We start from the raw sequence: 138,155 nt of genomic DNA, 5'->3' as shown, positions 1-138,155 counted from the left end.
ACTCTCTACAGGGTGATTTGTTTCTAGCTTATCTCTCTACAGGTTGATTTGTGTGAAACTGATCTCTCTACAGGTGATTTGTATGTAGCTGAATTCTGTACAGGTGATTTGTTTGTAGCTGAATTCTGTACAGGTGGTTTCTTTGTAGCTGAACTCTCTAAAAGGTAACTTCTTCTAACTGATCTTTCTACAGGGCAATTTGTTTCTGGCAGAATTTTCTACAGGGTGATTTCTTTGCAGCTGAACTCTCTACATGATGGTTTCTTTGTAGCTGAACACTCTACAAGGTAATTTCTTCTAACTGATCTCTCTACAGGGTGATTTGTTTGTAGCTGAACTATCTACAAGGTAACTTCTTCTAGCTGATCTCTCTACAGGATGATTTGTTTGTAGCTGAATTCTGTACAGGTGATTTGTTTGCAGCTGAGCTCTTTACAGAATGGTTTCTTTGTAGCTGAACTCTCTACAAGGTAACTTTTCTAGCTGATGTCTCTACAAGGTAGCTAGTTTGTAGCTGAACTCTTTACATGGTGGTTTCTTTGTAACAGAACTTTCTACAAGGTGACTTCTTCTAGCTGATCTTTCAATAGGGTGATTTGTTTGTAGCTTCACTCTCTACAAGGTAACTTCTTCTAGCTGATCTCTCTACAGGGAGATCTGTTTGTAACTGAACTTTCTAAATGATGGTTTCTTTGTAGCTGAACTCTCTACAAGTTAACTTCTTCTAGCTGATCTCTCTGCAGGGTGATTTGTTTGTAGCTGAATTCTGTACAGGTGATTTGTTTGCAGCTGAGCTCTTTACAGAATGGTTTCTTTGTAGCTGAACTCTCTACAATGTAACTTCTTCTAACTGATCTTTCTACGGGGCAATTTGTTTCTGGTAGAATTTTCTACAGGGTGATTTCTTTGCAGCTGAACTCTCTACATGGTGTTTTCTTTGTAGCTGAACTCTCTACAAGGTAACTTCTTCTAGCTGATCTCTCTACAGGGTAACCTGTTCGTAGCTGAACGATCTACAAGGTAACTTCTTCTAGCTGATCTCTCTACAGGGAGATTTGTTTATAGCTGAACTCTCTACAGGTGATTTGTTTGACGCTGAACTCTCTAAATGATGGTTTCTTTGTAGATGAACTCTCTACAAGTTAACTTCTTCTAGCTGATCTCTCTACATGGTGATTTGTTTGTAGCTGAACTATCTACAAGGTAACTTCTTCTAACTGATCTTTCTACAGGGCAATTTGTTCGTGGCAGAATTTTATACAGGGTGATTTCTTTGCAGCTGAACTCTCTACATGGTGGTTTCTTTGTTGCTGAACTATCTACAAGGTAACTTCTTCTAGCTGATCTCTCTACAGGGTGATTTGTTTGTAGCTGAACGATCTACAAGGTAACTTCTTCTAGCTGATCTCTCTACAGGGAGATTTTTTTGTAGCTGAACTCTCTACAGGTGATTTGTTTGAAGCTGAACTCTCTAAATGATGGTTTCTTTGTAGCTGAACTCTCTACAAGTTAACTTCTTCTAGCTGATCTCTCTACATGGTGATTTGTTTGTAGCTGAATTCTGTATAGGTGATTTGTTTGCAGCTGAGCTCTTTAAATAATGGTTTCTTTGTAGCTGAACTCTCTCAAGGTAACTTCTTCTAGCTGATGTCTTTACAGGGTCACTAGTTTGTAGCTGAATTCTCTACATGGTGGTTTCTTTGTAACTGAACTCTCTACAAGGTAACTTTTTCTAGCTCATCTTTCTACAGGGTGATTTATTTGTAGCTGAATTCTGTATAGGTGGTTTGTTTGCAGCTGAGCTCTTTAAAGAATGGTTTCTTTGTAGCTGAACTCTCTACAAGGTAACTTCTTCTAGCTGATGTCTCTACAATGTCACTAGTTTGTAGCTGAGCTCTCTACATGGTGGTTTTTTTGTAACTGAACTCTCTACAAGGTGACCTCTTCTAGCTGATCCTTCTACAGGGTGATTTGTTTGAAGCTGAACTCTCTACAAGGTAACTTCTTCTAGCTGATCTCTCTACAGGTAGATTTGTTTGTAGCTGAACTCTCTACATGATGGTTTCTTTGTAGTTGAACTCTCTCAAGGTAACTTCTTCTAGCTGATGTCTTTACAGAGTCACTAGTTTGTAGCTGAATTCTCTACATGGTGGTTTCTTTGTAACTGAACTCTCTACAAGGTAACTTTTTCTAGCTCATCTTTCTACAGGGTGATTTATTTGTAGCTGAATTCTGTACAGGTGGTTTGTTTGCAGCTGAGCTCTTTAAAGAATGGTTTCTTTGTAGCTGAACTCTCTACAAGGTAACTTCTTCTAGCTGATGTCTCTACAAGGTAACTAGTTTGTAGCTGAGCTCTCTACATGGTGGTTTTTTTGTAACTGAACTCTCTACAAGGTGACCTCTTCTAGCTGATCTTTCTACAGGGTGATTTGTTTGAAGCTGAACTCTCTACAAGGTAACTTCTTCTAGCTGATCTCTCTACAGGGAGATTTGTTTGTAGCTGAACTCTCTATAAGGTGATTTGTTTGTAGTTGATCTCTCTGCAGGTTGATTTGTTTTAGCTGAACTCTCTACAGGCTGATTTGTTGGTAGCCGATCTCTCTACAGGGTAATTTGTTTGTAGCTGAACTCTCTACAAGTTGATTTGTGTGTAGCTGATCTCTCTGCAGGTTGATTTGTTTGTAGCTGATCTCTCTAGAGGGCAATTTGTTTGTAGCTGATCTCTCTACAGGGTGATTTTTTGTAGCTGACCTCTCTTCAGGGTGATTTGTTTCTAGCTGATTGCTCTACAGGTTGATTTGTTTGTAGATGAACTCTCTACAGGGTAATTTGCTTGTAGCTGAACTCCTTACTTTGTGCCTAGTTTGTAGCTGATCTCTCTACAGGGTGATTTGTTTGTAGCTGAACTCCTTACATTGTGTGTAGTTTCTAGCTGATCTCTCTACAGGGTGATTTGTTTGTAGCTGATCTCTCTACAAGTTGATTTGTGTGTATATAGATGATCTCTCTGCAGGTTGATTTGTTTGTAGCCGATCTCTCTACAGGTAATCTGTTTGTAGCTGAACTCTCTATAAGGTGATTTGTTTGTAGCTGATCTCTCTGCAGGTTGATTTGTTTTAGCTGAACTCTCTACAGGGTGATTGCTTGTAGCTGAACTCCTTACATTATGTCTAGTTTCTAGCTGATGTCTCTACAGGGTGATTTTTTGTAGCTGAACTCTCTTCAGGGTGATTTGTTTCTAGCTGATCTCTCTACAGGTAGATTTGTGTTGATTTGTTCATTGCTGATCGCTCTAAAGTTAATTGATTTGTTGCAGTTGAACACCCTGCAAAGTGTTTTGTTTGTAGCTGATCACTCTAAAGGGTAATTTGTTTGTAGCTGAACTCTCTCCACAGTGACTTGTGTGTAGCAGAATTCTGTGTATCTGAATTCTCTAGAGAGTGACTTAATTGTAGCTTAATTCTCTACACAGTGCATGACTTGTTTATAGCTGAACTTTCTTCAGTGTGACTTGTAATGTTCTGAATCTCTATAGTGGTATATTTGCTTAACTCTCCACATGGTGACTGTCTTCTTGCTGAACTGTCTATAAGATTAACTGTTTGCAGCTGAACTCCCTACAGAATAACTTGTGATGTAATAAAATTCTATAATGGAGTAAATAAATTAGCCGAATGCTCTATTAGGGTGACTGTAAAAAAAAAAAAAAAAAAAAAAAATTAGGGTGACTGTTCTATTAGAGTATCTCGATCTCGCATTTGCTACACGGAGTTGGCTTTCGAATCATAACTCAGTGGTTTGTAATCCGATTCTTCTGTACTACTGCAAGGACTTTCTATGAAGATTATTCCAGCTATACACCGATTTTCAGCTCATTGCTCTAAGCGGTTTGCCTAGTAGGCGTGAAAACTAATACTTTTTTATTCATAAAAATCGATCGCGTAATTGTGACACAGGTTGGGTTTTGTGTCATATCTCCGTGGTCTTTATCTCGATTCCTTTCAAACCACCAAAAGGCACTCCTACGATGGTTACTCCATCTACATAGCAATTTTCAACTCATTCCATGAAGCGGTTTACCCTGTAGGCGTGACAACAAATCGATCTTGTTTTACGCGAATAATCGGTCATAACTCCTGAACCATTCATCGGATTTGTACCAAAGTTGATGCTAGGATTCCCCTTTGGACTCCCTTTCTGTGTGCCAAACTTCAAGGCGATCGGAGTACGCGTTTGCTTGTTATAGCAATTTTTGCAAGTGTGCGAAAAGACGAAGAAAAAAAAAACGAAGAAAAAAAAAACGAAACTTTGGCAGCTCGTATCTCGGAAATGGCTGGAGCGATTTCCTTCAAATTTGGAATGTAGACTCCCTTGGCTGGCGGGCAACTGTGTAGCAAATTTGGTTCCAATCAGATAAGTGATCACCGAGATACAAAGGTGTGAAAATGACGTTTTCGTTCTTCCTGTCAATATACTCACGGTGTGGCGCGCCGGCTTCTTGGGCCGCACGACACACTACCGTGTGTCTTGATAAGGTAATGCTTAGAGCTATAGGTCTAAGCATAAATTTACTGATACATGTTCCAAACAAAGAAAACATGTATAAAGATAACAAGAGAAATGTTAATATTTTAATGCTGTGTTAAAACTCTCACACAATTGCTAGTACTATTACAAATAACCACAAACAATTCATTTTATAACTCCACAATAAAACCCAAAGGTGAAATTCACATTAGCTAGTAACTGTGACAAGCTCTGTTGTAATCTGTAAGCCAGGACATAATACTGTTATTGAATGTTGAAAATGTGTGGCCTATTTTCCATAAAATAAACAACCGGTGTACGTAGCCATCCTCAATATTAAGCAACTGGTGTAGTTCATCTTCCACTAATGGTCATGTGTTATAACAACTGCACTGTAAATAATGATGCATGATATCACCCTATAAGGTTTCCAGTAACCAGAATGACAATAAAAAAAGGTTTTAAAATTAAAAAAGCTCTACATGAGTTCTACAATAGAACCTGCATGGCATGAAAGTCACAATGTACATTTAACTTGTGATAGCTAACTCCATAATCTCAGCCTGATGACAATGAAACTTGGTTTATCAATACACTGAATATCATGGAAATCTTAGGCATGCATGTCATTATAAAATCTTGTAATACCATATAATATTATGCAGAAAGGTTAGATCCACAATCAATACTCTATCTACTGAGCACATAGCTACAGTCCATTATTTTATCTAACAGTAGTAATTGTAAAAGTGATGAAAAAAATCACACGACAGAGATAATTTATTATACTGTGTAAACAGTATGTAGCTAATGGAGAAATAGCCAGCAACACACTGACTGCAGGGACAGAGGTAGTGCAATGTGTGAGGATCATGGGGGTCAAAGTTTTAGTGTCAACAGATAGATAACCAATAATATTATTATTCTTGAATATATGCTGTATGGGCTGCCCATACCAGATGTGCAATTAATAAGCTAGAGAGTTTCCAGAGATGTGTTGCCCAATTTGTAGTGTGCTCGGACAAGTAGCTAGTGCCACTGATGTGCTAAACTCACTGAATCGGAACAGTGTTGAAGCCCAAAATAAAGAACTACCACTACCAGATGCAGTGCATGAAATTTCCATGAAAATAACCATGAAATACCCATTAAAATATCTATGGTTTATCCCATGAATTTTAAAGTTTCATGGGTACTGCACCTATGAAATCTCTGCAACACCATGAAATTACCATGATAATCTGATCAATAGACATATTTCATGGCCCATGAAACAACCCATTGAATAACATGAATCGACTTTCATGGTACATTTCATTGGGGAGATTTTTAAATTTCATGGAAAAATCATAGACGTTTCATGGCATACTTCTCTGGTAGTGTACATTTGCATATGAATGTGTGAATTTGTCACTTCCAAGCTACATCTCCAACACTCCACACAAGCCACAAGGGGCAGTCACTTAAAATTCATTCAGGATTGATGTATACAAACTTAGTTTCAATCCTAGTGTCATACAGTTACGGAATAATATGCATGTAGTCTCAGCACAATCACTTGACAGTTAAAAAGTTACTGACAAATTCTATTAAGTAATTAGTTACATTTGCTCATGTATGTGAGGTTTACAATTAGCTACAAACACAATAATAATAATGATACTGAGATAGATATGTAGTACGTATCATTAATTAGTAGCAGACACGCCCACACCAAGTCAAGTTTGCATAATAGACTTACAGTACATTAAAAGGGTAGAACTAGCTTGATGCATACAAAACACATGATTTGACCTGGCAGATGTAGCTAGCAGCCAGATACCGCGTCCCCTCCTACCGTGTGTTACCGAGGGTGTGTACCTCGTATAGCTACTAGACTAGACTATGTACGGTAGAATGCATAGCTACCCCAATAGCTTGTCTATCCTTACCAACTCCGTTCAGTCAATCACTCTAGAACAGTCCTACTGCTGAGGTCAACTAGTGCGGCTGCACTTTACTCTGCGTTTATTCTATTTAACGCTTGCTTAATTAAATTCAAATACCTTGCCACGCCTTGCTTTGCTTTGGAACGTAAGCCGGAAGTCAGCTAGATAGCAGACCAAGCTTTGGCCACTTAGCTACAGGGGGAAGTGGAGCCAAGGTAACATAATGTCGGGTTGTGATGTTAGCGGTGTCCCTCAAGGATCTGTATTTTGATTTTGCTAAGGCATTTGATTCCGTCCCACACAACCGTTTAATTTCCAAGTTGCAAGGGTGTGGCATATCTGGCAAGCTGCTAGCGTGGGCGAAGAATTTTCTTGTGGGAAGGAAGCAGAAAGTTGTACTGAACAGTCATGCATCAGATTGGTCAAGTGTCAGTAGTGGAGTGCCTCAAGGCTCTGTTTTGGGCCCTATTTTGTTTAATATATATGTCAGCGACATGCCCTTAATAGTTAATAGTCCCATTTTTCAATTTGCAGATGACGTGAAGATGTTCAGAACTATCAGGACTGTGGACGACTTTTGCCAACTTCAACAAGATATAAATTTGCTTTTTGCATGGTCTAAGAAATGACAACTGAAGTTCAACATTAGTAAGTGTAATTGGTTACACTTAGGTAAACCTCACGGATTTGGTGAATATGTAATTGATGGCACTACTATTACATCTTGTGATGTTGTAAGGGACTTGGGAATAATGATTGACAATCAGTTAAAGTTTCACGATCATACCACCACAGTTGCCAAGAAAGCTAACAGACTACTAGCAGTTATTCACAAGACATTTCAGAATTTCGACCATGCTACATTCATCAACTTGTATAAATCATATATCCGCCCAGTGTTAGAGTATGGTAACATCATCTGGGGACCACAATACATTCTAGATCAAGAACAAATAGAGAAGATACAGAGAAGAGCCACAAAATTGGTCCAGGATCTTCAAAACTGCACATATAATGATCGCCTCACTGCTCTAAACTTGCCATCACTTAAATACCACAGACTGCGCGGAGATATGATAATGTTCTATCAGCTATTACACAGCCATTGCAATATTTTTAAAATCATTAAGTGTGGGAGCATTAACTATGTGATTGGGTAAACTGTTCCAGTCATTGATGGCTCGTACAGTGATTCAGTCTAGATACATCAGATTTGTTTACTACTGCAACTTCATCAACAACTAGGGGTCACAATTACAAGTTATTTAAACCTCAAGCAACATCAAGAGTGAGATCTACTTTTTTCACTGTACGAGCCATCAATGACTGGAACAGTTTACCCAATCACATAGTTAATGCTCCCACACTTAATGATTTTAAAAATTTTCTTGACAGTGGCTGGTCTACTTTATTGTATGATTATTAATTAGTTAACTATTATTGTATATAAGTTTTTGCTATGTAGTTGCAAATTTGTTAAATTCTTTTTGTACAGATCAGGCTTTACAGGCTCCTTGAGCCTTCTTTACCTGTAATACTAATACTAATACTAATACTAATCTGTGTTAGGCCCTTTACTTTTCACTGTGTGTTTGTTAATGACATTCCATCAATTGTGTCTAGCCCTGTGTTCATGTTTGCAGATGATACAAAGATTTTCCGTGTGATAAGAAACGAAAAAGACTATGTTACATTACAGATTGGCTTAAATCGTATGATCGCTTGGCCAAGAAGCAGAAAGCAGAAATCGCCTTTACAGATGGTCACAACTCTGGCAATTGAAATTTAACATCTAATATAAGCATCTCCATTTTGGCCCAGTTCACCATCATGGCTTCTATTATCGTAATGGACTTCCAATTGACACAGTTACATCCCACAATGATCTCGGAATTCTCTTTGATGACAAGCTTAAGTTCCATGATCATACCACTAAAGTTACAACCAAAGCTAATCGAATACTTGGCATGATCAAGAAATCCTTTGAATATCTTGACTCAGGTATGTTGTCTAAGTTGTTTACCATACTAGTTCAAACCATCTTGGAATACAGTAATGCCATTTGGGGACCACCATTTACCCTTGATCAGAGAAAGGTCGAAAAAGTACAACGTAGAGCTACCCGTCTCCTCCCATCATTACATGACAAATCCTATACTGAGAGGCTGTCACTGCTATCCTTACCATCACTGTAGTATAGCCAGAGAGGTGATTTAATTTTTCTATACAAAATTCTTAGCGACTACTTCAGCTCTGAGTTTACTAATCTATACACCTACTCCACTACTACCACCAGGGGGCACCAGTTTAAATTGTTCAAGCAACATTCAAGATTATTATGCAGATCAAATTACTTTATGAACAGAGTGATTAATGATTGGAACAGTTTACCTACCTCGGTTGTAGAAAGTACTTCAATTAACACTTATAAATTGCTGATAGATAATTATTTATTAGATTTTAGATCTACTTTTGTGTAATGTTAATGCAATGATCAGGTATACAGGCTTTGCCTTTACCCGTATTTAATCATAATCATAATCATTGTCGGGTTGTGATGCTAGGCTTGTAATTACAGTATAGCTAGCTAGTTATTTGTCATTATACAGGTGTATATAGCTACATGTAACGTTTTGAACTAGAAGAGACATGATATAGCTAAGCTACATGTAACTTTTTGAACCGGAAGAGACATGATATAGCTAAGCTACCTGCATCTGTGAGCCACTGATAGTATTCAACTGTTAGTAGGACATTATGGTCCCATCAACTAAGATATTGAGTTCAATGTTCATTTGACTGTACCCTACTCAATGTACTTATCATACCTCAACCTGTTCATGCTTAGTTAAAAGGTCTGGTATACGTAGATATTGTCAACAAGGTGTCAGTGTTACATTTGTTTTATCACAGTGTAAAGTCTACTAGTGACTAGTTTATCATAATATAACAATAACAGGTATGATGTTGTTTTTCAGTTTTCAGTGCTGTTATTCGTATCTTCTAACATCTGACTGCTATTCATTGTCAGCATGTACAAGGGGTCACTCTCAATGCTTTAGAATAACACATGCCAAAATTAACACTTACCTATACTCCTTCTTGACTTCTACAATCAAATTATGGAACAATCTCCCACAAACCATTGTCAATCAGCCATCCCTTAATAGTTTTAAAAACTTATTGTACGATTTTTTGTAGATTATATTTTTTCTTGTTCAATGTATATCTGTGTACTATACTCTGTATTGAGTTCTTCACAGTAATAAATAAATGAGTATTCACATGTTTTGTAGTTTTTAGCTTTCTCTTTTCACTTTGAATTGCACTATTCAATTATTTAATAAATATTGTTTCTGCTGCAAAAAATGCTGTATCTGTAGTTAGCTATAGCATGTCAATTTTAGCTACAATGTACCTCACTGTGATAGCATTCTATAACACAGTTATATTCAAGTAAAGGTCAGAGACTTTGCACAAAGAGGTTTACATCTGCTCACTACAAACTTAATTGTGACCCTATTTTGGAAAACCATACATTTTGGCACATTGGTCAATTTTCTGTTTTATTGTTAAAATGAAGCATTGAGTGGTCATCATCTACTTTGTGTGAAAATTTTGTGATGATACAATGAAGCATTCCAAAGATATGGCTAATTTACTGTCTAATACATAACAAATTAACTTTTCAATATTACTTTATAGTACTGTATAGTGATCAGGTGGGACAAACGATGACAAATTGCTTTGTTGACATAGATTTCCATTCCTACAATCTATAATGGATAAAAACGGATCTTAGATAGTTTAATCATGTTCTCTTAATGCTTTTCTTCAATTAAATCACATGTATCATGGTCTAAAGAGAAAAAATGTTGGTGTTATAAGTGAAGAAATCACCCAATTTGTAAGTTAATTGTTATCCCACGCAATGTGAAACTGCTACATAGTCTGATATAACTAAGTATATCTCCTAGATAAAAGAAGCTATGGGTAACTTCACAGCAAGAAGGCTTAATAGTTGCTTCATCAGAATGTGAAAAAAAAATCAATTTAAAAAAATCTCTGAAATGTTCAATTGAGTTTTTCCACAAATTTTGCTTGTGCCCAAATGTATGGTTTTCCAAAATATGGTCACAATTTGTGTTACAGTTGCATGCTTAGAATTCATTATTTTTATAATGACTGATTTAAGCAGAATTCACAGATTGTTCCTTTCCTGAAAATACTGTAATTATGCTAATAGTGGAATTGGCCTCCACTGCTCAGCTTCAAACAGTGGTGGAAGCAATCACTATAATTGCAGTTGTATCCCTGAAACCAGGCAGTCACCCACAGCTGGCTATACAAATACATTCCAAAATCACTGTAATCAATTGCTTCCGTACCTAAGTAATTATATGGTTCCTTCTTCCCTTCAAAAGAAGCACTAAAATCATGTCTCCTTGCTTCTGTCAAGAGTACAGAGATGGTAATCTGAAGTGTGACAAGTGCTCAGCCAATGGCAGTTCCATTAACAAAGTACAAATCTGGTATTGTACTGTAGCATTGACTGATCTGTGATACAATGCAGCCCCAGCATACTCTAAATTAGGACAAACGAGTCTTACAGTATAAACACCACCCCTCTTTGTGTTCCCAAACCTCAATAGGCTACAAGCCATGTGCTTTCTAGGACAAAGCCCTGGATGCCAAAACCCAAAGCTACATTCCAAATACTCTAGTTAATTAAATGTTATCATAATATCAGAGCATTTCACGTTGTATACTAAAATATATAGTGGACCTTCCTATCCAGATCTCCTTTCTCTGTTGTCCATTGACTATACCAATTACCACACATAGTGAAAACAAACTAGTGAAGGTCACTACTAATTTCTGCCACAATACTCACTATTTTTGTGTGGTGACACTCACTACTTTTGTAGTGACCTTCACTACTCTTATGTAGTGACCTTCACTACTCTTATGTAGTGACCTTCACTACTCTTTTGTAGTGACCCTCACTACATACGTAGTAGTGAACGTCACTACACAAAAAATAGTGAGTATTGTATCAGACATTAGTAGTGACCTTCACTATATTTAGTAGTGACCTTCACTAGTTTGTTTTCACTGTGCATGGACGCATTTACTTGTCCTCTCATGTTTGTTAAATCATGCCTATTTGTAAATGTTCCTGATGCGGTACTCTCCATTATAATTGGCAAAGAATCAGCATCGAAACGCTTACTAATAAGTCCCAGAATACAGTTGGTTTTAGAAACTACAGCTGCAGCATGTTGGTGAAATTTGAGGTACAGTATTGGCCAATTACAACTCCCAGATCCTTCTCAGCAGTGGCAGTACAAAGGGGTTCACCATTAACAAAGTAACTGTGAGGTGAAGCACTTGATATCCCACTTCCCATAAATTACATTTACTGTTGTTAATATTTGCCAACTAGTTCTTTCAAAAAAAAGGTTGTTCGTGTCAGTTGAACAATATCTAAGTCACTAGTGGTACCATACTTTGAAACAATTTAGTGTCATCAGTAAAAAGAAAAACTACCGTAAGCTGTTAGCTAACTGCTGTAGGTAAATCATTAACAAAGATGGCAAACAGAAGAGGTCCCAAATTGACCCTTGTGGGATGCCACAAATCGCACATCGCTCAGACTTCTCATTTCTTGCAATCACCTTCTGCTGGTCATCTGACAAATGATTGGAGACGAGCTTGAGAAGTTGAAAAGTCTACTAAGAAGGTGACTCAGATCAGTGAAAACAAATGCTAAAAAGAAAAGACAAAGCCACAAAAAGCAGCTTCAATCCGCATCAACAGATTACTTCTAATGCCATAAGTTTGGATTTTTACAGAAGCCTAGCATGTGATATATACTAAGTCAAAAACATTTCGAAAGTCAAAGTGATCACATCAACTGGGTTTCCAAGGTTGAGAAATTTAGTCAAAAGTTCCATAACCAAAGTAATTGTGTAGCACAAGACTTACCAAGCATATAGCCATGTTGGTAGGATGTAAATATATACATCACTGATTAAGGAAATTATTTTTAATAATAGATCTACCAATAATAGAGGTCAAGGTATACTATGTAGAATGATTGTTGTAACTTAGTGACGGTCTCCTTTCTTATGATGAATAGGTATAACATGACCTCTTTTCCATGAAGCTGGTAATGTTAAACACTTAGTAAATAATAAGGTCAAAGGAATACATGCCATTTCCTTATAAGGAGTTTGGATGGCCAATTATCAGCTTTTGTATACTCTACCTCAAGTGAGATCAGAACATCATTCAAAACAGGAACATCAGTACTTATGCTGTACTCAGGGAATGAGCCAACAGCAATAACATTTGAAAAACCTGTTAAACACATTAGCTTTGATTTAGCATGAGGTTATTATTGCTCCAAATTTGAGCATTATGCTTTTGAGCAGTGCTCAAAAAATTATTTTGAGAAATGCCAAAATCATGTCACCATCATTCTTTGGACAGTGATGTCAGTATTAGATTATTTTACGTTGATATTTCAAATAGTTATCTATTCTTTTAGCTGGTTGCTGTATTAGAGTATTTCATTATATGACTGCTTTATATATAGTGACTGTTCTACTAGAGATTCTGACTGCTCTATAGAGTATCTCGATTTTTTTAACAGAATTTACTTTTCTTACTAGTAAGGGCTATGCTTATAACCACTTTAAAATGCCAGCATAATTCATGATACTTACACATACTTATTGTTCCCGAAATTATGCCGGCATAATCACCGCATCCCTAGTCTGCACATGTGAAACTATCAGATGTAGTCAAATCTTTTAAATGGGAAATTTAGTTTGTACATAGGCAGGAGTTGACATGCTACCAAAAATATTTAGTTTTGATGTTATTGGCAAACTCAAAATCACATCCCAAGTGTCTGGTAAGAGATCGCAAAGAAACTATATCATGCTTAAAAGTAGACAAACCATTGTGGGATTTAATCTCAGTGTAAGCTAATCAATTCTTTTTATTCTTCAACTTCATAGATTCCTTAGTCTATATTAATATTCTTGCATTTTTTTGGTTTAGCAAGGGATACACAAGCTCTCATTATCTTATCAAAGGTTGTAGAAAAATAATCCCAACAATCATTAACAAAACAGGTTAACCATTGGTTTCCCAAATATTACAATTTTTTTTAACAAAACAATTACACTACTTGCTTTACATCTTAATAACTTCTGTATACTTGCAGGTATCATCAGAAAATTTTTAGCAACACTTCTCTACATAATTACAGTATGCACCAGTGATATCAATGGGATGTTCATTGAATAGTCTAATTAGGTTTGCAGTGGCGTAGCTACCACTGAGGCAGCCGAGGCAGCTGCCTCGGCAAAAATGTTCGGCAACAACAGGCTGAGCAGGCCTGAGTTTTAGCATCCCGGATTTTCTACTTAAACGTTACTAGACAGCATTACTGTACCACACATAATAGAATCTATGGCTGTATAGTACTAATCAGGGCTGGAGTCCATGGTGACAAGGTGATGGACCACTTTCAACTACTCAGTAATTCAGTTGTAAAAAGATCGAGATACTCTAATAGAGCAGTCATCGTAATATACTCTAATAGAGCATTCAGTACAGATTATAGCCACTGTTCTCATTACACTGCTTGGTCTAAATCATTTACATTTATGTTAATTGTCTTTGCATTACTTTTCAAAAGTTCCAATGAGTCAACTGCATGGTATTGCATTGAGCTAATTGTTCATGCATATTATATCATAATTATGCATTAGCAGTTACAATCAAAAGTATAGCCTCCACATGCCATTTCAAAGCATATATTTTCAAAATTTTCTTGAGGGAGCATGCCTCCAAACTCCCTAGTTAGCACATGCAGTTGAGCATCACATGAAAGTCTGACTCAAACATCAGATCAATAAAAAGTATAGCGTGTATGACTATGACCTCCGTTGCATGCGGTCCACGGATGACCTGACCACTCAAAATATCTCTGGAGTAAGTTGTGTTGAATGCAATTAAACTAGTCTAATAATTGAAGCATGGGAGCTATACTGTAGCATTAACAAAGCTGGAGTATTATTTATGGCACGTAGGAAACGCTCAGAATCTTTCTTCCATCCAACCAGATAGTCAACCTGCAAATGCTGTACTACCCATACTTGAAAGTAATTTTGTGAATCAGTTGAGTCAGAAGCAGACCCTCTCAATTAGGTCAATGTATAAACTTTGCCTCGGTAAAATTTTTTTCCTGGCTATGCCACTGGGTTTGTGATGTACTTAAAGTTGCATAATGTATGTAAAATTTTATTGAAATAGATACATACTGTTTATTAACTTTTAGAATTTTGCTAGAAAGCCACACCATTTGAGGAGAACATATTATTGTATGGTTTTACAATGAAAGTACTGTCATGATGTAGATACGGGAATATATACATAGACGACCTATTATAATACTTAGATCCTTATAAGGAATTCTGTATTTCTAAATAGGGACCCGCCAATTATGCTGGCATAATTAGGAGCATAATAAGTGCCTGAAAGTATTGAGCATAATGCTAGCATAACAGGAAGAATATTTGAGCCATACTGCAATTTCTTGATGGCCAAAATGCATATCACAGAAAAGGTCAATAACTCTAATAGAACAATCAGGCAGCTGACTGTTCTATTAAAGTATATTGATCTTTTCTGTCACATGCATTTTGAAGAGCAAAGATGTGCTTCAGCCACATACCCGGTATTATGTGCCCATAACTGCAAATTTATTATGGAAATGAGGTATAAAGCTTGAGCATAATTTTGAGCATAATAGGTAAAAAAATTGAGCAGTGCAGCATAGCATAATAGGTAAAATTTTGAGCATAATAGGCAGGTCTCTATTTCTAAAGTGGTTTTAGAGGTTACTGATCCAATAAAAATGCATATTGGGTTTCCATTCATCTAAAAACAAAAAGGCAAAAAAAGCTGTATGGAAAAAACTATTGGTGGGAACAAGGGTTTACCATGTTGGTTTCCCAATTAACAGCACTGAGGAGTGATTTTATGTTATTAAACCCAGCATTAGTTATACATTGAAGCTAGGTACATGTGAATCATCTGGCTCAATAACATGACAAAAAGGAGGTATAAGATCATAATAAATGCACAAGTGGTAGTTATTTCCCAGCTTAGACTACCTAGGGTGGAGGGCATTTCTATAGTGAAATTTTAAAGGCAGCATGGAGCTATGTATGTGTGAAAATAGCATTATTGTTTTTCAATGCATGAGACATTACGGTGCGTGTGTATGTGTGTGTGAAAGACTATGTGTATCGGTGCCTCCATGTGGTGACTCCCTGGACAGTGTCTGCTTTGATAATGAATACTGGCTAAAGCTGATAACAAGCTTGGACTTTCTGTGTGCATGAGAGCAGGACATCAGTCAATCACGTCACACAATCTTGTTCACCTTCAGATGACTTGCAATCTTCTCAGGATGGAGTTTGCCATCATGAACTATGAAGAAAAGGTTTCAAACTCAGGACATCAGTCAATGCAGAGGGGAATTGTCAGTACACAATTAGACCTTGCCCAACAACTTGATTTTAACCTTTTTGGATTTTTTCCCCTTCATAGGAAGGGTCATATGACCATTTTGTGACAGTGGTACAGAGGTGTGAGTGTGTGTGTGTGTGTGTGTGTGTGTGTGTGTGTGTGTGTGTGTGTGTGTGTGTGTGTGTGTGTGTGTGTGTGTGTGTGTGTGTGTGTGAGAGAGAGCGAGAGAGAGGCAACATATAGAGAGTAGCTAGAGCATTGTCCTCGTATATATTATTAGAAAGGTTCCAGGTTTGATGCCCGGTTATTGCTAGTCGCCGTTATTGTTTCCTTGAGCAAAAAACTTTATTTACTTTGCTCCAGTCTACCCAGCTGTTAAATGGGAGGCCTTTTGATTTGCATGGGGAATATACAACTGCCTTTTATACAGCTGTGAGAAAGTTGTAAAGTGGTTCTATTAAACATACAATCAACTATTAAAAATAATAATTTGCTGTACAACAAACTCAAACTCAATCTAATAGTAGTACTGTACAGTACACTACACTAGAATAACATTTTACCAATATATAGAAAGTAGTGATATGAGTAGAGAATGCTCTCAGCCTAGATACGGTATCTCTTAACTAACTGTTATTTCAGTTCACTTATGGTACATTGTATTTGCACTGACACCTCATAATTACTTCTCAAACCATTATTTCATTTTCCAATATACATACATGTATATAATACAGTATAAATTCACCAGATAAGCAATTAGCTGTACAGTAGAATCCTGTAGTGCATGCAAGTTAGTTAACACAAACTAATACTACTGAAAGTGTGTACGTACTCAATAAAGCTACAATAAAACTATGTAACAGCACTGCAGCATCACATGATTTTCCATATAGCAAGTTATTGGTTTTGTGGGTGACTGCTGTCCTTGGTAGATGGATATTCAGCTGTTATCAAGATATACAAAACACATTAATGTATGACCAAGACAATATATTTATTATTTATCATTAATCTCTATCCCACTAGGAACCTGAAAGGAGGCCACTGAAAGACTGTGTAAGGGTTCAAATTCATGCAGGCCCTAAATTACGCATGAGACTAGACTGTAGCTACAGTTGCCATACATCAAATATCAGGATGCACCACTGTATACAGGCGTGCAGCATTACAGGGGAGATAAAACACATGATGTTGTACTGTATCTGTTGTATGATGGCATGTTAGCTACATGCTGTAACCAGGGTCCTTGCTGATACACAGAACAGTATTTTACTTCACTATAATACACAGTAACTAGGACACCGCCCTGTAACTATGTGCATGTAAATTAGAATTAAATGACAGGTAAGGCCTTATCAAGGTACAAAATTTCAAGTCATCATGCCACTTTTCAAAGTAGAAGTTTAGAAATTTCAACTGATTAATTAAGTGTTAATACATTTCCTTACAGTGTAAATGAAATCATTATTACTTTGGGGAGATCTGCACAGAAGAAACAACCTGACTATAAACAAAATGTTGAACCATGATTATGGCATAACTTCTGCAACCGTATGCTGAAGTACTAAATATTTCTGTATAGACCTGATGGGCGAAGTCACTACTTTTTTACCTTAGAGTTGGAAACCAGCCAACACATTTTCTATCACCTCTGATAACACGGGTGGTGGAGCAGGCCAAAGAGTGAGGGGGCCAGGCCAGCTGTAAGCTAAAGACCAAAAAAAAAGAAAGGTAACTACCCGCTGACAATAGCTGCTCTCCACCAACTATCTCCTTATTTATAACTAAACATACATAGCTAAGTAGCTTGCTACACTACTTCTCTGAACACTGTGACTGCTCTATTAGAGTATCTAGATCTTGAATGTTCTATTAGAGTATCTCAATCTTTTCTTGCAAATACTGTCTCCTAAAAGTATGGTCCCCTGTCTCCATCGCCTATGTGTGTGTATGTATAATGTGTGGAAAAACTCCCCAGTCTGACAAATTAATGTTTGTATGATTCTGTCGTAAATACTGTAGCATTGCATTGCAGTCAAGAACATAGCTACATGCTGTGTGACTACTCTATTACTTGATCTTCTGTATGTAGTAGAAAAGAAAAATTGTTTTCTACATTTAAGTATTTTTAGTTGATAGTTAGGTACACTATTAAAGGAAGTAAATCATTTTTAAGTTTAACTTGACTTAAACTAGGTTATTAGAGGGAGATGATTTGCATGTGCTGGTGTCGTAACATCTCAGATAGCAAGCATGGGACAGTATATAGGCAATACATATGAAATTTATGCTTTATAGTTACAAATACATTTTTTGTATATGTTAAAGCATAGCTGCGAGTGCTATATGAAAAATAAAGTACGAGGCGTGCGGCTGAGATGCTAATAAAGCACGAGACAAAGCCGAGTACTTTATTAGCATCGAGGCCAAGTGCCAAGTACTTTATTTTTCATATAGCACGAGCAAGGCTATGCTTTAAATGATTTATGGAACTTTCTAGTTGTGTAGCTTCACCATACACTAGGACTTGTAATTAACATGCGTTGCACGAATTATTAGCAGCCTGAATACACACAAACTAGTTTAACAAAGTAACTCACGCGTATTTCACTATAGTTTGGCATGGTAGACATTCATCACGTATTTTGGCAGGTTTTGCTCGCAACCCACAATTGATTTTATTGTGAGTCACATGGTGAAATAATTCTGTGATATCTCCATGACTTGTCCGTTTACATTAACAAATGTAACAACAACGTTACCTTCTCCCACCCATCATCGAAGCATTTAGATATGTCTCTAAAAGCATTCCAGTGGTAGAACTCGTATTGGCTGGGATGATTGATCACTCAGCGCGGCAAGGCTACCAGCCTTCACTAGCTTGGGTGATTAGTCGTACTGGCGTGAACCCTGCAGGCTATTAGCCTGCATTAGAGCACATGGGCAACTGACTTATTGCCCACAAAGAGTGCTTATTGAATGAATAAAGCACTCTTTGCGGTGCAATAAAGTACCCTTTGTGGTCAATGAAGCTGTTGGCCAGCTGAGAGTGTACTTTATGAAATTTAAAGTACACTACTCCCTTTGATCTCGCCCACGCAAAGTTCTATAATTAATTATAAAGTATTAGCAATATGAATGTCCAATAGATAACAAGTATAAGATTAATTTCATTAATAATTATATAATAATATTAATAAATCCCTGTAAGGCCTTATCTGGGTCATTTTGTTAAAGAATTCTAGAAAAAAGTAATGAAACAAGGGAGGTCGCCTACACCTGAAGATATGCTAGTGATCATGTAATTCCTAATTCAGTCAATACCCATGACTGAATTAGGGATTGAGTGTCCATTAGCATATTTTCAGGTATAGTGACCTCCCTTGTTTCATTACGTTTTTTTCTTTCTTTGATCCCTAATTGAATTTAAAATTCTTAATTAATTTTTCCGTATACTTGTAAGCTTACCTTTTTGCAACATTATTATTAAAGACTGGTGAACCCATGCATACCACATTTGAACAGGAGGGATGATAACAGGCTTATTTTTTCGTCTGAGCGCATACCCCAACTATCAATTTCTGAATTAGTTAAGTGGCCATTATGCTTGGTTTTCAACTATGTATGTTTAACCAATTACACAGCATTACAATCAAAGAACACTAGGAGAAGGACCTCTGCAATTAATCCAGTCACAATGGAAAACTCGGACTATATCCATCAAATGTAGGGAAGCCGTCACATGGCACTACCACGAATTGACAACTTGTGCTGTCAGCAAAGATAAATGGGAGGACACAGGTAAGCATACATTGTACAAACTGCAGTATACCAAAAGGTACCAGTCAACAACAAACAGTGAAACACTCGACAAGCCTGTATCTTTAACCGTTATCAAGTTACGCTTGTCTGAATGCATTAGTCAGTCATTCATTCATTCATTCATTCATTCATTCATTCATTCATTCATTCATTCATTCATTCATTCATTCAGTCAGGCAGGCAGGCAGGCAGGCAGGCAGGCAGGCAGGCAGGCAGGCAGGCAGGCAGGCAGGCAGGCAGGCAGGCAGGCAGGCAGGCAGTAGAAAATTCCACTAAATATTATTTTTAAAATCAATTTCATAGCAACTTTTTGAAAGTGTTTCAGGTGGTACTGAAGGCACTTTTGGGCTTGGTTATACCTATGCTGCCAAGACACCATGAAGGTATTGTGAGGCTGGTGGTGATAGTTTTGGCTAGAAAAGCCCAAACCTCTATCATGCAGTACTACTGATATGTTAAATGTTTCCAGTGTATAGTCAACTGAACTGTGAGGTGTTGATACTTGATCATCCCCTCCCCTAATTGTCACACCCATCTGTAGGTCAAAGTCGTATGTGGTTAAGTTAAAGAAAATTAAGTAATGTGATTAGATGTGCATAGCATGGCAGTATTGTGATATTTGATTAATTTTTAATCTGATTGTTTTAAACACTTATCAACTGTACCAATCCAACATATACGTATATTGCAAGTTATGTATATTTGGCAATATACAAAATCATAATCACTACTGCTAAGCTGTCATGAAGGAAAGTGAAGCTATTTTTTACTGTCCTGTATGATTATATCTATAACATTTATGCAATCTTTATCTTGTACTAGTCTCCTATCCATGTCACAATTGCATGGCTAAAGCACTACAGTATGTACATGATGCTTGTCAATCAATGATTATATTAATGCAATGTAAACAACCACTCCACAAAGGGTCTTGAATTAGGTGTTTAGCTGCCAGCTGGTTAGCAATGAATGCATGTTCTTCACAACTCCAACCACATGGTAGGCAAATCTAATGATGTGATGTTAATCAAGTGTTTGACCTTAATCACTGCAGGATTTCATGCTTCACTTTAAGTATTGTGCTACCACTTCACTGAAGAAGCTATTCCCCTAAAATAAGTTGGTAAAGTGAAGTTTCTGTAATGAGTAGCTTGCTTGGTAGACAGCATGGTGGCTTAGTTTGAAGTTTTGGGGATATCTAATTGATATGTATTGTGACAGAAGAGTTGTCTATCTATGTTAACCTGCAAATTTGAATAGTAGAAGGTAATGAACATACGTACTTTGAAGTACATATTAAATATCAGTATAAAGTTTGTAGGGTCATCAAAGGTCCCCGGTCCCTGGTCCTGGATATTCGGTCCATGGGTACACAAATTTTTTACCTACACTGTTGTAAGAGGTATTATATGTAATTCCCTGTAATACATCATGCACAATGCGAGGCAATTGTAGCTGCAGTAAATGGTAAATAAACTGACATGATAGTTTACCAGTAAATGAACAGAACAAGGTGGTCATTACTTTTACTATATACTGTAGGTATTGCTTACTCTCCTCCATTGAAGTGCTTTTGTTCTGCAATGTAAAGTTGGATTTCATGATCTGTTTTTGTGTGGTGGTGTCCTATAAAATTAAAATTATATTAATGTTTCATTTAGTGTTATAAGGACATTCTTTAGAACTTCGTACAGTGTAATTTGGAATTTGTAATTGAAGCGTAAGTTAATGTTTGTTAGTTCCATTACCTTTAGGGAGGATTTCAATTTTCTTTCTTTCCTCCACTGCTTGAACTTTCTCTCTATCACATTTTTCACCTACAATACACTCAATACAATAAACTGTAGCACTGGCAGTTTACAATGTATGTATGTACTGTATGTACCTGTACACACAGTACATATCACACTTTAATACCACCAAATGTATTCATATACTGTATAGAGGGAAACTTTGGTTGGGGGGGGTAAAGTTTGGTGAATAGCAAGCTAAATTGCAGTTGGCAAAATAAATTTTGGCGAATTCAAGTTCAATGTTTAGCTATAAAGATGCTAATCTGAGGCACTACAAGTAATTGGAGGATTTAACTTTGGTGGCAAATTTGTAGCAAATTGCCAAATTCGTCAAAGTTTTCACCTGCCAAAGTTTCCCTACACAGAAACCCAATGTTTATTACTACAGTAGACATAGTACTCATAATTAAAGAATTTCTTGGGACTAGGCAATTAATCTGTAATTCCAGAGAAAGTCATGCAATGTGTGTTGATCTGCAATAACATGCATACTTTTGGCAATCCTACTGACTTTGTCTAATAAGTATAGTGTCTTAGGACTGTACAAGCAGCATGATTTCACTGAAAAACTGATCATACATTTTGTTTTGCTTGCCTGGTTTACTGTTTTTTTTTTAATTTTATCAAAATGTGCATATGGACACCTAAAGTATTTATCTACAGTATGTTTGTGCATTAAAGTTAAGCTTTGGACTGGGGCGGCTTTGTTGGTTTGAAAAATACAGGTGTAGCAACTCCATACAAACTTTGTGGATGTCCTTGCCATTGGCATTACTAAACAAAAGCAGGCTTTGGCTTTCAGGCTTGGTTAGGTAGTAGGATAGTAGGAAAAGTTTATTCCTGGCTTGAAAGGAAGTGTGTCTTCCACATTAATTGTGAATAGAAATGAAAATCAGCCTGGGGGTCTAAGACTTGTTGAAAGAATTTGCAGGAAAAACATGACTGACAAACTACTGTATAAAACTGTTGAGAAGATACTTCTGTGCATAATACATTATTTAAAGTAGCTAGTTCAAATGTTGCTTCTTCAGCAGTGCACAGCAAGTAGACAATTAGCTACTATATATATGAATTAAAAAATTACAAAATTACAACTAACGCAATAAAAAAATATTAATTCAAAAATGAAGTAGGGTTTCAGCAATACATAGTAGTGAAACAAGAGATGATTGTGGCTATGAAGGAAAATTCCTAGCTACTTGGCATCGCAATGATGTGGGAAAATCCCTATTCAGCATTCTAATTGTAGGAGTAATGCCATAGTAGGGGTTTTCCCACATTGCTACAATGCCAAGTACAGTGTAGCTAGAGATATTCCACAGTAGATCAAGCAATGCCTTGGTTCCTACAGAGCTAGATCATTGTCGTGACATGTTCTGATCATTTAAGGGGGCATGGCAATTGTCTTAAAAGTGCAGCTTAGCTGCTATCCAATGTTACAGTCTGTTAAGCACCTCAAATAGTTTCGTGGATGTAAATACGCTTTTTAAAGGAAAGAGTCAATACAGAAAATTAATTCCTGGGTATGAATTCCATGAAGAAGAAGACAACCAGATAAAAAGAACAGCAAAGTGTAGAAGGCAGTTATTTGTTGGAACTACAAACTACCACCAGTGAGTTTGCTGCTGTGGCGTAAAAATAATGGTGACTGTGTTCCACTTTGTTGGGCCTCTACCCTTGCAAAAGGCAGGCAGGCAGACAGGCAAGCAGGCAGGTAGACGAAATTTTGAGTTATGCATTTAAAAAAATCAATATCCAGATGCCTGTAAGTGCTTTCTTGTTTTTAGTACTGTAATTGATGCTGAATGGAGTAAGGCTATGCTGTAAAGGTGTCATGTATTCCATGATGGTTTTTAGACATGATTGTTTTAGTAGTGTGCATCACTTTAGGGGGAAGTATATACAACTGATGCAGTAATTTAATTTGATAATTATAAAACCTACTACTCAATAGCAAAGTGCAAAATGCAGTGGAGGTGTGTGCATGGGTGGAGGGCAGGGGTTATTCCCCCTCCCCCGACTTTTGTTGGACAACGTTTGCAATACAAGACTGAATTACTCCAGCAGAAGAGTCAACCACTCTAACGGAACAGTCATTCATAGATCCTTTAAAAGCTTTTAATTTATTTGCAACAATTACCTAAGATATTCTCTCAGCACTACCAAAAATGTGAAAACATCCTGACCAGACCTCCATGAATGACATCCATATTTGTTCTATGCTTCAAATCTACTATGTAAATTTTATATAGTTGTTCCCCCCCAAACTCTGTGGCCTGCTCCACCACCCCTGGAATAGTATGTTAAATTCCATCTAGCTGCATGGCATCTGGTTTGTAAAAGTAGCACAACATCAAATGTTCATAATTTATCCTTAAAATGTTCAAACTTGAATAGTGAACATGGCTATGAATTATCCTGTAACTACTCATAAAAACTCACTAGCCAAACAGTTACAGAACCTAAATGTGTACACACTTGCATATGTGCACATGTACAGTACATACCTCTTTGTTTCTAACAACATGAAAAAAGAATATTCCCACACCCTGTAAAAATATTCACAATGCATATCAGTATACTACAATATATAGGAGCATGCTTAAACTATTCTGATCATAGCAATGCATTTGTGTTACAGTAGCATTTACAAGATCTCTGATTAGTAATACTGTACAATAGTTTAAATAGTATAATCTAAAAGATACACTCTTTTAAGCATAGGATAAAATGTGAAGGGGATTCCGGGTCCCAAACTATGTAACTCTTTTAAGCACTTCTTTAGTTTAATAACAAGATTTACAGGGTGAGTTGCTTTTCGTTCAGCATTGTTTCTAGTATTACAACAGGTGCAGGGTATCTATGGGGATGTGGCAGTTATGCCGACAAAATTGTATATGCTGGCATATTAAAAGAATAATGAACTATAAGGCTTCGGTCCTAAAGAAAGTTGTTCTTGTATGTTTGGTTTACATAATTCTTATAAATAAAACATTCAAAAACTCTGATAGAACAGTCATGCTAATACAATGCTGCAGATACTTGCAAAGTTGTATGACAATAAATCGAAGCTACAGATATAATAGCATCTATGATACATCACTACAATACATTCACTGATATTGTACGTACTTGCAAGGAATTCACAACAGTAAAGATCCATGCCAATTCTACAGAGTCTTTATTAATCAAAAAAAGCAAGCCAAGTAGCCAAGTTCCTCCAAGTAAAGGTAGAAGTACTACAGTACTTGACAGTAGTATCCTAAATTGCATGTACGAAATGAACTTTAAGCAAATACTGTATTAATTGTGATGTGAAATGATAATACAACTTCACTATATACAAGTGCAAGGAATGATTATTGTTACAAGCTGTACTGTATAGTATTTACAAAATTTTATGCATACTTTGCTGTCTCATAATTTGCTTTCAGTGTATCTGTCATTTTAGCACGTGTCCTTCTTGACCGAATGATACTTAACAGTGACAGCATAAACAAAGTTACATTGATCTATAATAAAAATATATACAACAAGCAAATAGTTGAATAGGCAGTTTTACCATTAGAATTAAGATCACAGGCCCAGCAAATGCCCAAATGGAACCATCCTTGTCTGAGATCCAGCATCTATATAGCACATATGTGGGAATTAAAAATGCTCTTTAACATATGTACACACGAACATAAATGTATATATTGCAAGCTAAATTGCAGCTCTGATTATCAGAAACTTTCTATACTTAGGAGTTTTGATATAAATCTGCTCAGTTTTGTAACCAAATACAGTACCCTATAGGTTTGTGCATGTTTGTGTGTCTGTACATAAGCAAAACATATGTGTGAGCAGATTTGTGAAAAGGTACCTTTTCTGCACATTTTACACAAAATGATCTAACACTTGACTTTATTCTGACAAAGTTGCTCTTAGTGTCAAAATGCAGCCAGATACTGTAGCTACACCCATGAAAAATAACGTGCCATGATCAAAACATTATGAAGCATCAAAGTTCAAAAAATGGGTCACATTTTGTGTGTGTGATAAGGTACTTCTTTCACAAATCCGGTCACATGTGTGACCAAATTTTTGAAACCAGTCATGCCTGAAACAATTAGAATTTTCAAAACTGGGTATCTATGGTTTATTCTACCCTTATATGGATAAGAATTTAACTACTTATAGACAGTGCTGTGTTTCAGAACTAAATATGTAATGTGTTGAATGCACCCATAAGGGTGATTTTCCAAAATTCGGTCACATATATACTTGAAGATTCTTGCAAAGAGTGAAGGTTACACTAATCACTGAAGCAGACAAATTACATGAAGGGGTATACCTTTGAGAATTGCAGGCAATGTATTCTTATGAATCATATATATATATATATATAAGTCAAATTTGTTATTGGCTTTATATGCTAACAAGAACATGCAGTGAAAGCTCTAAGCAGATTGAATAGCAGGCTAATCATGAAACAGCACTCAATACTGAGAGGATGCTACATGACAATTAACATTATGAAGAACTAAGAAAGCAATTTAAAATATCTGAAAAATTCTTCTCTACCAGACACTTGGCCATAGTAGTAGTTACCAAACTTGTTGCTGATTAACAACAGTGCAACATGAAGACTTGGTTCTTATACATTATTAATATAACTTTATACAGTATAGCAGCAATTATGCTGGTGTGTATGTGAATCAGAAAATACACTGGCTGACATTGTAAAGTAAAATTACAGTTTTGTTAAAAACAGAGCTATAGTGGAGAATTCAGAATTGCAATAGTAAAGTTACTCTGATTATACTACAGTGCTATCATGTGTTTAACCCATTGTCTTAAAATTATATCCAGGAATAGTGCTATGTTAGAAATGTAAAGTGCCTAAATTTAAGACTGGTACCATACACACAAGTCAAGTTATGGATTGCCAAGTACGTACAGTACATGCAATTGGAAAGGCTATAAGACCCCTTTTTGCTGATCCGGTCACAATTATGAATGAATATGCACCAACTATCAATTACTGAAATATGAAGTGGCCATTCTGCTTATGTTCCACCCATTATTATACAGTTTTATAAATGAATAGCAGTATGAGAAGTGCCTCTGTATTCAATGCAGTCACACTATGGACATTAAAACATTGAAGCCATCACTAGTTGTCATGAATCAACACCTACACGGTAGTGGAGAAAGAAAGGTACACAAAGGAGGACAAAGGTAAGTCCATGATGCATGCATTGTAGCTGCTGTGGTTGATAAAAAATTCTATTCAGGACAAAGTCACAGCAAACAGTGAAGAAATTAAACCCACAAAATAGCCTTAACCATGCATAGTCAAGTTATGCTTGGCTGGAAGCATCAGTTAGGCAGTCAGTTGTTGGGTCAGTTAGAAGAAAATTCATTTTAATAATATATACTATCAAATTTCATGGAAACTTTTTCAAAGGGTATAGGGTAGCCCCGAAGACATTTATTGGGCTTGATTATGCCTAAATAATACTGCCAAGCTGTTATGAAAGAAATGCGAGGCTGGTTTTTGAAGGCTAATAAGCCCAAACTTCCATGATCCCTATTATACAGTACTACCGTACTGTACCTGTACAATACGTACAACAATTGCTCTATGGTTAAAGTGACTGGGCACACAAAAAAAATTATTGAGCTTGTGACACAAACTACACCCAACAATGAAACAGGTCAGATCTAAGTACTTACCTGAATGCAATATCTACAATCTGTAGTTCGCAAAATGGAGCCATCAACTATTTTAAAAGTGCAGACAATCACTTAGTTATACTGTAGTGTACCAATGTTGTGAGAGTTTCCAAGTAATGGAAATTTGAAAGAAAACAAATTTTATATGCCCTTGTGCCTTTTTTCACATGCTCAGGCACAATTTAGGAATTTTCACATTAATTGATATTTTACCATTTTAATACTTACGCTATTATTTCGGTTTCACTGGCTGATGTATTATCCATCTCCATATCAATGTTATATTCATCCATACATGAAGTTGTATTAATATTCTTATCAATTACATAGTTATCATAAGACAGTCCAGCTGATATAGCAACTATTGGTATGGGTAGACCTACATGTATATATGGAAAAACAACATTAATATACATTTAGTACTGCTAATCATAAATTTTCATCCTTAAAATATTTTATGGATTGATGTATCCATGAAAATTTATCACATGAAATTAATTAACTACTAACAAAATTATTGTGTGCATATGTGCAGCTGCCTATTATCTATGAATAAAGTTTATCTTCAATTTGAGTGTTACTGTATTAAGGTTGACCTCTGCTTAGTCTGTTCGGAATGTCTCTGCTGCAATACTTCAAAAGAAAACAATGCAAGTAATGATTTGCCTGACCCAAACTGAGGGACCACTGTCAAGACATGTACAACTACCTCCATAAGCAACTGTTTTCAATATTAAATGAACAAGTGTAAGCCTGAACCTTGTCACAGGAGAATAATATGATCCTTGTATAAAGATGAGTATATAGCAGTTATCGTGACTAGCTAGTGAGGTAGACTGAGAGGTAGCTAGCTTTAGTATCAGCCTGGAATATCTACATACTGGTGGATCTTTATAATGATACTAGTTAAACATTCGGCCATACAGTAGATACATAGTCCAAAGGGTATATAATTGGTGAAGTAGACTAAAGCAGTTTAATTAGAGTGTGAGCGTTTATGCAGTTAGCTATGATTCAACCATGGAAAAGAATGTTATGTCCGGCACAGCTAGACAGTGCTTACAGTACTTATCAAGCACAATGATGAAATGTTTGCAGGGGCATACGCAGGAATTTTGAAAAGGGGTTTCCACTACAGCTAAGTGACTGTTATATAAGAGTAATTTATTTATATTACCTGACTGCTCTATTAGAGTATCTCGATCTTTTCACCAAAATCATAACTCAGAACAATGCTATAAGTGTTGCTATCATGTTAGAAACTAAGATAAAAGTTTAAAATGTGTCCTGTTCCATGATAGATTCCAGATTCTGGAAACCTGAGGTTACAATTAATTTTCTTAATGTTTCAAGTAGTGTGTAAAATCCAAAGTGGTTTTCTGAAACCCCTGGAAACCCCCTCGGTACAGCCCTGGTTTGACTGAAATGAAGTGAACTTACATGATAGACAGGTAATTATAAAATATTGCATATTTTAATACATAAGTTTAGTTACTGCAGCTACACCACAACAATAGCTGCAGTAATAATGGTAAGTATCTAGGAGTTTCAATGACAACACAAATATTCTATAGTATCCTTGAGTGAAACAGCAGTAAGGTCTATATATCAGTGATGTATATCATCGCGCAGTTAACAAAAAAAATATCAAGCTAGTAGAGTCAGCTGTTTAAACAAGCTACAAAAAAATGTGATGTGGAAGATCCAAGTTTACTGATGATGATATGTACCAGAAGGTTCAGGCTTACATTAAAAATGTAAGAGTGGGAAGTGGAATATTTTAGTTGCAGTGGTTATGGGTGCTGCAAAGTAATCAATACGTATTTGGCTTATTCTCTATTGACTTTGTGCAACAAAAAGCCATAGTACAGTAAATACAGTGCACCAGAACCAATTTTGCTGTAATCAAGAAAGTTTTCAAAAGGAAAGTGTTACAATGGAAGATGTCCCACCACAGCTAGTGTTGAACTGGAATCAGACTGGTCTTAACATTGCACATTCATCTTGGACCATGGACAAGAAAGGTTCAAAAATGGGTTGAAGGATAAGCACCAGATAACAGTTGTTTTCTGTGGCACTATTGAAGGAGATTTTTTGTCAGTGCAGTTGATTTATAAAAGTAAACACAATGGTGTCATCCAAAGTACAAGCTTCCTGTTGGGTGGGACATCACACATTACAAAGTATTGGTCTAGTGAAGAAACCATGATTCGTTAATATCACATTAACATCCTGCTATGCATAGTTTGGGTGTAAACGGGGCAGCTCAGGATGATTAGTCAAGGGTGGGTAAGAAGGTGACTATTTTTAGCATGTTTGCGGCAGATTCAATCTTTATGACTGAAGCAATTCCAAATAGCAGCCCTTCTGCATGAGTAGAGATCGTGTGATGGCCATTTGCATGCGCAATGGTGTTGGGTATTAACAATTGTGGGTTCCAACTGGGATTCGATACCAAATAATTATACCCCAGGCTTCCTTGTCTGTTAACCTTGTAAATTGTGTTTCATTACGAGGATCACGTAGCTAACTGCACATGACTCAATCAAAGTTTGCAAGGGGTGGTTACTTCCTACAATATAGGATGCATGGCTCAGAGATTGTGTTGAGAATAAATAGACACTAAATAGTTGATACTCTGTAGTTTGCATGCAAATTTGTACTAAAATATTTTCGTGGGTGGCCTAACACACTAAAATTTTATCAAAACGAGTTTTAAAATAACGAATATTTTGTGTACGAAAATTTCCTGTTTTATGGTATAATGCCTAAAAGTTTAGAGCTTTAACATCCAATACTCCAATAGATTGCTATGGTTTAATATGCATTATTATAATTATATAACAAATTCCCAAGCACATTAATTACGTGCATAGCTAGGGCTAGGGAAGAAGCATTATGCCAGCCTAAATACGCCTATATATGCAGCAGCACAAAAATTGATACTAAAATTCAAATGCATACTGAATAATTATATGTATATACACTGTATAATTTTGCATATGTACTATTATGTTTTTAAAAGCTAAATGAAGTAGAGATATACAGCAACAAACTTTACTAATATAAATCATGATGGACAACTAAGTGAAAACTTGTGGAATTTGGTGATAATTGGTTTCATCATTTGCTCACATTACATGTAATCGACATAATAATAATTCAGTATGTATAGATAGACAACTAGATGTGTGACATAAACATGTAGCACAAGTATGTAATAATATGGAGAAACAAGCATGTGTAGCAAAAAAAATGTCCTTTTATTACTGTATATGTGACCAGATTTGAGATAACCTGGCTTCCACGAACACAAAACCGAATTTGTGTTTTTACCACAAATGGACTGCTCTATCTTTTCTTCAGAACTAGTGAGTCTGGTTTCTGTAGCAGCTTTTGTCAGATCCAGTGAAAGCCTTAAGTAAAGGTTGTAGTCTAAGACTTCAAAACACAGAGTTGTATGTAATTTAGTAACCCTTACACCTTGTAGTAATGCTCTCACTGCACTCAGGTACCACAACTCAAGGCCTTCAAGTTACTACAGTATTACGTAGAATCCTGTGCTACCGACTCATTGATATACATGGTTTTACTGAAGAATTGTCATTGAATTGAATACATACAGAAGAATACTGTATGTATAGTGTATGTTGCATGTTATGCTATATATAAGACTATCTACTGTACTTACCCCAACCAAGGAGAAGAAAGAACCGCATATCCTGAAATATTCCTTTGTAGAATAATTCCACAAACATCATGTAAATCATTATTGCTTCACAAAGAGTCCAGCAGAACACACAGAGGAAGAAGTAGTGGAGAAGTATTGCCACCATATTACACCACCACTATAAAATGGTACACAACAAGCTGCATGCATGTGTAACATCAACATTGTAATATCCACTACAAAATCTCTTTTACTGTACCTTGTGCAGTGGAACTTGTATATAACAGTCACATTGGGGCCAGATATTTCTGGCTTTTATATACCGGTGAAAAAAAACCTGCATAGCAGCATTTTAGTGGCTGTGACCATTTTAAAAGGGTAACTACTATTACGAGGCTTGCGCCAACCATAATCTTCCATTTTGTTTACAATTATAGTACAGAAATGGCAAAGTGAACTTGTTATGAATGTTGTTAAAAACCAATGATCGAATAATGTTTAGCAATGAAGCCAGATAGATCGTATAGTGTTCATTGAAAGACAGGAAATGTGATAATTACAAGTGGTGCCAATTGTTGATAGTCATGCCAGATTATTGGCTGTGCAAGCCATTAATCGTTCATAAGGCAGTGACTGCTATAAAGAGTTGAAGTTACTGTATGTATGTGGTGATTCATACGTAGATGAATTCTTGGCTGGCCGCTATATGTGTTAGACTTGATCGTTTAATACAGACCACAATGTATATAATGTGGGAAATATTTGAGACCGCATGGTCATGGCCATTATACAAAGGTGACTACTTAATTCAGGTGACTGTTGTCACAGGTTTCACAGTACCTTAGCAATTTGTGTTTATTGAGAAAGATGCAAGATGCAGAAATAGTTAATGTGCTGTTTAGTTTCCATACTATTTTTACTGTGCAGTATACCCACAGCTTACTATTACAGTGGTCTCTCGATTATCCAGCCATTATTGATTATCCAAATTTTCGATTATCCGAACTATGGAGGTGACTGTTCTATTAGAGTATTTTGTCTAAAAGTGTATGTTCTATTAGAGTATACAGGGCTCTGTATATAAATGAATAGTATTCTATTATCCAAACTTTTCGATTATCTGAACCCCCTCAGAGCCCAATGAGTTCGGATAATCAAGGGACCACTGTATGTTTGATACAAAGATGGTAAGGTCGAAAAAGTGATCTGTAATATTTTGCTGATAAACTGGATTTTGCCACTTTTTTCATTTTGGTGTCTTTTTTTACAGTTCATTCCAGTCACATGACAGTATAATTGCAACATAACCGGATAATTATTACAAAACTGATCCAAATTACATATCAAACAAATCTAATTAACCACTGGTTTTAAGAGCTACCATTTCTGGGTGATTTGGCAAACAATTTCTGTCCTTAGTAAAGACCTAGCTTGAGGAGAATCTGTGGTGCTCTGGTAATTTAAATATTGTTGATAGTTAGATTAGTTTTCCCAAATCCAGTCAAATTATTCATATGTATATACATATAGTAATGAAACATATACAGGGGCATACGCAGGAATTTTGAAAAGGGGTTTCCACTACAGCTAAGTGACTGTTATATTAGAGTAGTTTATATTGCCTGACTGCTTTATTAGAGTATCTCGATCTTTTCACCAAAAGCATAAGCTATTAGTGTTTTTATCATGTGAGAAACTATTGATAAAAGTTTACAATGTGTCTTGTTCCATGATAGTTTCCAGATTCTGGAAACCTGAAGTTTCATTTTCTTAATGTTTCATGTAGTATGTAAAATCCAAAGGGGTTTCCTGAAACACCTGGAAACCCCCTCGGTACACCCCTGATATATAATAGGCCAGAATCTGCCAATGTATGTATGCACATACTGTATTACATCATACCATACGTATATTATATATTATAACATTACAATACATACATGTACAGTACGTGAAAACTCACATCTTCAGCTCTGTCCACTCCACTAACAAACACTACCAAACCAAACAAAAGAGCAACTGAGAGATTTAGATGGATCATGTGATGTTTTGCCTTAAATGCAGTTTTCCTATTAATAACACAGTGACAATGCATTCTAAAACAAAACAATAAGTGTGGTAATACAGCATTTATAACAGTATACAGATTAATTCCTAAACTATAAATGGTTTTCTATACAATGGAACATTTGCATAGATGAAGTACTTTCAGTGATTAATGTAGGATATAGCATACAAATTACAAAAGCTACAATAGTTCTAAAAAAACTATCACCATAAGTTGCATCAAATTTTATTAAACAAGATTTTACCCTGTAATGGGAGCATACTACATGTAATTCTTCATTAATATAATTTTAGCATTCACTACAATAATTTGGATATACTGAGCTTGTGAATTTCCCAGTAAACATCGACAATTTGACAGATTGTAGTTCATTATTGTTGAACTATTAAACATGTCAAGCAGAGTGGCAAGGAAGAACGGCTGTAGCCGATTGCTTGGAGGTTAAATATATAGATCAAATCAAATCAAATCAGTGGCATTGAAGTTGTACTATAAAACAGAAGCCAAGCTAGCTTATAATTTAATAATTTTTTCTGTGTACGCCTCTGTACAGAGTGTAAAGTGCACACTAGTAACCCAAGATTACACATCAGTCTTTGACAAAATTTAATGTTTTTTAAAGTCATCTAGAGATTTAGTTAGCTTCACTGACATATGCTAGAAGGGCATTTCAGAGTATTATTATGATGGAAAGAAGGAATATTTAATATTTGCTTTAAATGTTACTTATAGTATTATGTACATATAATTATGTTACGTAAACAAATGCAATGCAACCAACACAACCACAACGTAACGTAAACAAACGTCTGTAATTCAGAAATCATCCTGTGTATGGAGATGAAACAAGGAATTTTGAACTCCCTATGAACAGGGGAACACGATGATGCCAAGGATTTATCCACTGGAGTGTCAATTCACCGACAAGCAAGGTGATAAAAACTTGCATAATTTTTTTCTGAAGCTTGCATTTTTACTCATTGTTTTTAAATAGGTTTTATTACAAAAGTACTATTGTGCGTAGATCGATGGTTTTCTAAAATTAGGTCACATATTCTGCCAGCATGCTACTAGGCTTGAGTCTATTATGCTCCAAAATTTGCCTATTATGCTTTTTGGCATTTCCCCAATTTTCTGCCAATTATGCTTGTTTTATGCTTTTCAGAAATGCATTATGCTTTTATTTTGTATTTTTTTCTTTGTACAGGAACTTTATTCATGTGATACAATTTAATGGAGAAGTGTCATGTGCTCCAGAGTTCATAGGCATATTAGAGCAGGGGATCTGGGGGCATGTCTATAGTCCCTAAGAAGCTATACACATTTTATTGTCTAATATATTTGCAGTTTTGTATGCAAATAAAATTGGTATTCAAAGGACAGCAACTGCTCAGTATATTATGTAACTTGCATTTGCAGCACCATGCCAAAAACATATTAGCCTCCTAGGGATAAACACTTATCATTCTCACTGTTGCATGCAATAACTGTTCTATTAGGGAGTTTGACTGTTCTATTAGAGAATCTCAAAATGTTTCCTATTAACCCCAGTCTCACTCCAGACCTGCAGAGACTTCACTATTTTCAATGTCCAGACATTCACTAGCTATCTGACTCAACACTAACCTTAAAAATATTATCATTTATAGAGCGTCTTCCAATCGAGCTTCCAATAATCATAATCATCATATCACATTTTATTCAAAATCAGACGGTGATACATGTTATATAACACCAAATTCAATGATTGAAGCTCAGCTAAGCTGCTTTTTTGTGCCTTAGTGTTAGTTGGCACGTGACTGCATGTGTCCTATAAAACTGATATGCTGAAACCCACAATGAGAAGCGTTCATTTCGTCGAGCGGTGTAAACGTGTAGTAGTGCATTGTTCTACTCGTTGTTAGGAATCATTTCACCATCCAAAACAGGTTAGCTCTTTGCTTTGTGACTGTTATAGCAGAAGTTATAAATATCATGGTGGAAATTTGCCCATTAGGCTCCTAATTATGCTCCATTATGCCAGCATTATGCTTTATGCTTTTCATGCCAAAAATTATGCCGGCATAATTGATGCAAGTCTACATGCTACTGACTTGAAATTTTCATACAATGCTTCCATTAATAATGTTACAAAATGTTTGAAGCTGATTGCGCATTCTTACATTGAGTTATGCTCAAAGTTATAAAAACTTATGCATGTGGAAGCCTGGTTTTGCCAAATTTAGTTACAATAGTGCTTTCATAATCAAAATTAGACTAAAGAACTGACTGTTTTATTAGAGTATACCAGCATTTCCTGACTGCTGTATTAGAGTAAGTGACTGCTGTATTCTATAGAGTATTTCAATCTTTTCTTTGCAAAATGTGATTATGCTTAAAAGCATTATGCTTGATGCTTTTGAATACCAACCAAGAAGCAGTATAATGTACTTTCTGATCAGCAATATTGTGTTTATTATTTGCTTTTTTCTGGTGCATGCATTGCACATATTGGTTAATTATTGAAATTGCCTTATTATGCTAGCATTATGCTTGATGCTTTTGGTTACCTATTATTGTGCTTAAATTACATCAGCATAATTGGCCGTGGCCTAATTATGTAGGGAAATTGTGCCTACTTTCAGCATCATTATGCATAAGACAAAAATGGAATTACTTTATTATACTGTACCTCAGCAGAATAATTGTTCCAATAGTCAGCAGTAGACACACAATGGACACACCACACCCAACATAGCTGACTATATGAAGTTCCGGAGAATCCTATTAATTTGAAAGAATGAATTACTTTAAAATAATGTCTATATTACATATCTACAGTTGATTTATCATTATGGTACCAATGCATACCTCAGCAGCATCAACTGAGCTCACTAACACAGAGAAACTAGTCAAGTGGGTACTATTACATATCACTGGTGGACTGGGATTTTCATCTTGTATTATACCATCACTGGACCATCTCCCTGTATTTCGATTGCTATAAAACACCATGTATACAATCAAAAAATTATGCAGCACTAAGCATGTATGTCCGCAAAACCAATACAGTATCTTTAAATAAATCTATAATATGTATCACCAAGTGTGATAAAACAAAATGGAATTGTCTGATATGTTACTACTGCATAGTGTTTTTCTTTTCAAGGGGAAATTTTTTGTTCATTTTGTTCATTTTGCAAATTGGCAAATGCAGTATCCATGAAAATATCCTCCTAGGCTATTACGTCAGATCAAGGATTTGTGAATGATACCTACAGTTTCTGCAAACTTCAGTCACTCCCAGAAATTTTAGATTATACTTTCAGTAAACAATCACATACTTTAATGTGAAGTAAACAAACTAATTGTAGGGCAAGTGTTGCATTAACATACATCTTTGAATGCTCTTGATCATTTGTGACTGAATTTGACAAAACAAGGCTTCGACGCACAAAACTTCGTTAGGAGATATGGCAATTTTAAGTAGTCATTATGTAATAACTTCCCAGTGCCTACAGCTGTGCAAACAAACTTTGCACCCATTATTCATCTATTTACCAGCTATCAGTGAGTGGGAGTATTAATTTCTGATACCCAAAATTTTCCCTGTTTTGGGCAGCTTTTTTCGAGCAGGTAATAATATCACAGGTGGAAGTAATAGGGTGGGGGGTGGAGGGTGGTGGGTGGGCTTAATATAGGGGTATAAAATGAAGTAAGAAGACGAATGGAATCCAGAGGCCAAGTTTGGGCCCTCCATGGCCCTACATGGCCCTCAAATCACTCCAAATTGACTGAGAACACTATTGGCGAGCTCTCTGTGAAGTCCCAGCTCACTACACACCATTATCACAAAGCCATGGCCATTTAATGATGCCAATCTCCCACTCGTGGCTTTGACAGGGTCGGAAGAAAGCTGCTACAGAAACCAGACTTGCCAGTGCTGATGGAAGTACAGTGTGGAATATGATAGTATGTTAGACCAGCAATCCATTTCTGGTAAAAACATAAGTTTGATTTTGTGTGTGTGGAAGCCTTGTTATGTGAAATCTGGTCACATTTGTACGTGAAGAGTAAATTATAAATAGCTACTATAATATTAATGTTAGTTAATACAACTGAATGCATGCTACTGAAACTTAGTGGTATAGTATTTTTGCCAAAATGACAACAAAGGGGTTTCTGTTAAGTAAGTTTGAGATAAAGCGCCAGATTGTATTAGTTACATTTTGCCTCTTTTTCATGACGTTTCTTTATCTTTTGCTCAACATTAATGACTTATGGTTTAGTATGTAGAGCCCCATAGACACTGTGGCAGCTATGTACAACAGTAGCAAATTTATATGGCTTTCTGAGGTTGGGGTATTTAATGTTAAGCAACTGTACAAATCTATTCTATCAATATACAAATGACACATATGCATGTCACAATTGTATTACCTTAGAAAGTAAGTTAGTAGTAAGGCTATACGGTATATTCATTTTGTCTACTTTTTTCATTATTATACTGTAAACGATATAAGTTATGTAGACCACTGGCCACTACTTATATAATCATTAATCAATTCTCTAAGTGGATGTGCATACATAGTACATGTACAGTTCCTGCAACTAACACACATGAATTGTTCTCTAAAATTAATATACATATATCAAGACACACGGTAGTGTGTCGTGCGGCCCAAGAAGCCGGCGCGTAACACCGTGAGTATATTGACAGGAAGAAAGAAAACGCAATTTTCGCACCTCCATAGCTCTGTGCTGCCTTGATGAAACAACACGAAGTTTGCTGTGGACACTCCCTCCACCTTCAGCACTCCACATTCCAAATTTGAGCGAAATCGCTTCAAGCGTTCCCGAGATATGCGACTTCAAAAATTGGCTTAGTTTCTTCTCTTTTTTTCTTCTTATTTTTCTTCCTCTTTTCGCACACTTACAAAAACTGCTATAAAACGCGAACGCCTTATCCGATCGCCTTGAAATTTGGCACACAGAAGGGGGGTATAAAGGCGCATCTCTGTACCAACTTTGGCTGGAATACGATAAACAGGCAAAGAGTTATGAGCGATTATTCACGAAAAATAACACCAATATGTTGTCACGCCTACAGGGTAAACCGCGTATGGGAAGAAGCTGAAAATCGGTGGGTGAATAGGTTAACTATTGAACCTAAAACCTTTTGTGGTTTGAAAGAAATCGAGCTAAAAACCAGGAAGATACAACGAAAAAACCAACAGTGTGTAACAATTACGCAATCGAGATTAGCTAATAAAAAACGACTGCTTGCCACGCCTACCAGGTAAACCGCTTGGGGTAATGCTTTGAAAATCGCTGTACAGATGGAGTTATCATCTTAGAAAGGCTCTTCAATGGTGTGGAAGAATCAGACTTAAAGCCACGGAGTTATAACACGAAATCCAACTTGGTGTAGCAAGTGCGAGATCGAGATACTCTAATAGAGCAGTCATCCTAATAGAGCAGTCACCCTGAACAGAATTCAAGAGATCAGTTAGAAATAAGTAACCTGTATAGAGATCAGCTACAAACAAATCACCCTGTAGAGGGTTCAGCTACAAACAATTCACCCTGTTCAGACATCAGTTAGAAGTTTTCTTGTAGAGAGTTTAGTTACAAACAAATCACCCTGTTGAAAGATCAGCTAGAAGATGTCACCTTGTAGATAGTTCAGTTACAAAGAAACCACCACGTAGAGAATTCAACTACAAACTAGTGACCCTGTAGATACATCAGCTAGAAGAAGTTACCTTGTAGAGAGTTCAGCTACAAAGAAACCATTCTGTAAAGAGCTCAGCTGCAAACAAATCACCTATACAGAATTCAGGTACAAACAATTCACCCTGTAGAGAGATCAGCTAGAAGAAGTTACCTTGTAGATAGTTCAGCTACAAACAAATCATCTTGTAGAGAGATCAGTTAGAAGAAGTTACCTTGTAGATCGTTCAGCTACAAACAATTCACCCTGTAAAGAGATCAGCTAGAAGAAGTTACCTTGTAGAGAGTTCAGCTACAAAGAAACCATCATGTAGAGAATTCAGCCGCAAACAAATCACGTGTAGAGAGTTCAGCTACAAACAAATCTCCCTGTAGAGAGATCAGCTAGAAGAAGTTTCCTTGTAGAGAGTTCTGCTACAAACAAATCACCCTGTAGAAAGATCAGCTAGAAATCACCTTGTAGAGAGTTCAGCTTCAAAGAAACAATCATGTGAGAGTTCAGCTACAAACAAATTGTCCTGTAAAGAGATCAGCTAGAAGAAGTTACCTTGTAGAGAGTTCAGCTACAAAGAAACCATCATGTAGAGAGTTCAGCTACAAACAAATCACCCTGTAGAAAGATCAACTATAGAAGAAATCACCTTGTAGAGAGTTCAGCTACAAAGAAACCATCATGTATAGAGTTCAGCTACAAACAAATCACCCTGTAGAAAGATCAGCTATAGAAGAAATTACCTTGTAGAGAGTTCAGCTACAAAGAAACCATCATGTAGAGAGTTCAGCTACAAACAAATCGTCCTGTAAAGAGATCAGTTAGAAGAAGTCACCTTGCAGAGAGTTCAGTTACAAAGAAACCACCATGTAGAGAGTTCAGCTGCAAACAAATCATCTGTAGAGAGTTCAGCTAGAAACAAGTCACCTTGTAGAGAGTTCAGCTAGAAGAAGTCACATTGTAGAGAGTTCAGCTACAAAGAAACTACCATGTAGAGAGTTTATCTGCAAACAAATCACCCTGTAGAGAACTCAACTACAAACAAATCGCCCTGTAGAAAGATTAGCTAGAAGAAGTTACCTTATAGGGAGTTCAGCTACAAACAGATCACCCTGTAGAGAGTTCAGCTACAAACAAATCACCCTGTAGAGAGTTCAGTTACAAAGAAACCACCATGTAGAGAGTTCAGCTGCAAAAAATCAATGACTCTGTAGAGAGTTCAGCTAGAAGAATTCACCTTGTAGAGAGTTCAGCTGCAAATAAATCACCCTGTAGAAAGTTCAGCTATGAACAGATCACCCTGTAGAGAGATCAGCTAGAAACAAGTCACCCTGTAGAGAGTTCAGCTAGAAGAAATTACCTTGTAGAGAGTTCAGCTACAAAGAAACCACCATTTAGAGAGCTCAGCTGCAAACAGATCACCCAGTAGAAAGTTCAGCTATGAACAGATCACCCTGTTGAGAGTTCAGTTAGAAACAAGGAATCCTGTAGAGAGATCACCTAGAAGTATCACCTTGTAGAGAGTTCAGCTACACACAAATCACCCTGTACAGAGATCAGCTAGAAGAAGTCACCTTGTAGAGAGTTCAGCTATAAAGAAACCACCATGTAGAGAATTCAGCTGCAAACAAACACCCTGTAGAGAACTCAGCTACAAACAAATCGCCCTGTAGAAAGATCAGCTAGAAGAAGTTACCTTGTAGGGATTTCAGCTACAAACAAATCATCCTGTAGAGAGTTCAGCTACAAAGAAACCATTCTTTAAAGAGCTCAGCTGCAAATAAATCACCTGTACAGAATTCAGCTACAAACAAATCACCCTGTAGAGAGATCAGCTAGAAGAAATTACCTTGTAGATAGTTCAGCTACAAACAAATCACCCTGTAGAAAGATCAGTTAGAAGAAGTTACCTTGGAGAGAGTTCAGCTACAAAGAAACCATTTTGTAAAGAGCTCAGCTGCAAACAAATCACCTGTACAGAATTCAGCTACGAACAAATCACCCTGTAGAGAGATCAGCTATAAGAAGTTACCTTGTAGATAGTTCAGCTACAAACAAATCTCCCTGTAGAGAGATCAGCTAGAAGAAATTACCTTGTAGAGAGTTCAGCTACAAAGAAACCACCATGTAGAGAGTTCAGCTGCAAAGAAATCACCCTGTAGAAAATTCTGCCAGAAACAAATTGCCCTGTAGAAAGATCAATTAGAAGAAGTTACCTTTTAGAGAGTTCAGCTACAAATAAACCATTCTGTAAAGATCTCAGCTGCAAACAAATCACCTGTACAGAATTCAGCTACAAACACATCACCCTGTAGAGAGATCAGCTAGAAGAAGTTACCTTGTAGATCGTTCAGCTACAAACAATTCACCCTGTAGAGAGAGCAATTAGAAGAAGTCACCTTGTAGAGTGTTCAATTACAAAGAAACCACCATGGAGATTTCTGTAATCAATATATGTGACCGGATTTGTGAAAAGGGGTCTTCCACACACATCCAATTCTGTAAACGTTGGAGACCATAACTCAGTGTTCAAGTAACATATTAACCTGAAACTTTCACCATGTATTCAGCTATAGTGGTGCTCACCACTGTCCAAAGTTCAAGGCAATAGCTCATTCCAATCTGAAGTTATCAATTGTCAAAGTTGGCAAATTGGATGTGTGTGGAAGACCCCTTTTTGCAAATCCGGTCACATATGTATTATATATATAATTTGTACATTTACTGATAAAATATTTAAAGTACATCTACTTCATCTTTTCTTCTTCCTGTAGTAAAGAAAAAAAAACATAGGTTAAAAAAGTCCCAAAGCTGGCCATAGGCCGGCTTTGGGGTATACAAATACAAAAAGAAATGAAATCTAATCCAAAACAGCTAAGCTGTAAAAAAAAGTGTACGGCCCTCAGAAAGGCTATGGTGAAAAAGATGTGAAATCCAAGGTGGCGGCCAAGAAATGGCTGTGATGGTAGGTTAATGGTAAAAATTTTAATAACGACAATTCAGGTGAATTTTTGTGCCACTTCACAAAATTTACCTGAATTGTCATTATTAAAATTTTTACCATTAACCTACCATCACAGCCATTTCTTGGCTGCCACCTTGGATTTCACATCTTTTTTCACCATAGCCTTTCTGAGGGCCGCACACTTTTTTTACAGCTTAGCTGTTTTGGATTAGATTATATCTACTGCACACAAACAACCTACTGTATGTACAATACTTAAAGCTGCCAGCACAGTACGTTAATATTGTTTATCAGAGTTTAATAATGTGAATCACTATGAATATAAATGTCCACAGTATCACTTTTCTGAGCACTGGGTTGTCAAATATACATGTTTTGCAACAAGTAAGCACAGCTACATATGTACGTACCTTGTACTGAACATCCAAAAAACACATTTTGTGGCACAAGTGTTCTCCAACTGTAAATTTGTAAAACATTCCGTAGCTCCTCTTTACATGAAATGTACTTACATTAAACTTCAGTGTCACATGTTGAGAATTTTCTAACTGACTGATAGAGCCTTGTGAAATTTGAGTTGAAATCACTACACCTTGCAATGTTCTGAATCTAGAATATCTATCACTGAAGAGATATATACATGTTTACTACACACAGCATGTATCACTACACACAGTACAGTAGCATGTATCGTGTAGTATAGTACTTAGAGGAATGGAGATTTACACTTTTCAGAAGAAATTAATAAGACTAGAAACCTGTCTCACAATTCCTTCATCACTCCTTGGCAGTATTGGTTAATAGGTAGAATAAAGCCACATATCAAAACATATGTATGGGATTTGTCAAATCAAGCATTTTCAGGTGGTCAACATTAAAATTTTTCAAAACACTGGGTTAAACCCTTTTAATATTTGTTTAATATCTTTTTTGAAACCTCAGCTTGATAAAACAGGCTGATCATACTAGACATGAATTTAATAATGGCTGTGTGCATTGTTAAAATTTATTAGTATTAACATCATTGCAGCCATTTGTTGCCATTTGTTGGCTGCCACCTTTGATTTTGCAACTTTTTTCACCCAGGCTTTTTAAGGTCACACCTTTTTTCGCAGCTTGGCTGTTTTTGTGCAAATGATCAAGTTCCTTGTTCTCTAGCAAATATTTTGATATATTATATTGTATGGTTAATAAGTTACAGCAGTTTAGAAGCAGAAGCTACAAATTTGGTGGTGAGGGGGTTAATTAAATTACATTCGTACTATATTAATATTACCATTTTATTTGGCTGACTTTTACATGTACACTTTACAAAACAAGATTGAAATTTCCTAAAGAGCAGTCATTTACTCTAATACAGCAGCCAGGGAATTCCAAGATGAACTATGTATTGATTGAATACTTATAATCTCTTATATATATATTAGGGCTGAGCGATTGTGACATTTTGCTACTTTCATGATTGTAGAATGCAATATATCACAATTATGATAATAATCACGATGTTATATCAGCATCATGCATGCATAACTTTGTATGAAATAATATAATACAATATATTATATAATACAAGGTAAAATCGTGTACAACTTGTGTTAAGGCCGTAGGCAGTTATAGTTTAATACAAACAGTATAATAAATAATAGTATTCTTAGAACCGATTTATTCACACAATGAACTATATCAGAACACTGTAAAAAAGGATTTTTCATTTTAACAAAGAACTTGTTATCCCTGCTGCAAAAAACAGCAAACACTTCATTTATTAAAATAACAATGGGGGAATTTTTGTTGCTGTAACATCATTTTCTTGTTAAAGTAAAAAATTGTCGTTACACTAGCAGTCACTTTTCGTTAAAACATCTAGAATGTTAAAACAGCAATTAACAGTTCCTCTGAAACAACGTATGCTTTTTGTCATTTTTTGGCATTTTTTACAGTGAAGAGTAGGCTTGTTTTCTGGATCAAGTTCTTCCACAACAATATGCACCACCATTTTGAATTAACTAATATACATTTGCATGTGATGTCACAACATCACGATTATTTATAACACATATCAACATCATGATATTCAAAGACAATCACGATTAATCTCATAATCGATATAATCTCCCAACCCTAATATATATATAAGACACATACCGTAAAGAAGGATCATTGATGTATAGCTGTAAATTGTTTGCAACAAAGTTCACTACTGTTACCACTGCATCTGAATGCATGCATTAAAAAATCATACATATTAAGGATGGTAGCTAAAGACAAATCCTTGCCTTCAGTTAGTCTTTGGAGAACCAATTGTAAAGCACTACTTGGTATGGTGATCTGTACACCACCAAATTTGGTTGCTATGGTGTCATTGGGAAAAACTATTGTATTGATCAAATGTAGTATTATTTGGCACCAGTTGAGTATCAATAACTAAAAAAATAAACACAACATAAATGCTGACAATGTACATGCACAGAGCAACACCAACAAATAACCAGCACAACATAACTACAATGTACAGTGTGCATATATAAACTTAAACCACACTGTGAATAGGATATCACTATTATTAAACTGAGGCCTAGGTGAACCGAGCCCAAGATGTTGATAGAAACCAATATCCTACAACTACTACCAGAGTTTAACTAGTTTCTATCCCACATTTAGTATTTGGGCAATTTGTGTAGCATGCTCTGATATACTCGCATGTTAATCTAGATGGTAGAGAAAAGAGAAGGGTGAATTACAAGTAGAAATAAAAAATAATCAAGTACTTGCGTCTTATTTGAATCAATTACTGTACATACAATGGTTAAGTGTCAAGTGTAGAAGAAGACCACTGCTCACCATTCCATTTTGTGTGACCAGACATGCAAATACTTTCCAGTATTACTGAGTTTGTTAATGGGATGTATGTACTTACATCAATGCATTCATAGACACATATGCATGTATATATAATTATATTGTAAATTTTGTAAACACCATGACAACTCACTAATGTCCTCCTCGTTCAGAAAAATCCCACTTTTGTCTGTAGCAGAAGTGACATTACCAACTGCCAGAGCAAAATTCTCAATAGTTCTCAGAAAGTCCTCACCAATTGATTGCACGCCCATCTACCATAAAACATTAGTTGTAGAATTAAAGTGGCCTGCACATTTATTATTCAGTTATCTTAAAGCAAAATAGAAATCACACTGTTAATGAATATGGTGTAGAATTATGCATGTACACTACTGCTTAATACTTTGTGGCTAAAGTGGATGAAGCCTCGTATTTATCAGACATTCAATAGAGAGAACTTTGTTGATGAAAATGTCAGAGCATTAGTGCAATGTATTGTACACTTATAAAACATGGCGAGGATTTATAGTTAAAAGAATGCAATTGCAGCTAATCAAACTGATTGTACATGCATACATCCATGACATATTGTGTCAAGTTGTAGTATTACTGTCAAGCAGAAACATTTAGTAGCAGAAACATGTCTGACTACTCCATTAGAAATTAAGTGTAATGAGACTGCTCTAATAAAATCTCTTCACAAAGTTATTATATCACAGCATATTATTTACATAAATTAACATACATGCATACTGTATATTGACTTACCTTGTCTGACTGTAGAAACACTTCACTGTTTGCATCGCTCAGCATGTCACTGACTGTGGCTGTCACATTCTTGTAGTAGTACACAGTACAAAATTATGTGAATAAATAATTTAAAGATGGTACATACATATATGGATAATCTGTTGACATGCACTACAATTTTAATTTGAACTATAACATTAAACTATTAATTGCTGACTTGACAGTAAGGTGGCCATGTCATGGAAAATTACGGATGATTCCCATTTACAAACATAGGGAAGGCATTCACACTGCTGCAGATTGACACCTTGGGCTGTCAGAACAAAGGAATGGAGGACGATAAAGGTAAGTCCATGATGTGTGTATTATATATACTGCAGTATGCCAAAAATAAGCCTTAAGCAACATTGAACAGTACGTAATTGAGCCTATAGCATTAGCTGTTATCAAGTTATGCTTATCTGAAGGCAGGCATGCAGGCAGGATGGCAAGCAGACACACAGGCAGGCAGGCAGGAAATTCCACTGAATACTTATTAAAATCAATTGGAAGCTTATAGCTAAGGTCATATTGAAGGCACTTTTGGTCTTGGTTACACTCCCAACAGAAAAGCTGACAGTTTTGACTCATGACTAAATCTGGAAGTTAACTTTAACCATACCCCTGCGATGGCTTGTTACATACATACATTAGGTTCAGTATGTGCATGCAATATAGGCATGCAAAAAGATTTGATAAACAAACTCACATTCAAAATCACATCAACAACTTCAATAGTACCATTTTCAGTCAATGCTGAAGTAGTTTTTTTAATAATTCTACAAAGTTGATATCAAAATTTATTATTAAGGGAAACAGGCACAATATACGTACATACAAGAATATTCAATGCAAAGCAGAATCTACAATTATGATGGTGTTAGTATGGCAGTATGGGTTCCATCACACACTAGCAATGAGTTGATAAAAGTTATAGTTATATCACAATATCTTAGTTATTGACATTAGTCTAAGGTGAAAACTGAGGACGAGTGTTAATATAACTAAAATATTCTATGACTGCTGTAATATAACTGGCTTATATCCAAGTAAAACACTGTCGGTACTTTGATTTATGTGGCTTCATGTACAGCCAAGGGTGACTGAAAATATCTAAGACTGTTGTGATATAACTGGCTTATATCCAACTTAATTCTACACACATGCAATTTACCAACTTTGATGATTCATAACTTCAGATAGAAACATGCCATTGACTCAAAATTTGGTCAGTGGTGAGCACCAACATATCTGAGTAGATGAAGAAAAGTTCAGGCTTATATGCATTTTGAACACTACATTATGGCATTCCAAGTTCATAGGATGTGTGTGGAAGGCCCCTTGTTGCATATCTGGTCATACAGCTATGCACATGTGACTGTTCTATTAGGATGACTGTTGTATTAGAGTATCTCAATTCAGCTTTTCACCTACCAGGAGTGTGTCACTATTTAATATTTTTATTGTGCTAGCATTATCTGAATACAATAATAACAAGGTGTATTGCCATGATAGATTGTTAATAGGTATGCTTGATTTTATTAATCAACCAAGATTGCAGTAATAGGCGTGGCATTGAACTTATCGTGAAGTTACTGGTATCTACGGAGTGTAAGTGCTTAAATAACTTTGTGGCATCTAAACAGAGCATCTAAGTATGCTGCTCAAGGAAAGGAAAAATTAACACCTTAATAAGGTTTCATTGAAGAAGCTGATCGAAGATACAGTAAAAGGAAAGACAAGGTGTGGAGGGCACACACACAATGGAATCCCAAAGACACATCCCACTGGTGTGTTTGTTATAATGGTGGCTGTGTGCTGCTTTGTTTGGCCTCCAGCCTTGCAACTGTGGTCAGGCAAAGCTGACTGGCTGGCTGGGCTGCAGGCAGGCAGGCAGGCAGGCAGGCAGGCAGGCAGGCAGGCAGGCAGGCAGGCAGGCAGGCAGGCAGGCAGGCAGGCAGGCAGGCAGGCAGGCAGGCAGGCAGGCAGGCAGGCAGGCAGGCAGGCAGGCAGGCAGGCAGGCAGGCAGGCAGGCAGGCAGGCAGGCAGGCAGGCAGGCAGGCAGGCAGGCAGGCAGGCAGGCAGGCAGGCAGGCAGGCAGGCAGGCAGGCAGGCAGGCAGGCAGGCAGGCAGGCAGGCAGGCAGGCAGGCAGGCAGGCAGGCAGGCAGGCAGGCAGGCAGGCAGGCAGGCAGGCAGGCAGGCAGGCAGGCAGGCAGGCAGGCAGGCAGGCAGGCAGGCAGGCAGGCAGGCAGGCAGGCAGGCAGGCAGGCAGGCAGGCAGGCAAAAAATCAAGTTTCAATGATTTACAAAAAATTAATTTTGGCCATCTGTAAGTGTTTTCTTGTTTTTAATGCTGCATTTGAAGTTATATAGATGGACTAATATTACAAGTACAGTAGAAGGAAGAATTAGGAATTTTAAGCTGGATTGGGGATCAAAGAACAAAAAAGCAGGGAAACAAGAGAACAGCTAAAAAGTTGTGAAACTAGGTAGGTTGCCTATACCTACAGATATACTAGTGGACATCTAATCACTACTCTTCAGTCTATAACCATGACTGAATTAGGGATTATATATGTCCACTAGTGTATTTGCAAGTATAGGCAACCTCCCTAGTTTCACAACTTTTTATCTGCTTCCTTGCTTCCCTGCTTTTTTGTTCTTTGATCCTAATACTTAAAATTCCTAATTTTTCCCTCTAGTTGTTTGTTTTATTTTTTAATAACACAATTATGACTACTGAATCCACATTACAAGAAAGAATGGTTCCAGGCGTGGTGCCAGGTATTCCATAAAATAATTATGCGTCTGAACACTCACTCCAATAATCAATTACGCACTGAAAAGTGAGGTGGTCATTACGCTTTGTTTGTAGCTATGCTCTACTCGTTACACAGCGTTACAAATGAAGGACAGTATAAGAAACTTCTCTGCAATGAATCTAGTTGCTATGGGAAATGCAAGCGAAAAGCATGACACAGCCGAAGAGAAGTCATATCATGCTATCGCAAATTGACACCTTATGTTGTCAGTGAAAAGAACTAGAACACAAAGGAGGACAAAGGTAGATCCATGATACGTACATTGTACATACTGCGGTTGGCAAAAAGGCACATCTCTAGATGAAGCTATGTCGAACAGTGAAGATATCAAGCTCGTAGCCTTATCCATTGTTGAGTTATGCTTGGCTGAAGGCATCAGTTAATTAGTCAGTAGAAAGTCCAGTTAAATAGGAATTTTTTTAAATTCCTTAGAAACTTGTTGGAAGGGTTTGGAGTCACTTTTGAAGGCATTTTTGGGCTTGGCTATGCCTAACCAATACTGCCAAGCTGTTATAAAGGAAATTTGAGGCTGGTTTTAGGATAATATTTTTGGGCAAGAAAGCCCAAAACTGCATGATCCCTAATATACAGTACTACCATACTGTATGATTCCATAAATGTGATTTTCGTTGCATAAGATGTTTCTAAGATGACTTTTAAACATTGCATTGTAGGTATACGCATCATTTTGTGGGGATCCAAATGGTTACAGTAGGTAATGAAAGGTATAGTCATATACACTTCTATTGCTATTAAAATATTACACTCTTAGAAGGTTATATTACTACTGTTAAGTAAATGAGTTCAAATGCTTACTGATCTTAGATAGGCTTGAGAACATTATGCTTTTTAAATTACCTGGAAATTCCTTTTTATTCACCTATTATTCCTAAAATTATTCTCAAATATTTCCTGGAGTACATACTTGCTGGAACAATAGAAGTCACATGGATTTTCTTCTGCAGCTGAAAATATCACTTCCAGGCATAAAAACAATGCATAAAGATCGAGATACCCCCAATAAAGTGATCACATAAAACCTAGGTGACTATTTTATTAGGGTAAGTGTCTGCTCTAAGAGTAACTATCTTTTTTCATGATTTTGATCTCACAATGTTTGAGGATGCCTTTACAAAATTCTTTGCAATACTGCTACAAGGACCCATTCTAATTAATTATTCTTACGATCATCCTATCATTCCGGAATTATTCTTGCCACCTATTATCCTGGAAATCATTCTGGCATAATGTATGCATGCCTATTCTTAGAATTTTCAAACTAACACTTGATCAATTGAAGGCCCTATACTTATTGGAAAGCTAGATAAAGAAGAAAAAAACCAATAATACTGTATATGGATATGTGTGCTGTGTGTATGTGTGTGTATACTCATGCACACTAGCAAAATTTTAACACCTTGAAACTGTATCAATAATTCCAATGGTAGTATTTAGGTTGGTGAGAGAAAGGTTTCCACTTGTTCCGTTAATAACATTGCTCAACTCTTCACTGATACCTTGCAGTTCATAAAGAATATCTATGATACTCCTGTTAGTATTGAGATCATCTTCCAGTTTGTTAACACTCTCTTGTAGGTCAACAAGTTCAGCATTTATACATTGCGTAAAGCCATCCAGGTCATTTTGAAAGCACCTTTGATAATCAAATCCTATTACACATAAAAGTACATGCAAAATAAGAGACCAAGTTTGGAGTTGTACATATATTATGTTGAATGGCTAAGAACTACAGTACAAAATCATGCTACAATAGTGTGCAAGGGCGATTAATACAGTAGTCCTGTCGGGATGTAAGAAAAAGATGTACATGGTACACTCAGATGTACACTACGTTATTTAAACAAGTTTAAGGAAAAAGTGGGAATTAACTATTATGTAGGTATAGGTGACCTCCCTTGTTTCATTATTTTTTTCCCTTATTTCATGTCTTGGGTTAAAGCCATATTGAACAGCAGGTGGGCAGGAGGGAAGGCGGGCAGGAAGGCAGGCAGTCTGTAGAAACTTCAGTTAAACAAGAAATTTCAAAACATCTTGTTGATAGTCACTCTAGAGACATTTTTTGCCTTGATATTACACCTAACCAATGCTATCAAGCTGTCATGAAGGAAAAATGAGGCTGGTAGCATGGTAATATTTTTGGCTTAAAAGCCCAAATCTTCATGATCCCTACTATACAGTAGTACCATACTTTACGATTTTTTCGGTGTCCTTAAGCTAAGTACTGTAAAATCAAGGGTGCCAGATAAAGTGCAACCAGTGAAGCCAGAGCCTCACCGCTTTTTGGCTGAAATGAAATAAAACTTTCAAACTTGGTGAAGCCAAAGCTAAAAGTTGTGAACATGTAATGCACACTTAGCATTCATGTAATGCCATAGAAACAGTTAACACTTATCAAACGTGTCTTCACCCATAACAGCTTCCTGTTGACTTCATACAGCATCAAGTGCCTCTATAAGCAATTACCATTATAATTAGCTTTAGTTGTGTTTGTTTTTGCAGCTACTTTGAGAAGATTCTTTACAGATATTTTAATTACTAAACTCAAATGGTAATGTTATACAGGGTGCATTTTGATCAGTGTCTACAACATTCAGCATTGTCAATTTGTCATGCAGGTAGCTAGCTAGCATGTAGCACCTTGCACACAGTATTATAACCCAAAATTGACTCCAAATGTGACCGGATTTGTGAAAAGAAGTCTTCCACACACATCCAATTCTATGAAAACAGAAGACTCAGTGCTCAATTATTATTAACCTGAAAACTTTCCTGTCCACTCAGCTATGTTGGTGCTGACTACTGATCAAATTTCAACTGAATAGCCTCTTCCAATCAGAAGTTATGAGTTGTCAAAGTTGGTAAATTGGATGTGTGTGGAACACCCCTTTTCACAAATCTGGCCACAAATAACATCTCAAAATACAAACATTTTAATTTTTCCATGCCCCAGACCCCTCTAGACTAGCTTCCTTTGGTAGCATTAGGACTGAGATTTTCCACTTTGACGTTTACTCTGACACCCCTACGTAAAACAACAGTTGTGAGTTTGGTGCAGGGTGAAAAAGACAACTTTGAGTACTAACATCATGTCATTCATGTGAGGCAAATTATATTTTAAAATTGGATAGTTATGAAGATTGTTTATTGATGTTATTTTAAGAGTCCTTTATTGCTCAAGGGAGCAAGTATAAACATGGTATGGAGATGGTTTAACTAACAATCCATGAGTATAAACTACTGTTAGAGAAGGGATCAGTCTATATTTAAAATGCCATAACTCACGTGTGATTTAGTCAAGTTACTTCACATATAAGAACATAATGCAGCACAACTACAGTCCAAACTCTCACCCCTATTATAGTCTACAGTCTACTTTGTATCTATACCAAAATGGCCAAGGTGTGAGAAAAGGGTGCAGCCCTCCAAAATACCAGCCGAGGATGAAAAATGTTGTGAAATCAAAGGTGGCAGCCAATAAACAACTGCAATGATGTTAATGCAGTAATTTTTAATGATGATGGTGATATCATTAAAAATGATTGCATTACCATCATTGCAGAGGAGGTTGGTCACGTGTCATCAAACATCTCATGGATCTCAATAAAAAGTTCGACTTACAGTATTCAACCCTGACACCTCAGTATCATTATAAAGTATTGTATTGTGCAAATTGATATTGATAAATTATGGTTCCCAGAGCCCTTCTATCAGCTGCCCTACACCTTGTGTGGCTTTTATAACCAAGAAATACATACTACATTATGCATACTTCTAGCGAATGTGCCTCATAATAACGATGCTAATTTCAGACACCATGTTGTATTGTGTAATCATACGTGGTAGCAAGTCATAGGGCTATGACGTGTGACCAACCTCCTCTGCCATCATTGCAGTCATTTCTTGGCTGCCATCTTTGATTTCAAAACTTTTATACCTTGGCCTTTTTAGAAGACAGCAACCTCTTTTCACAGCTTGGCTGTTTTGATATAGATACAAAGTATACTCTACATACAAATGTTACTAACCCATCACTTCCAAATGCAGTGTAACACTGTAATTAGCCATTACTGGTGGACTTGTGTTGATCACTACCTCACACTGGTACATTGTACCATTATCAGTTGTGGCCAATTGTGAGATGGTGTAAATGTCTCTGTACACTACTGAGTTGTCTGTTGTGGTGCTAATATTAACTCCCTCCATCCTCTCTAATTCCGTATCATTGCTATTCCACACAATATCCACTCTACTGGTGATACCTTTCACAGTAGTCACATTACATTCCAGTGTTAGTGACTGACCAACTATCTGAGGATTGAGGGCAACAACAGTGATATTGTGAGTAGGAACTGTGAATAAAACAATAATTAGTGTATTAACAAAATAATTATCTTGCATGTGACAGTGCATGGTGTAACCTAGGATGGGCCTGTACAGGCATGCTACCCCTAATTCAGGGAAATGTAGACAGGAAAACTGCTTATGGACTTACAGAAGAACAACACAATATAGTCCGGTAGATGAAACTTGTAACCCCTGAAAAAAATGGTATAAAAGAAAGTTTGGTATCATTTTAAAGCTCTTTTCTCATTGAACAACATATCCAAAGTCCCAAAAAATCGGTAAACTGAAGTTTCAGCTCTAGAAGCCAAGCACTTTTGAAGTGACAGTGCTACAAAGTGGTAACAACAGAACTGAAGTTAATTTGTACAGTGACAATACAAAATATAAACTACAGGCACTAAATTAAATGGTCATAACTTACAATTACAGTCCTCTACCAAGATGCAACTTGCATCATCAGATTCTCAATGAATAGGCAAATCTATTGCTGGGTAAGTTTTGTCTTCCAGACCCTTCCTACAACCATTGCCAGGCAAAATTGAAAACGTGAGAACAAACCTATAGTGATCCGCTTGTCCAACACAAGGCAGACTAATGTTCATACCTTTTGTCTCCATGGGGGTACAGACATGAAACAAAGATTTACAAATGTCTATTGCTTTGGGGATCACGATGCTATCAAGGTTTTTGCCATTAGCACTTTCCTTCATTGAAAAAGAAGTGCTCAAAAAGTACAAAATATTTCACACAATGGCATTACATTTATAAATCACGTGGCTATTTTACACAATTACACATGAAAAGACAAAGTTAAACTATATTAACTATAACTACTACCAAGAGTCCATATTATGGACTCTTGCTACTACTCAGTCTACTTATAATTTCCTCCTCTGCTTCTTGTTCTGGCCATGACGTGGCTGCTGCAGCTGGATAGGTGGCAAATGATACTACTGGCATCTAAAGAAAATTCTGATCTTTTAGCTAGCAAACTGATGTGGACTTGGTGTGACTGGCTAATAGTTTTACTCAATAGGATGCCACACTCAGCTGCTGGAAACTACACCAGATATAAGTAGTCACCTATCAGTTACAAGCTTTCTTGCTGTGGAAACAACTGGACTAGTGCCTGTCTATAAGATGCTAAAAGACATACTGTAATTTATGCTTAATTTTATTTTGCAAAGTTGCAGGGAAAGCATTAGCTAAGACTTCTTAGTATAGTGACAATCAGAAAGCTGTTTTTCAAAATAATAGCATTGTGCACAGTTCTCCTTCACTATACCAGCAGCAAAGAAATGCTGCACATTACATACATAGGTAATCCTGCAAGCTAACATGTTATGCATGTGTATAGCCCATGCCTCCGCCTCCCATTCAATGATAAGAGGCTACTGCTCAATACATTCTGTTTTATTTAAAGAGCTACGTAAAAGCAGTTAATTTTGATTACATACCTTCCGCACTGCAGCACACTACTGATGCTAGCTCCTAATCTCACATCCTCCTGATTACTTGAACTGTGCATTAGTTGAATCATAGAAATTTTAGTTTCACAAACCTTACTTTGATATCTGAGATGAATGCATGCTGAGATGTACGTAGTACTGGTGTTTGGTTCTGTATCTCAGCCTGCCCTGGTGCCATCTCAGCTTTTATACTACTAGCAAAGGCTAATTACCTGCAACTTTCTTTACAACAGCTGTGTCTTTATCAGATTAAGAAAATACTTTCAAAACTGCAGCACTCCCTTTAAAGGGTTGATGCTACAGTATGTGCCTTCATCATTAATTTTATATTGCTCACAGTTTGCCTCTCCAAAGACTGATTTTAATCACAGGTCCTATGGTACCATCTTTTGCCATAAAATCATTTTGCCATTTGATATTGAAGATGTACTGAATACATACTCTGATCTTGAGAAATATTACACACCCTTGCTCTGCAGTTTTATTTGAAAATGACAAAAAATAAAGCATGATAAATATCTTTTTGATCACTGTGTGGCTATAACAAGATCAGTGCTTATGGTTACATACCTAACTATACATTTGTGATGAATGCATCTCACACAGGCTAAGGTTTAATGCAATCATTCACTTATTCGTAACAGGAAGTGAATATCTGTATATTAATGTACTTGCAGTATCAATATTATTCCCTCTTCTCCCCCTTACAGGAATAATAGAGGGTGATTGTAACTAGCCATGGTTTCTGAGCCTATGTACATATTATGGTCATAGTGAGTATATTATTGTTGTGTTCTACTGTATTCAAACAATGCCCCTACAGTAGCCCAAGTATATAAGTGCATGGAGATGTGATGGCAAATGATGCAATGTGCATAGGGAATCTGACTGTATAATAATCAAATCCCTTACTATGGTTCCTGGGAGGTGAAGCTGATCACGCATTTACAGTGTCACATTTGAAAGACGTGCACTTGGCGGCATGGGTGGATATGTACCTTGAGGCATCCAGTGTAGGAGAGGTACTCACACTACTGTTGACAAACTTTGTGCCAGCCATTTTTGCATTAAAAAATCATTTATGTCATCTGCCATGTACAGCTATCACAATATACTGTGTTCGGTTTTCCAGTAGGAATGTGCGTGATTATACAGATGTATCGATATAAAATTTACCAAACATCAGGCCCAAGAAGCCGGCGCGCCACACCGTGATCAAGACACACGGTAGTGTGTCGTTCGGCCTAAGAAGCCGGCGCGCCACACCGTGAGTATATTGACAGGAAGAAAGAAAACGTTATTTTCACACTTTTGTATCTCGGTGATACCTTATCCGATTGAAACCAAATTTGCTGCAGAGTTGCCCGCCAGCTAGAGGAGTCTAAATTCCAAATTTTAAGGAAATCACTCAAGCCATTTCCGAGATACGAGTGGCCAAAGTTTGGTTTTTTTTTTTCTTCGTTTTTTCGCACACTTGCAAAAATTGCTATAAAACGCAAACGCGTACTCCGATCGCCTTGAAATTTGGCACACAGAAGGGGAGTCCAAAGGTGAATCCTAGCATCAAATGTGGTGCAAATCCGATGTATGATTCAGGAGTTATGACCGATTATTCGCGTAAAACAAGATCGATTTGTTGTCACGCCTACAGGGTAAACCGCTTCATGGAATGAGTTGAAAATTGCTATGTAGATGGAGTAACCATCGTAGGAGTGCCTTTTGGTGGTTTGAAAGGAATCGAGATAAAGACCACGGAGATATGACACAAAACCCAACCTGTGTCACAATTACGCGATCGATTTTTAGGAATAAAAAAGTATTAGTTTTCACGCCTACTAGGCAAACCGCTTAGAGCAATGAGCTGAAAATCGGTGTATAGCTGGAATAATCTTCATTGAAAGTCCTTGCAGTAGTATAGAAGAATTGGATTACAAACCACTGAGTTATGATTCGAAAGCCAACTCCGTGTAGCAAATGCGAGATCGAGATACTCTAATAGAACAGTCACCCTAATAGAGCATTCAGCTAATTTATTTACTCCATTATAGAATTCTATTACATCACAAGTTATTCTGTAGGGAGTTCAGCTGCAAACAGTTAATCTTATAGACAGTTCAGCAAGAAGCAAGTCACGCTGTGGAGAGATAAGCTACAAATATATCACTGTAGAGATTCAGAACATTACAAGTCACACTGAAGAAAGTTCAGCTATAAACAAGTTATGCACCCTGTAGAGAATTCAGCTACAATTAAGTCACTCTCTAGAGAATTCAGCTACACAGAATTCAGCTACACACAAGTCACTGTGGAGAGAGTTCAGCTACAAACAAATTACCCTGTAGAGAGATCAGCTACAAACAAAACACTTTGCAGAGTGTTCAGCTACAACAAATCAACCTTTAGAGCGATCAGCAATGAACAAATCAACACAAATCTACCTGTAGAGAGATAAGCTAGAAACAAATCACCCTGTAGAGAGTTCAGCTACAAAAAAATCACCCTGTAGAGGGATCAGCTAGAAGAAGTCACCTTATAGAGAGTTCAGCTACAAAGAAACCATCATGTAGAGAGTTCAGCTACAAAGAAACCACCATGTAGAGTGTTTAGGTGCAAAAAATCACATGTAGAGAGTTCAGCTAGAAACAAATCACCCTGTAGAGAGATCAGCTGGAAGAAGTCACCTTGTAGAGAGTTCAGCTACAAAGAAACTACCACATAAAAATTCAGCTGCAAATAAATCACCTGTAGAGAGTTCAGCTACAAATAAATCCCCCTGTAGAGTGATCAGCTAGAAGAAGTCACCTTATAGAGAGTTCAGTTACAAAGAAACCATCATGTAGAGAGTTCAGCTGCAAACAAATCACTCTGTAGAGAGTTCAGCTACAAAGAAACCGCCATGTAGAGAGTTCAGCCTCAAACAAACCACCTTGTAGAGAATTCAACTACAACAAATCACCCTGTAGAGAAGAAGTTACCTTGTAGAGAGTTCAGCTACAAAGAAACCATCATGTAGGGAGTCCAGCTACAAAGAAACCACCATGTAGAGAGTTTAGCTGCAAACAAATCACCTGTAGAGAGTTCAGCTAGAACCAAATCACCCCGTAGAGAGATCAGCTGGAAGAAGTCACCTTGTAGAGAGTTCAGCTACAAAGAAACCATCATGTAGAGAGTGCAGCTGCAAACAAATCACCCTGTAGAGAGTTCAGCTACAAAAAAATCACCCTGTAGAGAGTTCAGCTAGACGAAGTCACCTTATAGAGAGTTCAGCTACAAAGAAACCATCATGTAGAGAATTCAGCTACAAAGAAACCACCATGTAGAGAGTTTAGCTGCAAACAAATCACCTGTAGAGAGTTCAGCTAGAAACAAATCACTCTGTAGAGAGACCAGCTAGAAGAGGTCACCTTGTAGAGAGTTCAGCTACAAAGAAACCATCCTGTATATAGTTCAGCTACATTTCAAGTCACCCAGTAGAGAGATCAGCTGCAAAAAACTATCCTGTGGGGAATAATGGACATGTAATAAATATATGTGTATAACTTGTATAATTACTAATAAATCAAAAATAATTTAAGTATAAAAATCTTCTTTAAGTTCTTTTCTTCTTCCCATGGTAAAGAAAAAAACACATTGTTAAAAAAGCCCCAAAGCCAGCCATAGGCCGGCTTTGCAGTATACAAATACAAAAAGAAGTGATATCTAATCAAAAACAGCGAAGCTGTAGAAAAAGGTGTGGCCCCCAAAAAGGCCATAGTGAAAAAAGATGTGAAATCCAAGGTGGCGGCCAAGAAATGGCTGTGATGGTAGGTTAATGGTTACATTTTAATAACGACAATTCAGGTGAATTTTGTGCCGCTTGGTCTTGGTACCAAATTCACCTGAATTGTCGTTATTAAAATTTAACCATTAACCTACCATCACAGCCATTTCTTGGCTGCCACCTTGGATTTCACATCTTTTTTCACCATGGCCTTTATGGGGGCCGCACCTTTTTTACAGCTTGGCTGTTTTTGATTAGATTACTACAACAAGGGACTCTGTACTCACTAAATCCATTAGCAGTGGAACCCTAGTGTATACACCAATGGAAGAACATGCCCTACAAATACAGTGGATAGCTGATCAAAGCAATGAAAATCCAAGACAACAATGAAGCAAACCTAAAACTACTGAATACTCATCCCTCACTTAGTGGACAAAAGAATAGCCAAAGGCTTATAAAAGATGGTAGCTTCGTGAGCTAATTGTGATGGGTGCATCTAAAAGTTGCATGTTCAACCTCACAAATGTGCTGGCCATATGTGTGAGATTTAATACTGTCATGTTTCCTTAAGACAAAATATAAGAGATGAAGTTGTTGGATGAAGCAAGAGGATTGAAATTTTACTGTTATTCCTTTTTAGAGGTAAAATTGTAATCATAGAGGTTCACAGGAACTTCAGAAACTGTCCTTCATAAGTAGGTTAAATGTAGAGTGTACTTTACATGGAGGGTCCTTTATGCACTGCATGTACATGTACAAACTTATTTTGACCAGCCATCACTTAGGCTTGCCAATTCCAAACTAATGCATATGCACAACCATAGTACTGTGCCTGTGATCCATTTTTCCTCAGATATCAACTGAACAAGTAAGCTGTAGCTGGTGATTACTATTCTATTAGACACCAGCTGTCAACCGTTTGTTACAGAAATTACATGCAAAAATTTAAACAACAGTAAAAATTTTCCCCAATATGGATATTTTGGGATTTTAGATATGTTATTCTCCATTAAATTTCACACAGAATGATACCAAAACTTCTTTTATACCATTTTTTTCTGGGTACATGACTTTTTTTGCATTTGACTACCGGACTAATATCAAGTTAGGAAGACTAAGATTTCAGAAAGTCAACATATTCTAAAATTATTTGCAGAACTGAACTAGCACCCCAGCTTTCACTTATTGAAATGTAAGGAAGCCACATATATTCCACCCATCATACAGGCATTAGCTGCAGTAAAGAAAACAGGGTGGGCCTGTACTACTTCTAATTCAGGGGAATACAGAAAGGAAATTTGCGTACAGACTCACAGAAGAACAACACAATATCAAAGTTTTACAGTGACAATGCATACACATTGGGTTTTCAGGGAAACATAATTATTGTAAAGTTAATTGCAGAACTGAAGACATATAAAATGTTCAGCTATATTCCACACATCATACAGGCATTACAACAGGCAAGGCACATATATATTTTTGGAAAGGCACATGTACTTTTGGCTTAAGTGACAATGGACAGTGAAGAAATCAAGCCTGTATTGTTAAACATAGTCACGTTATAGTTTGTTTGGCTGAAGGTATCAGTATGTTAGTTAGTTGCTGTACTATAGTATAATAATTATTCAGTTATTTTATTTTTAAGGGGTTCAGGGTCACTCTGAAGGAAAAGTTTTATGGTGGGTTGATTGTGTATGACTGATGCTACATACCAAGCTATTGTGAAACAAAAATGAGGCTAGATTTGGGTGGTAGCTACTGTTGGGCAGGAAAGCTCAAACCTTTAGGCCAAACGTATAGTGCAGGCAGGCAGGTCATTACCATTGTTCATTATATCTCTAGTGTTTGCCACAATACAGCTAGTTAGGCTCAACCTCTGGCAGATATAGGCTAACTTGGACAACTCTGCATGTAACTTGGCATCCTCTAAAGTAACAGACACAAGGTTCTGGTGCAGGTAGCTAGTCATCCTTCATGACAGCTCAGTATGTTCCACTCAAGGTTCAACTTCTTACTTGTAAATCCTGCAAATTTAATGCTAATGTCAGAGACTTTTCTCTAGGCTACAATGCACAAGGTAGCTACTTATGAGTGCAACAACCTTGATATAACTGAACTGCACACATTCAATATTTTGCAAATTAGATCAAATAATGGTTAAATCTTTAATGATGGGGAAATATGTGTAGGAATTAAAATACATGTGGGCACTGATTAAAAACAGAAAATCATTAAATAATGACCTCATAATCTCTATCGAGTATAATTGAGAATAGATCATAGAAAAATGTAGGGAAACCGTCTACAACTGCAGATATACCAGTGAACATTTATCCATCTATACCCATGACCGAATTAAGGATGAAATGTCCACTAGTACAGTATATCTGCAGGTGTAGGTGACCTTTCTGGCCTTACTATTTTCTATGATCCCTAATCAGACTTAAACTTCTTATTTTTCCTTATGCTTGTTTGTTTACTTGTTTGTAACATTATTATGACTGGTGAACCAGGGCATACCGCATCAAGGTAATTAAGGTTTTGACTGAATGTACGCCCCAACTATCAATTACTGACTCGAAAGTGAATTGGCCATTACACTTCTCTTTCAGCTTTGTGTTTAGCCCATTTAACAGCATTACAAACATAGAACAGTTGGAGAAGTGCCTCTGCTATCAATCCAGTCACCATGGAAACTACAGACGAATCCCCATCACGCTACTGCAAATTGAGCTGTCAGCAAAACTGAAGAAATGGGACACAAAGGAAGACAAAGGTAAGTCCACGATGCAAGCATTGTACACAGTGCAGTATGCCAAAAGGCGCCTGTTGGGCTGCAGCAATGGCAAACAGTGAACAATCAAGCCCATATAGCTAGTAAGTAACCTGTGTTAAGTCCCTTTAGTCATAGCTCACCACAGGAATGTCCTGCACACTTGATTGAAAGCAAAACATGTATTATCAACCACCGACATGTGTTATTGACCACACGTACATTGTACAAAATTTTAGTACTAATTATCAATGTATAGTATTTGTGTGGTAGAATTATGATACTGCATTTTTCTTAGTACAGGTATCAATTATGCTGCTCTTTTCTACGACTGATCATGAGTACTCATAACTATTATAATGTACAGTAGGATATATCTTGCCATGAACCAGAGAAATAGTGTTCCTAGAATAAACATTCTTTAAACCTCTAAAACTTTTGCCTTCCTCTGTGTCTTCAACATTGTCTATGCTGAAAGGTGCATCCATTCACTGTACTGGACTACTGGACTGGATTACTGGACTCAAACATTTTGTTTTCATGCCTTTCATGGCTAGACTTCACCACAGAAGTATTTTAGAAATCACACCATTCACCACAAGACGTACTGTAAAACTTGCAACAAGACATATAAACTTTGTACATTAATACACTAAAACATCAGTGTAGTTTGTTAACAAAAATAATGTGCCTACTGCTAGCAATTATACAAACACTGTGCACCGTTAATGCTACTAAATGTACCTGTCAGTCTTCTCTAGTCCTCTTTTGTAAATTAGCATGCATTAACATGCATTATAGTAGGGTCAAAAACTGTGGTTTCGTGACCAACCTCTGGCTAACAAAGTTTGATGGTTTAATATTGTACTTTAGGGTATTTTAAACAAAATGAGCTCCCACGCCGCTTTTTAAAGTCCAGGGAAAGTTCAGTAGAGCCAAAAGTCTAAAATGGCTACTAGCTGACATGCGCAAAAATAAAATAATGATAAAAATTCAAATAAAGGTTCCTTTTAGACTAATTTGGGGTCAAGGAATCCATTTCTGACGTTATTTTTGTGATTGGATGTTCCTATAACCTAGAAATTTAAGTTTGGTAGCTACCGGAACAAACAATTAGCTAGCTGCTTACAGTGATTAAGCCTTGTTCTTTCAGCTCCACAGTCAATAGTATCCCTCTTGACAGTACACGGCCCCCTTGACAGAGTTAGCTGACTAAAACTAGCTGACTGTCAATTCTTTGCAATGAGAAGCAATTAATGGCTGATGCCAAAAAATTGTCAACAACATTGGTTGAATTCAAGCTGCTCAGGTGAATAGAAAGTAACTCTCTCAAAAGCATGAGGAATATACTCCAGCACGTATGCACAGAGATGGGCAAGCTGTACAAGATCTAACATCATGCTTTAATATTGCTTTCCATTTGATCCGGCATTGCCTGCTCTAAGAACCTCACAATTAGCTATTCCAGCTACACCTGAGCTCATTTCAGACTTCAAGAAGGCCAAGCAAGATGGGGAGACCCAGCCAATAAAAATTTTCATGGATGAGCGCATCTATTCTAAAGAAAAATCCATCCATGATTGCATAAAACGTAATTCACATCTCACCTTTGCAGGGATTCCATCAAGAAAAGTCTCTGAAAACACACTAAAAATAAAACAAGGAGAAATGGATAGCAGGATACTAGCATCCGTGTTGATGTCAATGGTCTACTGTTTCTACCTGAGCTCATGAAACATCGTATATCTGAAGAATACCTAACACTGTCCAATTCCAATGGTACTTTCAGAAAGACTCAAAAGAGCAAACTTCTGCAGAAGTTAGCATTACTGCCTCTTGATGTCAACTCCTACACAGCATTAGTGGACAAGATGTAGTGCCTAGCATCACCTATGTGTCAAGAGTGATGGGCCTCCACACACTTGGGGTGACTACACCAACAAAATAGGGTCTGTGATCCTGGCACAGCATGTCAGTATTACCACCATCATCTGCATCAATGATCCCCATGACTATGCTGAGTCCACTGATCAAAGATAAGCGTGAATTGCGCATTCAGGGTCAAGGTCCCATACCCAATGTATATATGAAGCCAGCTGATCTATTTCTCATGGTCTGCAATTCAAGACAATTCTCTGCACTGCTGGCAACAAGAAATGCCTCCAGGCTCTAATCAAAACTCATCAGCTCTCAAAACTGTCTAAGTTTATCAGTCAGGAACTAGTCTACTCAGTGGGTGAGGACTGAGTGAGTCTGTCAACTGGTGACACCAAAGAAAGCCTGAGTTTTAGCCAGGGTGGGGCTGACACAATTATGCTATCTGTTTATGCAGCTCTAAGATCGATATCACCTGGTTATAGCAATCTCATAGTAAGTGATGCAGAAGACACAGATGTGTACATTCAGGCTGCGGCCATTTCACATGACATTCCAGGTATTATAATACCTCTAAGAAGCAATTTTTTTTCTGCAGAGGCATGTGTACTGAATATTTTGCCAAATCTCTTATACCTTTTTGTGTCTTGTCTGGCTGTGATGCCAACAGCTGTTTTTCTGGGCACAGCAAGATATCCCTCTATGAGAAATTGTCAAAAAGTACTGAGGCCGGTAGCCTCATCTCAAAGTGTAGAGAAGGCCTTCTGCTGAGTGATGATGTCTTGAATGACCTTAAGTCCTTTGTTATCCGCTACATCTATGGAGACACACAAAATTCCTCTCTGAATCTAGCCTGTGCAACCAAATGGAAAAGCCTACAGAAAAAATCTTCGGTGCGTTTGCTTCCTGATGATGACAATCTTGAGCAGCATATCAAATGTGCCAACTTTTTAGCCTATGTTCAGTGCCACCCTGACCTGAGAAGACATCCCTCTCCTATAGGTCATGTTTGGGAATTGGTGAATGGCCAGTGCGCCACACAAACCTGCCCTTCCAATTTCACTTCCAGTCCCATCAGTGTGACAGGATGGCTATGACTTTGCCAATTCAGAGCTGAATCTGAAGCTGCATCTGAATCTGAATCTGATTTTGATACTGAACCTGAATCATCAAATGAGTTGGAGTCATTGGATGAACCTTGAATTAGACTTAACACACTGTTTATATTACATATTATTGAGCAAAATTCTTAAAATTTTACATTAACAGAACATCCAATCACAAAAATAACATCAGAAATGGATTGCTTGACCCCAAATTAGTTTTAAAAGAACCTTTATTTGAATTTTTATCATTATTTTTATTTTTGCGCATGTCAGTTAGTAGCTATTTTGGACTTTTGGTTCTACTGAACTTTCCCCGGACTTTAAAAAGCGGCGTGGGAGCCCATTTTGTTTAAAATACCCTAAAGTACAATATTAAACCATCAAACTTTGTTAGCCAGAGGTTGGTCACGAAACCACAATTTTTGACCCTACTATTAGCATGTATTCAATCAGTTTTACAACAGCAATTGTATTGAAATAATGTAACATCGAATAACCTTACAGCAGTCTGCGTATTCACTATAGATTGGCTAGATCCTTGGTTTATAATGCTTGTAAATAGCAATGTGTTCAGTTAGCCAGAGAAATATTTCCCAATGCACACACTATAAAACTGGCAGGTAAGGCTGCGTTTTTGTGAAAAACTACATGTAGTGTACACATTTTTAAGAATAAGTCAACCTACTGATTATACATAGCAAAAACTAGACTACATAGCTGTTTGTGCCTCTAAAATGCAAGACAAGACACTGATAATCCTGAGTGTGTAATATGCACAAAATAATGATCATAATACTAATCACTTTTAGTAGTTGAAAAAGGTATTTGAGCAAACTTTATGTGAGTCTAGCAATCTAGTCTATTAGTCAAGTCCAGTAAATGGATACACCCCTATGCTAAATACACATTATAATCTATATTGCTTAGGATGGAAGTCTATCATGCCACAGAACTTATTAACAGCATTGCGTCTTTTATAAATCAAGACACACGGTAGTGTGTTGTGCGGCCCAAGAAGCCGGCGCGCAACACCCGTGAGTATATTGACAGGAAGAAAGAAAACGTAATTTTAGCACCTCCGTAGCTCTGCGCTTCCTTGATCAAACAAGACGAATTTTGCTATGGACACTCCCTCCAACTTCAGCACTCCACATTCCAAATGTGAGCGAAATCGCTTAAAGTGTTCCCGAGATATGCGACTTCAAAAATTGGCTTAGTTTCTTGGTTTTTTATTCTTCTTACTTTTCTTCCTCTTTTCGCACACTTACAAAAACTGCTATAAAACGCGAACTCCATATCCGATTGCCTTGAAATTTGGCACACAGAACAGGGGTACAAAGACGCATCTTAGTACCAACATTGGCAGGAATACGATAAACAGGCAAAGAGTTATGAGCGAATATTGACGAAAAATAACACCAACATGTTGTCACGCCTACAGGGTAAACCGCGTATGGGAAGAAGCTGAAAATAGGTGGGTTAATAGGTTAACTATTGAATCTCAAACCTTTTGTGGTTTGAAAGAAATCGAGCTAAAACTCAGGAAGATACAACGAAAAAACCAACAGTGTGTAACAATTACGCAATCGAGATTAGCTAATAAAAAACGAATGCTTGCCACGCCTACCAGATAAACCGCTTGGGGTAATGCTTTGAAAATCGCTGTATAGATGGAGTCATCATCTTAGAAAGGCTCTTCAATGGTATAGAAGAATCAGACATAAAGCCACGGAGTTAAATCCAACTTGGTGTAGCAAGTACGAGATCGAGATACTCTAATAGAGCAGTCATCCTAATAGAGCAGTCACCCTGAAGAGAATGCAAGAGACCAGCTAGAAACAAGTAACCTGTATAGCGATCAGCTACAAAGAAACCACCATGTAGAGAGTTCAGCTACAAACAAATCGCCCTGTAGAGAGATCAGCTAGAAAAAGTTACCTTGCAGAGAGTTCAGCTACAAAGAAACCATCATGTAGAGAGTTCAGCTACAAACAAATCGCCCTGTAGAGAGATCAGCTAGAAGAAGTTACCTTGTAGAGTGTTCAGCTACAAAGAAACCATCATGTAGAGAGTTCAGCTGCAAACAAACCACATGTAGAGAGTTCAGCTACAAACAAATCTCCCTGTAGAGAGATTAGCTAGAAGAAATCACCTTGTAGAGAGTTCAGCTACAAAGAAACCACCATGTAGAGAGTTCAGCTGAGAAGAAATCACCCTGTAGAAAATTCAGCCACAAACAAATTTCCCTGTAGAAAGATCAGTTAGAAGAAGTTACCTTGTAGATAGTTCAGCTACAAAGAAACCATTCTGTAAAGAGCTCAGCTGCAAACATTCACCTGTACAGAATTCAGTTACAAACAAATTACCCTGTAGAGAGATCAGCTAGAAGAAGTTACCTTGTAGATAGTTCAGCTACAAACAATTCACCCGGTAGAGAGAGAAGCTAGAAGTAGTCACTTTGTAGAGTGTTCAGTTACAAAGAAACCACCATGGAGAGTTCTGTAATAAATATATGTATTATATATATATATATATAATTTGTACATTTACCAATAAAATCAGACATGTTTAAAGTACATCTGCTTCATCTTCTCTTCTTCCTGTGGTAAAGAAAAAAAGATATGTTAAAAAAGTCCCAAAGCCGGCTAAGGCCAGCTTTGGGGTATACAAATACAAAAAGAAGTGAAATCTAATCCAAAACAGCCAAGCTGTAAAAAAATAGTGCAGCCCTCAAAAAGGCTATGGTGAAAAAAGATGTGAAATCCAAGGTGGCGGCCAAGAAATGGCTGTGATGGTAGATTAATGGTAAAAATTTTAATAACAACAATTCAGGTGAATTTTGGTGCTGTTTGGTCAATTGGCACAAAATTCACCTGAATTGTCGTTATTAAAATTTTTACCATTAACCTACCATCACAGCCATTTCATGGCTGCCACCTTGGATTTCACATCTTTTTTTCACCATAGCCTTTTTGAGGGCTGCACTATTTTTTTTACAGCTTGGCTGTTTTGGATTAGATATTATATAGTTGTGTGATGCAAATTGTTCAAACTACAATCCTTGTTGTTGCTAGGCTTAAGCATTAAATGTTGAATCAAAAACTGGGCTGAAATGTAGCTATACAGGTGATTTAAGCTATTAAAAAGTTACTCAAGTACGTATTGTTGCAGCATCTTTAGTTCATGTCATTCAGTAAACTCTTAACCTGCAGGATTACTGTAGCATTTTATAAAATATGCAAAATTATTGCCATGTAAACAGAGGCCACATAGTTAGACTTGCATTTTGTGGCAGTTTGATCTGTAGGGAAGTAGGTGTGTCAACTTTTTACTGGAACTCCTACATGCTGACTACAAACACTAACCTATCACATCCAATATTATATTATCAGTAGCATTAACTGGTGGAGTAGCACTGATGGAAACTTCACACTGGTATGCTCTACCATCATCAGTTGTGCTCAGTTGTGAGATGATGTAAGAGTGTATGTAAACTACTGTATTGCCTATAGGATTAGTCGTGCCAACTTCTGTTACCCTCTGTAATACTACACCATTGCTTCTCCATGTAACATTCACTGCACTGTTGCTGACGCTTGCCACAGTAGTCACACTACAGTCCAGTGACACCACCTGACCAACAATCTGAGGAGTGCTTGTGACACTTACAGTGGGAGCAGGGACTAAGAATATGCATAAATAAGAATTAATGAACACATTATCACAAGTTGAAGTAATATACACGTTAAAATCAAGACACACAATAGTGTGTCGTGCAGCCAAGAAAGCCAGCATGTCACACCATGAGTATATTTGTAAAAATTTCAGCTATATACAAGTCACTCTGTAGATGTTACAAGTCACCCTGTAGAATAATCAGCTGCAATCAAGTCACTATGTGGAAAGTTCAGCTACAAACAAATTAGCTTAGCCATGTAAAAAATCACCCAGTAGATAGTTCAGTTATACGTAATACCCTACACAGGGTGGGTGTGGATCCAGGCTTTTAAAAGGGGTCCACTCTGAAGCCTGATAATTTTAGTTTTAGTCCAGCTCTCTCAGTCCAGCCACCTAGTAATATTGCAAATCTCTCCAACAAAGTTTCATTGTTAAATCTAGGGCAACTGAAGTGCATCTATATTAGTTGTAATAGCATTAAACAATAATTGTTTTTAGAGCAGTTATTGTGTATGAAGATACTGGGGTAGCAGTTTCATATGATTAACAGTTAAAATGAGTGTTTTGCCACCTTAAGTGTTTGTAATAAATATTTCTTTAAATTACAAGATGAAATTGGTTATAGAGTTTAACTTGTCAGCAGCTTACAAGTAATTCTACAGCTCTTTCAAACAGGGGTCCCATGGATCCACCCCTGCAGGGATCAGTCATGCTACAAGTCACCCTAATAGCTGCATGATAATCATTTTGTTCAGTTTCAGATAAAGACACATATTTGTACTCCTTTTTCTTTTTCAAAATTCCTATAGTAAAGAGAGAAAAAAAAACCCAAAGCTTGAAATGAAGTGATATTTATATGAAAACAGCCAAGCTGTGAAAAAATTTGTGGCCTCCAAAAAAGCCAGGGTGGTGAAGGTTGTGAAATCAAAGGTGGCAGTCAATGAATGACTACAATGATGCTAATGCCAGTCATTTAATGATGTCAGTAATATCATTAATTAATGATTGTCATTAAGTCATTTCTTGGTTGCCATCTTTGATTTCACAACTTTTTTTAGTTTTACCATGGTCTTTTTGGAGGACTGCAACCTCTTTTCACAGCTTGGCTGTTTTGGTATAGATATAAAGTACTCTGTAAATACAAATTAATGTTACTAACCCATCACATCCAAATGTAGTGTAACACTGTAATTAGTCATTACTGGTGGACTAGTGTTAATTACTACCTCACACTGGTACATTGTACCATTATCAGTTGTGGTCAATTGTGAGATGGTGTAAATGTCTCTGTACACTACTGAGTTTTCTGGTGTGGAGGTAATATCAACTTCTTCAATCCTCTCTAATTCCATATCATTGCTATTCCACACAATATCCACTCTACTGGTGACACCTCTCACAGTAGTTATATTACATTCCAGTGTTAGTGACTGACCAACTATCTGAGGGTTGAGGGCAACAACAGTGATATTGGGAGTAGGAACTGTGAATAAAACAATAATTAGTATATTAACAAAATATCTTGCATGTGACAGTGTATGGTGTAACCTAGGATGGGCCTGTACAGGCATGCTACTCCTAATTCAGGGGAATGTAGACAGGAAAACTTCTCATGGAAGGTAATACATTGAGATTTCAGGAGGTCAACATATTCTAAAATGAATTTCAGAACTGAACTAGCACCCCAAATTTCATTTCTTGAAATGTAAGGAATCCAGGTATATTCCAGCCATTACAGCAGTAAAGAAAACAGGGGTGGGCCTGTACATGTATACTCCTCCTAATTCAACGGAATATAGAAAGGAAATTTGCATAAATATTGCACCAAGGCATCATCTTACAGCAAAAAAATTAATGAACCATCCTATATGTAGCTAGAGGTGGCCTACAATATTTGTTTATAACATGCCATACTCATTATTATTAAAAGATCTACTACTCTGCACTGTTTATTGTTACAATGCACATTTTTATGCATAATTTTATTCTATGAATTTCATTGCAAAAGCCACAATCTGACTTTGACAACATTAAAAACTAAGCTAAAATGTAAAAATGTTTTTACAGGAATTATAGCCCAGGTTGTCTCCTTCCAGAAAATAGTTGGTGTACTGAAAAATTCTTAAGCATATGAAAATTTACAAAAAAAACTATGAAAATCAAGACAACACCTGTAACATAACTTCAAAATTAAAATTTAAAACATCTTGTAATTATTTTTACAGGAAGTTTTAGACTTGATAAAAGAACCATCTAGCTACTACAAAATTTAAAACTAGTTTCTTTAAAAAGTAAAGATATAAAATTTGCCATATTTGTGTTTGTTTACATGGCAACCAGTACACAAATAAGCAGAAAGATTTGAATGTAACTATTTACAAAAATCATAATTAAGATATCTGCTGTTGATCTGGAGTTATATATATCAGTATGAAAAATGTAAATTTTAATGTTTTGGAAGTCTACATTATGTCTTGGTAGAAGAAAAACATGCACAATATCAAAGTTGCACAGTAACAATTTACATTGGGTCTTCAGGGTGGAAAAGTCAACATAATAAAATTACAGCAATTACAGAACTGAACATACACCCCAACTGTCAATTGCTACATTTTAAGATGACCAGCTCTATTCCATACATCATACAGGCATTACAGTAGTAAAAAAACACCTCTACCTGCAAAATAACACCTACGTATTTAAGGCTTTACAGCACAAGTGCTGAAGGTCTGTAGGACACCTGGTCCTACAGCTTGTTTAAAGTTATTACAGAAAGTGTGTTTGAAAAGGTGGAGTAAGGAGAAAAAATCCATGACTGGACCTAGACGGCCTCAAACCTGCAGTCATCCGATTAATGCTCAAACACTTACAGGAGTCTGCCAGCATATGTGATGGAACACAATAGAGAACAATGGTAAGTGCATGCAAGTACTGTAGCTGTTGTGGCATGTATTTTTGACATTGGACAGTGAGGAAATCAAGCCTGTAGCTTTAAACATAGTCAACTTACAGTTTGTTTGGCTGAAGATATCAGTATGTTAGTTAATTAGTCACTGTACTAGAATATTCAGTTAAATTATATACTTTTAAATTTAAGGTGTTCAGGGTCACTCTGAAGGCATACCGGTATTCTGTGTCTTCAACATTGTCTCCTAGACCTTACTACACTGAATACACATTCAATAAAGTAATATTTTAAACGCAGTGGTTACTGAACCAAAAGTCGGTTCGGACTCGCTATTGAACCGACAGTAAAACTTAGACAAAAAAGGGTCCGGCACTAAATGAAAAAAAAAACCCACAAAACTCAACCTGGGATTGAACCCTGAACTACTGAACTGTAGGCAGTGGGCTAACCACTGTGCTACCACCGCTAGCTACCCATTCACTACCCTACTTTTCTATCTTATAAATGCTACTCAGGTAGTAGTCTCACTATATACACTATAATACAGTAAGAAGAATGTAACCTAAAGGTTAAGAGCTGAACCCGAGCCTAACCCTAATGCTAATGCTACTTTTCGTGTCCCCTAAAGTTAAATGCTTGGGGAAACTACTAGACGCATCCCCTAAAGTCGAATGCTCGGAGAAACTATTAGCTGTGAAAATAAAAACCTTTCAGTTCAGTAACCACTTCCTATTTTAAAATGGAGGTGGCTTAGGAAGACATATTTTGGAAGTATAGTAGTTGTGTGAACAAAATTGTTAAAACGACAGTCTTTGTTACTACAAGGTGTGAGCATCAAAATTAATGCTGAAATAACAATTAACAATTCTCACAACTGGGTTGAAATGTAGTTAAACAGCTATTTAAAAAAAAAAAAAGAAACATGTGATAAGTAGGTACATATTTTTTATGATAAGTTAATTATTTAAGTATCTTTAGCTTCTATTATTATTCATGAAGTAAATCTCTTAAGCTGCAGCATCACTATAACATTTTATAAGATATGCAGATTGCCATGTAAACAGAGGCCACATAAATAGTTAGACTTGCACTTGGTGTGAGTTTAATCTGTAGGGAAGTAGGTGTGTCCACTTATTACTTGAACTCTGTCTACACCACTGCATGCTGCATGTCTACAAACACTAACCTATCACATCCAATATTATATTATCAGTAGCATTAACTGGGGGAGTAGCACTGATGGAAACTTCACACTGGTATGCTCTACCATCATCAGTTGTGGTCAATCGTGAGATGATGTAAGAGTGTATTTAAACTACCATATTGCCCATAGGAGTAGCAGTGCCAACTCCTGTCACCCTCTGTAATACTACACCATTGCTTCTCCATGTAACATTCACTGCACTATTGCTGACGCTTGCCACAGTAGTCACACTACAGTCCAGTGACACTGCCTGACCAACAATCTGAGGAGTGCTAGTGACACTTACAGTGGGAGCAGGGACTAAGAAAATAAGAATTAATATCACAAGTGGACACATTAATAATCACATTAACAATAACAAAATCAGACACTGCAGTACATATGTACTTTGTTTCATAAGAAAAAAGTGTTCAGTGTTGGTAGGTATCACATTAATGAAATGCATTGATACTGACAGTATATTACATAATAGTCAGTGTATACAGAATAATATAATACAGAGTTTGCTGAAGCAGATCCATAAATACAGATTAATACAATATGCTAACTAACAGCAACTTACTTTGTGCTACACAATTATTTGCTAACATCAAAGCCAAACATAATGTTCTAATAATGTGAAAAGTATCAGTCACTTTCATGATGTCGCTATACTGAAATAAAACATGTTACATACAAACTACAAATATATATAATCAGCTCATAGGCAGTTGGCAATTTTTTACAATAAATTTTGTTCCGCAGCTGTATCATCCATTTAATGATATCAGTGTTATTTATTTATTAAGGCTTTACAGCACAAGTGCTGAAGGTCTGTAGGACACCTGGTCCTACAGCCTGTTTAAAGTTGTTACAGAAAGTGTGTTTGAAAAGGTGGAGAAAGCAGAAAAAATCCATGACTGGACCTGGGCAGCCTTGAACCTGCATCCATCCGATTAGCGCTCGAATACTTACATGAGTCTGCCAGGCAGTCAGGATGTTTTCTTCTTGTCAATTTCATGTATATGTATCCATAGGAACTCTAGAGAGTGTATTATCTCTAAGTACCCCATGTGGAACTGAATGGATATTATTTATTAAGGTTTTACAGCACAAGTGCTGAAGGTCTGTAGGACACCTGGTCCTACAGCCTGTTTAAAGTTGTTACAGAAAGTGTGTTTGAAAAGGTGGAGAAAGGAATTCATCACTGGACCTGGGCAGCCTCAAACCTGCAGCCATCTGATTAAGGATGATTATAGGTTAAATCAATCATGACATATGTGGTCTATGTTACATCTCTAAGAAGCCTAAGCTTATATTTTATTGTACCTTTTCTGATGCTTGTCAGGGAAATGGCAGTGCTGTTTGTTTAAAACCTAATAGAATCCACATGACGATGTACCACCCATGATATAACTCCTTTAAATTTACCTACTACAACACAGGGTACACCATATAGTTGAAAACAGCAAAATTAAAAATTGAAACTGAAAACTGAATTGAAAATAAAATTTATATTGAAGCTGAAAACCCAAAATTGTCAAAACTTCCTTTTTACAAGAGCATCTCTATGAAAGACCACGTATTTGTCAATCAGTTCCCAAAAAGCTGCTATCATGTGTGATTTATACTGTCTCATGATGTTTTAAAGTGACACAATTGAGACCACAATATGCAACCAAACTTGACAAAACTATGGTTCCATACACATCCAATTCTTTTGCCTCTCAGCATGGTATTGATGTAGAATGACAGGTCAGACTATTAATCTGATGATACACTCCTATATTGTTCTCCAAACTCATGAAACTGGATATTTGTGCATATGAGATTTTATCAAATTAAGTCACATACAGCTATGTTGATATGTTGATTAATAAGGTTACCTTGCTTTTACTACTACATATGTATACGTACATCAGTGTGAGAAACAAGTTGATGTTGTACTACTTCTAAAATTCAGGCACCTTGCAGCTTCGTAGCTAACTCATCTGGAATTAACTAACCATGTTATTATTTTAGCTAAAAGGTCTTTGATTTTGCAATAATACATCAAATATTGTAACTACTAATTCATGATATTTTTCTAAGGAAGTGCTTGCTAAACAAACCACTTTTAACACACAGAAGTATCTTCTAATTTACTGTTTTATAGTTTTACCATAGTGTAGTGTTTTTTCCCCACAAATTCTCTCAATAAAGCCTAAAAAAAAAGCTGCTCTTCATTTTCGTTTGGGTACGTGGTAGTCTACGAGGCCACACACACGCACGCACGCACGCACGCACGCACGCACGCACACACAAACGTTTACAAAAACAAGTTTTGTAAACCAGGCACATGTATACAGCCAGCCTTTCCATGCACCTACACTGTAGTTTAATGACCTCCTGACCTGAAATATTTGACCAATATCAAGTTCAGTTATTCAGTTTGATTTTCTGTTTTCAATTCCACAATGTTTAAGTTTCCAAATTTCATTTTTTGAATGGCCCCACAACACAGTTACAGTATCTGTTATTATACGTTGTGGCTATTATGGTAGTGCACCTTTGATCTGACATTGCAATATTATGTACAAATAATTTCACTGTGGGTTAGATCACAAGCACTTGTGAATTCCATTTAATTGCCAACCATGGAATCTATCAATATATGTGACTGTCTCTGGGGAAACCGGTCTTATCGCCCATTTAAAAGTATCGAGAAACATCGGTTTTAAATATTCTGTGTGTTGTAGCTGGCCAATGGTGGTAGCTACGCATACCAAATTTTCACACGTTTCACAACAATTTCTTACCTTCCTGATCATCCACTGAAGAAGTAGTCAACAGCTAAGTTTCCCGCCATTTTAGATAGTTTTTAAACCGAGGTTGTCTGTATCAGGCGAGCTCCAGAAGGGTGGGAGGCGGGGGCCCTGGAAGGCTGGCAAGATGGTGTTCAAAAATTGAAAAGAGATGTGCTGGGATGAATTAGGCCAAGTTATAGGCCATTCAGGGCTCAGAACTGGCTAAAATGAAAGGAAATTTACAGCACAGGTCATTGTCCAACACCACAGAGCTGTACAGCCACACACAGCCATCTCCTGGTTGGCCAGGGCTCCATCAAGACCCCAGACCACTCGTACGGCTCGCCACTGTGCTCTAGAAAAGCAGCCAGCAATACAGGCCGCTTTACTCTGGTCGACTGTGGCAGTGAAACTTGATAGTGCATTCATTAAGCTTTGTGTTTGTGTGAAAAAATCAAACTTCCTGTCTTGGGCGATAAGAATGGTTTTCGTAGATCCAGTCACATATCTCTAATTATTTTTCTCCACATCTAAAATTTTTGTCACATTTGGGATTGACATCATTAATGCAATACATGGTAAGTTTACTTAGCCGGATCAGAAAATACACAGTATCTGCTAAGTGAATCCTCTTGTACTTGTCCTCATCCCAACTATAGATATGAACCACACCTTAGTGTAGGGTATATCAAAAATATTTGTGCTTAAGTGGTATAATTATGCTATGAATGATTAATGATTTATACTAGCATAAGGTAATCAAACAGTACCTGCAGTATTTATCAACTACATGATTTCCAGAGAAAATTATATTAACGTGTAATTGTGTACTTGCTTGCTTGTCTGTTTAGCTACACTAAAAAATCCACCAGTGACACCTTTTAAAATTCTGTTTCAGTATAAGGTATGCAAGATGTAACATAGTGTTTCAAAAAGGAAGTGTTAATAGCTAAATATAATCAAACTACGACAAAATCTACTGGTACTATGCATGATCCTGAAATCTTTACAACACAACAGTGTGAATGACCAGACAACATAATTAAGTAAAGTCTTTTTACAGTCTGACGGCAATAGCTGCTGTACATGGATCTCCTGGGAATTGAACAGTAAGCTGTCTGCAAAATTATGTGGAGGATATAATCAATATTATAGACAGAGTTAATCATGCACCTCTGTGGAGTTTTTGACACTTTAGTCACAATAATATTTTATGTAGTCATAGTGAATAGCTAGCGTAAATAAGCTTGCACACAGTGGCACACAATATGTAGTTAGCTAGGTACAGTATATAGCTATGCATAACATTTTTAAATTTCTAATTTCTCTAGTAGAGTCCATAATTTATGAAAATCAAATTGATTGTAGGCTCTGCTACCGCTGAGCAATGGAAAGTACTTGACACTGGAAGGTGATAGGTATTCTGTCTGGGAATATCAGGCTATTGACTGTGTAAATACCCATCCCATTGTGGCCAGTTTCCTTCGTCACCGATAGTTTGTAACGGAATTCTACATGATGTTAGTTTTACAAATGCATGCAAAGGTAGCACTGCATTATTAATTTATGATGTTACCTTTTTTTTATTTTTGCTTAGCTACGTACCTCAAGCTAAGCCAGTGCATTACTCTATCACTTGGGTACTGTATGGTGAACACCAGCGTTGAAACCGGGTCGGGTCACCCGGGTCATATTTTGTCCGGGTCAGACCTGCTTTAAAAATTATCCGGGTCTGACACGGATTGGATCACGTGCGAAGCATATTGTTTAGTTGGACGGTACGGGAGCAAATTGTTTAGTTGGACGGTACGGAAGTGTATAAACGCGTCATAGTCAAGTCCTGATGCAACTCAGCTTCTTTCGTTAACCACGCCCACTTATCGGACGACTGCCTGCAACCATACGTGCAGCCGCGCCCATTTATCGGTGATATTAAAGTCTATAGGTATGCACGAAACTATGTTCATAACTGCCTGCTGGCTTATGAGGAGCCACGCCCATTAATCGATAGGTTTTTTTTGTTTTTTACGCTGAATTTTTTTTCAAATCCACAATAACTTATTACAATTACAAACAACTATTACAACTACATAAACTACAGCTAGCTACAGGGGAAACTATTACTAGGGGAAAAGGGGATTGTCATCATCATCCCAGCCCTGAAGAACCCAGTACCTCAAGATCATCTTAGCTTTGTTGGACCACAGTTGCACAGACAGTTGTTGTAGCAAGTTCTTTCTAGCAACTTTCCGAGGGACACCGCTGCGAGGAGTGGTACAGTCAGCTATATTCTGTAAAGTTTTTAGAGCAAAAGGTGTCCGAACTCCAAATGTTTCCATAACTAATGGAATGAAATCTGACCCCACCTTCTTCACAGCTGCTAAATGCTTCTCATCCTTGGCAACCTCTCCAGCAGCAGCAGCCACCCCAGCACATGAAGCACAGGAGGAGATAAAAGCAAGCTGAGTGGTGCAGCGTATGGAGACATCGAAGTAAGCTGGACGACCATGCTGGAAGTCAGGATGAAAAACATCGCCAGGGCGCAACCCATCATCATAAGAAGCTCTCTGTTCTCTAAGAACCCCAGGGTGATCCTGTGAAAGGGAATCGATTGTTATTGCACGAGATAGGTCAAGGCTAGTTTCTTTCATGGGTGAGTTCATTGATGCCATTTGTTTAAGGTATGGTTACATGCCATCATGACTACCATCTCACTGTGTGTGTGGCAAGGATTTTATTTATTTATTTTATTTTCCAAAAATGTGCAGCCTCAGTTTGAGGATTAACGCACATATGAAACATGCATACAAATGTTTTACAATATGATTGACTATGGGATTACTGATTGGTAGGGGAAAGTAATAATAATTTCAGTTGGTACTTAAAAATTTGTAATGATTGTAGGTCAGGTGGGAGTGAATTCCACAGTCTAATTGATCTAGGGAAGAATGAATTACTGTACTGATTGGTCCTTGCATAGATATGATGAAATCTTTGATCATGTCCTCTGGTGTTAGAAGTGACAGGAATTAAATCAACTGGAGATATATCAATGTGATTATGAACAATTTTGTAGAGGAAGGTGATACTAGATGCTTGTCTGCAGTGTTCTAAGCTGGGAATGTTAAGGTCAATGAGCATGTTAGTTATGCTACTGAAATGCGAGAAGTCAGCCATAATGAATCTGGCAGATTGCCTCTGTACTCGTTCAAGCTTATCAATGTCTCTTCTGATGTGAGGGGACCAGACAGGGTTGGCATATTCTAAGATTGGTCTTATCATGGCATTATAACATTTCAATTTGATTTGAGTTGGGCAGGACTTATGATTTCTCTGTAGGAATGCTTTGACTGATAGAGCTTTGGATGTGATGTTAGTAATGTGTGTGGACCAAGACAAGTCATTGGTGATTGTAACTCCTAAATATTTAGTAGATGAAACTTCTTGGATAGAGATGTCATTAATGGTGTAGTTGTACGTGATCGGATTGTGTTTACGAGTGATTCTCATGAATACACTTTTATCAGGATTAAAAACATACCAGATCTAGTGCCCCATTGTGATAAGGAGTTGAGGTCATTTTGAAGTGATAAACAGCCGGATGTAGAGTGAATAACAGTATAAAGTATGGTATCGTCAGCATACAGACCAATGTTGGCATTGATTGATAATGGGAAGTCATTAATATAACATAAAAATAATAGAGGGGCTAAGATTGTTCCTTGGGGGACACCCGAGTTAACTGCATGTGACTCACTGGGTGAACCGTCAAGAGTTACTTGTTGATGCCTACCGATGAGGAAGTTTTGTAGCCATGTTAGTAGTTCCCCTCTATTACCATAGTAGGATAATTTGTTACATAAACGGTGATGGGGGACTTTATCAAATGCCTTAGATAGATCTAGAAAAATGATATCAATTTGAAAGCCAGAGTCAAGAGATTTAGAAATGTTGTTTACGGTAGTAATAAGTTGTGATTCGCATGATCTTCTAGGTCAGAAACCATGTTGTTGGTCGCAGAGGATATTTATTGATTCTAGGTGAGAGAAGAGATGAGTGTGAATTAGGCATTCCATGATCTTGCAGCTGATACTGGTTAGCGATATTGGTCTGTAATTGGATGCAAGTGTTTTGTCTCCTTTTTTGAATACAGGTACAATATTAGCACATTTCCAGTCCATGGGAAGTTCTGATGAAGTGATGAATTGATGATCAGAGTTAGTACTGGAGCAATTTCCTGAGAGGCTAATTGTAATAAGTGTGATGGGATTTTGTCTGGTCCTGGTGCTTTATGAACATCCAAAGTTTTTAGGAGCTGGGAGACATCAGCATAAGTATAATGGAAATAGGTTGTATATCAAGATACTCGGCAAAGGATTATGGTGGTGATTATTTTAGTTTTATAATATTGCCATCATCATGAATCAGTAAGCTGTCAGGATTAGTCATTATGCTGTGTAGATTTTATTCTTTTCCATTACTTAACTTGCCACAAACAGTATTTCAAGGTTTGTCAAATTATCAAGGCTAAATCTGTCACAAAAGATATATTATTAACTTTTTATTATTTATCATTTTTTATTAAAGATATATTATTTTTATATATTATTAAAATGATCTCAACTCCTTATCACAATGGGGCACTAGATCTGGTATGTTTTTTAATCCTGATAAAAGTGTTTCATGGTGAGCATGTTCGGCGATACTGAGCATAAGCTTGCTTCTTTCGTCTACAAATTCTTTTAATGTAGGTGGTGATCCATGGTCGGTTTGATGTCTTGTTCGAAGATAACTTGCTAGGAACCAAAGTGTCCAGACAGAAGTGACAAGCAGATTTAAAGTCAGTCCACAACTGATTGATTGGTGTGTCAGTGGTGTTGGAATGCAGATATTCATTGCTAAAGTCATAAAAGAAGTTTCTTATTAAGCTAGATTCTGCTCTATTTTACTGATAGAGGGTAGTTGGAACCAATTATATTAGAATCAGTCCAGTTTACATCAGGGAGGTTGAAGTCGCCGGCAATCCAGATGATATCATTCGGAGAGGATAAAATAATGCTTTCAAGTGTACTGCATATGGCTTCTATATAGTCAATAGATCGGTTTGGAGGCCTATAGACACAGCTAGCAATTAGTGATTGTGTGTTAGATAACTTTATTTTACAGGTGATTACTTCCTGGGTGCCAGAGTAAGGAATTTCGTGTGAAACTATGGTGTTATGACGTGTGAAACTATGGTGTTATTTTAGCCTATCCCACGCCCTTAGCTGCCCACATGGTGCCTTTCCGATTATTCGGCACAATGAAATTAGGAATCTGACAGCTAGTTTGATGTTGAAGTTTGCCATAATGTCCAGATTGAACCATAGCTGCACCCTTTGTCTGGCGAGACCTTACATTATCGGTCTGCCATTCAAGATGATGACGCGAGTGTAGACATTAGGGCTTCTAGCTTCTGGAGGTGCCTACACCATCATACCTTCTTTGATGTGAGGGTTTTTAACTGCTTTGCAGCTTCTAATCGTTCTTCTACGCTATCTACTGCTTTTCGAAAACATGAACTAGAGAAACGTCGTGCTTATGCACTTGTCCATTTCATGCCCCACCCCCGGGGAGGGTGGGGGAATACAGGGGATTTGACAAATCGTGGTGTCAAATTCCCCACTACTGGAGCAAAATCGGCTGTCAAATCCCCACTATGTCCCCACCCCTATAGTAGGGGATTTGACGACACCTCAAGTCAAGGATGACTAAGCGCATATTTCATGCATGCGACTAGTAATAAGCCTGCCCTGTAGCTAGTAAAATTAGCTATAGCAAGTGCAATTTTATTGTTTGGAAATGCAACTACCAAAAATCGGTCCGACTCGGGACAACTGTCAATTGCCCCAGTGGTGGGGACAAGAAGCAATGTCAAATCCCCACCTGAAGTGTGGGGACGCTCGGGGGTGGGGGGGGTGGGTTTATGAAATTGACAAGTGCATTATGAGGAACGGATTCGGGAGGTGGAGCATAGGAGTTTTATCCCCCTTGTTTTTTCCACTTCAGGTGGCATGGGAAGGGCTGCTACCACCACTTATAAACATCTTGCCCGCCTGCTGAGCGAGAAGTGGAATTCCCCATATTCTGTGGTGATGGGCTGGCTCCGTTGTAGTTTGGGGTTTTCCTTGCTCCGTTCTTCAGTTATGTGCATCAGGGGATCACGCTCAAGATCCATGTGTCCGTGTATGCCTCCAGCAGTTGATCTTGCTGTTGCTGAGGGGCACCTGCCTACCCATTGAACCCTGGGCATGCTGTAGGTTCTGTGTAGGTTCTTTTCTGTAGGTTATAACTAATTTTTCAAATACTTTCTTAGCATTCTATAGAGATGTGTGGGAGGAAGGGAGTGCCATTAGGGCCGGGGGAAAAAACATCTATATATATTTTTTTAAAGTTTCTTTCGTGAGCCACGCCCACTTTATATAGGGAATGTGTCGTACTTTTTAAAATTATGGTGTGTTAGGTATGCGCAAAGCCACACCTACTTGCAGGAAACGTATCTTGCTTTATGCAAATTTACGTGGAATCTTGCCTACTGACTAGTTACCATCGTTAAGTATAGACACCCTCGTGCTTAACGCGCTAGTCGGCACTCGGGTCAGCAATAGTGACCCGGTTTCAACTCTGGTGAACACAGCAGTAATATTCTGTATATAGCTGGCTAAGTGGCGTCTAATCCACTGCTAAAACTCTGCCTGCCTTCAAGGGGAAGTGGTACGTAGCTAAAGCGGCATTGAAAGAAATTTAAGTTGTCCGTCTACTTCTAATTTCACTTTTTGTGAGGAGTAGCTACGTTTACAGGCTTGTCCTATTGTATAACCCAGTCTCTTCAGTGACAAAATTCATAATGCCACCAGCAACAATAATAGGCTATAGCTACGCTCACAATATTAAATTTAGCTTGAGCATATATAGCTAGTTAGCTATAGCTTCGTACGTACATGTATTCATTTTTGTGAAGTCTTTTGCTACTAGTTAATAATTCTGCTACAATGTCGACCTTGTACTGTAGCTACAGTATGTGGCATCTAACATCTAGTGCGAGAAAAAAGTGGGGTGTAGCTAGCTATACATATGCAACTGTTTCGGAACTGTCATTGATATAAACCATGCAACTGAACTATGCACATACAACTAGCAAAACGTGTTACAGTTATACATGTAATCTATACACACACTTACACACAGGAGTGAGTCTCTGATCAGCTTTTCCACTGTCAATGTGTAGCTAGCTGCTAGTAGAGTATGCAGCTATGACTATTATCGTTGTCACGACTATCTGTGTGACTACGATTCCACAGCTTCATATATATATATATATTAACTCCTTTATGGAATGGGCCTCGATATGGCAAATGAAACTCAACGTAGATAAATGTCACAGCATGAGTGTAACCCTAAGTAAGCTTTATACTATCTCAAGAACCTATTACATGGATAACTCTCCCTTGTCCCAAGTTGACAGTTGCAAGTACTTAGGTGTCATCATCCAATCAGACCTAAAATGGAACATGCATGTCAACTACATAACAGCTAAAGCCAACAAAACATTGGGATTTCTCAAACGTAATATCTCATGTGCCTCAATCCATGCTAAGAAATTAGCATACACCGTATTTATTCGTTCCCAACTCGAATATGCTGCAACAGTGTGGGCACCCTGGCGGTCTACCTTAATATCCCGGTTAGAGCAGATACAACGAAGAGCAGCCCGGTTTGTGACCAATACATACACACGTGACCCTACTGTTAGCGTAACTAACCTTATGGACCAGCTGGACTGGGAATCACTTGAAAGCAGACGATTAAAATTAAGATTATCCATGATGTACAAAATTATCCACAATGAAATTGATATCCCATTTGATTTGTATACTAACTTTGCAACATATTCCAGTACAAGAAATTATCATCTTTTTAACCTCCTATCATTGCAAGCATCAAAGACCTCATATCAGTCCTCATTTTTTCCAGCAACAATTTCACTTTGGAATGATTTACCTAACCTAGCTAAAGACTCTAATTCACTTGAAGTATTTAAATCTATAATTAAATTATAATTTACTTATTGTATTGAATTATTATTATTATTATTTTTTTGTGATTTGTCTGTACATTTTTCTTCATTTCTGAAGTTGTACAGTATAGGTAAATAATAAAAATAATAATAATAATAATAATATGTAAACAATTAACCATAATCCACATACCATTGGTTACCCATGTCGTGTACTTGTCTATTAAGGTAGCTACGTGCAGCCCCTGTAGACCGCAATAAAATAGGAAGTGGTTACTGAACCGAAAGATTTGTATTTTCGCGTCTAGCAGTTTCCCGGAGCATTCAACTTTAGGGGACGCGCCCAGTAGTTTCCCAGAGCATTCGACTTTAGGGGATGCGCCCAGTAGTTGCCCCGAGCATTCGACTTTAGGCAGACATGCCAATAATGCGTGAGTCTCACTCTTTGGCTAGTAATCTCACGCTCTCACGCCTAACCCTCTGTTTCTCACTCTTTCAGCTTAGTTCTCACGCATTTCTCACGCCTGATCTGCTTTGTAATTAGCCCTGTGCTTAAAATTGGGCAGACTTGTGCTTAATTTTGTACTTAGAACATGCGAAGACCTTTTTTTTTTTTTTTTGGTCTTCACTACCAAAAATCCTGGAGCTGCACTTGAATCTGGTCCACACTGCTGGTAGTGTTTGAGGTCTCACTCCTAAAATTGTTCAGAGGTTGGCATCTCTGCTTTAGGGGACTGCCGTAAAAATAATAGGAAGTGGTTACTGAACCGAAAGTCCGGCGGTTCACTGAACCACTGTGACAGTCATGACGTGACACTCACCAAATTGACTTTTCCGGGCTATGAGAAGGGCCAAATAACAAACAGTGAAATAGACTATGAATCTAGACTGCTTTAATAATCACGTGATTCTTGCACTTTCCATGAATTTAATTATGGGAGTCACATATTATGTAAAGGCCCCTCCATCAGGAAACCTGTTATAATGTTCAAGAACGGTGAAACCATAGATGGTCACTCACGAATTACCAAGTAGAAAAGTATTAGGACCGAGATTAGGATGTTGCTAGTCAAGAAGGCTGGCTACTGAAAGGCTGGGCTGTTTGCAGAAAACGTGTACGTAGCTATAGCCTACTCAGTTTTAATACATGTGGCTACCGGCACCAGCAGATTCTCCAAAACTTATATATGCTAAGCACACAACACCAAGGGTAGTGGAAAGGCTGCATGCAAGAATATCCTACATAATGGTTGCAGAAGTAATATTCCTGGCCGGACTGGAAGACAGTTGTTAATTGGGTAAGTAGAATTCTAGGAAAACGGGAACGGAACGGAAACGGAAAGCGGGAACGGAAACGACCAACGGAAAATTCCTGATGAAGGTTATCATGTCAATATACGGGTTAGATTTTACAGCATGATGCTTCTTTGTAACATTGGTGGACCCTCCGTACTGTTCCGCTAAAACGATCAAAACTCTCTAATAGAGCAGTCACCGTCCATTAAAATACTCTAATAGAGCAGTCACAGAATGTTTTACAAACCATGTATCTCACCAGGAGCCTTTTAGTATTGAAAGTTTGTGAATAATTGTACTATAGCTGGCAACACTCAGCCTCTTCATTGGAGTCACCTCAGCCTGACACATACTGATTACTGTATCTACCACATACCTAACTTTCTTCTAACATCTTTATGTAAACACTGTCAATTGATTAGAATACTTGTAAATCTCTTCACTCTTAATTGTTGAATCTTTTGTATGGTTTCAAGGAGTATGGTTATTTCAGATTTTTAGCTGCATGTAAGTGCATAGCCTATATATAGACACTGTCTTCAGTCTATATAATTACACAAACTTCTTCAAGCATGTTTCAGTGTTGAATCTTTTAAAATGTTTATTATTATTATTATTGATTGTTGTGCAGACCTCAAAAGAGTATGGTGCACAAAAAGGGTACAATTGCTACTGTCAATTACAAAAGGAAAACAAACTTATACAATTATACAATATTTACTGTACACAAGACCATATATACACATTGATAAATTATTAAACAGTTACTAGTCCAGCTAGGCTGTGCTTGAATTGGTCAATCTCTGTTAAATCAATCACGTGTTGGGGTAAGGAATTCCAAATATTCATTGCAGAGGGGAAAAAAGAAAATTTATAACAGTCAATTCTAGTCATTGGGGTTAAAAATCTCTTATCATGGCCTCTGGTGTGATGTAGGTTAGGATTAGAAAAAAGGAAATCATCAGCATTAATGTCGATTTGGTGAGATATAATTTTAAATAACATTGTAGCCTTCTGTTCATTCCTGCATCTGGCTAAGGTAGGCCAATTAAGGTTAGATAACATTTCAGTGACACTGGAATATCTAGAGTAGTTGTTAAATGCAAACCGTGCTGCTCGTCTTTGGACATTTTCTATGGCATCGATGTCTCTTCGCGTGTGGGGTGACCAGACTGTGGCTGCATATTCTAAGATAGGTTTAATCAGGGCTTTGTAGCAGTTACTTTTGACTTGGAGAGGGCACTTGCTCAAGTTACGTTGCAAGAAGCATTTGGTGTTATTGGCCTTTTTAGTAATTTGTTTAATGTGCTCTGACCAGGATAGGTTTTTGTCGATAGTTACACCTAGATACTTAGCATGTGTTACCTCTTTTATAGTTTTACTTTGCAGTGTGTATTGAGCTAGTATTGGGTGCTTCTTGTTAGTGATTCTAAGAAATTCACATTTTTGTAAGTTGAATGACATTTTCCAGTCAGCTGCCCATTGTTCTAAAGTGTTAAGATCCTGTTGTAATCTGTGACAGTCATCTTGGGAATGAATCGTAGTATACAATAGCACGTCATCAGCATAAAGTTTTATCTTAGATGTAATTCGGTTAGGCAGGTCATTAATAAAGCAAAGGAACAATAGGGGAGCGAGGACTGTCCCCTGAGGAACACCAGATGATACCCCAGTCAGGTCACTTTGTTGACCGTCAACTACTACACATTGAGATCTGTTTAACATAAAGTTCTTTATCCAATCTAGTATATCTCCTCGAATGCCATAATGATGGAGCTTGTGAAATAGATGGTAATGGGACACTTTGTCAAATGCTTTTGAAAAATCTAAAAATATTACATCAGACTGCTCTCCATTGTTCAAGGTTTCAGCAAAATCATTTACAGTTAATATCAGTTGGGACTCGCATGATCTTAAGCGACGAAAGCCATGTTGTTGGTCACATAAAATGTTATGGTGAGATAAATGAGCAAATACATGTGAATAAACTATGTGTTCTAGAATTTTTGAGCAAATGCAAGTTAAGGAAATGGGTCTGTAGTTATTAGGGATAGCACGGTTACCCTTCTTAAAAATGGGTACAATATATGCCCTTTTCCAATCAGACGGTAAAGAACACTGGTTTAACGATGCTTGGAAAACAACTGTAAGTGAGGGAGCAAGAAGTTCACTAAATTCCTTCAAAAATTGTGCTGGTATTTCATCAGGTCCAGCAGCTTTGTGAGTCTCTAAAGAATTTACTGACTCAACAATGCCATTAATGTCAACCTGAATAGGATCAATATCTGCTGTTGGTGATAGTTTTAAAGGAACAGTTAACAGTCAGCGTTGATGACTCTTTCGCTAGTCTACATACCTAATCTTTTCCAGCCATAGTTGCTCCATCATTCACAGGTTTAAAGGTCCACATAGTAGCTAGCTAAAACATTCTTGACTATTCTAGTAGAGTATTTTAATGCACGGTGACTGCTCTATTAGAGAGTTTCGATCGCTTTAGCGGAACAGTGCGAAAGGGTCCAACAATGTTACAAAGAAGCATCATGCTGTAAAATCTAACCCGTATATTGACATGATAACCTTCATCAGGCATTTTCCGTTGGTCGTTTCTGTTCCCGCTTTCCGTTTCCGTTCCGTTCCCGTTTTCCTAGAATTCTACTTACCCAGTATCAACAACCACTCAATTAACAAGGGTAAGTAGAATTCTAGGAAAACGGGAACGGAACGGAAACGGAACGGAAACGGAAAGCGGGAACGGAAACGACCAACGGAAAATGCCTGATGAAGGTTATCATGTCAATATACGGGTTAGATTTTACAGCATGATGCTTCTTTGTAACATTGTTGGACCCTTTCGTACTGTTCCGCTAAAGCGATCGAAACTCTCTAATAGAGCAGTCACCGTGTATTAAAATACTCTACTGACTAGAACAGTCAAGAATGTTTTTGTAAACTATGCGGACCTGCTTTAAACCTGTGAATGATATGGCTGGCAAAGATTAGGTATGTAGACTGTAGACTAGCTAAGTCATCAACACTGACTGTTAACTGTTCCTTTAAAACTATAAACATTTAAAAAGATTCAACACTGAAACATGCTTGAAGAAGTTTGTGAAGTATTCTAATTATATAGACTGAAGACAGTGTCTATATAGGCTATGCACTTACATGCAACTTCCTGATAAGAGTTATGTATGATAAAGTATGCTGTTAGCTTGCTTGTCAGCTCCAAGACGTGCATGGCTGGTCTCATATGACACACACTAGCTATATCATCAACACTCTATTTAATTTTTTTTTCATTAAAGCTTTACAGCACAAGTGCTGAAGGTCTGTAAGACACCTGGTCCTACAGCCTGCTCAAAGACATTAGATACTAAGACATTAGCTACTTAAGATGTGTTTGAAAAGTTGCAGAAAGGAGAAAAAAAACTGAAATAACTATACTCCTTGAAACCATACAAAAGATTCAACAATTAAGAATGAAGTGATTTCAATTGACAGTGTTTACATAAAGATGTTCCTTGTCAAGATAAAAGTTAGGTAGGTGGTAGATACAGTATGTGTCAGGCTGAGGTGACTCCAATGAAGAGGCTGAGGGTTGCCAGCTATAGTGCAATGATTCACAAGCTTTCAATACTAAAAGGCCCCTGGTGAGATACATGGTTTGCAAAACATTCTGTGCCCGTGACTGCTCTATTAGAGTATTTTAATGGACAGTGACTGCTCTATTAGAGAGTTTCGATCATTTTAGCGGAACAGTACGGAGGGTCCAACAATGTTACAAAGAAGCATCATGCTGTAAAATCTAACCCGTATATTGAGATGATAACCTTCATCAGGCATTTTCCGTTGGTCGTTTCCGTTCCCGCTTTCCGTTTCCGTTCCGTTCCCGTTTTCCTAGAATTCTACTTACCCGTTGATACTGCCATTATAATTACTGGCCAGCATAGGCGCGCATAATCAAAAAAACCTTGAGTAGGTCTACTACTTTTGTGACAGTACCATGCCTTGTGTAGCATGCAGTCGGTTGTGAGGCCTTCCGACCCCAATACTTTACTACGTGACACATACAGTATATATGTCTGACACAGGGGCGTACGGAGGGGGGTTTCCAGGGGTTCAGTTCAGGAAACCCATTTGGATTTTACACAGTACTTGAAACATTAAGAATTTGAAACTTCAGGTTTCCAGAATCTGAAATCTGTCATGGAATAGGACACATTGTAAACTTTTATCTTAGTTAGATAATAGTTTCTCACATGATAGCAACACTTATATTATAGCATTGTTCTGAATTATGATCCTGGTGAAAAGATCGAGATACTCTAATAAAGCAGTCAGGCAATATAAACTACTCTAATATAACAGTAGTCACTTAGCTGTAGTGGAAACCCCTTTGCAAAATTCCTGCGTATGCCCCTGTGTCTGGTAGATTCAAGATTTATGGTCACAGTCCTGACTTGATATAATACTGTATATTTCATATGTGCAGTGGTCAGCATAAGTTGACCAATATCTGTACTGGTATAGTTTGCTAAACTATAGCTGTATGTAACCACGACTGCTGATGTGCAGTCTGTAGTTGCAGTACTGACTGAGGAGAAAAAGCAAATAAGACATTTCAGAGGCTACGTATATGGCCTGTAAGTGCCTGTTGGATATCAGCAATGTATATTACAGTCATGTATAGTGAAGTGATAACTTAGCTGATGTGCCACTGCACTATACTACCGGACAATCAGCTGCTTATGGTGCAGTCATATTGAGTATAATATTGGCTTACTTGCTAGTGGGGTGCAGTTGTGCACTCTTGGCACATCTGATGTGTTCTTGTATATCCAGATGGTTAAGGCTGTTCTTGACTGCCACCAACTTAATTATTTGTATCCAAGATTGCTATCCTGTCACTGAATTGGTATATATATATATTGACTAGCAGTAAGGCAACAAGCACAGCCCAGTCTGAACTGTCCATGTGTTACTAATCTGCATGCTAACTAAGTCCTGAGCAATATGACTTCTCTACACATCATATAGACGTCTGTGTTTAGCCTTCCCTACATGTGACTTCAACATGCTGGTGTTACAATGTAGCTGGCATGGTTGTCATCACAAAATTAATAGCTATCGTGTGTGTTGGTTAATTATCACCCAATTGCAAGCAATAACATATTGGAATATGCTAGCTGTTATTGATATTGTTGGCATGTGACAGATTGCACTGTGCTACAAGTGCCTGTTACATTTGATGCCAATGATGCAATCATGTGCAGTTATTATAATTGTAACACTGTTGTGTCCCTGGGCTGTGATTATATGTGCCAGACATACAGTAGTTGGAAGGTTGATGCAGTCCTGTACTTGTACCATAGCTGACTGTATCTGATATTTACTACCATTGTAACCATTGACTGCCTTAGAGGCAGTTGCCAATGTAGCTGTCACATCATTCAGTCAAGTGTAATAACTGACGCACCACTGTAATCAACCATGTTCTCTATGTAGCTGTTACATCTACTGTAATTGATGCACAACTGTAATGAACTGTACATATGCTATTGCTACCTTTGTATAGCTGTCACATATACTGCAGAGGATGCAGTCAGGTGCATTGATATAGCTGATGCAGAGCAGTAGCAAGGCAAGAAATGGACAGGCACTAGGCCTTTATAATTTGTGTGAATGAGGAAGCAGGACAGACTGCCTTAGAAAGCATGTAACTATAATTGTAACAGGTTATAAAATATGGCTTGTAATATATAGTCACCACGAAGTTATTTGAAACTTACTTAAACAAGCAAAATGAAATTAGAAATTTTAAGTTTAATTAGGATTAAAAAGTAGTGAAAAAGGTGAGGTCACCTAACTAGACTATCACAATTATGCTAGCAAAATATATTGAGCATTGTACTTTTGTGCAGTACTAAAATTCACCTATTATGCTCATCAGAAATACCAATTATCTTTTGTTAATAATGGCAGTTCAGACCACTTATGTTATAAAATGTTTTCAGCTACGTATAAAAATCTTAGTGTCTTTTTCTATTCTTTTATCCAATTGCTACAGTATGTTATGTTAACATATTAACTTATTATACTTTACTTCACCATTCCACCTGATTATAGTAAAACGTAGCTAATAAATATGATTTCTGTGTAGTAGCTACCTATTATTTCCAAAAATCACATGAATATAATTATCGCATTCTTATACAAAGTACACTCTGTAGTCGCAAAAATATTTTCAAGTTCAATTTAATGCATTTAGCTGCCATTTTAAATTGATTCTTGTGGGCACCAAACTATTATTCCTTTACAGTATTTTAATATGCTGCAAGCAGAGCTCAAAAATTTAATCTATTCTCAGTTATCTTACCACAGTCTACAAGTTTTGTTATTAATTTCATATTTCCTGAATAGATAATAGTACCTTATAAGGTTGTGTAATTACCTATCAATAAAATACAATTTGTATGTACATAAATTACAAAGTTTAGCAACATTTTTATACATTCAACAGTCACTTGGAAAAATTACCTGCTTTACTGTATCAGAGCTATTAGCTGTTGTATTACTACTGTTGGCTTTTATCAGTATTCTGTAACATGTACTTCACAAGTAATTAAGGGCTTAACTACAGTGAGACACAGTGTAGCATCATTCACTATACATGCATGTACTTTTGCCTATTAGGCCATGAAATGTTAATATACGTACATTCCGCTTCTCTGTCTGGTCATTTTTGCTAATGAATTGTGTGATCACTACACATTATAGGTCAAAATTTTATACGTAAACACTCCAGCTTTTCTTAGCACCAATCATGAAGCAACTATGATTGTCTCTATAGTTCCACTTAATACTATGTGGTACACCACACCAAAAACATTACATATAGTATTATAATAATGTGTGTATTTTAATGGTATACGCATAAGTGTAATATTCATATGAGAAGTGTGGCTATACAATTATGATATACCGTATACTGTATGTATGGCAGCACAAGGTAGAAGTTATTAACATTGATGGAAGATCACAATGTTACAGTAGAGACAAATGTGCATATGTTTTTCACTAGCATTGATCAGCTTTTGGTTATAGGATAGAGGGTGGGAAATGTGTTATGAGCCAGACTAGAGGCCAGATTTGTACAAGATACCTGTGACAATTCTATACAAGACCTAGTAAAGGATTGGTGATATCCACAATCATCACAAAGACAGGCTTAAAGCTGAATAATAAAGTTAATGGCTCACGTGATGCCATACCATGGTGGGAACTTCATATGAGTAGATTAACACCTATAGACTATAATAGATAAAAATAAACTACAAAATTAATAGGCTTATTTATTACATGAGACCATTATGCTTGGGATGTCTCAAGGTTATGCCTAATTTTCTTGAGACAATTTTCACTTTTCAAAGTGCAGGTTAAAATAAAATCTAAGTCTTAAATATTTAATGCAATGAATTTATCCTACAATAGTGAGTTATATATCTGAATGTCTAGTATACTACCCTAAAGGTTCAATGACTATATGTGACCGGATTTGTGAAAAGGGGTCTTCCACACACATCCAATTCCATGAAATCTGAAGACCATAACTGAGTGGGAAAAAAAGCATATTAACCTCAATTTTTCCATCCACTAAGGTATGTTAGTACTCACAACTGACCAAATTTCAAGTCAGTAGCCTTTTTCAATCTGAAGTTACGAGTCGTCAACGTTACTAAATTGGATGTGTGTGGAAGACCCCTTTTGCAAATCCAGTCACATATATGGAATAAAACTATAGAAAAATAGAATTGTACAATATGGTTGTATACAATCACTGGACTGGACTAGTGGACTGGGCTGGTGGACTGGACTACTGGACTGGATTTTTTTTGTTAGATTTTTGGTTTTTCATTTTGGCACATGTTTGGGAAACTGGTTTTAGCTATTGCTACATTGAATGTAAAATATGCAGGTGAACCTGTCTGCTTGGCACTGTCTGTTAGGATCGTGTGCAATTCTCTCTCTTGGCCTCTATTGTACAACTACTGACAATTTGTCTTATCATGAAGTACAAACCATACAGTACATGTGCATGTATAGGGTTGTAGTAACCATGTACCCTACAAGTTATAGTCATGGAGTCAGCTAAATTAAGTGGTGACAGTTAACTGTCTAGCTATTCCATAGCTGATACAAAGGTTATAGTTTTTGCACGACAGTAATAACAAGCGAAATCAAATGCACAAGATTTCAATCAATCAAATTGATTTATTTTGAACTTCAAACTATAATTACCACATGTGACTTCTGTTTTAGATTTGTTGATGTACAATAACTATTAGAACCTCTATACATAGCTGAAGCTGGGCAATGGTGACAAGTCTGGTATGATCACACCTTTCTTTTGTTTGTGTGTGGGTTTCTTTATGTTTGAGGCAGTGGTATAACTACATAAGACTAGCATACTTACAACCAATTGCCCAAATATTGGTTAAAAAGGGAAAACACCTGAGTCCACCAGTCCAGTCCACTAGTCCAGTCCACTAGTCCAGTCCACTAGTCCAGTCCACTAGTCCAGTCCACTAGTCCAGTCCAGTGATTGTATACAACCGTACAGTATCTACATATTCTACAGTACCTATGTGTATACACACTGAAGAGAATTATTGTGCTACAGATATATATATATATATACAATTATCAATAAATATAAACTGCTAACATAATAAGGGTTAGAGGATGGGAGGATGGCTAGAGAGTAATTTCTATGTGGATCTTGATTGCTACCTAATTATTAACTGTATTTTTATAATAACCTGGCTGAGACCATACTGTCATTATGTACATAGAGTATAAGAATACTTGGTGTGTACTCCACTTTCAAAATTTAAAGTCTAATCCTCTCTACTAAACTGCAGTTCAACAGAAAATTTTATAAACTACGCTGTTCTGCAATTGTCTCAATAACAACACTATGTAAGTATATTACTCAGAAAAAAATGCTATACAGTTTGCCTTGTCAGAAAAATCCAGAAACAGTATATGGTTACATAAAGCCGGTTGATTTTAATCAGTGATTGTCACAGTAGCTCTGCGATTTCGACCAAATGTAATGCCACTAAGAAGAGAATTCTTTTTGATGATCAGTATAATATGCTCCTTGTGCTCTGATTCATCATCATTGTTGATCAAAACATCAAATGGAACTCTAGTCACTCCAGGAGGAAAAATGACCCGAGTTCGTCCTATCCACACCAAAAAGATGTCAGTATTAATTATATTATATTTTAAATGATCATGTACCCACCAGTTGCTGTTCCACCACGAGTCTTAACCCTCACTCTAACAGTAGATGAGAAAGGTCTACTGAGCACCAACACAGGTTGAATTTTTCCAACATTTTCTCATGCGACGTAGTTTGAAAATTCAAAGCTTATAGTGACAGCTGAAATATAATATGTGCCATATCAATTAGCTACAAACTTTATTATACATGTATCTAACTGCATCTGGGAAACAGGTCTTATCGCCAGTTTGCAAGTACTTCTATATATTCAAAGTTATAGTTTGCCAATGGTTGATGCAATTTGTACCAAACTTTTACATGTTGTGCATTTCCTTACATTTCAGAGCATTCACTGTGAAAATATCCAACAGAAAAGTTTCCTGTAGTATTTTATGAGGTTGAATATACATACATCAGATGAGCTCTTAGGGATGATGATGGGTATGAATTGGGAAGGATATAATCTTTGCTTTTAGGCTGAAAACAGAATGTAAAGTATATAGATGAATTAGGCCAACTCATGAGCTTTCCAGGGCTCAAAACTAGTAAAGGTGAGAGGAAATTTACAGTGAAGGTTTTCATCCAATGCCACAGAGCTGTAAAGTCACATTCAGCCATCTATGGGTAGTGAAATTAAGTTTACTATTTCATTCACATGCATAACCTTGTGTCTGTGACACAAATCTGAATCCTATAATAAGACCAGACCCAATCATATGAAGTTATATATATCACACAACTAGTACAATTATCTATCTACGTAAGAAACAAAGTAGTATTAGTTTATCCCATGAGGAACCTTAGCACCAGGAAATTAATAAAGTTTAATAGTTATCATGAACCATGGTAGTGGTTCATAATAGAGATCACCTATGATTTTTTCCAAAACCCTAATAGAACACTCAACTAAACACCACCTAAGCAGGGGCATAGGAAACATGGGTGCCATGGGTACTTGGGCACCCATAAATATTTGCAGTTGCATAACTAATGGGTGTCAGCACACTGTACTATATATTACTGAAAAGATCAAGATACTCTAATAGAGCGGTCAATGCTGTAAAAAGCAGTCATGTATACTCACGACCTTTTTTTTGGTCTTCAGCTTAACACTTGGCACCCATAAGTTAAATATCTTCCTACATCCCTGCTTAGAAACCTTTTCCAACCACAAAAGAAGCCTTAGAAGTTAATTTGGAAGAAGTTTAGGTCCACTAGCAGCAAAGATGAAGTAAAAATGACTTTATAAAAGTACTTTTTTAAAGAACTGAAATTTGTCATTTTGTTCATAATATAATTTTTTTCTCACTGGGCTAGAGCAAAATGTGAATATCTTTTGGGGATAAAAATTACATAACTTTCCTTCCTATGTCTTTCTTCATGTCTATGACCTATTTTAAAATGGATATTGAAATGTTAACATCCACTTTCAAGCAAATTTGCTTCTTTTAGGTTCATTTTGCCATTGATCTTCTGATTTGGTCTCTGCAAGGGTAACCAATGTGTTAATGTGTTGATAAGTATCCAATTTATTCACATTAACATGTTCATTTGGAAACCTTATCACTACTTACATTTTATTAACCACAGTATGTTATGAGCAGCAATGGTGCTGTGTACCACTGGGTACTTATTAATAACTTTTTGTGATCACCTAACTAAAGCCATTCTACTGCTACCTATAGCTTCCTATATGTTGCTTATATGTAGATGGATATTTCAAAGCTGTGTGGTACAAAGTATACATTCAATAGTAATGAAACAATACATTGGTATTTGATAACACTGATAGTATTAGCTTACTACTAATGTACATGATGACTGACTTGATAGTGAGTAATATCAAGCACCAGCACCTCTAATTATCATGTCAGGTATCCAAATTTATAAAAAGTAAACAAACTAGTGTAAAAATAATTTTAAAAGTTAAAACATGGGAATAGAGATCGCTGAAAAAAGTAAAGAAACAAGAGTCAAACAAGCCAGCATGTTAAACACACAGAGATCTCTATTTGGACTCACATAAACATTTATACAAAAGCATTCTTGTACTTATCTGCCCCTAATTTATGGAGAAACCATGGTTTTTTTTTCTTAGTTTCTATCATATTCATTGCGTCCAAATAGAGATCTCTGTGTGTTTAACATGCTGGCTTGTTTGACCCTTGTTTCTTTACTTTTGTCAGCGATCTCTATTCCCATGTTTTAATTTTTAAAATTATTTTTACACTAGTTTGTCTTAAATTAGCTAAACAGAAGATTGTACTTGGCTTGTCATTATGTATCAATCTGTATTATGGTAGTTAATTTGTCTTTCCAAAGCAAATACAAATCTTTAACTACCAATAAACATACCCATATAGAGATAGATATTTACATACATTTAAGGGTATGTCCAAGTGGCCAACCCCTTACTGTATATCTTGAGTGGCTATGGTATTAGTATTATATACCACTTAGGTGTACGTGCTTACCTAATAGTGAGATAAACCTCCCTTTTATTTTATGCACGGGTATCTAAATACTGATCTTGGATTACAATAGCATTATGCGTTATACAACCCAAGAAACATTGCTCAGAGACATTATATACAGTGCTATTATTATCATACAGAAATATTTAGGACTGGGTGGTAACTTGGTATGATTTTTGATAAAATGATTAATTCAATTTCCAAACTTTGGTGAAATGGTATTATCATGATATCGATATTACTGCAGTATTCAGCACTAACAATAATACAATGGCTATTTTTTTGTGAATAATAAAGTATGCAAACTTTTTCAAATTTATGTGAATTGTCAACTACATGTATTTGAAATCACCATGGTACCATGATATATCGTGACAACAAATTTTCAATACCACCCAGCCCTAGATATATTATAATGATATATACCCTGGGGTAATATAAATATATATCTCTTTGATATGGTTTCAAGGTAGTATTTATGTTTATAGTACTGTTCATGGTGAGTATGCATTTTAAATCACTCACAGTAATTGTTATCATCATCATTATCCACTATGGTCACTCTAGACTGTCGATTATAGTTACTGACAAAAGCACAGGTGGGCAGTAAGTCCTCTGATATTGTCAGCATGAAAGTTTCACTGTCTTCTTGTTCATTATCATCTATTAGAGCAATGTTAAAAGTAGCTCTGGTAAATCCAGCTGGAAATGTTACATTGTAGGGTCCAGAAATGTAGTCCCATTGTCCTATATATGTAGTGCCACTATTAAATGATAAAAGATTATTGTCAAGTAGATAACTCACCAGTAGCAGAAATGTCTTTGCTTTTAACTTGCACAGTAAAATCAGTTGACTGTGGATTACTAAGAGCCAATTGTAATATTACAACACCACTATTCTCATCAACACTGTAATCTGAATGGCCGAAGTTAACTTTAACATAAGGGCAACTACTACATCCATCATTTATTGCTTGAATAATTTCACTAGATACACTGTCATATGGGCTGTATTCTCTAATTTTATAACAAGGCCCTCCAATTCCAACAAGATAGGTAGTGCTGATATTTAGAATATTAAAAGGAATTCCACATGATGACAGTGTATCTGGACCATGATCTGTAAACCTGTCACCAACCTGTAACATACAATTAGAACCTTAAAGCACCTAAATTAAAGCATAAACACAAGGCTGAAAAGCCAAAAACAACAAAAACAGGTAGCAACATAGCTATATATATATATATATTGAGTACCGTCAATTAACCTAGCAATTAGCTATATGAATCTAGATGTACACAGCAAAATCATCTTTACAGCTTGTGACATCACAATGTTAGCTATCCTAGCTCAGTTTATGTAGATCCACTATGCCGCCGTTCAGTAATGGTTGAACTGTGCATTAAACAGCTTTTTTGAACCTAGTTATGTTGCTAACTACAAGTTTACATCAAACACTCCACGAAGATTAAATATCCACGAAAATAGTCTGAATATGGCACGACCATAGATAGTATATGGTACGTAGTATATATTATCTATGGCACGACTGAAACGTACATTGGTTAGCTACTAGTAGTGTATACACCCGGTATACAACAAGGAAATTATACCTGGTGTTTTCCCTTGAATACATTCACGACCTCAACAGTGTAATTATATTCACTGAAGCCAGAGCAGTTTTGTGGAAAGCATTGACGTCTGCGGCTAGTTACCCGTGCGGTGAACACGTGACGAGCAAACTGGTAATCACGGCAAGCTGATTGCAAATCGGTCAAGGTGAAAGATTCGCCATCACACCGGCATCCCAAAACCTCAATAGGATGGTAATAGCAATACAAGCAAAACAACAATGCCAGTCTTGTCACTGTCATCGTTGCCGGACAGCTATATACAAGTATAGGTAGTTGACTGTGACTTAAGCACTCAAGCTAGGCTATTCACGTAGATACAACTCTCGACAGCTCTGTACGCTACAGGGTGTATATTAACTCGAGCTGATTTTATACTCTCACATGCCTCACAGCTACGTGTGGTTTCCAGATTACGGATCAACAGGAAGTTACTGAATATTACGTGCACTCTTGCTTTTCTTTTTAGCTATACGGCTTCCCGTTATCCCTGTTTATGTTAAGTTACTGCTTTCGTGCAACTTCATAAGGTATCCATGACAGACATGCTACAATAGTGCACACTACTGGAGATTTTGTCCGTGAAAATCCAATGAAAAAAATGTTCACCCTGTGAAAAGTAAAGTATTCATTGGGTGGCAGCCACCAATGAAATTTTATTTTCACAGCATTTTCATAGGAAAATTTAATGAAAACCCAATGAAAAATTACCTATATGAAAATTCCATGAAAAGCAGTTTCACAGAGTTTTTATTGGTAATTTTCATTGGGTATTCATTAAATTTTCCTATGAAAATGCTATGAAAATAAAATTTCATTGGTGCCACCAATGAAAACTTCACTTTTCACAGAGCAGACATTTTTTTTCATTGGATTTTCATGGACAAAATCTCCAGTAGTGGCAGTAACTGCAATCTGAGAAAATATTGTTAAAAAACTTTTTTTTTCTATATATAGTGAAATGACACAACTAAAAACCACAATTGTTCTAATCCACAACAATACAGCTCTCCACTAGTACTACTAAACACAGCTCAGTGGAGACGGGTGCTCTGTGAAAGCAGCCACTAGTTATAGCTAATGGTACTGGAGATCTATCCTATAGGTTGACAATTTCTATAGCACCTTTTGTACTTAAATGATTACTGTATATGGTTGTAGATCTTTGCAGTCCAGTACATCATAAGTTATATCATAGTTGAGAAGCTCTAGCAATTCAAGATAAAATGATATCAGCTAACTACTGCACACTACAAATTTACAATTGGTCAACAATATGTATCATCATGATAACTTTGGATGACCAATTCCTTAAAAGGCAAAAGCTCTAAACATTTTTAAGGTGTATAATTAAACAGAAAAGTGTCTATTGCACTGTCAGGCCTGAATTGATTTTAACCAAGTTAATGACTCATCATTAGAACCTCATTCTTGAATAAAATCTATGTGAAGTCACGAAGAAGGTGTTGTTAGAGTAACCTAGCTACAGATTGCCATTTATAAGGTCTAACCATTTTCCATCATAATTATTTATCTTATTGTGCCATACAGTTAGCTGATATTGTACCTCATTATAGTGCTCTATACCGTAATTCACTTTTTTCCATCGTAAAATATGTCTACAGTTATGGTTAATGTGCTTCGTTCTGTTATTAAGTAACAATCTTAATTTTTCTTTTGTTTGTTAACTTTGTAAAATCTTTTGTGTTTGCTCTACTGAGATATAGCTACCTATAAGGACAATGTAACCACACAAAATAGTCATTTTACCTCAGTAGCCTGCTTGTTATGCAACCCAATTGGAGAGGAGTAGATGGAGTGTGCCTGCAATCAACCCACTCAATAGCTTTACCATGCACAATACAAAACTAATGATTATCTGGTTATGCTACAACATGCATACTTACTAGTTACTCAGTAACTACTGTAATGCGTTGTTATTGTAACTTGAATACTTTTTGGGTGGTTGTGACTAGTTATTTAAAAAAAAGTTATTTTACAAAGTTACTGGTTATACATGGTATGTGAATCATGTGCATGTGATGCAAAACATAACAGAGTTATTTTAATAGTATTGTCGGTTCTAGTACCTTGGGGCTTATTTATTGATAATTTTGATACCCTTATACTGAATATATAGCACAATCAAGCTGATTAGCAGACCACAAAGAGTAAAATTAGCAGAAATATAGTGGTGTTATATTGATGGCTTTATTGTGTTAAGTAGTGATCTAAACTTTTTCTTAGGGAAATATAGGATTAGTTTTATATGAAAACTGTTACAATGTGGCTTGGATTAAGCCAATTAAGTTCTTTGATTCTATGAAAGTGCATTTATCATCACAGTACTGAAGGACATGAAGGTCCTATTGTTACAGTAGCTACCTGTGACTTTATTAATAAAAAGTGATATATGTATGGCATGACTTCATTACTCACTGGTCTACTCTATGCAACCATCAAAACTACACATGTAGGAACCAAAGGAGCATGTTTGTCTAGGTTTGTTTATAGCAGGATTGCACTGTAAAAATGAAGTGTGCTTTGTACACAAAGTGTGCCCTGTGACACCAAAATAGCACACTTTGATGTCACAGGGCACACTATTGTGTGCAAAGCACACTTCATTTTTTACAGTGTGGTTGTGTACAGTCTGGTGAATAAACATTGTATGTTTATGTTTGGAAATTAACAGTAATTATACATGTATGTACTACCAACCTCAATTGAAATCACAATGAACACACATTTGCATCTTTATCATGCTTTAATTATGACAGTTAAATATATATAATTGGGTATAATTAAATGTATAATTAAACATTCTTAGACTAGTGCACTTGTTTTTAATGACTGAAAGTATTTTGTAATCTGTTAGATAGTCAGTATAGACACTACAGCAGTTTGAGTTTGAGCTTGTGGTATATCTTTTCAACTTCATTAAGTACATAAAAGTTCATTCAGTAGACTGCTCAGATAAAGCTTCTATAGGGTAGTACAATTATTAGCAAACTAGGATAAACAATACTGAAAATCTGTTACACATAAAGATGTAGCTATGTGAACTACTGCTCAATATTGTGTGACCTGTATAAACTTTAAATAAGTGTCAGTCAAATTAGGCTCAGTCTCGTGTACACTTCAGAAGAGTTGATTTTTTATAGGTTGCATTGACAACTGCACATGCAAAGACAAATAATGATGTTTTGATTTAAACATTTCAAATATTTTGCATTTTAAGCATTAGCTGATGGTTCGGTTTTTGGTCATCCAAAGTTATCAAGATGATCTGCTGTTGACTGATAGTAAAATTAATGTACTATACTGTGGTTAGATAATATGTAGCATAGTTCCGGGTTGCTAGAGCTTCTCAAATATTATTACAGAAAATTGGTCCAACAATCCATAGCAACGGATGCTAGGCAACAGAATTTAAACCTGGCCTAGTTACATTTTTTTTTTGGTTACTATGTACATTTTTATGAATTATAAAAGTACAGAGATAGTGTTTTGTAATTATATTTTGTTTTAGACCATTAGTTATATCATAGTTGAGAAGCTATAGCAATCCAAGATAATGCTATCATCTAACCACAATAAAGTCAGTCAACCCTTGGGGTATTTAATGCCTTAAAAGGTAAACTTTAAAACATCAATGTCTATAGGAGTGATTTTTATTTTTGTGGATGCCAGTAACCTGCATATCAACTCATCTTATGTTTTGAACATAACCTAATACTTGTAGAAAGTTTATATATCAGATTCTTAATTGTAAATAGGGACCTGTGAGATGGCTAGAGGCCAGGGAGTCAGAATAGATTTAGCAAAGAACTATAAGGTACTGTTAGAGTTGTCCACAGATTGCCATTTGTAAGGTTATCATTCTCCAACACTATAACTCTACATCTATAGCCACTATAGTCTAATAATCTACTACAACTACTGCTGGTGGCATAATATTATAGCTATAGTTTTTACAGCTTGTTACTAAGCAAAGAATCATAGTTTCACTGTAAAACAAATCAGCAGCTATAATGAAAGTAATGGAATATCAACAATATTAGTAAAATTTAATAAGACAAAATCAATGAGGTACTCTTCCAATGAAGCAACATCAGCACCATTTGATACCAGTCGAACCTCTAACATAACCATGTATACAAGATCTTTGTTTGCTTCTAATTTCACATATTGGCTACCATTTCTGTAGCTGATTCAAATATTAGCTGACAAACACAGGTAGGCTGGTGTTCAAACCTCAAAAAAAGTTGTTTGAGGTTTATTTAGTTTTGTGGTGCTGCAAACATCAACAAAACCACTGCCTTTGGTAAGGCTGCTCTTCAGCAGTGGTGTGATGTTCTGAGTTACTCAGACACTGTATTTATGGCTCCACAGACCAGTCGAGTTATTGGAACCTGTATATTAAGGACACCTTGGGACTGACCAAAAGTGTCCTGATTATCAAGGTGTCCAGATTTTCCAGGTCAGTTTACATGCAAAGGAATACTTTAGGATCATTACCAATTTACCATGTGTCTAGATTCTGCAATTATCCTCATTTTCAAGTGTCCTGATGAACAGGTTCCACTGTAATACAACAACTTTTCACAGATATATTCATGGCTCCACATGCACATCCGTTGAGTTATTAGATTATACAACAACCTTTCATGGCCACATTACATCATCACTTCATTGCACAACACTTTACTACATCATGTGTAGCTTTCATTGCATGCAGACAAACACAGTCACATGTACAAATAAAAAAAGTAAGTGTATAAAAATTCAAAACTGCAAGATTATTTACCTCTCGCTAAGGCGATCAACAATAATGTTATTTATTATTATGACCAAACTTGTTTCTTTTTTTGTAAGTAGAATAAATCACCAGTTACTATATGTTGGTAGGTGAATTTACTAATTACATACCTACACTAGCTGTGTATGCATGTTGTACAGGTGTATACTGAAATTATTTTATGATACCATTTGTACAGTAGCTATATTTGTTTTATGTACCATTTACAGTGGTGCAAATTTTGAAGTGGGAAGATTTTGGTGGATTTTGGAGGACCTTTAGAATATTAATAAACTAAATGTGAAGAAGATTGCAATGAACTACAGTGCAAATCATCGCAATATTTCCCACTATAAATATGACATATCTATTATACAGTATCTTATCAAGCTATTGGGGTACAAGTATATGAAAACTGTATATTCCTTCCACAGCACATTTTTCACAACTGAATTATCAACAGTTAAATGAATTCATCAAAATGCATGGTGAACACAAAAAGTACAGTGATAATGTTTTATGATTACTGTATATGGTTGTTGTAGATCTTTGCAGTCCAGTATATCATAAGTTATATCATAGTTGAGAAGCTCTAGCAATTCAAGACAATGATATCAGCTAACTACTGCACACTACACATTTACAATTGGTCAACAATATGTATCATCATGATAACTTTGGATGACCAATTCCTTAAAAGGCAAAAGCTCTAAATGTCATTATAAGGTGTATAATTAAACAGAAAAGTGTCTCTTGCATTGTCAGGCCTGAATTGATTTTAACCATGCAAGTTAATGACTCATCATTATAACCTCATTCTTGTAGAAAATCTGTGTAAAGTCACAAAGAAGGTACTGTTACAGTTATAGCCTACAATAGCTACAGATTGCCATTTACTGTCTAACCATTTTCCATCATAATTTATCCTATTGTGCCATATAGTTAGCTGATATTGTACCTCATTATAGTGCTCTATACTGTAATTCACTTTTTTCCATTGTAAAATAATTTTCGTATGCAAAACTTTTACAAAAATTTCTTGATTTCTTACATGAAAATTTTGCAAAAGATTGAAATACTCTTAGGCTAATACAGCTATCATTCATGTAAATCATACAAAAATATTTTTACACAAAGCGGTTTATCATGAAATTTTTTTGCATGAGAATAGTGATGATGAGAGATATCTTATTTTATTAAGACAAAATACGACACAAGTTTAGGGTCAGGGGTACCATGCATTAATTGATACTCACCGGGCGGTCAGTACAGGAGCTCTGGAAAGACTTACAATATTAAATTACAATACAAAATATTAAACACTTAGTTTAGGTAATCTGATAGATCCCAGTCCAGGGAGGCTCTGGAATTAAAAATCCTGTATGAGCAGGAGACAGCAATCTGAGCAGCCTGTTCAATCAATGATCTTTTAGTTTACTTCATTACTTCACAAGCATTAACCACTTTGGCAATTGTGTCTGGCATAAAATGGCCTAAACAACCAATCTCAATGGAAGTAAGATCAACAGCTAAGCCAGAAAGCTGAAGGTAGTGTTGTAAACAGCCATATATCAATCTTCCTTCAGAGTTCTAGCAGCCAAAAGATGCTGCTGGGTATTTGTGGGGATAGTTACAGTAGTTTGAGCAAACAGAGGAATTATTAGACACCAACACCAAGTCAGGCCTGCTAATGGTGGAGGAAAGTAGGGCTGAAACGGCTATAGTAGTTTTTACTACCCAGGTGTCCTGTACAAAATCTTTCCGGACATCTTATGGATAGTGACATCATCACTTGCTATAAAGCATTGTATATTTTATTGTGAACATGTTAGTTTTACTATACAGTACATTAGAATAAAATAGAAATAATCATAACACTTAAATGAAACTTAAATTTGTAATAACGTTTAACTGTGGTAGCTATGTATCTAGAAAAGTTTATATAAATTGTGTCAAATTATTAGAAACTATCCTGTTGGCATCAAATTACTATCCGTATAGTAAATTATTATCCAGATATCTGCATGAATAACACAGAACTGATATACATCTGTTTCAGCCCTTAGGTTGGAAGGGCAGACACTAGCAAGTTAGCCTGGAAGGTCAGCGTAGAGTTTATTACGTATGTCAGGTAAATTCTGTTGGAGCCCATGAACAAGAACCTGAATCATGTCCCCAGGTATACCAGCCTTAATCGAGAGAAACAGAACATCCAATCAAGCAAATTACGGTAGTACGGCATGTAAGTTGTACTTAAACATGTACAATCCAATGCTTAGCTATAACATAGCATATTCATGAAGTTTTAGATATCTCACAAGTGCCTATTGTATATATTGTCATTCAATACCAGTCAACTGTGTTCCTGTTTGTTTAAAATATCCATAATTATACACAACAGAATTTGATGTACCTGTAGCTATTAAACCACTTTCAGTGGCATATCTAGGCTATCTGGTTTAGTAGAGTATATTCAGGAGAGGATTGGGGGGGGGGGGGGGGGGCTAAGGGGGCTGTAGCCCCCCCTTTCCTTTCTAAGTTAGTACTTGGCCAATAAACCCTAGATCTTCTATGTGTATCAAAAGCAGACTTATTTCAGGAACTATGCATTACTACCAACACAAATAGTGTCTATGTAACTATACCTATTGTTCAACTCTGTTCCAGGAGAGTTCAGCTTCCTTTTCCTCAGGAATTCTTCAAGAAAAGGTTTCGATTGTGGGTTGCATCTTTAGTTAGTAAATATACCAAAAGTTTTAATTGTGGGTTTTGTATTGTTCAGATAATTAGCAGTGTTTTCCACTATGACTATAAGAGGTGAGTAGTGTAGTTTTTATATGATTCAAAAAGTGTTAGTTGGTTTAATTAATTGATTAGAATTATCAGCTTCAGTATAATATGTAGTTACCAACTCAGCCATTTAGCAAACTGTAGTCTTTTGGTATTTTACAAGTTTATAAGGCAGCTATAGTACTTTTGTCTATGAATGTAAAATCTGTATCAGTTACCTTCTGATATGACCCCATGCTGTGGGTTATGGTGCTGGTATTTGTAGCTAGCTATAGATGAGTCTTCATAACCTGGCAGATCTAGAAATAAGTTGACCATCACAACAGCAAATTCAGAAACTCCATAAATGCAAATGTAGTCGCACTTTGCTAAGGATTTCCAGTGGACTAGCTAATAGCTACTAGTACCCTTCACTGCATTCTGCTTTTCAGTACACTTTATTGGTGTTAAGGCTAACAAAGTGTCACTAGGCTAAGGAGCATGCATACTAATAATTGTGACATTCAACACCACTACTACTTAGCTATACATGTTTCTGCCTCTGTTTAGCTATACATGTTTCTTCCACACATCCCACAAAACCTTCCCTATTGTTTGATCATGGGAGTATTTAGAAACAGCATCCTTCATACAGACTGCAAAATCATCACAGTCAACCTTGTGTAGTTTGTAGTCATAGTCTCACCCAATGTTGATGAATCCCAGATGGTCTTTAGAAGATGATAGTGTAGTGTTCCATAAAGAGAGTCTGCCTTTAATCTGTTGATGTTGAGGCTGGGGTATATAAGCATTTTCCACAATTCTTCCAACTTCATGGTGTGTGAAATAATCTACTCCAACCTCCCAGTGGGATCCAACAACATTATTTTTATCAGTAAGATAGACAGTTGAGGCTGTTGAAGAAGAGCTGATGCATTATGGCATATAGTTAACTATATCTAAATGCTTGGTAGCTACAAATGAAAAGATTATCATGCATGCATGATAGCTACTCATCCATATTACTTGATTTAATGGAAAAGTAAAAGTGTTTTGATAAACTGAAATTCCATTATTTTCCACTGAAAACTGCTAAAAACACTCAGATTCACCTTTAGAGGGCCTAAATTCAAAAATTCCTAGGGGCATTCCCCCAGACCCCCCTAGTCTGGCATGCTTCACATGCTAAAAGCACATTAAAGTAGCCATTATTCCAAATAGCTAATTTTGACCATGGATACTACATGAATCTTACCATTAGGACCTTTTGAGAAGGCTTGGTAATTTCTAATGTCTGGATAGTTACCTATGTCCCTGTCCAGCTTAGCCCCCCCTTTCAAAAAATCCTACATCCGCCCCTGATATTGTTACTGAAGGAGGCTCAGTCTCGGAAAACACCCAAGGATTGGCAATAGTATGTAGCTCTGTATACTCAGGGCCGCCCAGAGAAATTAAGGGGCCCAGGGCAAAGAGTTAAGTGGGGCCACAGGGGCAAGGAGATTTCCACAAATTCACCCAAGCTGTAAGTTAAAGACCAAAAAAATAAAGAAGGTCATTACATGCTAAAAATGACAATGGCTACCCCTCTCCAACCATATCTCCTTATTTATAAGCTTGCCTACACTGCTCCTCTGAAGAATACTGTGACTGCTCTATTAGAGTATCTAGAACTGACTGCTCTATTAGAATATATTGATCTTTAAAACAGGTATTCAAGGGGCCTTTCTCGGCCCTTCATGAGGCCTCCTGCGGCCCCTTTCAGGCTGGGGCCAGGGAAAAAATGCCCCAGTTGTCCCCCCCCCCATGGGCGGCCCTGTGTGTACTTTATTTATCAGTAGTAGACTGTAGTACGATTTAATTCTCTTTCTTGTAAATTGAAAATTTTATTCTGCTTTCAATACAACATGAGCATTATTTTTAAAACTTAAGATTTGACTACCTGGTAGAAAAAGATTATGATTCAAATGATCATATTATGTGTTCATTCAAATAAAACACCAAAGCAAGAAAAATTATTATTGGACCAACCAGAACCTACAGTATACAAGATCTTTGTCTACCTTTTGGCTATTATATATAATAGCTTTCAGTGGTTGATCTAGAACTGGCTTGTGGGCCAATTTTCCTTCATTATTCTATTCCAAATTTCTCTCAGAATCTCTTCATTACATTCTTTTTATGCTATCATCATTCCACAGTTTACAATATAAACCACCAATCAACTGCATGTTTAAGCTAGTTTTGGTCCTATACAAAGAGGCATACAAGTGTTTAGCTCTATCTATTAATTGTGTTCTTATATACCGATTCTGTTGGTCATTATACGAATACTCTGGCTGCAGGTCACATTGCAAACAGGTGGCAATTATGACCTAGCTTGTGAGTTAATTAGCATTTGAAAGGTATTAGCTGTTTAGTTTAATTGCAGCATAACTATATATGAATACTACTTACTAGGTTGAATCCAGATTTTGGCTGAATCAACCATATTATAGGAATAGTATCTGAACGTATGGATTATAAAGCAAACATTGCCTAAGGATATGCATTGTAGTGATGGATATAGTTACTGTTGCAAATCTGAATTCCTAAAACATGCAATCCGTTGTGAACATTCTATTAGAGCACTTTTGACTGCTCTATTAAAATACATCTGACTGTTCTATCGGAGTATCTCGAGCGTTTTCCTATCTAATATGAAATAGTATGAACTAAGTAAATGTTGTGCCAAGTTTGGTGTTTTTAAAGTGAACGATTTTTTCACTTAGCTGCTCTATTAACAAGATACGGTGCCATTACAATTACCATATCATGCTCAAAGCACCTGAAAGAAAAATATATAGAAAATTTATTGTGGAAACCATAAAAGTGTATAATAGTAAATTATACTGAAACTTTGCATCTGCATAGATGAGCAAGAGATTGTCATTGATCAAGGGAGGTGTCCTGCAGGTAATTAGCTTGCCATGTTAAGAAGCACGGGAAGGTCATGGTGTATGAAGCCATAGATGTGCATATTATTTCTATCATATTGTGCTTGTACTTTTATACTGAAACATTGGCCTGATTGCATGTAGAAATCTTCACAAAAACACATTTTGAAAGAGTTTCTGATTGCACCATTAAACTTGAAGTGCATTTGTGCTATTTGAACTAAAACAGAGATTTTGAATGCATTTGTATGGTTTCCAGACTAGCTAGAAATGGGCTTATAACCTAGGTTAACAGTTTCAAAACATTTCCTAAGGCAATTATTTTGATGTGGCACCATATCACAAATGATTTAGTATACCTTACTCAACTTCCACAGAAAATTTGGTGCTTTTATCACAAAGTGAATGATTTCATCAAAACTGTTGCTTAGCTGTTCTACTATATAAAATTAAATTCATATTTTTGGTCTCCCTAAAACCAAATTTCCTGTTACATACACTGTGGTAGTTCTCCTCTATTCCCATATTTTATGCAGCCAAACTATGATTATTATCATATAGTTTGGTGTTCTTACTGAAAACCCACAAGTTCAAATTTTGAAGAGTTTCCGGAACACAGGAAATCCCCTAAACACACCCCTGAAACTAAGAGAATATGGTAGTAAACCCGAGAATGGAATTTACATTCCAGCAGTAGGTGAGAATCTTAAACATTAAAGGCAACATGATTTACACATTCAGTTGAATCAAAGGCAAATGAATTGTGGAGAAATCATGTTATATGCAACCATAGCAAAAATTGAAACAAATACAGAATTTAGATGTTTATCTAGCTTCATTGTCACCCTGTTTGTGCTTTAAAGTGTGGTGTGTCATAGCAAGAGTATATAATGGAAGAAGTTATATACTCTTGGTCATAGCATGTATGATATCATTGTTATCATATAACACCTTAATTTCAGCTGTTTATGAAGTTGAGTGCTTCAAAGTTTAAGATAGAAACTAGTTAACCATACTTGCACTCATAGAGTATCTTAGGTATCAGCACCTGGGCTTTCCCTTGGCCTGGGGTTGATAATATATCCTAATCATGGTGGGGTTTAATTGATGAATGGCTAAGCTTACACAGTAACTGTCTGTTGCTACAGATATTCATAACTGTAGACAAGGAAATGAAGCAACGCAAAGTTGATATGGGAACAAAATTCTTCAAAATACTGTATACTATCTATAATAATTTATTATGTAGCATCCAGACCAGCAGATTTACTAGGAGTCTTACAAATTTCCAAGTTTGAATTGGCTATTCATAACTTCTCATGGTTTTAACCTATCACCTTAAAATTACACCAAGCTACTGTGGAATTTTAATACATACTGACAAGCTCTAAACTTGTTCTCAAGTCAAATGTTGTTTTGCAGATCTGATAACATTTAGCAAATTGATTGAAAACATGATTGTGTATGTATGCATTGTCATAACAAAAGGTTGATGTTGTGTTGTTTTAAATTAAAGTGAAACATGTCACAAGTGTAGGAAAACATTTTTAGTATTTATTAGTGTTGCAAAATAGTATACAATTTATTTTGATATGATCAAAGAGTCTAAAGACCCCAAAACATCTTGCAATTCAGGTACATTTTAACTACTGTATGTATATATATATGCCAACTGATTTACTATCCAACTACTGTATGTTTAATTGTGTCTGAAATCAAAACAATAGTGATGACTATAGTACATGTTATGAGTAAAAATCTATTATGTAGACATTAATAGCACGTATCCTTCAACAGAAGTTTAGCCAGACAAAAAAAAAATGTGCAGTATCTGGCAGATACTGAAGGAGTTTACAGTATACAACAGTTGATGTAACTTGTCTGTTCTTTGAATAGGTAGTGTATATTATACGTATGCATGCAAATGTATAACCTCACTTGCTTTGCTCCACCTTTCTCTCATTGTGTTGTCTACTGCAATCTCTTGACCAAGGAGGTTTGGCAAGTGCAATGGTCTCATCTGCTCTTAGTAATGTTGTGGAATCTGTAAAGTGCACACATAAAAATTTTGACTATTTATAAAATGCTTGGGTTAGGAGGGAATCCCTCCAGATTCTTTCCAATAGAAACCAAACATAGATTATGATAAGTGTAGTGATCTATCCCTCCCCTCCCCTCCCCTCCCCTCTCAACCACCACCACCAACACCACCCAGCATTAAAGTGTATGACTTAGGCTGGTGGATTGGCTTGTGTAGTGAAACAATAATATCAATCTCTTGAAATAACCAGAAAAGAACAATGAAAAATTACTGAACTTGTGCAATCATAGATATACCTAGGGTTAGTATATGCATCTATAGTACAATTGTCTGTTATACGTAATTAAGTATTAGTTCAGACCACCTTTTACAAGGATCCTAATGGGAGAGTTTACTCAATCCTTGTAGTGGTGTCCTGATATAAGATAGGTAGGCAGCAATTTACCAACTATCTTGATATAAGAGTCTGTGATATTAGCTTGCCTTGCAGAGATAGCAGCTACTATAATTATTATGTGGAAGCTGTGAGTGTTGTGCTTCTGTTTTCTCAAGCGAAGCCGCTGCAGAATAATATTGAGTTCCATGCAAAAACAATGATGAGTGAAGCTTTTGCCATCCTTGAAAAGGAATATGATGTCTGAATGTTACGTATGGTTGCTTCATAGTGCTGAGTATGGTAGGTATAAAAGAATTGGTCATATCAATGAGATCTGTTGCCCCAATGTACAGCCTGCGGAAAAGGTTGGTCTTGGATGCTTGATGGTGGTTTTGGGTTGTCCTCATTGTCAATGGAGATGCTATTAATGGAGAGTTGGCATGACTCATTGAATTGATTGTCTCCTAGTACACTGAATTCACTACCTGAGGAATAGGAAGAAGAAGGCTGGACAGTATTATTAGTAAGATGCCCATATCATGATGTGAATTTTAAAATGTGGAGTTTAAAACTTTTATCAATGAAATGTGCAATTTATTTACAAGCTTAAGTTTAAACTGGAGAATATTCACAGAAAGCAAAGCTTTCTAATTGCTTCAAACTTCCATGTAAGTTAATAAGTGGCTTACATGATAGAGTGCTGTGAGTAAGTCAGTTTCCATAGTTTGAGGCATAACTGCAAATAACTACAGTAACTATATTATCTAATCCAAAACAGCCAAGCTGTAAAAAAAGTGTGCGGCATCAAAAAGACTATGGTGAAAAAAGATGTGAAATCCAAGGTCGTGACCAAGAAATGGCTGTGATGGTAGGTTAATGGTAAAAATTTTAATAACGACAATTCAGGTGAATTTTGGTGCCGCTTGGTCAATTGGCACAAAATTCACCTGAATTGTCGTTATTAAAATTTTTACCATTAACCTACCATCACAGCCATTTCTTGGCCGCCACCTTGGATTTCACATCTTTTCTCACTATAGCCTTTTTGATGGCCGCACACTTTTTTTTACAGCTTGGCTGTTTTGGATTAGATTTCACTTCTTTTTGTATTTGTATACCCCAAAGCCAGCCTATGGCCTGCTTTGGGACTTTTTTAACCTATCTTTTTTTTTCTTTACCACAGGAAGAAGAAAAGATGAAGCAGATGTACTTTAAATATTTCTGATTTAATCAGTAAATGTACAAATTATATATATAATACATATACTTATTACAGAACTGTCCATGGTGGTTTCTTTATAACTGAACACTCTTCAAGGTAACTTCTTCTAGCTGATCTCTCTACAGGGTGATTTGTTTGTAGCTGAACTATCAACAAGGTAACTTCTTCTAGCTGTTCTCTCTACGGGTGATTTATTTGTAGCTGACTTCTGTACAGGTGATTTTTTTTGCTGCTGAGCTCTTCACAGAATGGTTTCTTTGTAGCTGAACTCTCTACAAGGTAACTTCTTCTAACTGATCTCTCTACAGGGAGATTTGTTTGTAGCTGAACTCTCTACAGGTGATTTGTTTGTAGCTGAACTATCTACATGATGGTTTCTTTGTAGCTGAACTCTCTACAAGGTAATTTCTTCTAGCTGAACTCTCTACATGGTGGTTTCTTTGTAGCTGAACTCTCTACAAGATAACTTCTTCTAACTGATCTTTCTACAGGGCAATTTATTTGTGGCAGAATTTTCTACAGGGTGATTTCTTTGCAGCTGAACTCTCTACTTGGTGGTTTCTTTGTACTGTAGCTGAACTCTCTACAAGGTAATTTCTTCTAGCTGATCTCTCTACAGGGTGATTTGTTTGTAGCTGAATTCTATACAGGCAATTTTTTTGCAGCTGAGCTCTTTACAGAATGGTTTCTTTGCAGCTGAACTTTCTACAAGGTAACTTCTTCTAACTGAACTCTCTACAGGGAGATTTTTTTGCAGCTGAACTCTCTACAGGTTAACTTCTTCTAGCTGAACTCCCTACATGGTGGTTTCTTTGTAGCTGAACTCTCTACAAGGTGACTTCTTCTAGCTGATCTTTCTACAGGGTGATTTGTTTGTAGCTGATTTTTTTACAGGGTGATTTGTTTGCAGCTGAACTCTCTATATGGTAGTTTCTTTGTAGCTGAACTCTCTACAAGGTGACTTCTTCTAGCTGATCTCTCTATAGGGTGATTTGTTTGTAGCTGAACTCTCTTCATGATGGTTTCTTTGTAACTGAACTCTCTACAAGGTAACTTCTTCTAACTGAACTCTCTACAGGGAGATTTGTTTGCAGCTGAACCCTCTTCATGATGGTTTCTTTGTAGCTGAACTCTCTACAAGGTAACTTCTTCTAGCTGAACTCCCTACATGGTGGTTTCTTTGTAGCTGAACTCTCTACAAGGTGACTTCTTCTAGCTGATCTTTCTACAGGGTGATTTGTTTGTAGCTGATTTTTTTACAGGGTGATTTGTTTGCAGCTGAACTCTCCATATGGTGGTTTCTTTGTAGCTGAACTCTCTACAAGGTAGCTTCTTCTAGCTGATGTCTCCACAAGGTCACTAGTTTATAGCTGAACTTTCTACATGGTGGTTTCTTTGTAACTGAACTCTCTACAAGGTAACATCTTCTAGCTGATCTTTCTACAGGGTGATTTGTTTGTGGCTGAACTCTCTACAAGGAAACTTCTTCTAGCTGATCTCTCTACAGGGAGATTGGTTTGTAGCTGAACACTCTACAGGTGATTTGTTTGCAGCTGAACTCTCCACATGATGGTTTCTTGCTGAACTCTCCACATGATGGTTTCTTTGTAGCTGAACTCTCTACAAGGTAACTTCTTCTAGATGATCTCTCTACAGGGTGATTTGTTTGTAGCTGAACTATCAACAAGGTAACTTCTTCTAGCTGATCTCTCTACAGGGTGATTTGTTTGTAGCTGAATTCTGTACAGGTGATTTGTTTGCAGCTGAGCTCTTTACAGAATGGTTTCTATGTAGCTGAATTCTTTACAAGGTAACTTCTTCTAGCTGATGTCTCTACAGGGTCACTAGTTTGTAAATGAATTCTCTACATAGTGGTTTCTTTGTAACTGAACTCTCTACAAGGTGACTTCTTCTAGCTGATCTTTCTACAGGGTGATTTGTTTGTAGCTGATTTTTTTACAGGGTGATTTGTTTGCAGCTGAACTCTCTATATGGTAGTTTCTTTGTAGCTGAACTCTCTACAAGGTGACTTCTTCTAGCTGATCTCTCTATAGGGTGATTTGTTTGTAGCTGAACTCTCTTCATGATGGTTTCTTTGTAACTGAACTCTCTACAAGGTAACTTCTTCTAACTGAACTCTCTACAGGGAGATTTGTTTGCAGCTGAACTCTCTACATGATGGTTTCTTTGTAGCTGAACTCTCTACAAGGTAACTTCTTCTAGCTGAACTCCCTACATGATGGTTTCTTTGTAGCTGAACTCTCTACAAGGTGACTTCTTCTAGGTGTTCTCTCTATGGGTGATTTATTTGTAGCTGAATTCTGTATAGGTGATTTTTTTGCTGCTGAGCTCTTTACAGAATGGTTTCTTTGTAGCTGAACTCTCTACAAGGTAAGTTCTTCTAACTGATCTCTCTACAGGGAGATTTGTTTGTAGCTGAACTCTCTACAGGTGATTTGTTTGCAGCTGAACTATCTACATGATGGTTTCTTTGTAGCTGAACTCTCTACAAGGTAATTTCTTCTAGCCGAACTCTCTACATGGTGGTTTCTTTGTAGCTGAACTCTCTACAAGATAACTTCTTCTAACTGATCTTTCTAAAGGGCAATTTATTTGTGGCAGAATTTTCTACAGGGTGATTTCTTTGCAGCTGAACTCTCTACGTGGTGGTTTCTTTGTACTGTAGCTGAAGTCTCTACAAGGTAATTTCTTCTAACTGATCTCTCTACAGGGTGATTTGTTTGTAGCTGAATTCTATACAGGTGATTTGTTTGCAGCTGAGCTCTTTACAGAATGGTTTCTTTGCAGCTGAACTCTCTACAAGGTAACTTCTTCTAACTGAACTCTCTACAGGGAGATTTGTTTGCAGCTGAACCCTCTTCATGATGGTTTCTTTGTAGCTGAACTCTCTACAAAGTAACTTCTTCTAGCTGAACTCCCTACATGGTGGTTTCTTTGTAGCTGAACTCTCTACAAGGTGACTTCTTCTAGCTGATCTTTCTACAGGGTGATTTGTTTGCAGCTGAACTCTCCATATGGTGGTTTCTTTGTAGCTGAACTCTCTACAAGGTAGCTTCTTCTAGCTGATGTCTCCACAAGGTCACTAGTTTATAGCTGAACTTTCTACATGGTGGTTTCTTTGTAACTGAACTCTCTACAAGGTAACATCTTCTAGCTGATCTTTCTACAGGGTGATTTGTTTGTGGCTGAACTCTCTACAAGGAAACTTCTTCTAGCTGATCTCTCTACAGGGAGATTGGTTTGTAGCTGAACACTCTACAGGTGATTTGTTTGCAGCTGAACTCTCCACATGATGGTTTCTTTGTAGCTGAACTCTCTACAAGGTAACTTCTTCTAGATGATCTCTCTACAGGGTGATTTGTTTGTAGCTGAACTATCAACAAGGTAACTTCTTCTAGCTGATCTCTCTACAGGGTGATTTGTTTGTAGCTGAATTCTGTACAGGTGATTTGTTTGCAGCTGAGCTCTTTACAGAATGGTTTCTATGTAGCTGAATTCTTTACAAGGTAACTTCTTCTAGCTGATGTCTCTACAGGGTCACTAGTTTGTAAATGAATTCTCTACATAGTGGTTTCTTTGTAACTGAACTCTCTACAAGGTGACTTCTTCTAGCTGATCTTTCTACAGGGTGATTTGTTTGTAGCTGATTTTTTTACAGGGTGATTTGTTTGCAGCTGAACTCTCTATATGGTGGTTTCTTTGTAGCTGAACTCTCTACAAGGTAGCTTCTTCTAGCTGATGTCTCCACAAGGTCACTAGTTTATAGCTGAACTTTCTACATGGTGGTTTCTTTGTAACTGAACTCTCTACAAGGTAACTTCTTCTAGCTGATCTTTCTACAGGGTGATTTGTTTGTGGCTGAACTCTATACAAGGAAACTTCTTCTAGCTGATCTCTCTACAGGGAGATTGGTTTGTAGCTGAACTCTCTACAGGTGATTTGTTTGCAGCTGAACTCTCCACATGATGGTTTCTTTGTAGCTGAACTCTCTACAAGGTAACTTCTTCTAGATGATCTCTCTACAGGGTGATTTGTTTGTAGCTGAACTATCAACAAGGCAACTTCTTCTAGCTGATCTCTCTACAGGGAGATTGGTTTGTAGCTGAACTCTTTACAGGTGATTTGTTTGCAGCTGAACTCTCCACATGATGGTTTCTTTGTAGCTGAACTCTCTACAAGGTAACTTCTTCTAGATGATCTCTCTACAGGGTGATTTGTTTGTAGCTGAACTATCAACAAGGCAACTTCTTCTAGCTGATCTCTCTACAGGGTGATTTGTTTGTAGCTGAATTCTGTACAGGTGATTTGTTTGCAGCTGAGCTCTTTACAGAATGGTTTCTATGTAGCTGAATTCTTTACAAAGTAACTTCTTCTAGCTGATGTCTCTACAGGGTCACTAGTTTGTAAATGAATTCTCTACGTGGTGGTTTCTTTGTAACTGAACTCTCTACGAGGTAACTTCTTCTAGCTGATCTTTCTACAGGGTGATTTGTTTGTAGTGGAATTCAGTACAGGTAATTTTTTTTACAGCTGAGCTCTTTACAAAATGGTTTCTTTGTAGCTGAACTCTTTACAAGGTAACTTCTTCTAGCTGATGTCTCTACAGGGTCACTAGTTTGTAAACGAATTCTCTACATGGTGGTTTCTTTGTAACTGAACTCTCTACAAGGAAACTTCTCCTAGCTGATCTCTCTACAGGGAGATTTGTTGTAGCTGAACTCTCTACAGGTGATTTGTTTGCAGCTGGACTCTCTACATGATGGTTTCTTTGTAGCTGAACTCTCTACAAGGTAACTTCTTCTAGCTGATCTCTCTACAGGGCGATTTGTTTGTAGCTAAACTCTCTACATTGTGGTTTCTTTGTAGCTGAACTCTACAAGGTGATTTCTTCTAGCTGAACTATCTCTTTCTATATATGGTTGCATGATTTCCCTACAAGGTAACTTCTTCTAGCTGATCTCTCTACAGGGTGAATTGTTTGTGGTTGATCTCTCTACAGGGTGACTTGTTTGTAGCTGATCTCTATACAGGTTACTTGTTTCTAGCTGATCTCCTGAATTCTCTTCGGGTGACTGCTCTATTAGGATAACTGCTCTATTAGGATGACTGCTCTATTAGGATGACTGCTCTATTAGAGTATCTCGATCTCGCACTTGCTACACCAAGTTGGATTTCGTGTTATAACTCCGTGGCTTTAAGTCTGATTCTTCTACACCATTGAAGAGCCTTTCTAAGATGATAACGCCATCTGTACAGCGATTTTCAAAGCATTCGCCCTAGCGGTTTATCTGGTAGGCGTGGCAAGCAGTCGTTTTTTATTAGCTAATCTCGATTGCGTAATTGTTACACACTGTTGGTTTTTTCGTTGTATCTTCCTGGTTTATAGCTCGATTTCTTTCAAACCACAAAAGGTTTGAGGTTCAATAGTTAACCTATTCACCCACCGATTTTCAGCTTCTTCCCATACGCGGTTTACCCTGTAGGCGTGACAACATATTGGTGATATTTTTCGTGCATAATTGCTCATAACTCTTTGCCTGTTTATCGTATTCCAGCTAAAGTTGGTACAGAGATGCGCCTTTATACCCCCCTTCTGTGTGCGAAATTTCAAGGCGATCGGATATGGCGTTCGCGTTTTATAGCAGGTTTTGTAAGTGTGCGAAAAGAGGAAGTAAAATAAGAAGAAAAAACGAAGAAACTAAGCCAATTTTTGAAGTCGCATATCTCGGGAACGCGTGAAGTGATTTCGCTCAAATTTGGAATGTGTAGTGCTGAAGTTGGAGGGAGTGTCCACAGCAAAACTCGTCTTGTTTCATCAAGGAAGCACAGAGCTACGGAGGTGCGAAAATTGCGTTTTCTTTCTTCCTGTCAATATACTGTACTCACGGGTGTTACGCGCCGGCTTCTTGGGCCGCACTGCACACTACCGTGTGTCTTGATTAGCAAGGGAAAAATCAACCAAAATAGTTTGCACATACATGTACATAACTGTGTGCATATGGCAGTTTGTGTGTTTTTTTTTTGTAATAAGTATTGAGATAGTATAAAAGAAACAAATTTTGAATGCAAATTTGCGTCATTTGCAAGTCTACAAAACTGAGTCATACTGACTCCTCCATGTGTAGTTATAGGGTTTAATGACACACGTATCTTTTCATATCTCAAGTTGAATTATATAGAATGCAATTATATTCTAGCTAATCAGTAGATGCAAGCTATGATGTATTGTACATAATCTGCATATTTTGCATTTACTGAAACAGGTTGTGTGTAGCCTTTTTGAAGAATTTGTTTACAAATAAACACATAAAAAGTTGCAGATTTGCAGTGATGCTTTCTCAAAGTTTCCTTCTGCTTGTAGCAACCTCATTTGTTGTACAAGTAATATCTGAAAGACTCTACCTCACATACATCATCACACCTGATGATCATCCCTCTACCAACAGCAGTAACACTATCACCTTATCACAATGTCTCAGTGATAGTGAAATATGTTTCAATTCTTATACTCAATTGCTGTTCTTGCCAGAACTTTATGAACTACAAGAGGATTTCATTGTACAAAATTTGAATGACATGCACATCACTGGAAACCACAGTACAATAAAATGTGTCAATTCATCAATTGGTATCATCATAATGAATGTCACAAATATTGTACTGCGAGGTTTTGATATAATTCACTGTAGTAAAAGCTACAGCAATTTGTTAGCTCAAACATTCTATATTCTCACTAATGATATACCAAGACTTCACTGGAATGCAGCATTACATATACACAATTGTGCAAATGTTGTTGTTATAAATGTGTCAATAACTGTTTCTATTGGTACTGATGGATTACTAGCATACAATACTATGATGGTGTCTTCTTGGACTGATATACAGGTAACTGTAACTCCTCCTAACTCACACAACAGTCACATATCTACTACCAATGGTATGGTTGTTTATTACCATTATCTGTACCAACTAGCATGTGACCATTCCAATATAACTTTATACATAGTAAACTTTACATACAAACAAACAACCTGCTCCAATGATGAGATTCAGAATGTGTTTTATATTGCTAAGGGAAATAGAACCGGTATAGCTGTATTAATTTCTAACAGTGAATTCAAAGATTTGTGCAATGCTCGTGTGTTATTCTATTACACTTACAGAAACTATGCTGAATTACTCTCACATAATAGAGTTGATTATATGCATTGTAATATTGAGAATGTTACAGCAAGTGCTTCAATGCAACTATTTATAGCTCTAGTACACGATGGCATATTGCATTTTTATAACAGCACATTTCACAATAACACCAATATAACTTCATTCATTATTATTGAAAAATCAAGTTTGGTTAATTTTGACAATGTACTTACATTGACAATTTTAAATTGCAAACTTAGCTACAACCATGCACTGAATATAATAAAACAAAGCTATAAAGCAAGGAGACAGTGGCTACAGTATATCACTATTTTATTTACAAATACCATCATCTCTTCAAACACACATAGGAATGGTGATAGCTTAATATCTTTAAACACTGGAGTAGTTAAGTGTGACAATATTCAAATAATGAATAACAGCTACTATAAAAGTGTCATACAAATCAGTTTATCTTCCATGCATCTCTTGGACAGTTTAACTATTATTAATAATCATGTAAGAAATGTGTTTTATACAATGGAATATTCATATACTATCACAGATATGTGTCTGAATTGTGTGATTATGATAGCACAAAATACAGTGTATTCAGTTTTGGCAAAAGAGTTGGCAAAGATGTACAGTACTAAGCAAACAAAACAACTCTGTTATTTTCAACCTCATGATAAATTACTCCATATCACATTATCAAATTACAAGATTAAAATGGTTAACAACATATACACTGCACCCATACATTTACTTGATCATGAGACATATTTCACTAACTGTGAATGGATGAACACAAATGATATCACTCCTAGTAAGTTTTTTACAAAATTCTTAAACATAACAGCAATAAGCATTGACAAAGGCAACATAGGAATAATTCCGTCAAGTATTTGCACGTGTACAAATTCATTTGAGTATGAATGTATTTCTCATGATGTAAGTCAAACATTTCCTGGTCAGACTTTTACAATTAACTTAATTGTACCAAGGTTAACCAGGTCTGTAACTGTAATGGTGGAGACTGCAAATTTACCATCAAATGGTTGCATAGTCACCAGAGCAACTGAGATAACACAGGCACACTCAAACACTGGATGTAATCAGTATAACTACACTGTGTGGTCTGATAAAACTGAATGCGAACTATATTTGAGTGCTGAAGGAATGCCAGAAATATTCTATGTTAAACTACTACCTTGTCCAGTAGGATTTTCATTACAGGGTCATCTACAAGGATGTCATTGTGATACAGTGTTGGATTGTGATGTTATTTCTGTCACTACATGTAACTTAGCTGATGGGACTATACTACGTCCTGCTAACAGTTGGATATCAGCTGATACTGTCAATGGCTCACACAAGTACCATGTCTCCTCTCAATGTCCATTTGACTACTGTTTACCCTACTCAACATACCTCAATCTGTTCACTCCTGACATGCATTGCCAGTTCAACAGGTCTGGTTTGTTATGTGGACATTGTCAAGAAGGTCTCAGTGTTGTGTTTGGTTCATCACAGTGTAAAATGTGTTCCAACATCTACTTGTTTATCATAATACCTATAGCAATAGTGGGTATTGCATTGGTGATGATGTTGTTTGTGTTGAAACTCACTGTTACTAATGGAACTATTAGCACATTCATCTTTTATGTGAACATTGTCAATACAAATTATTCAAACTTACTACCAAATTGTCATTCGCCTATTTGTATATTACTTTCAATTTCCAATTTAGATTTAGGTGTTGAAACTTGTTTCTATAATGACATGAGTGGTTATTCAAAAACATGTTTACAGTTAGCATTTCCATTTTACCTCATTATGATAGCATTAGCACTGATCATGGGCAGTCGTTACTCAAGTAAAGTACAGAGACTTACAGCACGAAGAGGTTTACATGTTCTTGCCACACTCTTCTTATTGAGTTATACTAAAATCTTATCAATGGTGTGTCATGTCTTGTTCTTTTATACTCAAATTACTCATCTTCCCAGTAGACACACACAGTTATTCTGGTCAGTAGATACAAGTGTTGAATTGTTTGGTGGTAGATTTACAATCGTTTTTGTTATATCCTTAATCGTTTTTGTAATATTGGTGTCATTCAATGTCCTCCTCCTATTCACAAGATCATTATTAAGATTTAAGTTTGTTAATACGTTTAAGCCACTGCTTGATCCATATCTTGGTCCATACAAGGATAAATACTTTTACTGGACTGGAATGCAACTTTTATTAAGAAGCATTTTCTTTAGTTTGTCAGCTTTAGACAATAAAATCAGCTTGATTACTGGTACTATTGCTGTAGGAATTTTACACTGTATGCAAGGCATCCTACATCCTTTTAAGAGCCGGTTCAATAATGTACAAGAGTCATTGTTTCTACTTAACTTGCTACTAGTGTATATATTTGCATCGTATAATGGATGGAAAGAAACCAACAGTACAGTAGTGGAGTACCTCATCCTGGTAGTGCTTGTGTACTTCATTATATTCATCATTTACACTTGTATAATTACTATATTACAAAATAACACAGTACTACAACTAAGAAGACTGATTGGAATGCATGTGAAAGTGCAGAAAGGATGGAAGAGAAATAATAACAAAGTTGAAGAAGTAAGTATGAATTACAGGAGAAATGAAATCCCTGATGTAACATTTAATTATAAAGAGTTCCGAGAACCTCTTGTAGTTGTGACTGATTAGCCATGATGTCATACAATACAACTTGGCATGTGCCTCATACACACATTACATTGTTATGTTCCAATATCTGTACATATTTTGCTGCCATATTAACTACATAATACACTACAAACAGTTGATATAATTGAGATAAGTACTTCAATTAATGCGTGATTTATATAGTAAGTTGTAAAAGGGGGTAGAAACTTATATACGTACATACAGCACAGATGGTGAAGACACATTTGTAGATCATATGAATATGTTAACTAATAATCAGAGCCATCCTAAGTTAAAGTATGTACAATGTTGTATATTTTACTTAACATATACCTTAATGTACAATAACAAACTACAAATCCAACAACTATCTATAGCTACCTTACTCCAGCATAATTTATCACTGAGTGCCTGATTAGATAAGTTGGACTGTATACAGCTGTAGCTTATAAGTAAAGCCATTGCTAAAAGAATACTAGAATAAATACATACCTGTATGTTTAGCCTAAGTGAAATATTTCTACATACTGAACACTGCATAGACTATTTTCTGACTTTCCTAGATGGAAGTTACCCTAAGTACTCATCAAAATACAATGTTAATGTACTGTATATGTAACATAAATCAGTAGTACATACGTAGATGTGAGCTGTGAAAATTTTACAAAGGTACATGTATTCTTTAAATTCTGGTTTGATATTAAGGTATTTAACAAAAGAAATAATTTTAATATTAATCCAGCCTATCTCAGTTATCCCAAAACTGATCAAAAATTTCTTTGATATTAATGTCAGTCAAGATATACTTGCCTTTAATTTTACAGTTACTGTACAACAGTCTCTCAAATGCTGCAGTATTTGTGCTCATTCAATTATTATACAAGCACACATGTTTAACTTCTAAATTCTCTAGACCATTTGACAACTTCCTTCACGATCTAGCACACTTTAAACTAAAACCAATTGTGACAGTATATTTGAATTACTTTTATTTATACAAATGGAACTAAAAGAAATAGCTGACAGTAGTGACTCATAGTTACATTAGTGGCTCAATTCCACATTGATGTTTTTCTACATAGCACTAATTTTTGTGTACACTATATGATTGTTCTATTAGAGTATCTCAAATGTACTCTTGATTTTTAGATATTTTAATTTTGCATTCTAATATTTCGTCAGTTTTAAACAAGGTTTGCACCATGATAGTTACCAAGGACCACAACAAATAGTTGTAAGCAGTTCCTCTAGTAGGTATGAAAATAAATCACATTTCCTACTGTTAATGCTGTATAGCTAGTTAGTGAATTGTATGTTACTTATTGTTTATCATGTTTGTGTGATCCACCAAACTTGAAGTTAAAAATGAAACATGCACAAATTATTTGCATATATACTGGAAAAAATAAAAGATAAGATACAGTAAAATGTAAATGAATTTGAGATGCTAAATATGCATATATACCTTGGAGATGACTGAACTAGTTAGGCTCAGATTTTGGATGGATAGTATCTCACTCCTAGGGAAAAGAGTCTTTAGTACAATAGAGTTACAGATGTGTAAAAATAAGTATTGCACATTAGTAAAGAGTAGTACTGTAAAATTATTGTGATGTTGAGACACATGTAGCTACTAGCCTTGCACTACTGATCATAGAGGTTGGCTGCTTTGGTGTAAGAAACTAAGAATCCAAAGTAGCCTAAAATTACATGTATAGTGTAGCTACAATGTTCCAAAGTTAATATATTTAAAACACCCTGGCTTGAACCACACATGCACAATAGTCTTAGAGCCACTGAAAGAAGGGAAAAAGTGTACATTTTCTGTAATTGGAAAATTTTGGTCCAACAAGCAAAATTATTAATAAAACAAATCATTGTACAGTTTCCACCTGACTAAGCACATAAATTATAGTCTTTCTGTAAATACTCTGTGCCCTAATAGGGACATAGGTAAATATAAGCTTATTTGCTAGTGTCATTTCATTGGACCTACAGTATAATCTACTGTACATGCTATATTGTGCACATAACCACATTTTTCATGCAATCCAATACAGAGCAATCCTAAGTACTGTATATCAGTACAAGGCAGGTTTGCTCAAGAAAAGCATCTAGTTCAACAAGTTAACAACAGCCTGACTGTAATTTAAATGTTGAATTGTCAGCAATTATAGTGTAGTGTAGTGATTTTATACACAGTACGACTTTTTACTATAATATATATAATACATAAATTTTATAAAACTCAGCCATTCTTAGAAACATTACCAATAATACATTTCTGCAGCAATAAAATGGATATAGCTATGAGCCTTGTTAGCATTGACATTATACTGGATGGCACTATATACCTCAATCCACAACAATGTTGTATAATGCTGGCACAGGGTGCCCTTACAGTTTCTACAGCGTCCATCAATATACATTTCTAGGTAAATCATTGAAATAGAAATCTGATATAGCTAATAAATTGGATGGGCAGTGTTATCATGACTAAATTAGAAACTGGTGTCTCTGAGTCTGGACCTACTAATAAACTGGACCACTAATCCAGGGGTTGGGGGAATTTTTTTCCCTTTCTTTGGCCCATTTTCTGTTTCACCTTATTGGCTAAGTTAGTTCACTATCCAACTTCAGTATTAGGTAAGGTAATCCAAAGGCTGCAGCACAGTTGGATGCTGTCAAACTTTCAGTGCTGGACACTGTAAATCTCTATACACTACTGCTACAGTACATAATTATGTAGTTTATTGACAACCCATGTATAGGTAATGTTTGTTTTCATTAGTTAAGAAAGCTACTTGTGATAAAAGTGATTAGAAACATGTTACTAATGCTGTATTTACTGTACCTGATATACTGTATACAGTAAGTGATAAACAATAAACACTGACTTACAGTTGTATGTACCATAAAAACATGTATGTATGCATATAACAGTATAATAACACTACTACAAGAGTACTTGAGAAGTACATAATCCTGATTCCTGGAAATGTGGTTGGAGTAATGATAACAGCAAATTGGGGAAAATAATTATTGATGATTGTGCATAACATACTGTAGGTATGTAAATGTATTGCACATCAAATATATAATATGCTGAGGTCACTTTTAATCTCATTGAAACGTTGTTACTATTATGCATTATAGCAATACACATGACTACATATGCAGTGTAGTAAAATGAACAAGTGCAAGGAAATGGGAATTTTAAGTTTAAGCATGGACCATAGAATTGAAAAGCGCTTACTAAGTATGAAATTTTTTCTCACAGCTAAATGTTTAATATGTTAAAGTATATGTACCATGAGCCTACAGTACACCAACTCAACCATTGACATATTGTACATGTTGTACATCTACACTGCAAACTTGTGTTTCCTGAGATTTCATACATAACAAATTGTGACATTGTACCAAGATTAACCAGGTCTGTAACCCTAATGGTGGAGACTGCAAATTTACCATCAAATGGTTGCATAGTCACTAGAGCAACTGAGATAACACAGGCACACTCAAACACTGGATGTAATCAGTATAACTACACTGTGTGGTCTAATAAAACTGAATGTGAACTATATTTGAGTGCTAAGAAAATGCCAGAAATATTCTATGTTACACTACTACCTTGTCCATTTCATTACAGAGTCATCCACAAGGATGTCATTGTGATACAGTATCGGATTGTGATGTTATTTCTGTCACTACATATAACTTATAGCTGATCGGATTATATTACGTCCTGCTAACAGTTGAATATTATCAGCTGATACTGTCAATGACCCACACAGGTACCATGACTGTCTCCTCTCATTGTACATTTGACTACTGTTTACCCCACTCATCATACCGCAATCTGTTCACTCCTGACATGCAGTGTCAGTTTAACAGATCTGGTGCATTATGTGCACATTGTCAAGAAGGTCTCAGTGTTATGTTTGGTTCATCACAGTGTAAAAAGTGTTCCAAGATTTACTTGTTATCATAATATCTATAGCAATAGGGGGTATTGCGTTGGTGATGATGTTGTTTGTGTTGAAACTCACTGTTACTAATGGAACTATTAACATGTTCATCTTTTATGTGATCATCATCAATACAAATTATTCAGGCTTACTACCGAACTGCCATTCACCTATTTGTACAGTGCTTTGTTTTCCATTTTCAATTTGGATTTAGGTGTTGAAACTTGCTTCTATAATAACATGAGTGATTATTCAAAAACATGTTTACAATTAGCATTCCATTATACCTTATTATGATAGCATTAGCACTGATCATTGGGAGTCGTTACTCAAGTAAAGTACAGAGACTTACAGCACGAAGAGGTTTACATGTGCTTGCCACACTCTTCTTATTGAGTTATACTAAAATCTTATCAATGGTGTGTCACATTTTGTTCTTTTATACTCAAATTACTCATCTTCCCAGTAGACACACACAGTTATTCTGGTCAGTAGATACAAGTGTTGAATTGTTTGGTGGTAGATTTACTATCATTTTTGCCATATTTTTAATCATTTTTGTAATATTGGTGTCGTTCAATGTCCTCCATCTATTCACAAGATCATTATTAAGATTTAGGTTTGTTAATAAGTTTAAGCCATTACTTGATCCATATCTTGGTCCATAAAAAGATAAATTACTTTTACTGCAAATTTTGCTGAGAAGCATTTTCTTTAGTTTGTCAACTTTAGACATTAAAATCAGCTTGATTACTGGTACTATTGCTGTAGGAATCTTACTCTGTATGCAAGACATCCTACATTCTTTTAAAAGCTGGTTCAATAATGTACAAGAGTCATTGTTTCTACTTAAATTGTTATTAGTGTACATATTTGCATCATATAATGGATGGAAAGAATCCAACAGTACAGTAGTGGAGTACCTCATCATAGTAGTGCTTGTGTATTTTATCTTATTCATCATTTACACTTCTATAACTACCATGTTACAAAATAATGCAGTACTACAACTAAGAAGACTGATTGGAGTGCATGTGAAAGTGTGGAAAGGATGGAAGAGGAATAGTAACGAAGTTGAAGAAGTAAGTATGAATTACAAGAGAAATGAAATCCCTGATGTGACATTTAATTATAAAGAGTTCCGAGAACCTCTTGTAGTTGTGACTGATTAGCCATTATGTCATACAATACAACTTGACATGTGCCTCGTACACATATTGCATTGCAATATCTGTACATTTTTTGCTGCCACATTAGTTACATAATACACAATGAACAGTTCATATACTTGAGATAAGTACTTTAATTAATGCATACATGATGTAGTAAGTGTTAAAAGGTCGAAGGCAAAGAAAATGCAATTTTCACACATATATGTAGCTCCATGATCCCTTAACTAATTTTCCTGTACAGTTGTCCACCTGGTAGGGAGCCCACATACCAAATTTGAAGTAAATCTCCTCAGCTATTTCTAAGGCACAAATGGACAAAGTTTCTGGTATTTTCTTCATTTTTTCTTCTACTAGTAGATAATTCTATTTCTTCTTTTTGCACATATTGCAAATCCACCATAAAACAAATGTGTACTCCAATCAAGCTGAAATTTAAAGGGGTTATCAAAGCATATCTCAATACCAATTTCATAAGAATCCAATCAACATTTACACAGTTTTGACCAATTATTAACATAAAATAAAGTCAAACTTCAGTCATGCTTTGAGAAATCATTTGAAAATTAGTCTGTAGTTAGAGTAACCATCGCAGGTGTGCTTTTTTGATAATTTGAAAAAATTTACCAATTAAGACCACAAAGGTACAACACAAACAGCTAACAGTGTGTAACAACCACACAATCAAGTTTTGTTAATAAAAACATTCAATTGTCACACCTACTATTGGTAAACCATTCATAGGAATGAGCTGAAACACAGTGTATAGGTGGATTAATATCTTAGAATTGTATATAGTTTAAAAGAATTCACCATAAAAACTGTGAAAACCAACTACATGTAACAAATGCTCAATCAAGATACTCTAATAGTGTAGTCCCCCTATTAAAACATTTGAAAGTCATCCTGTAGAGAGCACAGCTGCAATCAAGTGACCATGTAGAGAGTTCAGCTACAAACAAGCCACCCTGTAGAGAAATCAAATAGAAACAAGTCACCATGTAGAGAGCTGCTCAAGTTGCCCTGTAGAGGGTGCAGCTACAACTAAAAAGTCAACTTGTACAATACAAGTCACTGTGTAGAGAGTTCAGCTACGTACTTTAAAAGTCACCATACACTGAGTTCAGCTACATAACATTTGCATTTGTAAAGAATTATAAACACAAACTGATGACATAAAATTGTAGCATCAACATTATGAAGGGTTAATAATATGTTTATTTTAGTGTGTTGTGATGTCAAAATGTTTTATTTTGTACATATATAATTTCAGTTTATGCATGTTTTCAGTAAATTACATTGATTATTTAAAGCTATCACTAACATGTCCATCACGGTATGCATTGTAATTGTATGTTGGCTCAGGAATGTTGAGTAAAGCAATGTCATTGGCATTTTGATAACCATCAAATTTTTTGCTGCAAAGTTTCATCAACTTCTCTTTCCCAGTTTGTAACATACCCACAATGTTACAGTGACACGTACATGTGTAGGTGATGAAATGATAGAGCACAATTGTACAAAACTGAAACAAAGCCAAACTGATCATGATATTTGTGACAATGTAAAACATACTACTACTACCTTGATAGGATACTGTGTACATTATGGTGAGATTTAGGAGTAATAAGAGTTCCTGGATGTGAACTAAACCGTTCTTGTTTGGATGAGAGTATCCATATAAAGCAATAAACAAAATGAGGATAATGGCTGTAAGTATTAATCGAAGTTGAGTTTGAAATCCATAGAAGCCAAATAACACACTTCTCAAGATTAATTGTACTCCAACCCAGTAATAGTATCTATCTTTGTATGATCCTTGAAATGCATCCAGTAATGGTTTAAACTGATTTATAATCCTAAATCGTGATAAGTGTCTTGTAAACAGCAAAATAATGTTAAAAGGAATTAGTAATAAGAATAAGACAAGACATGTAATGAACAGTATAGTAAACTTTAACCCAATCAATGGAACACTAGCATCAATAGACCACACTACTTCTTGGTGACCACTTGGTAGGTGAGTTATGGTAGAATACGAGAACAAGACTGTTAATACAGCTCTGAGAACACTGGTGTAGGATAGCAAAAAGAATGTAACCAGTACAGGAAGAGACCTAGTATATGTCCATCTTAGTATTCTAGATGAGTGACGACTTGCCACAATAACTGAAGCAGCAATGACAATGAGATAAAAAGGGAAGAACAACTGTAAGAACATCTTAGCATATCCATCCATTCCATTGTAGAAGCATGTCTCAATTCCCAAATCCAAATTGGTAAAAGAAATAAATACTCGCAGTGGCTGAAATACATTGTTGTTTGTCAAAAATACAGAATCATTAATACTAATAATGTTAGCATAAAATATTATTCCATTAATAGTTCCAGTAGTGACTGTGAGGTTGAGAAGATAGAGTAAGACTACCAAAACAATTCCTGCTACTATTATTATGAGGGTGATGAGGATATGTATATTAGTACAGTGTATACACCTTGATGATCCAAATACCATACTAAGTGAATGTTGACATTGTGAACACAAGATATCAGTCCTGTTAAACTGACACTGTAAATCAGGATTACGTAAGTTAAGATGTAATGAGTGTGGTACACAGTAGTCCATTGGACAATTATGTGATATCAAATATTTAGTGTTATTAGAGTAATAATGAGCAGTTATCCAAGTGTTGGCAGGACGTGTGATAGCTGATTGATCAATGGAACATACGTCAATATGAATGTTACTGTTACTAAGATAAGGATCACAATCACATACTCCATTTTGCAAAGTAAACCCAACTGGACAAGGCAATATTTCCACATAAAATGCTTCATATTTATCATATAGACAAGGTGATGCTGTAATAAATATTTCACACATTTCCTTCTCTTCAGTAACAATGGTGAAATTAAATGTTGTTGAGTAGCTTGAGATAGTTTGGAGCAATTCAGATTGGTGAGCAATCTTGCATGCCGATGTTGGTAAGTGTTTGTTGTGCGTCTCTACATACAAAATAGAGTTGTAATCACCATTTGGTACACAAAGGTCTACTTGTAACACTTGTCCAGGGTACACAGGTCCTAGTATATCAACACTACAGTTAGTTACATTAAGTGAACAGTAACATATAAAAGTGTGTTGATTTAGTTGATGTTGATCAGTTTGTATGATTTGCTGATTTATTACTGCAGAGTTATAGTCACGGAATGCTGATGTTGCTATCCATCTGCAGTGAGAAGTAAAGTGGTAGAAAATGGAGTCGCATTGAGAAGTTGGAGTTACTCCATCAAATTGATAGTAATTATTGGTAAAAGTAATATTGTAATGATTTGTTAAAGTAGTTGATATTATGCTATTTAATGTCATGTATTGAAAGCCACAAAATACATAAGGAATTCCACTGTTTACAGTTTGAAGGACAATCAGTTTAGTTGCATATACATTTCTTGAGAATGTAATGCTTGCATAATCCACTACTTTTATGTAAGACATTTCTGACTCTAAAAAAATTAAATCACTACACTGATTTGAAATAAACGTGATGTCTTTAGTAAATACAAGAGTACAAAAATAACAGAGTATAATTTCAGTTGCATAATTGTTGGACACAAATACTGGTCCAACAAGTTCAATAGCCACAGTATTTCCACTAATAATTGCATTATGCGATATGGGAACAGTATTATCATTAATTATAATAAGCAAGGACCTCTAATAGCTACATTTAACAAGCAGGAAGAATTACTTAAAGCACCAACAATGATCATTATTGGACTTCTATTGTCAATGAACTCACAACCTTGGAAGATGACATTAGATGAAGTGGTGCAACTAGTGATTTCTTGTGTCAAAGCTTGTACTAATATCAGACAACCCCAATAATAGTTTTGATAAAACTTGCAATTCAAAAATGTTATATTCTTTTTATAAACTGTTGTCATCATAATCATTGGTTCAATGTGTGCACATTGATTTAATATAAATGTGCAATTTTTAATCTGAATCGGTGAGGCAACTTTTCCAGTAATTGCTATAATTTTATTTGTCATCTCATAAAATAATGAATTACTGATTGTAATATTCACATCATATTTTGTTTGATCCAGTAATATCCGTAATCCTCCCATGCCAGTTATGGAACTATCATTTATTTCCACTGTGTTCGTCTGGTATCCACTATTCCACAGTTTATCACTATAACGCATTTTTATTGCAAAATAAATTTGATTATTATTATCTGCTACTACCTGATGTCTATGTTCGATATTTACATTTTTCATAACAAAGTCAGCATATACATTATGTGTAAAAAGTCCACCTTCTAAAAAGTAAATGTTTTCTAGTTTACAGGAAATGCATATTTTAAGGAACAAGAGTCTAATATTATCAGCTACTCTACAGTACTTGAATGTTATTTTGTTAATTGTAACATTTTGTGAGTGTATGATAGCAATCTGGAAATAAAGACTACTGGAACAACTAACCAAAATCACAGGTGATGACACATCACTTTCAACCCCAACAAATGAGACATTGCTCAAATACATTAGTGTCATGGTAGTTTGGAGATGATGTTCTCCAGGTAAGAAGTGATATTCAACATTTGACCAAACAGGTAGCACACCATTGTTATCCAATAGGTATTGACTGAGTGTAGCACAAGGTTGAGATGGACAGCTAACATTATTTGAATCATCAGGTAAGATATTGAACACAAGAGTAGCTGTGGGTTGCCAAACTTGAATAGCTACCAGCAAGAGCACATGAAGAACATCCATTAGTTTGTAGCTACCATGAAAATATACACAACTTGATCTGTACACTGCCACTGAAAAGCCACTTGTGAGAGCTAGGTTATATTATCAATTAATAAGGATAATTATTGAAACTACTTTCATTGGAAACATAACTTTTAAACAGGTGTATATAGCAAAAAACTAAACAAATTAGTATAATAAACAATTAAATAAAGTAGGGATCTAAGCGTTATATAAAAACTAGTGAGACAAGATTATACAAATGATTGTATTACAGCATAGCTCTTTGGTACACATAATTTTGTGCTCCCTACATAATTATGTCATAACAATTATTTTGATCAATGTCGAAGTAGAGATTTTCCCACAGAGCTATATGTTGTAATACCATCATTCATCTCTTGTCTCACTAGTTTTTATTGCTTAGATCCCTACTTTACTTTTAAATTAATATGAAAGTTTGTTTAGTTTTTGTTATAGGTACAGCTATGATATGCATATGTGACTGTTTTGTTATACAGCTGTTGTGTTAGGGTGCCCAGGGGCGGATCCAGGGGGGTTCCAAGGGTTCCATGGAACCCCCCTTTTGAAAGAGCCTCTCTTACTCGAGATACTCTAATAGAGCAGTCAAATCGATATACTCTAATAGAACAGTCACAGTAGTCTTTTGAGGAGCAGTGTAGCAAGTTATGTATCTAGATATAAATAAGGAAATATAGTTGGTAAGGGTATCTATGGTGAGAGGCAGCTGTTGTCAGCAAGTGATGACCTTTTTTTTTTTGGTCTTCAACTTACAGATAGGCTGAAGTTGCAATTCCAAAAATGGAACCCCCCTTTTTAATAGTCTGGATCCGCCCCTGGTGCCTGATTATTAGAGTATACTGCAGCTGTATCTCAAGTTGGCCTCAGAAAACTGGACTATATGTGATATTACAGGACAAGGTCATAGCATGACATGTTTTTCATTGGGCTACCAATAAGAGGTGTGCATTATTTTAATGATCAATCACTATAGTCTAAATACAGCTAGATCATTAAGAATCGTGTCCCTCGATTGTTAATGGCCCACCTCGGGGGCGGATAAAGGGGGGGGGGGGTCAAAGGGGGCTCTTGACCCCCTCCAAAAAATTTTAGTATACCAAGATCGAGATACTCTAATAGAGCAGTCATTCTAATAAAGCGGTCACAGTATTAGAACAGTGTGTAGTGAGCTATTTAAGGATTTTTATGTCTTTTATCAGTTATAAATGCGTGGTTGGTGAGGTGGGCAGCAATTTTCAGCTGGCTGTGACTTTTTTTTTGGTCTCACCTTATGAAACCAGAGACAATGTAGGGCCTCAGTTTATTTTTGACCCCCCCTTTCCATAAGTCTGGATCCGCCCCTAGCCCACCTATATTGTAAAGGGGTGTGCAGCTTAATTGTTATTGGTCCAGTTGCTGTAGTTTGTAAAAGGTACTATTGTGCAGGTACAGTGTCTAGGCCTGAGTTAAATATGCTCAAAACGTTGCCCAAAATGCTTTCAGAAATTTTTACTTATTTATTTAGTTATTAAGACTCTACAGCACCAGTGCTTAAGTTCCCAAAATTTTCACCCATTATGCTCTAAACTGTTCCCATTATGCTTGCATTATGCCCGTAGATTAGCAACATTTCTTACAATTATCTTTATAAAAAATTTAATCAGTGAATGCTATATTAGAGCATTTCACTACGAAATGACTGTTCTATTAGAGAGTATCAATATATTCAATGCATTTAGCAGTCTACAGTTTCCATTGACTGCTCTATTAGGGAATATTGATCTACATGTATTGTCATGGAATGAAGCTCCGGATCCGTGGTTTGAAATGTCCACCTGCATTGTGCTGGTATGGCACTCCAGCCTATTATGCTTTTATTATGCTGGGCCATTGCTGGCATATTTGTGACCAAATTTTGGAAAATTACCCTTAATATGGGTGCATTTGACACATTAAATATTTAGTTCTGAAACATAACAAATTCCTACCCATTTAGGATAGATAGATACCTTGAATTAGAAGGAAATGTTGAAAAAGGTGCTTTCTGCTACTAGCAGCACCATGCAATTGTTTCAGTCGTGACCATAAGGGTGATTTCCAAAATTCAGTCACATCTGATGCAGACCTAACAGTGTCTATTAACTAACTGCCTATCAGTAATATCACTTAAAGCAGTATATATGAGTGCTGTTTTAAAATAATTTTACTGTGTCTAATACGGAAGGTGTTAATATTTTGAAAATCAACACCTTGATACAATTTTGTTTTGTGAAGAAGGCCACCAGCATGAATGACGATTAAAGAAAAGGCAAGGGCAGACATTCATCAGACACATGCCACATGCGAGTAAAGTATTATTACAAAAAATGCTGTATGTGCCATCTAGCTTCTAGCCTTACAACTGTGGTCAGGCAGGCAGGCAGACCAAAAATAGATTTAAAAAAAAAATTTGGTACACATATATGGGGCTTTGCTGTATAATGCTCTATGTTTGACATTAGATACATGAATACTATATTGTTAATTTAAAGTAGTTTTTGTATTTCTTTGGAGTTTTTAGATGAGACATTTATTCATTATTGGGGCATTCCCTACTAAACAAGACTACTGTACTGTTTGATACAGCTATCAAACAATTGAAATTCCTATTATGTTAGTCGGTAACCTACTGTGTCTGTGTATCACATAGTATAACATGAATAACTGATTTGGTGTGATCAGCATGGTACTATTATTATGAAGGGTAATATCCTTATTTTGGACTAAAATAATAATAATAGCATTATCACACAATTTGAGCAAAAACAAATGCACTATACACAGTTAACAAAGTAGGTACATGGGTCTGTAATTTATGGAAAGTTACTAAATATCATCCAAAACTGCTAAGTTGTAAAATACAGGTGTCACCAGTTAGTAAAACACAGTAAAGCAATTTTTGCGCTCATACAACACACACATTTTTTAGCCTTCTAGAACATTTCACAATTTCCTTTCTTTGCACATGTGAAGTATACTAAAGTGCATATACACAGAGCTTCATTTTTATTATACATAAATCAAAACTAAAAGAAATAGCTGACAGTAGTAAATCAATACTTTAAAGAAGAATCTTTAGCATGGCAGATCTACAGGAACGTAGAAATGAGTGTTGCAGTAAAGAGCACTATATTATTGTGATGTTGAAACACAAGCAGCATCAGACTTGCACTATGTAGCATTTGAGTTACTTTGGTGTAAGAATCCAATGCAAGTAAGTGATACATATCACTGCTTGAAGTATCTTAGTTTACTACAGTGGTATATCCCCAGTACATGGAACAGTTAATTGTTTGTTATTTTAGTAGTTTTTCAGTAAACCTGCATTCACTGATGTTTTACTGAGAGTTTAAAACTTAGTAAAATAATTATGTTCCATATACTTAAGTTTACTGACACTTTACTATCAGTATATCTACAGTAAGGCATCTTAACAAATTAGTAAACTAAGAACCTTCAAGCAGTGTATATTGTAATTGAATATGCTTATAGTGTCTTAGAGCCACTGAAAGAAGGGTATCAAGGGCAGCTCTTGAAATTTGATGACAGGTTTCCAAATTTTAGTAGCAAGCATACTTAGATCTAGTGGGTCTTGGGGCATACTCCACCAGAAAACTGTATGTTCTGAGATTGAATCTGGTAACAATTTTCACCAAACCAATCTTTAAAGCTAACATTTTAAAGCTATTAGGCTGCTTCTGCTGGCATAGTATCAGGAACAGGCAAAAGAGTTAAGAAATGGAGGTATGTGAAATTTGAAACATACAGCAGCCATTCTGGGGCAAGCCCCAGGAAAACTTTCAGGTCTTAATCAGTCTGAGTTATGATTTTAGAGTGTCAGTATGGGTGGACCAAATAAATTTTAAAATATAGTACAAAATGTGACTGTTCTATTAGGGTACTGGACTGCTTTAATAGAACTTTAAATTTAAACTTTTGATACCTTTCTTTGTAAATCAATAAAAATCAATTTTAATTTCCTGAATATATTTGACCAATTTCTGGAAACCCTCTGGATCCGCCCCTGGTATAAGTGCATGTTGTCAGTAATTTATCCCAAGGAGTAAATGTATTAAACAAAACAACATACAACAGACTAAGTATGCTGCAAGCTGCATTATTAACACAATGAACTGCTTATATACTGTGTGACCCATACTGATATGCCCTAATCCACAACAGTGCATAAAATGGTAAGGGGAAAAACACATCTAATTTCGAGGTCCTATATTTCACAAATGCATAAGGCGATATTACTTAAACTTGGAATGTGAGGTACCGGACAGCTACTGTATAATGCAAAGATCATATACTTTCAAGATAGGACCATGGAGCTATGCATGCATCAAAATACATTATCTTTATCCTGTCAATAAACAGTGTGGCATGCCGGTCTTCTTGACAACCTCATGACACACTACCATGTATATATAGTGTATATATGTAATTATATATAGAAGTATTAAAGTACATTTGCAAGTTGCTTCATTATTAGTGCATTTGCTATTTAACAAATACACAATTACAACATGTTAGCATTGCAGAAAGTATCACATGGATAGTTACAAGGTTTAGTGGTGATTGCTGTCCTTACTTGATGAACAGTTACCTACAGCATATACAAAAATAAAACCTTCAGCAATGTCAATTGTTTAGTGCACAGTACACTCATGTATATCTTACCTGTGTGTAAAACAGTGCCTTTGTTCTGCAATATAAAGTTGGATTGCAAAGTTTGCCTTTGTAAAGTAGTATTCTGTGGTTAAAGTGCATATAAAGATTTATGTCATTTAAAATACATACACATACATAAGTACATTTTGTAGCAAGAATTGAAAATAAAACTTTTGTCCTGCTGAAGAGTTTCATGCTTCATTTTGAAGCAAGATCAAGGGTTGCTCTCTGTACCCATTTCTGTTTGATATTAGTTTATTACTAGGAGCTATTAATGTGTCCCTTCTGCCTGATATCAATTTAAAGGCAATAACTTGCTATGTACTACATGTAGAAATTATCAAAGTAATATTATTGTACTGAATTAATATGACACAATAAATAAATATAACAAACAAGTATTCTACAATACGACCAAGTATTAATGATGTAGCTACTAAATATAATCATCTTCTACCACTACTACCTTTAGGGATGATTTTAACATTTTTTCTCTTTTCCATAATTTAAACTTCTCTTTGATCACATTTTTCACCTGTAAAAATGTTACATGCTGCATTAAACTAAGATTTATTCAGTGGAACCTTCCTTGAAGGACCCTCCATATAAAAGATAATGTACATTGACAGCCCTGTAACCTCTCTATAAGGACAGTTTCTGAAGTCTCCATAGACCACTATCAATAAAATGTTACCTCTGAAAGGGACAACTTCATTACAACAGTACCATGTAAGGAACAAAAATTAATTAAAATCAGCTGGTATCGAAATGTCCAATATATAAAAGTTCTACTGTACACTATATGCCTTTTGTGTGACCCCTGTCATTGACAAAAATTGATAATAAATTAATAATAATAAATAATAATAATATAAATGTTATACAACTTCATATACACTTACAGCATACAGTACACAGTATACACTAATATGCAATACTACAGTTACAGAAATAAAGTACAATGATAATATGTTTATCCACAATAAATTGATACTGTTTGGTAGATACATATGTGTATAGATGCAATAGACATTTATACTACTGTATGAAGTGTAACTACCTATTTAATGAGCTAGTGTTTAATTATCTTAAGGTAATGGTATATCTAATCCAAAACAGCCAAGCTGTAAAAAAAGAGTGCGGCCCTCAAAAAGGCTATGGTGAAAAAAGATGTGAAATCCAAGGTGGCGGCCAAGAAATGGCTGTGATGGTAGGTTAATGGTAAAAATTTTAATAACGACAATTCAGATGAATATGGTGCCGCGTGGTCTTGGCACAAAATTCACCTGAATTGTCGTTATTAAAATTTTTACCATCAACCTACCATCACAGCCATTTCTTGGCCGCCACCTTGGATTTCACATCTTTTTTCACCATAGCCTTTTTGAGGGCTGCACTCTTTTTTTACAGCTTGGCTATTTTGGATTAGATTTCACTTCTTTTTGTATAGGCCGGCTTTGGGACTTTTTAAACCAATCTTTTTTTCTTTACCACAGGAACAAGAAAAGATGAAGCAGATGTACTTTAAACATTTCTGATTTTATCAGTGAATGTACAAATTATATATATAATACATAATATTATATTTATTACAGAACTCTCCATGGTGGTTTCTTTGTAACTGAACACTCTACAAGGTGACTTCTTCTAGCTGATCTCTCTACAGGGTGATTTGTTTGTAGCTGAACTATCTACAAGGTACTTCTTCTAGCTGATCTTTCTACAGGGTGATTTCACTAATTTGTTTGTAGCTGAATTCTGTACAGGTGATTTGTTTGCAGCTAATCTCTTTACAGAATGGTTTCTTTGTAGCTGACTTCTCTACAAGGTAACTTCTTCTAACTGATCTTTCTACAGGGAAATTTGTTTGTGGCTGAATTTTCTACAGGGTGATTTCTTTGCAGCTGAACTCTCTACATGTTGGTTTCTTTGTAGCTGAACTCTCTACAAGGTAATTTCTTCTAGCTGATCTCTCTACAGGGAGATTTGTTTGTAGCTGAACTCTCTATAGGTGATTTGTTTGCAGCTGAACTCTCTACATGATGGTTTCTTGGTAGCTGAACTCTCTACTAGGTAACTTCTTCTAGCTGAACTCTCTACATGGTGGTTTCTTTGCAGCTGAACTCTCTACAAGGTGATTTCTTCTAGCTGATCTTTCTACAGGGTGATTTGTTTGTAGCTGAACTATCTACAAGGTAATTTCTTCTAGCTGATCTCTCTACAGGGTGATTTGTTTGTAGCAGAACTATATACAAGATAACTTCTTCTATCTGATCTCTCTACAGGGTGATTTGTTTGTAGCTGAATTCTGTATAGGTGATTTGTTTGCAGCTGAGCTCTTTACAGAATGGTTTCTTTGTAGCTGAACTCTCTACAAGGTAACTTCTTCTAGCTGATGTCTCTACAAAGTCACTAGTTTGTAGCTGAACTCTCTACAAGGTGGTTTCTTTGTAACTGAACTCTCTACAAGGTGACTTCTTCTAGCTGATCTTTCTACAGGGTGATTTGTTTGTAGCTGAACTCTCTACAAGGAAACTTCTTCTAGCTGATCTCTCTACAGGGAGATTTGTTTGTAGCTGAACTCTCTACAGGTGATTTGTTTGCAGCTGAACTCTCTACATGCTGGTTTCTTTGTAGCTGAACTCT

The 138,155-nt window shown here is 36.4% G+C and overlaps 4 protein-coding genes and 1 long non-coding RNA gene across 6 annotated transcripts in view; 1 reads left to right on the top strand and 4 right to left on the bottom strand.

Annotated features, from left to right (window-relative positions):
• Positions 1-16,693: 16,693 nt before the first annotated feature.
• On the bottom strand, positions 16,694-44,866 carry LOC136240414 (adhesion G protein-coupled receptor L4-like). Its single transcript, XM_066031426.1, has 17 exons — positions 44,746-44,866; positions 44,030-44,125; positions 43,899-43,968; positions 42,266-42,377; positions 42,164-42,213; positions 35,935-36,064; positions 35,756-35,847; positions 32,980-33,085; positions 31,038-31,194; positions 27,575-27,725; positions 25,188-25,254; positions 25,034-25,137; positions 24,758-24,887; positions 24,133-24,174; positions 21,581-21,649; positions 21,386-21,458; positions 16,694-16,954 (listed from the first exon to the last, which is right to left on the bottom strand). The coding sequence occupies exons 1-17, from the start codon at positions 44,864-44,866 to the stop codon at positions 16,908-16,910; spliced, it is 1,617 nt and encodes a 538-aa protein (XP_065887498.1). The 3' UTR covers positions 16,694-16,907.
• Positions 44,867-68,452: 23,586 nt separating this feature from the next.
• Positions 68,453-81,460, bottom strand: LOC136260475 (uncharacterized). The gene is made up of 4 exons (XR_010703556.1): positions 81,337-81,460; positions 71,913-72,003; positions 71,333-71,650; positions 68,453-68,721 (listed from the first exon to the last, which is right to left on the bottom strand). It is a non-coding gene; the product is annotated as an uncharacterized lncRNA (long non-coding RNA).
• A 10,869-nt stretch (positions 81,461-92,329) lies between these two features.
• On the bottom strand, positions 92,330-97,190 carry LOC136249293 (uncharacterized). Its single transcript, XM_066041258.1, has 5 exons — positions 96,845-97,190; positions 96,036-96,369; positions 95,756-95,977; positions 92,778-92,915; positions 92,330-92,715 (listed from the first exon to the last, which is right to left on the bottom strand). The coding sequence occupies exons 1-4, from the start codon at positions 97,103-97,105 to the stop codon at positions 92,875-92,877; spliced, it is 858 nt and encodes a 285-aa protein (XP_065897330.1). The 5' UTR covers positions 97,106-97,190; the 3' UTR covers positions 92,330-92,715; positions 92,778-92,874.
• Positions 97,191-117,303: 20,113 nt separating this feature from the next.
• LOC136260466 (uncharacterized) lies at positions 117,304-120,601 on the top strand. Its single transcript, XM_066054202.1, has 2 exons — positions 117,304-120,201; positions 120,495-120,601. The coding sequence occupies exons 1-2, from the start codon at positions 117,356-117,358 to the stop codon at positions 120,532-120,534; spliced, it is 2,886 nt and encodes a 961-aa protein (XP_065910274.1). The 5' UTR covers positions 117,304-117,355; the 3' UTR covers positions 120,535-120,601.
• Positions 120,602-135,264: 14,663 nt separating this feature from the next.
• Positions 135,265-138,155, bottom strand: part of LOC136260452 (uncharacterized) — a 61,085-nt gene continuing 58,194 nt past the window's right edge. For both annotated transcript variants that reach the window (XM_066054182.1, XM_066054191.1), the window contains 3 exons: positions 135,976-136,044; positions 135,519-135,591; positions 135,265-135,444 (listed from right to left, as the gene is read on the bottom strand). In XM_066054182.1, coding sequence (XP_065910254.1) covers positions 135,407-135,444; positions 135,519-135,591; positions 135,976-136,044 — 180 coding nt within the window. In that variant the 3' untranslated portion in view covers positions 135,265-135,406. The remainder of the gene's footprint in view (positions 135,445-135,518; positions 135,592-135,975; positions 136,045-138,155) is intronic.

This window comes from Dysidea avara, chromosome 1 (genome assembly GCF_963678975.1).
Source record: "Dysidea avara chromosome 1, odDysAvar1.4, whole genome shotgun sequence".
Taxonomy (NCBI): Eukaryota; Metazoa; Porifera; class Demospongiae; order Dictyoceratida; family Dysideidae; genus Dysidea; species Dysidea avara.
This window is presented reverse-complemented; position numbering and strand designations above follow the sequence as displayed.

Coding starts and splice junctions, on each gene's coding strand:
- LOC136240414 (XM_066031426.1), bottom strand. CDS start 44,866: ATGGGCGTGCAATCAATTGGTGAGGACTTTCTGAGAACTATTGAGAAT. Junction 42,378..43,898: donor ATCAATGATCCTTCTTTACG/GTATGTGTCTTA, acceptor ATATCTCTTCAG/TGATAGATATTCTAGATTCA. Junction 42,214..42,265: donor ATGTGACACTGAAGTTTAAT/GTAAGTACATTT, acceptor ACAAATTTACAG/TTGGAGAACACTTGTGCCAC.
- LOC136249293 (XM_066041258.1), bottom strand. CDS start 97,105: ATGACAGTGACAAGACTGGCATTGTTGTTTTGCTTGTATTGCTATTAC. Junction 96,370..96,844: donor TATTCAAGGGAAAACACCAG/GTATAATTTCCT, acceptor TGTATGTTACAG/GTTGGTGACAGGTTTACAGA. Junction 95,978..96,035: donor CAAAGACATTTCTGCTACTG/GTGAGTTATCTA, acceptor CTACATATATAG/GACAATGGGACTACATTTCT.
- LOC136260466 (XM_066054202.1), top strand. CDS start 117,356: ATGCTTTCTCAAAGTTTCCTTCTGCTTGTAGCAACCTCATTTGTTGTA. Junction 120,202..120,494: donor AGACACACACAGTTATTCTG/GTCAGTAGATAC, acceptor CTATTGCTGTAG/GAATTTTACACTGTATGCAA.